This window comes from Crotalus tigris, unplaced genomic scaffold (assembly GCF_016545835.1).
Source record: "Crotalus tigris isolate CLP2741 ecotype Arizona unplaced genomic scaffold, ASM1654583v1 scf7180000019328.220996217465:2438092, whole genome shotgun sequence".
NCBI lineage: Eukaryota > Metazoa > Chordata > Lepidosauria > Squamata > Viperidae > Crotalus > Crotalus tigris.
In genome coordinates this window covers 1,594,210-1,738,388 of record NW_024097488.1, presented here as the reverse complement: position 1 = coordinate 1,738,388, position 144,179 = coordinate 1,594,210, and the positions used below count along the sequence as shown (strand labels likewise).

Sequence of the window (144,179 nt, the reverse complement as noted above, 5' to 3'; positions counted from 1 at the left end):
GATTGTTGTACCTGACAAGGCTTTGAAGTGTAGAGTATCATCAGTGCTGTCTTCTGTACAAAGCCACCTGGGAAAAGGTTGTTTATTTGCTAGGATTGTGATGGATAGTGAGTATAACTTAGTGCAAAGTTGGGCAACCAGGGGCCACTTTTTTGTAGTGTATTTTATGTCTGAGTGATATAATTTCTTGCCATTTGGAGATGAGTAATTAAGAAACATCCATGTAAGAACTCTGGCGCTGCCCTATGCGTATCATGCAGCTCAACCTGCTCTGCGTCATTGCCTGTTCCATTGCAGCTCTTGGCCTTCCCCAAAAATATTTTATGCGGCTCCAAGCACCAAGTTTCCTCACATGTGCAATACAGGATCTATGGAGTCAGTGGGATAAGTAGATAGAAAAAAGACTAGATTAAAGTAGGGAGGAAAAAAAGTGTGTAATAATATTTATTCATAGTGTGAAAAAGTAGAATGTAAAATAAGAAAGACTTTCTATAACCTACAGCTGATGACCTTCCTAGAATTAGGATATTTTTTTCCAGCCACACTCTTAGTTCTTGAATCAGTGAATGCATTAGTCTTATTTCTTTATGAGCCTAATCATTTCACAGCAGGGGCTGCAGTGGCAGAATGACATTTTTGCTAAATATGCATGCTGTTTTTGTTGTCAGAAGAAAGGAGATAACTTTGCTAAGAGATCTTGCAGAACTGAGCCTCACAGAGCTGAGTATAAATGGTCTGAACAACCTTGTCCTATTCAAATGCTCTAGGAATATAAAAATGGAATCAGTACATGGGAAAAAGACCAAAAGAGCTAGCTCTTTCATTATCCAAGTAATAACTGTACCTTCCCTAGAATAAATTTAAATACTCTTTTCTCTTTATAGTATCTTGCAGCAATAACATGCAATACAGTAATATAAAAATAAAATACCTTTGCTTAAGGTTCAAGCCAGTGAAATAGGTGGGAAGATCCATAGTTCAAATTTCAGTACTCACTTTTATTACCAGGTCAATTTAGAAAATAGTTTTTAAGGGTGTTTCCTAGATCAAATAGTGTAGAAAAAACTGACAATATTTTTCATTGGCCCATTAGATGATATATTTTAAAAGCATAGAAGAACAATCATTTTCTCTCTCCTGTGAAGATTTCTTCCTTGGGACTATTTGAGGGTAGATTCATCAAACTGAATTTTTTTTTTTTTTTAAAAAAAAGCCTTTCTAGGTGAAGCAAATGCACTTTGCTAATACAGAGTTGTCCAGCAAACCTCAAGTAAGAATAATAATCAGCAGACATAGAAGAATTAGTGATCAACTTGCTCTCGATTGGAAACTGGTAATTTTATTCTTCCTGGATAGCTAACAGTAGAGAGAGGGTTTATTGCCTATTATGGTGCTTTGAAGGTAGGGAAATTGTTTAGCTGAAGGATTTATGTAAAACATCCAAGAATACTATCTGGTTTCCATATTTTCAACTTTTACTGTTGGGTTGAATGCATGGTCTATGGTAAAGTTGTTACTAGAAAATAACTTGTAATATTGGAAAATATTTTAACTTCCTTGCTACCTTGCAGGTAGCATGGCAGCATCTTACTAAGAGATAAGGTAAAGGTGAGAAAGTTAAAATTCTGGAAAACAGACCATAGAAGGTCAATGTCTCAGGAAAGCTTGCTGAGTCTGATATGGCAATGGAATCTGCATTATTTAGGCCAACTACATTAGAACTGTACAATTGCAGCTCTAATGTATATCTGATAGAAAGAACTGCCTAACTAGCCTTCAAAAGGTAATAAAAATCCTAGCTCATCATTCTGCTGCAATCTAAATCATTTATAGATTGTAAAGCATGTGATAAATCTGTTGAAAGGGGAAAGGGGTGGCCAGGTTGAGAAAAGAGGATTGATTTATTAAGACTGAAATGGTGGCATTATCCAACTTCTTAGTATGGGGAAAGGGGAAAAAGATTGGAGGACTTCTATATACTGTATGAAGTCCCACCCACTGTGTTCATTTCTCATCACAGCAGGTCTGCTTTGATGCCATATTTTTAAGAAAATGGAACAGTGACAACATAACTTAGTACAGGTACAACCAACACAAGGATAGAAAATGTTGAAATCAACTCCCACTTCATCCTGCATCACCAGTGGTAAGAGATTTCGGCAGCTGCAGTCCAGCATTATACATGCAAAGGCTCCACTCTATACCTGAAGGGCAACTGAGGCCAATTCAGAATAAAGTCCATGAGAAGTGCCTCTTCAGAAATATCCTTTTTTTATCACATAGATTATTTCTTTTTATATATATAAAATAATGTTGGATTTGAAGGATAAAACTGCTCAAGACATCTTGTTCAACTGAATATGCCAGTTCACTATTCAGGAACTCAAGGCACTCCGCAGGTAGTGGGATAGCATAATTTCACAACAATTGTCAGGGTCCTGCAAATTCAAATCTGGATTGATCTGCAGATTATGCACTGTTAGAGAATAACAATGTGCATGTATCTGGAAAATTTGTTTCTTTTTCCTCCCTCTGACCCAAATGTTAATGTACTATTTTAGGGAATGAGGTCCTTCCAAACAGAATGTCTGTTCAAGGGTGACAAATTATCCAACTACATCCATGAAAATGACTTTGTGAATTGTTTAGATGCGATATACATAAAGAGTACACATGTAGATAAGATAACCTTTATTGTCATTTTTATACTGTGGGCACAATGGCACACATCAAAAATGAAATTTAGTTGCCCGCTCTCAAAGTGAAACGCATACATGACACAGCTATATAGTTGTCTGGGACCTGTTAAAGATACAGCATAACTGTCTTCGAACTATTGAGCTAGCACAATATAGAATACTGTCCTTGCCTATATCATTCATTCAATCAAAGAAATTGCAAACTTTCTTCAAATGCTCTCTTACCTCTTTAAAGAAAGTGATACTATCCAGAATATTGCTTGTGTTAGGCACAAGTGAAAGGAATGTTAAATAAATGGATTAATATACACAGATAGTAAGAATCCATATATGAATAAATACATAAATGAATGATTTAACATAACATGAACATGATTATTCTTGAGATGAACTTACATACTTCTTCCCTAGTATGCCAGCTTAAAGATGGGGGACTTGGTTTTTGCCAAACATTTGGAATACCAATTCCTATCATCTTTGACATTGACCAAGCTACCTGGAACGTATAGGAAATATAGTCCCAAATTGTCCCTTCCCAGAGCAATGGCATTCAACACCCTGAAATAAAGTATAAGGAAATCACAGGTTCCTGGGCGATGTCCGAGACAAGGAAGTTAAGAGGTCACAGTTTATTCTGGAAGGCTGCTATTACTGAAAAGAAATGGGATCTCTCCTTTTAACATCAGCATCAAGACAGTACTTTTCAGGAGTACGGGAGAGATTGCCCAAACCAAGAAATGCAGTTCAAATTTTTGTAGCTGTTTGGTTGCATCCTTTCTCCTGCAACAAAGCAGCATGCATGCTTCTTCAGTGAGGAACTTGCAATAGTTCTCTCTGTTGCAAGCAGCAAAAAGAAAAATGTTGAGCTTCACTGAAAGTTTATTGAATATATGGACAATCATGCAGTTTAGCATTGTTAACTTTGGGGACGCTTTCCTGTTTGCTAGTGAATTGCCCGATGACCCTTATGTGTCTACTAATCCGGCACAAACCTTTGCTTCTAAGTCCAAACCAGGTTGCCAGGTACTCAGCCAAGTGCCCCCACCTTTATACCAAGTACAAGCTGTGATTGGTTTTCCCTGATCTGGCAACTAACTAGTTATTACCAGCTCTAGATTTTTTATTTTTTTTGGAAAGGAAGCCGTTCTTTCCTTGTTAATTGATTTTGGATGTCTGTGGGAAGCGGATGTTATTAAGAAAAGCCTGGGCTTAGCAATAGCAACATCTTAATCAAATACCATAAAAGGGTGGAGCCCCTGTTCTTCACTAGAGAAAAGTATCTGTTCTATCAACAGACGCTTCTAATGTGCCATGCCAAATAGTGAGAAGCCAATGAATCCATTGCCCTGGAATGACTCCATGCAACAAATAGTTAAGCCTCCAAGACGTTTAATGCAAAGCGTGCCTCCCTGGAGAAGAGTGCGGGGGTTGCTGCTTGTTTTTCTCAGGAGGTACAGATGTGCCAGAACATACAGCTGTGCACATTGAGGATTCAGAAATGGAGAATGAGAGGCTTTGTATTTCATCAGTATTCTTTTGCAGTCTTTGTGAGGCAGCAGCAGCTTCTAGCTTCCTCCTGTTCCCCCAGTCACAGATCCAGCCAGAATCTCTGCTTTTGGTGGCCAAAGAAATCTCTGCAGCATTCAGGGTTTCCTGCTGTTTGAGAAATGCCCCCCCCCCCGGGCAAAACTTAAACTGATTTCCCAGTTTTTTTAAAAAAAAAATTGTGTATTTACACATGGATATATGCAAATTCACATACAGACAAGATGTTTCTAAGGAAATTATTTTACAATTGTGCTCTAAAATATCCTGGATTTTATTAGCTAAATTGTCTCTCAAAATGTTTGCTGTAATACAAAGCTTTTTCAGTACTATAAACTAAGGATTAAGGCAGTGCTAGCTACAAATGTAACCTTCATTTTGTATAAAAAGCATCAGAGTTGTAATTTGGGAGAGCAATGATAATTCTAGGCTACAGATCACTCATTTTGATGTAATTCTACCAATTTTCAAATCTATACATTGGTAAGAGGGCCTTGGGGTTTTTTTCCATTCATGACTATTCCCGACCTATTCATCTCTTTGCAAGTTGGATCAATTCTGACAAAATAACGAAGAATTGAACTAGAAGTTTGAGTCAATAGATTACATCATGGGTGTCCAGTCTTTGGCTTGCCTGAGCTGCAATGAGTGAAGAGGACTTATTTTAGGCCACATATAAAATATATAATATAGTTAATATATATAAATAACACGTAATGTTACAAGTTTACAATCTTGTGGGGCTGCATTAATTGCTGTCCAAATATAGCCCTTGGGCCATGGGTTGTACATGCCTGCTCTAAATTATATTTAAATGTTAAGCATTTTTCTCAGTTTGGTGACCTCCATGTAGGTTGGAACTGAAAGTCTGGTGGGCCATGATGGCCAAGAATGCTAAAGTCTTCAGTCTCACCATACTTGGAGGGTGTAAGGGAAGGGAAGGTGTTTGTCATTTGTGCCTTAATACTGGGTCACCCTAGGACATAAATGCTGGGCATAAGAAGCTTTCCTGAAAAACTAATCTGCAATACATTCATTTAACCACAATATTTTGATTTTAACAATTATTAGTGCTAGGTTGTCCTTAAAGCCACCTTTTCCAGCATTAATTCTGTATTAGAAATTCACCAGCAAAGCACTGCACCAATCCTTATATAGCTGTAGCATGAATTAAATTGCTATTAGGTCCTTTGCTTTAAGATGCATGCTTTAACTTTTTATTATTTGCTTCATCATAGGTTATCACTTGCAACTTATCTGAGTAATTGCTTAACAGCTACAGTAATACACAAATGGGTTATGAATCTCAGCTGTGTCCAGCCTCTATAATTTCTGCAGTGCTTTGGATGTCAATTTCCATAATTCCCAGCCAATATCATCTTTCCATTTATCATTTCTGGAGGGTACCAAGATAGCGAAGGCTATTTTATACAAGCAGGTACACTAGGAATTCCTACTGATGTAGGAGACATCATCAGCCTGTGCACAGAGAAGCTGGTTTTGATTTCTTACTAGGTCTGCCAGCCATCTTTAAGATCTTCCAGCATGAGTCAAGAACAGCTGCTGAGCATCTGCATGGCTCATAACAGTCCCATGAAATGTGGTCATAAAGCACTTCCCAACATGTCTGATTTCAGCCCAGATATACCCAAGAGCTTACAACATAAGTTCTTAGTCCCTCAGGGGACAATATACTTCTGCCATATTCTATTGAATATAGTAGTATTAATGATACCCAGGAAAGAATTTAAGAGAAAGGACCTAACGTTATTCGGAATCTGGCAGAAAAAAACAAATTGTGCATGGGATGGGAGGTGTAGGAAAAATTGGGCCACTATATAGAGTGGGAAATAGAACTAAAGGAGGACTGTGAATGAATCATAGGCATGCCAGCGTGGGAACAGGGCTGACCCGAGATCCTTTGCTGCCTGAGTCAGAGCTGCAAATAGTTCCTGCCCATGACTATTCCCTATTCAACTCAAAATGCCTATAATCAAAGACATCCATGTTGGTTTTGGCCCTTAATGAAAAAAAATTATTGACACCCTTCTCTCTCTTGGTGAAATGCAATTACAAATTAAATAACATAATTTGATGATTTTGACTTTTCACACTACCCTACATCTATTGCATAAGGCAGCTGCTTGTCTGCTTAGCAGCAGCTCCAGTTTTATAAGGTAGTAAGATGATTGAAGGAGAAGTTACTATCCACATTTCTTGAAAGATATATGTGATAGCGAACATCTAGGATGACTTGATTTTTTTAAAAACGTAGTTTATTATCAAACAGCCATCCAACTCACAAACAGTGACTGTGGGCAGCATACAGCATTAAAAATTCATAATTTTAACCTATTATATACTATTCTAAGACCTAACCATAGATCAGGTGAAAAGTTTGCCAAATTTATCTTCATTTCCTGTCAAAATGATACTTACTGGTAAAGGTTTGGGATATTATCTTGAAAAAGTTGGGAGCCAGAGAATCTAAAGAGGGTCACTTGTCCAATATATACCACATGCTTTGATCTGTGTTTCAGTTCTCTTTCTTAACCTTCTCAGTCTGGGAGTTTGATTATGGACAACTATCCAAATAAGACTTGCTTGGTGCCTTTTTGTGCGTTTCCCTTTTTCCTCCAGGAATCTTAAAAATTAGATTATTTCTGTTATCTTAATTTCTTGATAATATATTATGGTAGTATGGGGTTTTTTATTTATGATTTCATTGCTTTTTATTCTTATGATAAGCTTTTTAATCCTGATATTAGTTGGGTTAAATCTATGTTCAATCAATAAATGTTTAAAAGAGCCTTTTCATGCTGAGGAAATCTATAACTATTCAGTACATAGTTTATAATATGGTAAAGATTTGTGAAGAGGTAATCAAAAATAAGCTGACAAGATAAATGAAGGGCGGTGCCAGCAGCGGCTGGGCTTCCATGAAGAGCAATAACAAGAAACAGATTTGATATACGTAAAAGAAACCATTTGGGCCACCAATTGTGAAGAGGAGACAACACTCAAAATCTGCCCTCCTACTTTTACACCAAGCATAAATATTCCTCAATATGAATTGTATTTCAGATTATTATACAATTTAAAACATAGCTTCAGCAAAAGCTTACAAAATGCAATGTTTTTCCCTTTTTTAAAAACATAATTTTATTAGATTTTTTTAAAAAAAGATGAAAACTAAAAAAACCTAATATTTAAATAAGAATTTAATCAAAACTAAAAGTGTAGAAAGAGTACAATACCACACAAAGAAATGACTTCTGGCTTTCTTTTACAACAGATGAATTTAAATCAATCTCTTATTCTAAGGTTTCAGTATAACTTTCATTGTTTCTACTATCTACTCAAAACACATTACTTTTTTTCTGATCAGTTTTAAATATACCTATAGGTTCCGAATCATTGTGTGAAACTAGGTGACCTATTTGGCCTCCCTCAGCTGAAAGCAGAAATGGCTTTGTTCTTTCCAAACTGAACAGCAGTGTTCAATGTGGCCTGTGAAGTGGGAAGGCATTAAGATGCAAATATAGCTGAGAGATAACGGTTAATTTCCTTTTGCTTTTTCTCCTGTCACTCCTGTCCAATCTTGCTCTTCCTTATTATTCCCACATTTGTGTTTTGAACTCCCAGGTGAGGAGTAGGCGAATTACCACAGATTGTCCTTTCACTTGCTCATACCTACATTTGTGCATGAACACAGAATGAAAGCCTGGAAAATTTATTCCAGCTAAATCTTGGGATGTCAAAGCAGAAATGGAAAACCCAATAGCTTTCCCATTTAATTCTAGCCTTCAAAGATCTGATGTAGGAGAAAATAACTGATGTGACTTATTTATAGCATCAGGATTAGAGAAGATAAATAGCAGAATAAAAAAACATGTATGATTTTAAGAAAGATATTTTGACACTGTTTTTCAAACAGTGGGTCACAGCATCTTCTTGATAAGTTATCGAAGCCCATCATTCAATGACTTCTTCAGACAGTTCTGTATTCAGCATAGGTCCTTACTGCAAGAGAACTGTGATTAGACTGTGTGAAGTGGTTGCCTCTTGGAGCTGATTATTATTATTATTTCTTTACTATGGTACTCTTGCAAGCAAGGATAGAGAAAGAACTAGAAATCTTAATTCAGGAAGATCAAAATAATTTTGTGGGTATTCCTGAATCACAATGGGACAATATGGAATGCAAGGAGAAGGTACAACTTTCTCAAGAAGTATTGGCAGACAAAAAGAAGGAGGAGCAGCATTTAATGTGAAGGACATATGTATAAATTGAGATCAAAAAATCTGAGCATAAAGCTTTGATCCAGGGCATTTGGGTAAAAATATAAAGGAAGGCTAATATTGGGAAGGAATACTATTACAGTATAAACTGCCTAGCCAGGCAGACGATTTGAATTCAGTAATGCCTTCTGTAGGAATCTAATATATGTACCCTTCCTCTCTTTTCCCTGAGAAAAAGCCCAACCGTAAGAAAAGCCTCAGAAAATATAAAAATCAAGCTACGGGCTAATAGAAAAAACTGCCCAAGGTGGATTCCACAACCAGCCAGACACTTGCAAAAGATACATTGTAACAAGATGCCAACTACAAGTGCATGCCAGCACTTGTAGAGGATACATTGTAACAAGCCACTTATTGAAAGTGGATGCGACCTATCTTTCTCAGCTCCATTCATAAGGAACAAGCACTACCAGCTATAGCCCATTCATAGTCTAGCGCTATTGAAACCCTCACAACAAAACCAAACAATTAAGAATAAAAGGGTGATAGGATTTAAAATATGCATTCCCCCACCCAATTCCAAAGACAGGACCTGACCTTTCAGGCACAATAAGAACTACCCAACACCTTCAGAAAAGAAAAAGACACAAAACTCACCACATTGCACAGCCCCCTGGAACATGTCAATTTCAAAGCCCCAGAAACCTATAAAAATCCATCCACCTACCCAGACATTTGGTCAGCTGTCCCAGAACTGAATTGATGTATGTCACTTTGCTTCTGAAATAAACCTCTTTCCAAGCAGCTGATTTCGACCTTTTCATTTCAGTAGTGGCATTTTCCTCCTCCTGTGCATTCTCCTGGTGGGAAAAACAAGTCCCAGATTTTCTCTTCTAACAATTGGCAACCACAAAGGGACTGCCAGCTAAACTGATCAAAGGACTGGGCCCAGGTAAGCTTCGTCCAGCCAGCATCAGGCTCCTTTTGCCTGTGGGAGAGTTTCCCAGACCTTGACTGATTGCAAAAGATAGTTAAGGGAGTTTTGAGGCTTGGTTCTTGGCAGCTGCTTGAAAGGAGGTGAGTACCACCATACATTTTGTCAGTTTTCAGAACACCCAGGAAGCGAAAGTGTGGGCATGTGTGTGTGGGCAGAAAGGAAAATCTCTCTGCCACAGCTGGATCCTGCTTCCTCTGGGCCTTTCCTAGCCACACCCAGGACTGTTGCTAGTCCCGAAGGACAGTGACCGGTGAGCTCTAGAAAGCAAGAGGTTTGACCAGAGTGCAGGATCTTCTGTTAAGAGAGAGAAAAAGTGAGTGAAGTGATTGATAAAAGGAAAGCATGAAGTTCACCCCTGGGCAGCCTGCTAAAATCACTGAGCAGAGTCCTAATAAGAAAAGGAGGGCCCATACTCTGATTAAACTTGGTGGACAGAGTCCTACCAGGCCATTTGCCTCAAAACTCAGGGCAGCAGACTGCAGGCTGAAAGGTACCTTCACCTCGCAGTGCAGAGTAAATCCATGGATTGCATAAGACCCAGGAAAAGGAACCTTGGAGTTTTGCCACAGACGATGGGAAGAGTAGCCCAAGTATGGGGAGCTTAGAGTCAAGGATCCCACCGAGATCTCCCCTAGAGACACTGATGAAAGCCTGGAGCCAGGAGAAATTGCTTGTCCAGGCAAGGATAAGAAAAAAGTGCATGTGCAGATTATGTGAAAAATAGACTCTGCTCAGAGATGAGGCTAGAAAATAAATTTAGTCAGAAAGTGTTACTATAAAATTCTGAAAAAACTCAGACCCAGAATAAAACCTCCCAGCTACCATACTGGTATTGTTGGACAGAACTGTCAGACTCAGAAAATCATAAGGAAAGGAAAATTGAAAAACCTCAGTCAAGTCAACCAGATGTAGATAGACCCCCTTGAAAGAAAAATCTGATGCCAGGTGCATGGTTCCCCTGCTGCAGAAATCCATCCCTGGGCGAAGCCAGGGGACAGTTTGAATATGTTCTCACCCACACTCCCTTTTCCCCTTCAGATTTAGTGATTTGGAAAAAAGACACCCCTTCCTTCTGATCAGACCCCAAAACGGTTATAAAAACCCTTCAGTCTATCATTGAAAGCCATTATCATTTGTGGGAAGATAGAACTCAACTGCTTCATATTTTTCTCACGAAGGATGAAATCATGAAGCTTTTCGAGCAGACAGAAGAGATTGCTAAATGGCCAATTGCCATTACACTGGGACAAGTGGCCCCAGTAAATGTTGCTTGGCCCCTGAGCCCCCCTGATTGGGATTATAACACAGCCACCCATTGGGACGTGTGTGGTAGGGCAAAAAAAAAAAAAAAACTTGCTAGAAGCCCTCAGTGAGATTGGGCAAAAACCCCTATACTGGCCTGAATTTCAGCGCTCAGTGCAAAGGGAAGGTGAGATGCCAAATGCTTTCTGGATCCACCTCCTGAAGGTGGGGGTTGCATTCACCCATTTAGATATAAACAACCCAAGGACCAAAGGATTCTGGCCTCGGCATTGTTGACCAATTGGCCAACAACATTTGGGAGCATTTCCATCATTGTCAAATATCAAAAATATGTAGGATGGCCAATTTCATATTCGATCAAAGAGAGAGATTAAGAGGAGAAAGAGAGGAAGAAGATGCAGAAAGAGAGAGAGAGATAGGAAAAGAAGGACAGAGAGGAAAAAAGATTTTAAGATGTTCACTGCCCTGCAGAATGGCAGAAGGTCCCCAACCCTCCTCAGTCAGAGGGACAGTTCAGATGCCCCTGGTGTGAGGAAACAGGGGAGGCAGAATTATGGGTGGAAAAGTATGAAGCAAACTTTCAGGAAGGATTCTGGCGAGTTCACGATGGGAAACCTATCATCTTCTGTCGGTTCTTAAGACTCATATGTCAGCAGTTGCATTCCAAGGGTCACTGTGGGGTTCAGGCTATTGTAGATGCAACCAGACGGATCTGGTATGCACCTGGAGCATATAGTGAGACTGCACAAGTAGCCAGACCTGTCTAGCCAACAATGCTTCATCCAGGAAACATCTTCATACCCCCTGGCACCCTTACTCATCTGGGAGGTGGGGGGTGGAATGAAAAAACAGGGAACGTAAACCCCTCCTGGGCAAATTATGCCAAGAAACATACTTACCATGGCCCCAGGTTCTACCTATAGCCCTGATCCACCTTAGGACTAGGCCCTGGCACGATTTAGGTATCTGTCCTTTTGAATTACTCTTTGGTCATCCACCAGATATCCTGAAGGGTTTACTCCCTCACTCTCTTAATCTGGAAAGGGGGAGGTGGTCTTATCATCATATGTCTCAGCCTTACACCAACAGCTCCAATGTAACCATCCTAGACCAAGTCAAGTCCAAAAATGCTAGGGAATTTCTAGAAGCCTGGCACTTTAACAAATTAGCCATCAATAGACACGATGATATCAACAATATCTATAGACTCCTATCTGGCAGAAATGGCAAAGATTTCGGCTTTTTTAAAGGGGCAATCGCAAGAGAAATTTCTTGCTGTATGGGAAAAATGGATAAATTTTATACAACATAAATTGGATATAAAAAAATATTATTTAGCCTTTTTGTAACTTGTATATAATTTTTGATATTTTATAGATTGTTTTCTCTTTTTTTTCTTTTTCCTATTTCTTTTTCTCTTTCTTTCTTTTTTCTTTTTTTCTCTTTTTAAGTATTTTTTTTTCTTTAACTTTTATGTCATATATATTTTATTATTAATTATTTTATAAGTTGTAAAAATTTGTTTAGGTTTCTTAAAATTTTAATTAAGCCTATATTCAGCTCTGGGAAGCTCGGGGGGGGGATGGACGGGGTGGTTTGGGAGGGGTTGGGTGAGGGTTGCTTTGTTTTGTTTTTCTTGTTTGTTGTTTTTTGTAAAACTTTTAAAAAATTTTAATAAAATAAAAAAAACAATATCTATAGACTATGCAAAAGAGACAATCAACTAGCCAAAAAGGGAACAAAAAGATCTAAGCAACTCTCCACCAGCAATCAGCACCCAGATCAGCATAGATTAATTCCAAAATTAACATCAGACCAGCAATCAAGCAAACAATATCCCAAACAAGAAACTGCCAAATAAGTCAATAGTAAACAGCCCAAACAAAGTCTCTCTAAGACCACCCCCACCAGTACTGACAGAGCAAGACAGTAGTATATTGACTGAGAGCAAACCCCACTCCTTACCATTAGTCAATAAAAAAATTAAGGGTTAAAAGAGACATGAGGAATAGAAATGGAGGTAAGTGATTTGTTTGTTTGTTCTATATCTCACTTTTATTATTTTTTTATAAAAAACTCAAGACATCAAATATATTTAATACTCTTTCTTCTAGCCTCTGGTTTGTACCCGGAAGTAGCTAACATCTACAAAAAATAGCAATGAACTTGCAAGGAGATTAAATACAACAAAAAGGGCTAGACCAATTACACCCCAAAGTCTTGAAGGATATACTAATGTAGGCTTTCATGGCTGACATCAATAAAATAGTGATTAATTTTCGGGATGAATAGCCATGATCTAGTTTCTTTTTGTACTGACATTTCAAGGAACCAATCAGGAACCAACTTTCTGGGACTCCCTTGTCATGGATCAATCAGAGATCAATTTGTCAGGTTCAAATACAAGAGCCCAGCCAGCTGAATTTAGTTGCTTGTGAACTATCAAGAGGTAAGCCACAAAGCAGCTCAATCTGCTCCTGAAGATATCAGACAGAGCTACTGAGAAAATGGCAGTATAAGTCTTGAAAGAGCTTATACATGTCGTTTCAGTGAACCTTTTAGTGATTGTTAAGAACACACGGAAGATGGTCATAGTGCCATCATTTGAGAAAAGCAAACAGAAAACTTCAAAAACAGGAAAAAGAAGAGTGAAGTACTGTTGGACACGAATGATGACAAAACTCTGAAACAGCTCATTAGGCAGTTAGTTTTCTGAGTAGTTTTTGTTTTTTTAAAAAAATGCCTTGGTAGATGGGATCTAGCACAGAAATATTGAAAATTAATCATGCCAAACAAGGCTGAACTCCTTTTTTGATTGAGGGACCAATTTAGTTGATTATTGGAATGCAAGCAACATTCTGTACCATGACTTCATTAAAGTCCCTCATGAGATTCTAGCAGAGAAGATAACACAAAGTGGGTCAGAGTATGTTGCTCTTAGATGGATAGAGCTGGTTGAACAATTGTGCCCCAAAAGGTATATCAATGGCTTTTTCTCAGGCTGAAGAACAAGAGTACTTCTCAGTTCTCTGAATTCTGTGTTGGTCAAACTACCGGTACTCCTAAAATATTGTGTCCAATCTGGGTATTGCATTTCAGGAAGGACATTGTGAGTGCATCCAGAAGAAAGCCACTAAGATGATAAGGGCCTAGAACAGGGGTAGGCAACCCAAAACACTCAAAGAGCCACTTGGACCCGTTTCCCACCAAAAACAAAACACTGGGAGCTGCAAAACCCTTTTGATATCTAAAATGAAGATAACACTGCATATATCCTTTTTTACCTTTATTATAGGTGTGTGTATGTGTATGTGTGTGTGTGTGTATGTGTATATGTGTGTATACACACACACACACACACACACAGACACACACACACATATACACATTAAAAATAAAAGTAAAAATATGACTCTTGGGAATATCCATACTATTAAAACAATGATCACCAAGAGAATGCTTTAAGAGAATAAAATTACATACACACACAGGTAAAAAAAGGATATATGCAGCGTTATCTTCATTTTAGATGTCAAAAGGGTCTCTCTCTCCCTCCCTCTCTATCTTGGTCTGCCACTCCTCTTCTCCCACTCTCTCTCTCTCTCCCTCTCTCTCTCTTTCTCTCTCTCTCTTTCTCCCCCCCCCCATCTGCTGCTCACCTGGCAAGCTTCAAGCTGTTGTCCAACAACCTCCGGAGTAGGCAACCTCGTCTCTTTTATGACTCATGGACTTCAACTCCCAGAATTCCTGAGTCAGCCTAGCTGGGCTAGCTAGCTCTCTCCTGTCCTTCCTGCTTCCTGCAGAGACGCAGCAAAGGGAGGAGCTGCTTCCTGCAGAGACGCAGCAAAGGGAGGAGCTCTGCCCGGTAAGCTTTTCAGCTCCTCAGAGAATACTGTGAGTACACTCTCACACACCCACCCACCCAGAGAGAGAGAGAGAGAGAAGCAGGAAAGCGCAATTGCCTCTGTCTGTCTCTGTCTCTCTCTGCAAAGGCAGAGGAGGCTGGGAGCCACAGGGGAAGGCTCAAAGAGCCGCATGCGGCTCCAGAGCCGCAGGTTGCCGACCTGTGGCCTAGAAGGAAAAACTTAGAGAAATGATTGACATTGGACATGTTTGACCTGGGGCAGATTTGTTCAGAAGTGTTTATGAAGAAAAGATAAGAAATAATGGGTTTAAATTACAAAGATAAAGATTTCAGTTGTATATCAGGAAGAACATTCCTAATATTAAGAGATACTCAGTGATGGAACAGACTTCCTACTTCTTCAAATGAGATGTTTTAAAAAATAGCTTGGATGAACAACTCTTAGGAATACTGTAGTTGCAAACTCTAGCCCTGGGCAGGGGATTAGATTAAATGATTTCCAAGATCCCTTCTATCCTTGTATTCAGTGAGACAGGTGCAGGAAAGCCAAAGATCATCAACATCTTTTTTGCCATCTTTGGACAGAATTACTTCTCATCAGAGTCAATTTTGTGGTGCTGGCCTTCAGTTTTTTCCATCCCTTTCTTGACTGGGCTCCAGGGGTAGGGTCTGAAAAATCCCTCATATAATAGGGAGGGGAAATTTTTGGTAGGTCAGAAACCCTACTTAACATTCTTTGGAGAGTTGAAGACTGCAAAGTGGATGAGGCTATGTTGGCAGTGCTGCGGCAGGCAATTGAGGGATTATTTGGGGAAGGATTTTTCTTTTCATCATGATAGGACTTTTTAGAACTTATATTGCAATTTCTTTGTTTTCCCATTTTAAAGTGGGAGGAAGCTTATGTCATACCCCATCAGCAATTATATGAGGGTGCGAATTGTAGGGGGGCAATGACATCTGGAAAAGGGACTTGGGGCCATAGATAGCACTAATAACTAGATTGCCCATCCCTGTCATGTAAAGTTTATAATAGTGCATGTTAGAGAATTTTAATTTCTCTATTGGTGAAAAATAAATCAGAAGCTCTCACAGTTGACTGCATTTAGCTCAGTGGTTCTTAACCTGTGGGTCAGGACCCCATTTGGGGTCGAACGACCATTTCATGGGGGTCGCCAAACAAGGCTGTCCACCATTTTTCCCCCTTTTCTTTGGCCACGCCCCTGGCACCTAGTGATGTATAAGTGGTTGGGGGTCACCACAACATGGGGAACTGTATTATGGGGTCGCGGCATTAGAAAGGTTGAGAACCACTGATTTAGCTGATTCAAATAACTTTATATTTATATAAAAATATTTACAATACCATTCTTCTTTACAGCAACATAGCTTAATGAAGTCTTCTTACAGAGACAGACCAGAGACAAAACCTTGAAACTGGAAATCCAGCTCCTAACTCAATACTCTTTTTGCACAGACTCAGTAGCCCTGTCTTCTCATTGGCTGACTGAGTTACCACATGACTCTTCCTGTTCATGAATATTCCAACACTCCTCCCTTCATGACAGGAAGAGACATCAGACCTAATGACTTAATACATTAATTGTGAAAAGCCTTGTGCCACTAACCTGGCCTTATACCGTTTATCATTATTTGGCAATACCTTTTTCTTATATACCCATTTACAACCCACAGCTTTGGTTCCCTGTGGCAAAATCACTGATTTAAATATTTCATGGTCTCCCATGGATTTCATCTCTTTATCCATCGCCTCCTTCCATTTTTCTTGTTCAGCTTTTGGTAATGCCAACACCTCTTTATAACTTCTTGGCTCATACCACACATTGCAAACATTTACCTTGCTGGCAGAATACCTGTCAGGCGGAATTCCTTTATTACATCGCTCTGACCTACGTGGTATTAAATGCTCCTGTGTCTCAAGTCTATCTGGCTTCATGTCTTGTTCAGCCTCTCCTCCCTGAACATTGACATCTTCAATCATTTTTCTATCATTAGATGAGTTATTGTCATTAAATAGATCACCATCATTAAGTGAGACATACCCAGAATTTGCATTAATTCTGTCCCAATTTTGTTCTGCAAAATTAGCACACCTTGAAATTATAATTCTTTTACTTCCATCGCTAAAGCGATATCCTTTTGACCCTGGCTCATAGCCCACAAACCTGAGCTTTCTTGCCTTTTGCTGTCCCTTTCTTCTGATTGCTTTTGGAATATGTACCCATGCAGTACTTCCAAAAATTCTCAAATGTGCCAGTGATGGCTTTCTCCCATATAGAATGGCATATGGAGTATTATTAATGGAGGAACTCCACAGCCTGTTAACTATATAATTAGCAGTCAATATGGCTTCTCCCCAATATGACCTGCTCAAACCAGAATCCTCCAATAATGAATCTTTCATTGTTTGCAAAACACCATTCCTTCTTTCAGCTACACCATTCTCTGCTGCTGTGTAAGGATTTGTACGTCTGTGTCTTATCCCCAACTGCCCCAACCATTGTTGGAATTTAGTTGACATAAATTCAGTACCTCTGTCAGTTTGCAACTGACACACTTGTTGTCTGTACCTTCTCTCTACAAAACTTACCCACTGTTTGAATTGTTGTAGCACCTCTGTCTTTGCTCTAAGCAAGTAGCAAAACGAATACCTGCTATAATCATCAACAATTACCAGTGCATATTTCGCTCCTCCCAAACTGGCTTGCATAGGTCCCACCAGATCTGCATGAACCAGCTCTAGAACTCTTTTTGTTTGTCTTGTGCTACATTTACTAACTGGGAATGCCTTTGACTTTGATGCTTTGCATACTGCACAGTCCAAATATGTTTTGCATCCCTTCAAATTTAGCCCTTCTGCAAAATCTTGCATTTGCTGCAAAACTTTAAAGCTTGCATGGCCAAGTCTTCTATGTAGAAGATGAACACATGAATCATGCTCTGCAACATTCTTAAATATATGGGAACATTGAACCTTTTGTCCCTGCAATACATATAGATTATCTTCCTTTATGCCTTCTGCACAAATATTCCCATTCCTTTTGATGAGACATTTCCCATTTACAAAAATGACCTCAAAACCTTGTTTGTCTAAATTAGACACACTTAACAAATTATGTTCCATCTCAGGTACACAAAGCACATTGGTAAACTTTGATTCCAAATATGGAATTTTTACATTGCCTCTTCCGATGACTTTTGCTTTCTGGCCATTTGCCAAAGCCACAGCTTCTTGTGCTACTGGAACAAACCTGCAAAATAATTCAGAGTCATTAACAATTGTTTGACTTGCCCCACTATCTATTAGCCACTTGTCTCTGTTGTTGTTATTGCAAACTTTTGCAACACCAAAATGTTCATTTTGCAAAGCAGTCCTTTTTGGTTGCACAAATGTCCTTTGCTGCAAACAGTTCCTCTGCAAACAGTTCCTTTGCAAATGTGTCTTTTCTCCACAAATGTAGCAAGTCTTTTCCCGCTCTCTGCTTGCTCTCTGCTTGCAAAATCTCTCCTTTGTTGCAATTTGGTCTGGGTCTGATCTGCTTGTTTCTTCTGCTCTGGAGACTTGCAGTCTGGACCCTCTCCTCAGGAATTTCTCCTCCTCGTGGCTGCTTCTAAAATGGCGTTTTTCTTCTTCATTAAGCAAACATGCCTTTAAAGCCTCAAACTTTAAGTCTTGTTCTTCTTTGCACTCAAATATTGCAGAAACTGTGTCCCAGGTTTTATCTAAACTGTTCAACACCAATAAAACCTTCTGGGACTCAGGGAATTTAATCCCACGTTTATTTAAATGCTGTTCCACAGATTCACCTGGTTGCAAACAGGCCCTGTAAAGTTTTCTTGACAATTGCACTATATTGCATGCAGAAACATTCACGTGCACAGCTCTCAATTTCAACCAAATCTCCTTTGCAGTCTTTAAATTTGCAACATTTAGAAATTGTGCATCATCTAAATTCAAGATGAGATAAGCCATTGCTTGATCATGGCTTTTCTGATCTGCAGCTGCAAATACTTGTGGTGGATTTTCAACAATATACCACAGCTCTTTAGCTTTCAGCAAACATTCCATTTTTGCAGCCCACACAATGTAATTCTTCTGGCCCAAACGAGGCACACAGCTTTCCTTAAATTCCATTGCAGCCATTCTGCTAATTCTGCCTTGTTCTTATACTTTCTAAACACAGGCAATTTCTTCCAGCTTTAAATTACAGTGCAGTCCTTAGTAAGCTCTGGGCCCATAACCTGTTAGAGAATTTTAATTTCTCTATTGGTGAAAAATAAATCAGAAGCTCTCACAGTTGACTGCATTTAGCTGATTCAAATAACTTTATATTTATATAAAAATATTTACATACCATTCTTCTTTACAGCAACATAGCTTAATGAAGTCTTCTTACAGAGACAGACCAGAGACAAAACCTTGAGACTGGAAATCCAGCTCCTAACTCAATACTCTTTTTGCACAGACTCAGTAGCCCTTTCTTCTCATTGGCTGACTGAGTTACCACATGACCCTGTTCATGAATATTCCAACAGTGCAGAATTGCAATTCTGTTAGTTTTCCTTCAGGATGATAGGTCTGGTTTTTATTCAGGAAGGCACAGGATCAGAGTAATAAGCAAATTGTGGGGCATTATTCTGTGGAAAATATCGGAGTTTGTAAGGAATCCCTCCAATACATGGAAAAATAAGAAAAATGAAAACAAAATGCATATTGCAAACAGTTAAACAATTTGGGCCTAAACTGCAAGCCCCAGACATCCGTCTGTCTAGCACTGGCTGCTCAACTAATCTTCCTTCACTGTCTCAGCTCATTACAAATTGGTTACATAAAACAAGCTGCTAAAAAAAGAGATCTGGAGTTATAGGCAGTTGAGAAAGTTGTGACAACATCCATATGGGGGTCCTGAATGGTATTTGTACTGAATTTCTATGTTGCCTTGCCTTTTAGAAATAAGTACTCTCTGATCTATCTTGTGATAATGGAAAATCAAGAATGTCTTACATCAACCCAGATTAGAGCACCTCTGAAAATCTCAGAAATCCTTCCACTCTGTTGGGGCCCCAACTTTGTCTAACTCATATATTTCTAGAAGAACTTGACCTTGTCATTCAGGAGCAAGGAAAAGCAAAATTACAGATATATTTAGCACAGTTCTTTTTTTGTGTGTGACGCTATTGTGCAATATGTATTGCACAATATGTACTGTATGAGTTCTAACAACTATTCTTTGTCTCTATAGTTATTTTCCATGTTACAGTAATTCAAAAATAAAAGTATACTGGAAAGATCTCAGAAATAAATGTATGATTATAGCTTTTCATAAATATATGTAATTTATTCTTGCCATGCACACAGTTAACCTACGGAACACCACATCAGCTACCAAGGAACCAACTGTGAAAAAAATCTGAAGCTGTTTACTGAGCTATAGGACAGTAGAATATAGATTTCAATATTGCTGCTATTATGTTTTAATCTAGAACCTACTTAAATAATATTTGCATTTGTGAACATTTGATATTATTTATGTGTTTCAGGTGTTTAAAATGAGGGGGAAGCTGGTGATTTCATCATTCAAAGTATTTAAGACTATAGCATCACACTTGTAGTTCTTTTTATTGAGACATAATTGTCATTGTAATGGAACCAAACTGAGCTGTGATGTTAGTGCATGTGAACTGCACAGCCCTGAGGCTCTGAATATGCACTTTTACAAATTACTCCTGATCTGACTTGTGACTTTAAACTTTCCCCTGGGTTGACTGCAAAAATTTGGCTTATTCTTATCTTTGCTTGAGTACTGTTAGTGACGCACAAAAATTCAATTTTAGTTGCAAGATACTGTATTACTGAAACATATGACAGATCTGTGTGATATTTTTTTTTATTTCTATATTAAAAGTATTGGCTGTTTTCACATGACATGCTAACTGGTGTTTAGAGCTCAAAGCAGAGACCCCACACACCCACTTCACGGTCTGTTTCTGCTGTTTCCCCCCCCAGAGGAGGTTTCAAAGTATTTCTAGCAGGACTACCAGATTCTATAACAGCTTTGTTCCCTATGCCATCTGCCTGGTAAATTCGCAAGATTTGTTTTTCTCGCCATGTATACATCCGAACTAGACTGCGTTGTTTCTCTGGGTCATATACAGTGGTGGGATTCAGCCAGTTCGCACCTCTTCGGCAGAACCGGTAGCTAATTTTTTGTTGCCCAGGCCCAGAATGGACTTCTGGAAGTGGCATCCACACAGAGAATCAGTTATTCACATATTTGAATCCCACCACTGGTCATATATGTATGTGTATGTGGCTATGTGCATAATTTTTTATCATGTTTATGTAGTGTATATTGGAAATGATTATCCTTTGAGAGCTGAATGCAACAAAATTTCATTTTAAAGTATGCTAATTAGTGTACATTTAAAGTGACAATAAAATTTTCTATTCTATTCTATTCTATTCTATTCTATTCATAATAAAGCTTCATTTTAAGACCACTTAGTTCAATAAATGAAGTGAAATGTTAGCTAGCTCTTTACTGACTAAAATGGTACACACTTGTGCTGCTACTGCAACACTCTCATAGGCTCTTTCTGAGTCACTCCCTCACACTCCCCCTCACACACACCTAAAAGAAAAAGCTGGCAAATATGCCCAACTGTACAACATTTAAATGACTTTGCATTTCAGCACCACCCTTTAAAAGTTCAAGCTTGTTTTAAAATCTTGGGATTTCAAAACAACACATGTACACATTTTCCTTTGCCTTCTGGTTTACTGCAAAACAGTAGGACACTCCAATTCAATACATCACATAAACAGATGTGACACTTCCCTCTGGGAACAGAATCAGCTTTCTTTTAGGAGAAGCCAGCTGTCCTGTGGCAGCCTAACTGGCAGCAGCCTGTCAAGCTTTTTTGGACCAGAAGAAGATTTAGTCAAACCAAGAGGTCTCAGCTCACCAAGTCCCTAAGTGCTCCAACTTTTTGGTATGGGATCTAAATTGGGAGCTTTTCTGCCACTGCATAAATATTATCTTTTTATTTTAAAAATGCAGGTACACAGGGCTACTGAAAATAGTGTACTTACAGCTGATCTGTGGTTAATATATCCTGTTTCTTGCTCAGTGGAATAGGGTTTTCCAATGATTCAGCAACCATCTTCAAACTACAGTCTTGGATCACAAATGTGGCTGTTTATTTATGAGAGTTGTGAATTCCTTGCAAAAACAAAGCTCAGTAGTATTCTTTAAAGGAAAGCTTCTGGATGTATAGATCAAACACTCATGCACATCATTCATATATACTAAAATTGTCATGCTCCCATATCACTAAATTACAGAATAAGGTTATAGTTTTGGGATCATTGCCAGAATACTGACTCAATTTCACATGCATTCTTAAGTAAAGCAAAGAAATCAGCATACAGGATGGGAAAGAGAAGACACACCCTTTTAGTGTTATTAGTTGTTGTAGTAGTTAGAGGCTTCACTGAATGTGCCTTGCAAGAACATGACAAAACCAATTCCCCTCCCTTTACGTCTCTTACATATCACATTGGGTGTGAATTTAAGTCTCAGCTGGAAGGGACAGAGAAAACGAAGCCAGCGCTACTCATCCATCATTGTCACACCAAATTCTTTCTTCCAGAAAGCAGAGAATTAAACTGAGTTATGATCAAAGAAATAGGAGGAATTCCAGAGTAACAAAGGTCTCTAAAACCGGAATATTTTGCTGAGGCTAATTGCTGATCGTGCTGAGGCGAATTGCTCATAACTCAAGATGTGTGAAGCTTATTTCTATGAATCATACTACTTTTTCTATTCCATAGGAGCCTTACTAGGTTATAGAAGGAGGAGAGGGGACTGGGAGGGAAGATAATTTAGAACAGGAGTGTCCAACCTTGGCTACCCTTGAAGAGCGTTCGGAGGCTGCAGTTGGTTCAGAATGCAGCTGCGAGAGCGATTGTGGGCGCGCCAAGGTACGCCCACGTGTCACCTATCCTCCGCGAGCTGCACTGGCTTCCTGTGGGTCTCCGGACGCAATTCAAGGTGTTGGTTATCACCTTTAAAGCCCTTCATGGCATAGGGCCAGGTTACTTACAGGACCGCATACTGCCGCAGAGTTCCCAGAGACCGGTGAGGTCCCATAGATTGGGCCTCCTTCAGGTCCCGTCGGCCAGACAATGTCGGTTGGCGGGCCCTCGGGGAAGGGCCTTTTCTGTGGTGGCTCCGACCTGGTGGAATCAACTTCCCCCCGAGGTTCGAACAACTCCCACCCTGCCGGCCTTTAAGAAAGCCGTTAAAACTCTCCTGTTCCGGCAGGCCTGGGGCTGATGTCCCCGGGGGGGGGGACGGGACATGATCGGACTTGCGGTATGATTGAATTATTTTATTGTCTTATTCTCAATGATTGTTTTAATTTTGTATGCCGCCCTTTGGGATTGGGCGGCATATAAATAAATTAAATAATAATAATAATAATAATAATGTTCTTAAGGGAGCAATACAGATGCCTTCCTAAAGTCACCAGGTGTCAAGTTCAACTTGAAAGATGGGTTACTTTTTATTTTCAATTTTATCAAATTTGGAGGATAAGCCTCTTTATAGAGATTGTTGCCTTGCCCAGTCAAAGAAAATGTTTATCTTTTATAACCTGGATTTACCTAGCACATTGAAGATTTTGCTTCTGAATTATCCTTGATGGAATTATAAAGATGCAAATAGTTTTCCCCAGTGGGCAAATGGGGATCAGATGAGTAAAAGGGGTTTTCTGGGGGGGGGGGCTGAATTCCACTTATTTAGGCCCCTCCACAAATTTTTAGAGGCCTTTGGTATGCTATACCAAAAGCAACTATCTTTTTAGAGAGTTGGATTCTATTTAGAGACACTGTTTAATCACAGTGAAGACCTCTAACCCAGAATTCAGAAACCCAGTACACAAGAAAACAAATCTCTTCAAGCTAGTATTTCTCAAAAAGTGAAAAAATGTTTTGATGCTGCTAAAAGGCATAAGCGTCTGAAATGCAACCTGATGGACAGCTGGCTGTTGTGATTTCTTTAGTGAACTAGAGGGAAAAAATAGTGAATAGCAGATTTTGTGTTAATAAAGCACAGAGACCATGCATCTGCATCCTATAAAATAACCGACATAAGACTGAACTATTGTTCTCAACTGCATTTTTGTTATTAGAAGTTAATAATTATCTTTACAAGCCCAGCCTTGCCTGATTTAATACTGTACAGTTAATGATTGTTACTAACAATATAAATAATTGGGAAGCATGAGGAATGTAAAATCTTTCTGCACAATAATCTTTGATACAGTAATTAATGTTTAGCATTTGGGTGGTGCATCCACAGATGTCCTTCAGTGTCAATATATACCCCGCAAATAATAAACAGAATTATATCCCTTTTGGGAAAGGGCAAAGCTGGAGAAGAGACATCATCACTTTAGCCACTCTATTAAGCTCAGTGAAGACGTTGGAGACATTGAGTGTCTATGTTTGTGCAATAAACATATCCATGTTAATAAACATGATTTACTTTTTTTAACCCGTGTTCTGTTTACATGATATCTTAATCCATTTACAGTATTAAGATGGGTTTGTACAATACATTATGCTAAAACAAGATGATTAGTTTGTAGATCAGTGTGTTATGTTACTGTATCTGCTGAATCTTTTGGGATAAATATGAGCTACTGAGATGATAAGTAAAATTTTACACAAGCTGATATACATAGAAAAGGGAAGTCATGGCTCTATAACTTTGCTTTCCCCCATGACCTTAAAATAGTCATTTTTTAAACAATGAATCATTTATGATGATGTTCAATCATATATACAGATCTGAGTTATTTTGTTTCCCAGTCACTGTCACCAAATTTAGTATTCCATTTCATCCTCCATCTTCAATAGACAGATGCATTAATCAGAAATTAAATGCTAATTTCAGCATCACTTGATGCTTCCCAAACCTCACCAAAACATACTATTAGGTGCTGTTGAAAGCCTTAGTGCTATATTTTATATGTTGAGGCTGACTGGTTATTTTTAAAAACAAGTGATTCACCCTAAGTATTATTGTGGCGATATGGGGAATGAGAAATTGTCATATTAATGCTAGAATTATGACTCAGATTTAATCTTGGGATAAAAGGTTCAGCTTTGATTAAATAAATAGTGTGCTATACTTTTCTAGAGTGATTCATCAGTTGGTATATTTTTCTATAAAGGTAGTCCTCGATTTACAATCACAACTGAGCCCAAAATTTATAGGGCTAAGTGAGACAATTGTTAAGTGAATTTTGCTCTGCTTTATGAGCTTTCTTGACACAACGAATCACTGCAGTTGTTAAGTTAGTAACACAGTTGTAACATGGATCTGGCTTTCCCATTGACATTGCTTGTCAGAAGGTCACAAAAGATAACATGACCACAGAACACTGCAACCATCGTAAATACGAGTCGCTTGTCAAGCATCTGAATTTTGATCACATGACCAGGGGAATGTTGCAATGGTTACAAGTGTGAAAAACAGTTATAATTCACTTTTTTCAGTGCCACTGTAAAACTATCTTGAGAAACAGATTGAGGTTATGCAAACTAAATCACTAGTTTGGAAAAGGAAAAAAGTTCTTTTTAGTGAGGAGAGACAGTTTTATATAGCAGGCTGGGCACCTATCAAGCTAGATACAAAGTTAATGTAACTAGGTAACTTATAATAAAATGTTGAATACCAAACACGAGATATCATCATTTCCATATCAAGAAAGTGAATTCAGAATAAGAAATGAAAGGATGAACATGGCAGACCCAACTTTCATTCAAATGTCACTCACAAAGTTGCAAGAACTTAATCTTGTTGCTTTCAAGCAAGACATTTATTGGGACTCTGTCACTCCATTTTATATAGGCACATTGTTTATATGCAATCCTTCCAAATTTTCCCAGTGCTGCTTCTATCATACTGCAGAAAACCCGAGGACGCTACTGAGGAGAGAAAAATAGAACAATCTGCAGAGTTGCAGATTTCATTAGCTCTACTCTTCCATCTTTTTTTAGAAGGCACAATTTAAATCAGGGGTAGTCAACCTTTTTATACCTACCGCCCACTTTTGTATCTCTGTTAGTAGTAAAATTTTCTAACCGCCCACCAGTATTGTCATCTGCGCATGCCTCTCGCGCATCGTGGATTGGGTTTGGGGGGGGGGACACCGGCTACCAGCTCTGCTTGTCTGTTACAGCTGGATGGTGTGGAGGGAGATGCACGAGCTATTCTGAGACAAGGTTCTTTTGTTGGCGGTCACACTATAGCGCCATTTAGTTTCACTTACGTAACGTGAACTAAACTGATGCGCGGGTGATACAAATAGTATATTTTCAGAAATTTAAATTGTCACGGGGAATTTTATGAAAACCTAATGAAAATGTTTTTAAATAATGCTATGAATTTTTTTTTAAAAGTCAATTAAATAAAAAAAAGGAAAGTGCTTCAGTATTGGACAAAACCCCTACCGCCCACCATGAAAGCTGGAACACCCACTAGTGGGTGGTAGGGACCAGGTTGACTACCACTGATTTAAATGAAGGCAGCAAGGTACATTACTGTGCAGTAAAAATAATCTTAGTCAAAGCTAATTTTTATTTCCTTATTTGTTTGCCAAGTGTATACCGCTGCCCCCATCTAAAGACTGGTGAAGCAATCATCTTCTGAGAATGAAACAAGAGCTTCAGAAATCTGCTGGTATGGAATTGTTAAGGGCAGCTCCCCGTATCACCTTCACAAGGACAAGGGGTAGAGCAACAGACTCAAAGGTATGGCATAGCTGTAGTTGCAGAATGTACCAAATTGCAAAGTGAACATTTTAACTGGATATATTGTGCAAATGTAATCTGTATGGATAATTTATGATTCAGTGAGTTTTGCAAAACAAAACAATTTGTATAACTGTGGGTCATCACATGATCCAAATGCAGACATCGAGACTTGCAGTGATCTCAGAATGCTGAGGACACCAAGTTCAAGGACTTTTCAGGCTGAGTAGCCTGTAAGAAAGAATCCCTCAAGTATATTAAGGCTACTCATGAGTGAATTTCTGTTCACAAAAAGTGCCGATTCATTTTAAAAGACTAATAGCTAAACCTCAATGGGGCCTTAAAACAGAAATATTAGTTTGTGGTAGACCAATATCAGAACAGTGTCTCATATCAGTCTAGCTAACCTGAGGCTGCAGCCTCGGACTTCCTCATAACTCTGCACCCAGAATTGTCCATTTGCTTTCATTCTCATGCGATATTGGGCTTCTGAACAGATTTTGATTACTTGGATTTTGACTTTAGATCTGGAGAACATGCAGATTCTTATTGAGCATTGTTTGTCTGTAAACTGTTTCTCTGACAGCCTTTGAACAGAATAAATTTCACAAGTATATTTTTAATAGAGGGTACTATCTTATTCCAGCCATTAAAAAAAGAGCTAATATCACACTGCTACATAAATGAAAATGTGTTAAGATTCAAGTACCTAGCTGGTACCCATAACCATCTTTCTTGGTATCTACAGGCTTCCTGCTATACCTCTTTTTTAATTTTCCTAATTTCTAAAAAGTAAAAGAGAAATAGTCATTCTCTCATCTCTACATAGTGCCTTGTTTGCAAGTGACTACACCTATACACACATAAAAAACCCAAAATTAATACAAGGTATAATGGTTGTATCATTTATTAATTTACAAATAATTGGGAGTTTTGTAACAGATCATTCAAAATCATTCCTCATGCTTTCAAACTTATGTTCACTGGTTGGTGACTTCTGTGCTAAAGGGATTGGGGTAGGGAGAAAAATATGTAATTTATACTAGTAGTGTGGAAATACATTTTCAATTTTACTTGTTTTCTATGTAAAGATGGTCATCTGTTATAAATCATTTGTCTGATGTATCCTGGCAACAAATTGAGATGCAGATAAATGATGCAAGCCATGCCACTCTTGAAGACTATAAGCCAGTGATGGTGAACCTTTTAGAGACTGAGTGCCCAAACTGCAATCCAAAACCCACTTATGTATCGTCAGGTGCCAGGTGGGCGTGGCCCATTGGGTGGATGTGGCCCATTGGGTAGGCATGGCCCATTGGGTCGGCATGACTGCGGTGGTAACAGCAGACTGGGTGGAACTAAAAAGTTCAATCAATCAATTCCAACTTTGCGAGATCTTTTTTTTTCCCGCGAGAAGTTGAAATTGATTGAACCTTTTTTTTTTTGCACACGGCGATGGAGGCCTAAAGTGAAAAGGTTTTATAAAATCCAGCTGAAGGCCTAGGACTGGGGCGATGGCACACATGCCCACAGAGAGGGCTCTGCGTGCCACCTGTGTCACACATGCCATAGGTTCACCACCACGGCGGTAAGCTATGGGACAGAGTTACTTCCTCAAACCATACCAAGTTTTGCAATATAATGCAGTTGCTCTCTCTCCGACACACACACACACAAACACACACACACACCTTTCACGCGGGGGGGAGGGTGAAATATGGTATTAAATTTGACACTCACATGGCAGTGAAGAAATAAGCTCTAATGACAGATGTCCACCAGTTTCCACCAGGACAGACCAGTAAAAGAGTGTCATGTCTCTGAGCAAATTTCATTAATCATAAACATATCTGGGAGCTCTGGACCATTAACCTTTAATTGGTCATATAAATATGGAAAAAACAGCTTGGAATTTCTATCTTGTCCAAATAAGGTCACCACCCATTATGTTCTCCCCATTGTTCATGGTTTCCAGTTATAATTTTTTTTTCGGCTGGGTTCATGTATTTGAACAAACAAGAGGTCAACAAAATATATTATGATTTAGTGTTACATGCTATTTTATAGCGCCATCTGGAGAGCCAGTTTGGTGTAGTGGTTTAGGCATCAAGCTTGAAACTGGGAGACTGTTGAGCTCTAGTCCTTAGGCACAAAGTGAGCTAGGTGACCTTCAGCCAATCACTTTCAGCCCTAGGGAGCAGGCAGTGACAAATATTTTCTGAAATCTTGCCAAGAAAACTGCAGGGGCTTGTCCAGGCAGTCATCAGGAGTCAATAATGACTCAAAGGCACGCACGCACGCACGCACACACACACAAACACACACACACACACACACACACACACACACACCATGGCAGAAAGGAAGATTTCTTTGTTTCTGTGGTACCTCCTGCTAGTATTCACTTTTGTCTGGTCTTTTGCAGTAGCAATATATTTTACTAACTTCCTCTGACCAGAACAAAACATTCAACAGCTTTCTGTCTTGTTTTTCATGTTTTGGAAATAGTATATCAGATACCAAATCAAATGATCGCTGATTTTTCTTTTAGGGCCTCATTTATAATTGAATCTTAAAAAAAAAAAAAGACACAGGAGCAAATTAGTTGCCAAGACGATTTTTAAAAAACCTGCAGCTATATTACCTCTTATGAAACTAGTAAAAGGAAGTATTTTCTTTCACATCCACAAATAAATCAGACAGTTCCACCTAAAGGCGAGTCCTGGGTTAACCTGCCAGTAAAACCATGAGGTTGGACACTTTATATTTTCAGGCATTTCAGCACAGCACCCGCAAAAGTGAGACACAGAGATGAGTAGGATTATTTCCATATCTACAAATGGAGCTAGGATGGCAGTAAAAAAAGTAAGAAATGTCTTGATAGCCCTTACTGAAATGAATTAAAGTGTTTTGATCCTTTGGCAGTTTTGATTGCTCTGCTTGTCTAACTTTGGTTAACTATTTTTAGAGTAGGAGAGTGGCTGGCAACTCATAAACAGAGGTCTCCATAACTATTTCCCACATCTAGTGTAAGCCACAGCTCAGAGTTATCGTATAAACATTCTGCTTTAACTGGAGATGGAGATGGTGGGATGGCGATCATGGTGGGTTGTTTATTAGTGTTTCGGTTTTAACCATCAGCAGTTTCAGCAAGGGTGATAAAAGGTGACTGAACGGTTAGCACCGGAATGCTGACATAGCTGATGTGAAGTAATGATGTGTGGGGGAGAGAGAGAGACAGTGAGAGATACATAAACAAAATGTAAAAAAGTAACTATACCAAACTGGGAGGGGAGATGATTAGAACATCACAAACAGACCCTTCTTTCTAAGAGTTTCCTGCCACCAGTCAGGCTGAGACTCCTGAGATTTCCTAGTTGGTCAGGCTGGAGAGGTTTCAGCTTTTCAATAAGAACTTTTCCCTTCAATCCAACTGTAGGCAAAAATAAAAAGATCTTTTGGTTCTCCCTAAACAGAAATATAAGCTTTGTGCCATCTCTGAAACACAAACGTTAGCTAAGTAACCAACTAATTTGCATGTGGAGAAGGCTTTAAATAAGGAATTCTCCTTTTAATGAAGTCAAATCTCCAGCTATTAAAATGAGTTTACTGGGAAAAGGGAATATCAGAAAACTAAGGAAGGCAATATTTATACAGGCATAATTCCTTAAACAAGTTTGGAGTTTCAGTATACAGGTACATTCAGAGATCTTTGCAAAGAAGATGGTTAGAAAGATAATTTGGATCATCCTTTTTCTTGTTTCCAATGAGGATTTTTCTTCTTTCTTCTAGTAGATACTTTTCTCGGTTTCATAAAATCTAACCACCTTGCAAAATTCAATTGTTGCTTGCCCATTCATGGAAAATAGTTCATCTCTAATATCTTAGGCTAGCCAACAAATCCAGAAATTATCTAGAGCTGAATCCATCTTCCTAAGAATGCCTGATTGAATTATAAAAGTGTTGATTAATTTTCACTATATGTACCATTCCATAATGAATGGATCATAAGGCAATTTATCTGTAAACACCTTGAAAACAATATAATAATTACCAGATGTGGATTTATTAAAAACAAAACCATCCTATCTCATTTTTGGATCAGTAACCTTCCTTAACAGCTTGTGGGGGATGCTGTAGATATTATATACTGGGACTCCAGTAAAGCATTTGGCAAATTATCCCATGATTGATAATTAGCAAATTATTAAATGTGGACTGGATAACAGAACAATTAAAAATGCATAGGAGCTCAAAAATTGTACTCAAGCAATACTACCCAGTGGTTTCATACATTGCATCCACAAGATCCAGCTGTTTTCAGCATTATTATTAGATTTTTATCCTATGAGGAACATAACTAATACTCCTACCTCCAATTTTTCTCTATAAGAACAACTTGGTGAGATGAATGAAGCAGAGGGAGTGACTGGCTCAAAGTCACCCAGATGGCTTTTATGCTTAAGGGAGGCCTAGAACTCACTGCCTCCTCTTCTGGGAATACATACAATGTCACAACACACATAGAAGAAGGCGGGGGAGAACTTGCATTGCTGTGAACTAGTTTTCCTCAGTTTGACTTTCTTTGTCCCTGTTACAGTCATTGCTGGTTTCTCGTCAAATTAGAATGTCAACTTTGACAACTATAAAATGTGTGGGCAGTCTGGCTGCAGAAATCTGGGAATTTAATTTTTTTTATTAAATTTTACACCACCAATCTTACTTAAGTGAGATTGGACAGTTTACAAATATAAAATATAAAAAATATTACTTAAAACATAGTTAAAAACAAAATGAAAAACAAGGTCAAAATTTACAAGTATAAAATTAGAGTTAAGAAATTAACAAAGCTAAAAGGTTAACAAGATGGAGGGAGCACTTTCAAGTCATTATCCATCCCCAGAGTTGCATAACACTCTTAGATCCTCGTGCTAATTGGCAGAGCCAGGTTTTTACATTCTTCTGGAAGGCCAGAAGAGGTAGGGGGCTCTCCTCACCTTCAGGGTTAGTATTTTTCAAAAGGTGGGGGCAACAGCAGAGAAGGCTCTCTTTCTAGGTCCTGCTGGTCAAAGTTCTTTAATTGGTGGGATTCACAGAAAGCCCTCCCTGCCTGACCAGGTGGGACCGGTTAGTGTAATTAGGAGGACTGAAGTCCACACATTCTAAAGTTAACAAGGTTGAGAAACTCCTCTATTTGTTAAGGTTGGCGTTAATAATTTCAATGATGATTTGGAGAAAATTTCTACTAAATTTCCAGAAGATAAAAAAAAAACCCGGATGATTTAGTAGCATACTAGAGCTGAGAAATAAATTTTAAAATAAAATTGATAAAGTGGGAGAAGTGAACTGAAAACAACTAAGCCTAGCAGAAACAAATGCAAAGTTCTTGATTTGCAAGATAAAAATCAAACGCAGAGATATAGGATGTGGAGGTACCTGGGCTAGTAATAATATTTGTAAAGATTTTGTGAAAAAAGTCATTGGAAACTAAATATGACCAAGCAGTCTGATGTGGCTGCAAAGAATCAAATGTCATTTTAAACTGCATCGACAGAAATATAATTTCTAAATGATGGGAAGCAATTATGGCACTCTTTTCTGCTTTGGTCAGACCACACTTTGCAAAATGTGAGCAGTTCTGGCCCCACACTTTAAAGAGTCAGAGAAAGTGGAACAGGTTTAGAGAGGACAACAAAGATGATTATGGGGGCTAGAAACAGAATTCTTTGAAGAGAGATGGAAGGAACTGGTTAGCTTTGAGAAGGAAAAATTGAGTGGGGATATGACACACTCTTGAAATGCTTGAAAGGAACCCACACAGAAGGTCAAGAGGCTGAATAATGGATTTAAGTTACAGAAAGGCAGATTCTAAGTGAATGATAGAGGGGAAATAATGTCCTAAGAGCAAAACAGTTTCCAATTATGTAGAGAAGTGGTGTGCTCCTATAACTGGATGGATTCATACAGAAGTATCTGTCTCAAAGGCTTTAACCTGGATTCCAGTACTAGAAAAAGACTTGAACAGACTTGATGACCTAAATAGTTCCTTCTAAATCTAAGATTCTATCAAACAAATTGATTGAGAGAGACTTTTTTAAAAAAACATAGTCAAATCAATTCAGGGTCAATTTCTCAGCTGCTTTAAAAAGCACCATTGTGCTATACAAAAACTAAGTGTTTGCCAGTATAAGTAAACTAGGTATTACTGGAGAGATGTAAAAACAATAGATATATTTTGTCTATAAAAATAGTAGTTCTGGAGGTCGCAATCAAGCTCAGGAGTAGAAGGTGTATTGCCCCAAATCTGTTCCCAGTTGGCACTTGCATTGTGAGAGAAGCCTCTAGGTTTGCTAAGGGAAGTTTCTTTCCCAATACAAAGAACAGCAAGTGTAGAGATAAGATATTGGACTAGATGCAGGCAATTCAGATTCTAGTCTGCCTTTACCCAAAGAAGCTTCTGGGCCTCTAATTCTCTTTCAGGATTCTGGAGGGGAGGGGGGATAGAAAAAGAGTACAATGTATGCCATGCTAAGTTCTTGAAGGAAAGCAATTTATAGAGCTAATACTGTAAACCAATTATGGGAAGCTGGGGGGGGGGCAGTTGTTGGACCTTGGCTATAGAGGAACTGGGTTGGATTTTCTATATCCTATGCAATCCCAATGCTACTGTTTATATAACAAATGTGTGATTGTCTTTAGGAGTTAATTCCATGTTTAGTTTGCTGAAAGTATATGACAAAATAACAAAAGAGAATTAAAACAATGCCATATCCAGTTATTGCTGCATTGAATATGGGTGTGAATTTCTTTTAAAACAATCCTTGAGGAGAAAAATACTTTAAAACAATCCTTGAGGAGAAGATTCGGTAGATTCCAGCAATGGACAAGAAGTTGGACAAGATGATCACCAAACCAAACTAAATCAAACTTTTCCAATTCCTACATTTATGACTCACAGACTTTCCCCAATAAGGGGAACATGAATGTAGCATTGTTTGCTTCTGGAGTTTTTTCACATAGCTGGGCTTTTAGTACACAAAAACAGAGTTATTATCAGGTTCTAGGTACCAACTTCATGCCTTCTGCTGCAGAGGCATCAGGGTTTCATTCAGTCCCTGCTTTCATGCCATCAACCACCTGCCTATGAAAGACAGATGGCAGAAATCCAGATCTTCTCTTCTTTTTCTCCTTTTGGCAGAAACCACATATGTAGCAAGGAGAGCATCTTACTGGAATTAAACATATATAGATCTATGGTCTTGGAATTACCACTGAACAAATCGTTAAGATGACCTATAAGTACTACATCTTCCGACTGCTTCAGATAATACAATGATCTACAACTATGTAGATGAAGGCATCTGCTATATAAGGAACTATCACAGCTGAAAAGCAAAGCCCTTGAACCATTACATAACACAACTGGCATTTTGATGATTCTTCAGGTATGCAGTTGCCTCCTTATTGTACATGAAGAAATAAGTGGAACCGTTTTCATCACATGCAAGTTTTTGTAGAGCCTATTTGGACAGGATCCCTGAACAAACTATCAAAATCCACTGATTATATTTTATGCGGAGATAAGGGACAAGCTAATTGCAAGAAAGGCAAATAAATTCATCAGTGACAAAGTCCTCCACTAAGCAACCAACAGTTGATTCCCAAGTACCGTAGCACATACATGTAGCCAACCTGGTATCATCCAGATTTGGAAAAGTTACTAAAATCCATGGATAGCATAGTCAATGGTCCAGGACATTCAAGAAGTGCATCAGAATTTTTCTCAGTGTATAGCCATTTAATTAAACCTTTTACCATTTGAAACAAACATTTATGAATGATCAGTCCCCAATGTTGTTAATTTCTGACTGTTCTGTAACTTGTCTGCACTGCTTTCTGTGGCTGGTATGCTTTTATATCAAATATCTATCCAGTGCTAAGGTTGCCTCATTTAATGCATCCTTAACAATTTTTCCCTTTGGGCTCTGGCTCTGGTTTCTTCAAACTGATCTGATTCCTTTTCTGTCTTACATGTTACTCTTTTTAGATTGCACAGCTGTGGAAAAGATGTGCATTTCTTTTATTCTTGTACACTACCTTGCAATTACAAGTACTTTCTGGAGAAAAAACAAAGAATACATTATGATTTAAAGCATCTATTTTTCAGTATATATATATATATATATATATATATATATATATATATATATATATATATATATATATATATATATATATTAACCAAATTAATCCTGCATATTCTGCTTTCTCATATCCACATTTCAGTAATAAGTAACAGTAAACAGAAATCCTCCAAGAGATAAATCCCTCACACTAGCAAGCCAATTGCAGTATTTAGATGGATATCTACCAACCTCTAGTAGAAACTTGTTCAGCAAGGGACAACAGCTTAGCTATCAAACAACTTGGCTACAAGGATCCTTAATGCCTGTGTCCACACAACTTAATAAGTCTCTATAGAAGGTTATTAACACTACACATTCAGTTCTTTAATCATGTTTAGAGATAACAGACAATATACATCTTCTAAGAAGCTATTAACATTTTTTAGACTTAGTTGAAATTTACATCAACAACTAACTTGAGATGTTATTCTGTTCTTCACAAATCAATAATGCCAGCTGTTCCAATTTAAAGCTACATGTGATATAAGTAGCTACAGAGAAACTTTCCAACTTATTTAAAGAGCTTTGGACTATTGAGGAACTGATAGTAGCATATGAAGTTTCAATATGTTCCTATAGTTATAGACCCTTAATTTTTTTTTTTTTTTTGCAAATTGTGCTTAGCAAGAGTAAGCTTGTCTAATGTATAGAGCAACAAATTTGGTAAATCCAGTTATTATGATGTATACTTCTTCGCTGCAGAGTGTCATGTAGTTCAGATGGGCAACTATATAAATTAGAGGTAGATAAATAGATTAGATAGACAGACACCATGATTTAGTAAAATGTATGAATCTAGCCAGTTAACTTATCTACAAACTACAGAATGTCTGTAGTGTGCACAGTAATTTCATCTACATATATGCATGAGAAATGTGCAATACAGCAAATCAGGCTAGGCAGAAACAGTTCAAGGAACCTGGGTGTTTCTAAGACCTAATGCCTCTAGGAACCTCTCTACTGACAGGGTTTGTATTTTATTTATGTTCCATTTCTTTACCTTCTTAGACTAAATCAGATTAATATTTTTAACAGACAGTGAAGGCACTATTCCCTGGGCCTGCAGAATCAGCATGAATACGTCTTTTGTCCCAAGAGCATGATAAAATCTGTTGATGTCAAAAAAGCAGAACAGGGCTGGGTGTGATTAGTAGTAGTTGGAAGACCACCAGAAAACTAGAAAACTGTGGTCCAGCCTGGGCATTTTTTAAAAATCATTCCCAAAGAAAGCAATGGAGACATGAAATCAACAGGAGGGGAAGGACAGAAGACAGAAATATGGACCTATAGCTCCAACAATATAGTGGCGCATGTACAAAGAAGTGAGATTTCAACTACAATGCCACAAGCACCATCTTGTGTGATTTCTCCTTCAGATGCCACTGCATGTAATCATCAGGTTTAATTTCAAATCTATGAAGTCTTTACCTTTACCAAACAACAGGCTGGACTAATTAGAAAAAAGAGAGTTTGAGGAAATATTAGGCATTAAGAAGACTTCTCTATCTGGCCATTTTAAAAAGACAAGCAAGGGAGCTTCATTTTAAAAAGTGAATCTAGATGAATTATTAATAGTATACTTTCAACTGACATTTTTCAGCAGTGTTTGACTATTGTAAGACCAATTGCAACATTTTCACAGGTGCTAGTCCATCAGGCCAGCCTACAGTCATATGTCTGCTAAGCCTTCGTCTCCCAGTTGCTACAGCACAACTGTCAGAAGAAACATGACAGGGACTGCAGTGGAAACAGGTGGAAAAGGAGAAATCACAGAAGGAGGCAAAAATGGCAAGAATTTAAATTGATCTAGCCTGAAAAACATATAGAACCAACAAGAAAGTGGGAGCATCACTGATACTGGGACAAAAAGCTCAGAACAATTGCTTCTTCTATATGGCTGCCTAAGACCTTCAAAAACTGAAGGAAAAAGAAGCATGTGAATTCCTTGTTCTTGGCAAGATTCTGTTTGTTGAAGCCCTTTTTTGTTTCTGTGTTTCTGAAACTCCTGAGAAATTATGGTCTGGCAGACAAGTTAATAAATATATAGAGGAACATGGTGCAAATTCCAGATGACATGTCAAATGATTGCAATTGTTACATTCTCCAACATGGCTTGAAGAATTCAAGGGGCAATGGTCTGAATCATACCAGGAACTCCCTGATATAGATTGTAGGAAGTTATGTGAGTGATCTGAATTGTGTGTGTGTGTAATGATGGTAGCATATAAGGCTTCATTATGCTTCTATGATCCTTAATGTTTTTTTGCAAATTTTGCTTAGCAAGAGTGTATTCTGCTTATTTATAGACTAACATGTTTGGTAAATCCAGTTACTATGGCTTATTAGCTGCCATGCTGTGCATTGACCACAAAGAAGGCTGAGCACCGGACCCTACACCAGTGGGTCTAAGCAGGTGGAAGCATCTGGCAAATGCTGTGTGGGCTTGGAAGGTAAGGAGGTTGGGCCTGGTTAGTACTTGAATGGAAAACCAACAGGGAATTCTAGAGCTAAAGGCTATGTAACGTAGCAATAAGAAACCACTCATGCTACTTATTCCACAACTTATCCATCTCTACACATGCTATCCAGGTGATTACTAGAACTTAAGTTCAGGGATGTCTTTACTATACCTATATCTACACTTAGTTTGGATGGCTGGAAAAATTCTTAACCCCCATCCACATATACATTTCCTTCAAGGATGTCCACCCACTTCTACCCTTTCATTTATAACCATTTTATTCAAAACAAATCTAGCAATTCATTTTCCTACCCTAGTTTTTCTCAGTTGTGTTTTAGCTGCGTGTTTCACAACTGTAATGATTTCTGAACATATTGGCAAGGGAAGGAGGAGAAATTGGAGTGTGTGATGGAAGGTCGACACATCATGTTTTATTGATGGATTATCTCTTCCTGAAGGGTGAGGGCTAATGTGGGAGTAGGAGGAAGAGAAAGCTCAAAATAAAGCATTAATATACAGTTCAAATTTTAAATGGTGAGATATAGATTAGGAGTTAGTTGGAACTGTGTCAGAATGCAGGAAGAAAAATGAACAGCTGCCTAGAGAAAAATAAGTATCAGATGAAGGACACAAGGCCTGGTGGAAGTAAGATACACAAAGCTGGTAGCACTGTCTGGTGAAGAACAGCTGGTTATAATAAAATGGCCTTGTAGATGTGGGATAAGTAGGAAAAAGTCATAGGAGATTTTGTGAGTCTAGTTTTTTTTCACTTCTAGCTCTCTCCGATACTGATCCCTATTAAAGCAGCAAAAGTGGTTAAGCCATGATGTGGTTTATTCAGTGCTAGACCTGAAATGTTGTGCAAATCCACCCAGTTGTGGATAATATATATAGTGTGAAATTCCTGTTTTTTCCACTTTTCCTGCCTTCCAAAATTATGATATTACATACCAAAGGCAGAAGATTCAAACTTAATATCAGGTAAACCCATCAATCATTCAGAAATATTTGTTAAATTCTCTCACTGCACATTTTCTAATCTAGATGAATTGAAATTGTTGCCATTATAATTTTTACTATAAACTTTTTAAATCTGTAATGTATGATTGATACAGTAATAATTTTTAGATGAATTGAATACAATAATGGAACACCTAAATATAATCCTTATGAATCCTATATCATCAGATTATTAATAAAATCTTCAGAACGAGTCTCCTTCTCCTGTAAATACTCTTTTAGTCTGAATACACTTGATATCTTTCATTATTTATAATTGATTAATATGTTTTATTCCAGTTCTTAGTTTAGTAATATGTGTTGTGTCCTGAGCCTGCAAAAGCAGGCTCGGGATGTTGCATTGATCCCGGGCATTCCAAAAGCTGCCCAGGACCAGACTGAGTGGTGCCGGCCTTGTGCGCATGCGCAAGGCGCGAAAACACTCTGTTACTTTGTTTGCCATTGTCCGGGTCTCTGGACACATAAAGAGGCATGCGTGCCTTTTGCCATTGTTCGGGTGTTGTTGTAAGAAGAATAAAGAGCTGTTTAACTTTGCCATGTGTATTCATCATTCGCACGCAAACAAAGTACTTAACAATATGTATTTAGAATAAATGATGCACAGAGATCTGCATTGCCTCTTGCAATGGAATTGATCAGGACAAAATGGAGTCTGAATTCTCTTATCTATTTAAAGGGAAAGGATTAAATAATGCATCTTACATTTCAGTGGTAGCACTGTCTCCCTTAACCTGAGTGCTAATTCAGTTGAATTCAATGAGACTTAATTCTAAATAGAGTCATATAGGATTATAGTGTTAGTTTTGCCTTCAGGTGAGTACTTCTGCTATTAAAGAAGCCAACATTAATAGTTATATTTGCCACTGCAAATACAATTCCAGTCCAGTGTCAGAAACTTCTCATCTATCTTCCCGAGTATTAAAGAGACATTTAAAATTATTTGATTTATTTATGACAAGAATAGACAACAGTGATCTTAAAGAAGTCTAAGTGGTTTCTTCTTTGTCTTCATCATCATCATAATTTTTCCTGCAGATGCAGGGCCCACTAAAGAAGTCTAAGTGGTTTACGGAGATCAAAACCAAAATAAGGCAATGCAAGGCATAAATACAGTCACACCAAACCATTACATGTTAGCCATTACACAACAAGTGCCAACATCTCCATATCAGTCTGGTTCCAAATAACTTTTTACAAGGATCCAGAATGTCACAAGAGCACAAATTACCTGTAATTGTCTCAAGCAAGGACAAACCCTACAGACGATGCCCACAGTGAAACACCTGGGAGCCATGGATCTTCCCACCTTCCCAGCCACTGACTGGACCTGCCCAATAGGAAAAAGTGCCATAACCTAGTGCAGTGGTGGCAAACCTATGGCACGGGTACCAAGGCGGCACTCAGAGCCCTCTCTGTGGGCACGCGCACCGTCGCCCCAGTCCTAGGCCTTCAGTTGGGCTTTATAAAACCTTTTTGCTTTAGGCCTCCATCGCCATGTGCAAAAAAAAAAAAAGGTTAAATCAGTTAATTTCAACTTCTCGCGGGGAAAAAAAGATCTCACAAAGTTGGAATTGATTGATTGAACTTTTTAGTCCCACCCAGTCTGCCGTTACCACTGCAGCCACGCCCACCCAATGGGCCACGCCCACCCAATGGGCCATGCCCACCCAAATGGCCACACCCGCCTGGCACCCGATGATGCATAAGTGGGTTTTGGGTTGCAGTTTGGGCACTCGGTCTCTAAAAGGTTCGCTATCACTGACCTAGTGTCTCCAACTCCTAAACCTCATACTGTAAGTGACCTGAAGGAATGCTGACAGAAAGTCTAGCACAGGGGTCATCAACCTTAAACACTCAAAGAGCCATTTGGATCCGTTTCCCACAGAAAAGAAAACACGGGAGCCACAAAATCCTTTTGACATCTAAAATGAAGATAACACTGCATATATCATTTTTTATCTTTATGCTATGTATAAAAGTGTGTTGCATTTATGAAATCAATGAACTGCTGCAAAGAAAACAATTTTTTATTTCTGTATGCAACAAAAACATTTTGAACTCCCCCCCCAAAAAATGCTGGGTCGAAGGTTATTTTCAAATAAAATACTCATAATAAAATTATCCCCATACCTCATCTCTTAATTTAAAAAAAAATTCAAAATATTTCATTAAATGTTCTTTACTAAAAGTCTAGTAAGGACAACCACATATATTCATATTCTCTCTTTCTCTCCCTCCCTCCCTCCCTCCCTCCCTCCCTCTCTCTCTCCCTCTCTCTCCCTCTTTTTCCCTCTCTCCTTCCCTCTCTCTCTCTCCCTCCCTTCTCTCTCCCTTCCTCTCCCTCTCTCTCCCTCTCTCCCCCTCCCTCTCTCCCCCTCCCTCTCTCTCCCCTCCTCTCTCTCCCTCCCTCTCTCCCTCCTTCTCCCTCCCTCCCTTCCTCCCTCCCTTCTCTCTCTCTCTCTCTCTCTCTCTCTCTCTCTCTCTCTCTCTCTCTCTCTCTCTCTTTCTCTCTCTCTCTCTCTTTCTCTTTCCTCTGTCTTGAGAAGAAACTGATTCAAAGGCTGAGAAATTTCATTCAGCCAATTTTGGGGGTCTGGGAGAAAGCCCCCTTGAAACCCCCTTTTTGGCAATAGACTCAGCTTCACCTGCAGCCAAATTGCTTCCTTCTTCACACCGGGGAAGGAAGTCCAAAATTTGGGGGAGGAAGTCCAAAAACACCCACAAACATTAAAACTAAAATTTGGGTCATAAGAAACACATCCTGCGGCAAGTTGTCTGGCACTGAGTTGGCTGTGGCAAGTTGCCCCCCCCATCCCGGGCAGAAGCTGACATTAGGTAGTGGGACCCCTCCCCACCTCCTTCCTCAGGAATGGTCGGTTCCTGAGGCTGGGAAGGAGGCTGGTCGGTTGCAGGTGAGGGTGGTCTGTGGGGGGCTCGCTTACCGAATCCCCCCAAAGGCCCCCCTTGAGATCCCCCAAAATCTCTTCTGTCCACCCTGCTCCAAAAGGGGGATTTGGGGTTTATCAGTCTTCAGTCGGGGGCAGAAGCTCTTCCTTCAGGGGATTCTGGCAGTGATGGGGAGCAAACAGCTGCCCCTCATTGGGGTCCTTTGCCCTTTCCTTAAAAATATCTCTTTGTGTTGATGCTACCTAAAATTGTTGGGTTTTGCAGCCACCTCACACTTTGCACTTCCCCCCCCCTTGAATGTTCTGCTGGATTTTGCTTATTTGTGTATATTGTGAGTCACAAAGGCAAAAAAAGGGAAAGTGAAAAGAAGAAATTTTCTTTCTCCAAGTAAAACTTTTTGAAAAGTGATTGAAACACAGGAGAAAATTAGGAAAAAGATGGGCCTTGGCTTAAACCAATCAAACTTTTCTTTTTCTTTTCTTTTTTTTATTTTTCTTTCTTTCTCTTATGTATTTAAAACATGTTTTTATTATTCTTATTATTTTTTTAAAAAAAGATATCATGAATCAACACATTATTATGGAAGGTATAGCATTCTTTCTTTCAGCATTCTGCAAAGTTTGTCCTCGCAGCCTTCAGCTTGCACCTTCATCAGTTGTGGCATTTTTATTGATGTGACCCCCGGGGAGAGGAGGTGGGGGGGCACTGATCATCCCAGAATCCCTCTTGCCATTCAGGGGCTTTGTTTCCCCACCCGAGTTTCCGTGTCTGGGGGTCCCGGGGTCAGCCAGGAGTGAGGCTGCTGTCCCAGCCTCTGCCCACCATCCGGTTGGTTTCACGAATGAAAGAAACTCCTGGGACTTTGTTTCTTTCTGAGCAGAACTGGACTGAGATTAAACCCACAGAGGCACAGAAGCAGCAGAGCCAGTTCTGGAGTTTTCGTGTGAAAACACCCTGGGTGAAATCCTCCTTTTTCCCTTGAACCTCCATCTACTCATCATCCACCAATCAATTGCCTTCGTTTCATTTTGGGAAGGATCGGAGGGCTTTGGAGTTTCCCTGCATTTGGCCTGGGGGATGTCTGTTGTGTCCCAGGCTGGGTGGGCTCACACGCCTCCCTCCCTTCCCTTCCAAAACTCTCTTCCTGTCTGGAATCTGGGATCCCTTTGATCCCCCCCCCGAAAATCCACCCACATATGAGTTTGGAGGTTCAGATGAGAATCTAGCCAGCTCTCCTTCTCCCTCCCCCCTCTCTCATCTTCTCCTCACCTGGCCAGCCAGCCCCACGCTCTTCTCCGACAAGCTGATACACCACGGACATTCTTATTTGGCTGGAGTTGCTGGAAGGAGAGGGGGGGAGTGCAAGTGCCTCTCTGTCTGTCTGCCTCTCTCTCTCTCTCTGCAAATGGCAGAGGAGGAACCGCAGTGGAAGGCTGAAAGAGCCACATGCGGCTCCAGAGTCACGGGTTGCTGACCTGTGGTTTAGCAGAACAGGGATGGCCATATTTCTTCCATCAATGAGGTTGACCAATGCAATTTTAGTACCATATTGCACATGGGCCTGAATTCTGACTCCCACAGTCCAGAAAATCCATTTCTTTCAAGATTCTTTGTAATTGTCACCCCATCATTTTCTTCCACAAGCTTTCTTCACAAGGGGAAGACTAGAGCAATAATTGTTGAACTATAGCAGATCCAGGGCAGACTTCTTGAAGTGGCAGAGCAGTGCCCTTTTCAAGATTTTTGGCACTTCCCCTCTCCCATTTTACTGTTATTTGTATCTACCTTCCTGCCTCCTTTCTGGCTTGTCTAACCAATCATGAGGAGCAGGGGTCAAGTCCTACAAGTATTGGAGTTAAGATCATATGGAATTTTGTGCGCTGCTCCTATTTTCCCAAATACAATATTGTAAGACATAATCTTATTGGATGCTGTTCCCCATGGCTTCCTAGTCACAAGCAATGTTAGCCATGAAGTGATCAGTTAGATGATTGCAATTGACTGGATCTTCTGGTCCATCTCCCCCAAGAAGAGAGTGGGTCACTTTGAACAGCACAGCTAACATTCCATCTGGTGCCATAAAAACAGAAATGTAAACGTGTTTTGCTGCCATTATGGCCACAAAGAAGAACCATATTGTGTCTGGTCACTTTTTGTTCTCTACCAATATTGCTTCAGCCCCTCAAAACTGCTGCTTAAGTGTAGAAAAACCATCTAGCAGCAATCCTTTTTAGTGCCCCTTTGCTAAGGTGACCAGCCTTCCTCCTTTAGGGAGGGCAGTCCTCCTTTTGTGAGTTCTTTCCTCCCTTGAAAAGTGTCCTCCTACATGTCCTCCTTTTCGATATTTGAAGACTAATCTGCAGGGCTTTTTTCCCCCTCATAGAACGCTCAGAACAGCGTTCCAGCACCTTTATTTGATGGTTTTTTTTCAACTTTTGCATGAGCTGTGCTACTCCCCCTCTTGGCTTTCGAAAGCCAATAGGAATTGCTGCTGAGCGCAATTTTATTTACAATATTTTTTCTTCAATTTATTTGTGTCCTCCTTTTCATTGTAAAAAAGTTGGTCACCTTACCTTTGCATCTGTATATCAGAGGATAAAGAGGCACTTAACTGATTTAACTGATCGTCCCCCCATTGTTGGGGAAAACCCCAAGTATCCATTTGGAAACCTTGGAGAGTCCCTGTGGAAAAACAATCACTTTACCTCCATCAACCAATCTTCTGCCCTGCAATGACCTTTATACCCAAAGCAATGTATGTTTTTACTTCCTCCTTCGTATTTTGAGTGTGTCCCATGATTGTGCAGCTGCAGTGTAGGCAATAGGTGTGCTTTTAAAATAAAGATAAAATCTCCTTTAAGACAAACTTAACTCTGGGTAACAGATTCATCCGTGGCAACTTTCTCAGGAATGGTACAGAAATGGTTTATTTCTGCCTTCTTCAGGAACATTTTCCAATTTCTCAAAAGTTGGGTGACCACTAGAATGAATGAGTGAATCCCTAATATTCCTTAGTAGTCTCTCTTTTAAGTACTGATCAGAACCAACCCCCTCAACTTCTGAATCCAGACAGGTTTAGCCGGGTGCTCTCCCTTGCTGAGAGTAGCAATGGCAAAGTATAGTTCATTGGATATTACTGGATTGTAAACTACATCTTCCCTCACTACTGGTCATAGGAAGAACATCTCAAAAGAGCCACATATCATCCCTATTCAAAAATGCAGGAAGATGTGAGGACCATGAAAAGGTCCCTGATTCCTAGCAAATTATATTTTTATGAAAATTCTCAAGATACAGAGAATACGGGGGAATGTGCATGGTTTATTTTAAAAAATTAAGCAGCATTTTAATTGCAAGGAGAAATATATTTAGATGTCATCAATTTATATGCACAGAATCTTATGAATATGGAAACCTATTTAAGGGAGCTTTTCAAGATGCCTCATCAACTCAGAAAAAATATGCAGGAGTATTAATTAGCAACTGTTTTCCTGTATGTATGTGTGTATATATATATATATATTACATAAAGTATACTTGCTTTTCTTATAAAAAGAATTTCTTATGATATAATCCTATGATTTGCTCCACTGAGTCTGAAATTCACAAGATTTCTTGTGCCAATGTGGTTTAGATATAGCAAAATTTGTAGATCTTTTTAGCCCATGTGATCTGCAGAGATTTCAGTAATGTCTAGTTTCTTGGTTATTTATTCCCCATGATGTCAGTGAGACTTATTTCCTAACAAGTGTGCATAGGATTACATGGAGCACAAACGTCTACATGTTTAGTCAGAAAATTTACCCTAGGCTATGTAATAAAATTGGATATTATTGGTAGTTGCTTTTACTGTTTCTTTCTATATTTAACTTGGTATGTTGCACTTTATAATGAACATTGTGGATTTCAGATAGGCTAGTCTGTTGTGATCTAATAAAATGTAATTACATGTATTTTTTTCCAGTGGTCCTTAAAGTTTGTCATCTCTATACTTTCTGAAATCAATTTTGAATGCAGCAGGAGGACTCAGCTTGCCACCAGTGGTATAGGATGGTTGCCTAAGGCTTCCTAGCTGGTGGAGAATTGTGGCAGTTGCTGGGCCTACATATCTGAAGACTGTCAGGTTGGAGAAGGCTGATGCTGCCCAAAATGTGGGAGCCAGAAGCTAAATGAGATGCTATCCTCTCCTACCAGCAAAACCAAAACCATGACAAAAAATGGAAAATCTGAAGTTTTATAACCTTGTGGCTTTAGTCCAAAGGAACAGCCTTAGAGGAAAACTTCCTTTTTCTGAATATTTTTTTGGGCAATTAACAACCCAAAAAATATTCTTCTGGAGTTACAGGAAAAAAAGAAATTGAACAGTCTTTTTTTTTTCACTGTAAAAATTGCTATCTTCCTAGCAAGCCATCTTCTTTAAAAGTTTATTTAATAAGCATTGATTAAACCTTGTCTTAGCATGCAGAGTTAATCCCAGCCAACATTTCTTTTGAGAACATCCCTTCTTTAATCTTGTAAAGAAGACAAATATATGCATTCAAGGCGTCCAGATTCTCTCAGAGAAGCCACTTTCAGATATTGAAGTTCTTAATCCTAACAAAAATGAAAAAAGGTCTCACTTAACATTTAGCAAGACATTCTCAAAATTCTTAGATACATGTTAATATTTAAAAATGAGTAATTTTTAGTTTTAAAAATGAGCTCCAACTGGCCCTCCTGCCCACAGCCCCAATTAGCTTTGGTAACAAAAAGAACCCATCAGCCTCGCAGGCTAGAAAGTCAGAGAAGTCCAGGGAAAATCAACAGTAGTAACTGAATGAAGAAACCCAGCTATTCACGGCTGCTTTTGTTTCCAGACTCACATGGTTTGCATGTGCTGGAGGGAGAGGGGACTTCTCAGGGCTGCACATTTTGATTGTGGAAACTGGAGGGGTTAATCAGTCATAAGCAGCAGCTGCAACAGGTCCAGGGACTAAGTATCTACTACCACTTGGAGAATACTTAGCAGGGTACTTAATCAGTATAACTCGATCTACATCCTCCACATTTCCATTACTTTACATTCTGATTTCTTCCAAAGTATACAATTGGATATTCACTTGTTGAACTAAATAGGATTATCTCAGCCATTTTCACCTATCCAGTGTAGGTTATTTTAGAATTTTTCACTGTATATGTTCTAGGTTTTATTTAGAGGAGAGAATACCTTATATAGTAGTAAAAAATAGAACTGTATTTATACCAAAATGTGATACATTATATACTGGCTGTATTCATACAACTTGCTAAATTAAAAGCATTGGCTTATAAACTATAGGTAGTTTTCGACTTACAACAGTGCCTTTAGTGACTGTTTAAGTCATGACTGAAAAAGTGACTTATGGCCATTTTTCACACTTATGACCGTCGCAGCATCCCCATGGTCAAGTGATTTACATTTGGATGCTTGACAACTGGTTCATATTTATGACAGTTGCAGTGTCCTGGGGTCATGTGATCACCTTTTTCAATCTTCTGACAAGCAAGGACAAAGGGGAGGCCAGATTCACTTAATAACTGTGTTATTAATTTAACAACTTCAGCGATTCACTTAACAAATGTAGCAAGAAAAGATGTAAAATGGGACAAAACTCACCTAACAAATTTCTCACTTAAAGACATAAATTTTGGGCTCAATTGTGATCGTAAATTGAGGACTACCTGTATAATCTATATCTTAAGGAATACACTATGGAATGCACGAAGCAAATCATTATGTATCTTAATACGTTGTATGAATCCAGCCACTGACTTTAAAAAATGCACAGCATTTAATCATATATGGATATTTTTTGATCAATAAACTTTCTTTACAACATGTTTTCCTTCATTCTCAGTATGAAGAAAATTACTAGATATTAAACTACAGGGGGGAAAAATCAGTTTCTCCTATCTGTAAGGGGGAAGAATTTGCATGTTGTATGGATCAATTGGCATCTGGAAAGATGGGATGTTCAGGAAGCATATTTTGAATTTCTCTCTTTGCTTACTTATTATGGGTATTGCAATGTACGTGCCCAGATGAATGGGGTTGGAGCATTCATTTGAATTTTTGAAACAAAATATATGTAGTATTAAAGTTTCTTGATCTATTTTTCCTATTCTCTTGTAATGATTGTGTTAAGGGTTCTCTTTTATCAAAATTCACAAGGATAAAAGTTTCTATTTGTGTATATGAATAAGAAATTTCAAATTTGGGTTCTCATGCTTGAGGCTTATATATTGATAGTGCAACTGTTTCTCCAAATTAACCAAGTCTCTTGAGAATGACAATTGCAGAATCCATTGATTCTGTTGGAAGTATGTTATCGATAGTATTTTTTTTGTTAATGAAACTGAGTATCATTTCACATTTCTGATGATTGGATTCCATTGCAGCTCAGAACGTTCCCCCTATCACTTATATTCTACCAGCTTTGTCTCTTTGCATTAGCAGCATAATCTCAGTGCATAAATCAGTATGGTGCAGCAATGCAAGATTTTGGTTTCCTGCCATTTTGGCATATTGTAATGAATGTTATTGTATCTCTATCCTGTAAACGTAAGTTAAGTATAGGATCACTCTACTAGTGAATGCATAGTGGTGAAACTTTGACCAGGGACTTCCTGACTCCAGAACTTTATACCAGCTCTCAAAACAAAAATAACTCTTCAGTGATTATGGAAGGGTTGATGTGGTTGCCTTTTAGGCAAAGCAGATTTTTTTTTTTTACACTGCAGCATATTCTGCTGTTGAACATCTGGGTACCACATGTATAAGCATGAATTCAGTAACATGGTCAAACTCTAGCAAAAGTTTGAATACCACATGTAGAAATCAGCTCACTTGCAGACAGGACTATGGATATTATGCATGCTTGAGAAAGACAAAACATGGCTTTTGCACTTTTTTACAGGTTAGTTCTCATTGATGTTTTTTTGAACATTAGGAACATTAGTAGCAATATTCCTATTAGTAATGAATTAGGTACTTTGAAAGTGTTTGAATAGCACTCATTAAAGCAGAAATTCCAAAGGACAATCATGCATAGTTCTTAGTATATGGATTTATTTTCATACTCTGGTTATGTTTCCCTCCGCCTCCTCTAGTCTTTGTCACTTAACTTTTATCTTAGTGGGACCATGCAGTTATTAAGCTTCATTTGTATTGTTTTCTTGATCAGCCCAATCACTTCCAGAATATGTATTCATAGTTCAGCTTACACAAAGAGCAAAACTTGAATTCAGCAAATGGAATTGGCTTCCACATTGTAATGCAAACAAAGCATATCAGTACTGTCTGTGTAATTTGTTCCAAATGTAAACATAGTGTTCTCATGATGCAGAATTTGAATTACTCTTAAGAAGAGTGTTGGTTCAGTATATTGGTATTTTGTATTATTGACTTTCCTGATTCTTTCATGTTACATCCTGCTCTTCCTTCCCTTGGTGCTGGACATGTGGCTGCAGGCTGATACAATGAAGCCTGGCTCTCTGCTAGGAGTATGTGGAGAACTTCCTTCCTAAAGTTTCTGTGAAGATGCTTATTAAAGGGACAGCCTTTGCTTTAGAGAGAGCTGACAAAGCCAGAGGATCTCTGCAGGACAAAAGCTTGTTTGTTCCAGTTAACACATGCAGAAAACAGTGAGTTCGGATTAGTCCTCTTTTGGTGAAAGTCTACAGGAAAGGACAGTTAGTGACAGTTGGGTTGAAATTCTTCATGGAATTTAATGTTGTGGGAGAAATTTGGGTATGGGGAGAGATTTCTAAAAACTCAGCCAAGTCTTCCACTGCAGAAGCTCATGACAATTGAGCCCCCAGCTATGAATCCGTCAGCTGTAGGCTGAACAATTTCTCCTTTTGCCACATCCCCTCCCCGACTCCCCGGCTGCATCCTTTGTGACATCCGGGCCAGGAGGTGAACTTCCTGGTTGCCGTAGAAACCGAGATGAAGGCCAGATTCAAACAAAGCAAACCCAAAAGTGCCTCTTTGTCTGTTGGTGGCTAAGCAAGCTCCTCCATCCAAGTAATCCTCTCTTCTCCCCCCCCCTTTTTTTTGGCTGTTTAGATCTCTGTGTACAAAGTGTCAGACGATCTCCATGCAAGGGGGGGCAGGCAGGGCAAGACTCTTGAGGGATGCTGCCTAATGCAAATGCAACCATGTCATTAGTTCTGCCATAGGATGAAGCAATAGTAATCAATTCAAATGATTTTGAAAGAGTTAAACACGTTTTCTTTCCTTTAAAGAGATAATTGATTTCAGTTGCATGGACTGGGATTTTTTTTTTTTTCTGCAACAGGATTAGCATAGTGTTGTGCCAATATTTTTACCACACTTCACTGTCTAAAGAGAAAATAATAGATTTTTAAAGAAATGCTGGTCTGTATCTAGGACAGTGTTTCTCAACCTTGACAATTTTAAGGCATGTGGACTTCAACTCCCAGAATTCCACAGCCAGCAGGCTGTGGAATTCTGGGAGTTGAAGTCCACATGCCTTAAAATTGTCAAGGTTGAGAAACACTGATCTAGGACTTTGTTGGGCCTCAGCTTCAAAATCCAAATCCTGCTTCAGAGCACACTGGCAGACAAACCTTAGACCTTGCTGCAACTCTTAAGAGGAGCCACTGCTTCAATTAGAATAGAGCTGGAAGGGACCTTCGAGGTCCTCTATTGCAGGAGATCCTATATCCTTTCAGACAGGTGGCTGTCCAGTCTTCTCTTAAAAACCTCCAGTGAAGAAGCACCTACAGCTTCTGAAGGCAAGCTGTCCTCATTGTTAGGAAGTTTCTCCTTAATTCCAGGTTGCTTCTCTCCTTGATTAGTTTCCATCCATTGTTTCTTGTCTTGCCTTCTGGTGCTTTGGAAAATAAGTTGACCCTCTCTTCTTTGTGGCAGCCCCTCAAATACTGGAATACCATGAGGGAAGTTAGCCCCCCCCCCAGAAGGAAATATTAAAAAGGAAAATATATTTTTCACCAAAAGGATTTTTTGAAAAGCAGAAACCAAACCTGGCCCCAAATTTCTTTGCCCCAAGCAAGAGCTAACCTCATAGAAATGCAGATATAAGACCATTAGGAAGTTGGAGCCAGGGAACTCAAGACAAAGAAACTCTTAAGAGTCATTAGCCCAGCCCCAGGGAAGCAGGAGATGACTTTTGGGATATAATAGGACTAACCCATTACCATCAAGTATACCATAGAGCAGTGGTTCTCAACCTGTGGGTCGGGACCCCATTTGGGGTCGAACGACCATTTCACGGGGGTCACCAAACAAGGCTGTCCGCCATTTTTTCCCCCTTTTCTTTGGCCACGCCCCTGGCACCCGGTGATGTATAAGTGGTTGGGGGTCACCACAACAGGTGGAACTGTATTATGGGGTTGCAGCATTAGAAAGGTTGAGAACCACTGCCATAGAGGCACACCTAAACTCAGGTCAGAATACGTGACACAGGAAATAGCCTCAAAGTTCATGGCACAGGAACAGGAAACTATTCCAAACAAAAGGCTAGAGGGGGTATAAAAACCTACTACACCATGTGCACCCTTCTCTCCTCTGCTCTTTCCTGAAGAACCATCTTTCTGCAATAAACTGTAACCTTCTTCCCAAAGCAGTCACCATGTTTGCTTATTTATTCCCAGCTTGGATGAACCAGGATGAAGACTTTACTTCTAACAACCACTATTATGTCACCCCTAGTCCTTCTTTTCTCTAGACCGGCCGTATCCAATTCCCGCAACCCTTCTTTATATGTTTTTGTCTCCCGGGCCCTTAATCATTAAGAAATTGATGACAGTTTCTGCACCCCTGCATGCTCTGAAGCATCTTTTTGCTATTTAGTCCAAAACACTACACAGTTCTGTACCTGTGTCATAAAACTTGTCTTTATATCATAGTATGAAAAGCTACCCCATATCTCTTCATAGTATGCATAATTCAGGTGAGCATACATATGCATGAATTGTGTGGTCCAGCAAACCATGGACAAAGTTGAGTAATGTGGATAGCTTTTTTCCCAGGCATTTCTTTCGCCCAGGGTTCATGGTCAGAGGCTCAATTGCTCATCTCTCAAATCTAAACTGTTCCCCAGAACTACCAATCCAGGTTAATGCTAGAGATCCTATAACTGGGAGCAGAATTATTCTCCTTTCAGGCATTCTATAACATAAGTGCAGCCACACTTATGGAGGAAGGGGATTGAGAAGAACTCATTAACTGCACTCTCTTCATTTTTATTATTCTTGTTGTTTAAAGTGAAGTTCTTATGGAAGAGGGGCTCTTCTCTCCATGGAAGCTGTCTATTATGCACAATTCAGGAGAATTTTGTTTAGTGTATGTGTCCTTCAATCAGGTTCTTTCACAAAAGAACCTGATTGTTTTCCCTCCTTCCCTCACCCATCTGAAAAGTAACTCTTTGCTAACATATTTCCCAGCTTTTCCGAGAGATTACTTTCTACAATGCAGTAGAAAGAGAAATAAGTTAAAAACATGAAGGGTGTTATAAAACATTACTACTTTTGTACACTCACTCTTAAATTTTGAGTGGTGGGAGTCCGACTGAGAAACTATGTATTTTTAAAGTGGGGGTTTTGTGCAACTATTGCACAAACGTTAACATACTTGTGAGACGCTTTCCCCCCATAAATACTGCCCTCTTTACTAAATGAGAGTATACTAATGCCCATCTACTTCCAGTATCTACTAAGCCTCCAATAGTGATCCCATTAACTTTTGCTGAAATCATAATTTTTCTCCCCAGTGATGCTTGCACTGCTGCAGACAATCCCCTTTTCCTCTGTCTTTTATAATCTTTTGAAAATATCTACTTTTCCTACAGCTCTAACAACTATGGGTCTCTCTAACTTCCCAGTGCTGATCTTTTGTTTAGGCAGAAATTATCCCTTCCAGCTCCTTAAAAGTTCCAACTTTTTGGAAGGTGCTTTCTTACTCTTTTCCCTTTCTGCATCTTTCTTTCTAACACTGTGTGACCTTTTTGCTGCCATGTAGCCCTCAGTCAATTCTATTGCCCTTTGGCCCATTTCTTGATTGTGTTTCTGCACCCAAAATCTCACTTTACTAGAGAGTATATGTAGAAACAACTTCTAAAATTACTTCATCTACCATTTTTTCTTTGCTTCTTTCATCTGGTCTCAACCATTTCCTGCCTAAATCTTCCACTCCTGCCCACAATTCATGAATCCCTTTATGTTTGTCATACGTGTAGCTCCTAAACCTCTACCTATAGGTGTAGGGTGTAATGTCATACCTGGATAGAATTATCTTTTCAACATGTGAATCATCTGTTACTTCTCTTGCTGTAAGCTTGTAAGCTCTCAAAGCCTTTCTTGTTAAACATTCTGGCCACCCATTTACTCTCTGGCCATTTACAAGAAGTAGCAACTCTTTCAAACATGGCTTCTATATATTCTTCTTCTGACAGCATAGGGATTTTTATGTCTTTGCTATTACCTCCACTCTCTATATGTTCCAAAAATCTTGGAGGCAATTGTGCCCTTTCTGGTGACTGGTCTTTTTAAAATAAGTCTACCAGCCCCCTAAGGTCTTCTCCTCTTGCCTCTCTTTCACTCTTTTCCATTCTACCTATCTTTCCTGTCCCCTTCCGAAGCCACTCTTCTTCTTCTTTTGTAATTAATCACAGCCTTTTCTCTTGATGTTGCTTTATCATTTCTGTGATGATATTGGTCCAAGTATCTGAGCCTAGCCCTGTTTTTGGCTGATCTATCTTTATCTTTGGCTTAACTGCAGGCATGGGGTAGATACCTGCCTTTGTCTCTAAGGAAAAAGAACCCTCTTTTTCCATGTCTGTTTGTGTGGTGTAGGTTCTGGTAAGAAGTCTGGTTTCTGCAGCCAGGATGTTGACTGTTTCCAGCAAAGTTTGAGCTCTGCCAGAACACAACTCTTTTCCTTTTGAAGCTAATATTTGTTTTCTTTTTATGGAGTATTTAATGAACTCCTCAAGTTGAAGCCACCTCCACTTGTGTGATTATCACCCTGTGTTTGATATCCCATCTTTTTTATGGAAATCCTAGCATTCAGTCACAGGTTCTTTAAAGTGTACCAAATTCAGTGGGCTCAAAACACAACACAGGTCCCTAGACACATACGCAAGCATTCACGAGCTATTACTCACTGCTCACCATTATGCCACACTTTTCTACTACTACTACTTCCACTCCAACTACTACACCTCATGAGTACTGATAGAGAAAATTCTCTCTCTCTCAGCTTTAGGATACTTTACCTACACACCCACACCACACCACACAATACCCAGCTGTTTTGCAGCACAGCTTTTAGAGCCAACATTGCCCTGCTGGCTGTGGAGAGGGCTTAAAAAGACAGGACAACAGCAGCACAGGTGCTAGCCATTTTCTGAACAGCCTGCTTTCTCACAGAGCAGCTGTTTATGCATAGGAGGGATCTTATATTTATGATCCACGTTATGTTCATTCCATGGAAAAATGCATGGGAAAATCCCATTCAGGGACGGAAATCCACTTAGGGTTAGGGTTAGGCTAACCAACATCACAGAGAGATTCAGAGAGTCTCTTTGCTCATGGAGGGGCTCTTATACTTACTATTGTCATTCCATGGATAAATTAATGGGAATTCCAATTTCTAATATCCATTTAGGGTTAGGATTAGACAAGCTTTCATAAAATTGGAGTAAGGACCAGCATCAGAAGAGAGATTTGGAGAGAGTCTTTATTGGTTCCTGTTCAATGAGCTCATTCCACTTTATTGTAAAACTACATTAACAGAATCTTCCCCGCTCTCCTCCCCCCATCTCTTTTACAGCTTAAAACTAAGGAGGATCTTTTTAGCCTCTTTCCTGTCCCACATTCCTGCTTCTGACTCAGTTGCATTTTATCTGACCATTCCCTTGGCTGCATCTCTTTGCTCCCAAGGACATTTCCACATACCATTGCAGTGATATTCCCCTGAAAGAGCAGATCCATCACTTGGGGGGGGGGTTGTTCCTCTTGACTTATAATTACTGCTTGAATAGCAAGTGGAGGGTTTGGCCAGCAGGGAACGTTGCCTAGCTTTATCTGGTGTTCTGGTTGAGGTTTTAACTGAAACAGGAAATACTGGTAATAGTGACTCATATCTTATCAACACGTGAGGGGCTCTACATGAAGGTTTCTTTGAAGCTTAGCTAGAAACTGCTTCTAATATAGAATGCAGTGGCCAGACTGCTGGCATGCAGGCTCCACTATTCCAGAATAACACCTACTTTATCATTGCTGCTCTGATTGCCAATAGGCTTGAACTATCACTTCAAAAAGCTGGTGGTGCTGAATTACCATTGTGACATCCTTGTCTTTAATGATTCTGCTCATTCTGTCAAGTCATCTCAAGATGCCTTCTTCAGTTCCCATCCCCTACATGTGATGAGGGCATGTAGGATAGAAGAAATGTCTTCTCAGGAGTGGTCCTTGCTATATAGAATATAGTGACCTTGGAGTTGGTCCTTGCTCCAAGCCTTCAGAAAGCATTTTTTAAATTTTTTGACACTTTGTAATGCCAGGGGAGGAAAGACATTGCAATCTGATTTTATTTTGGTTTATGTTCTCATTTACCGTTTGGATTTTTTGTGTTAGGGAATATTACTGTTTGAGATTCCTCTGTTCACTCCTATCATTGGGCAGTACCAAAATGTTAATTAACAAGTAAATAAATGGGACAGCTGACTGCAGCCATTGACTTAATACTTAATGATTGAACTAACTTCCAAATGGTTTGGGACTTGTCTAAGAACAGCACTTTCAACTGTAGTTAGAAATGTAATCCATGCAATTTTTCAGAACTGGTCACTGTTTGCATTAGTCCCAGTTAGTAGTTTAGCTCTTACATTTTATACTGCTTGGGAGGGGGGGGGGTCCAAGTAAATTTCCAAGACAACACAAGTATAATCTGTCATAGTAATCTAAGCAAGATGTTACTAGCACATGGCTAATTGTAGTCATGTATTTAACTATTGTCTGTGCTATTTTACTGACCGTATTCTGCAGGCTTTAAAAATCTGTATTTATAACCATGCATCAGGACGGCAATTTATCTTAGATTTTGCTGTCAGATGTAGATATACTCCAGATCACAACATTAAAATATGGTGCATATAAATAGAGAAAGCCAACGAAGTATTTTTGTCTATATTGCTTTTCATTAGGAACACATTCTTTAATACTTTTTAATTTGTAGTTTTATGATAATCATGGTCTTTCCTTCGAAGTATTAGTTTGAGCTCTAGCTCTCTACCTATTATATAGGTAGATGTATAGGGCATTATCCTATATCAAAATTTCTTTCTTCTTTAAAAAGATATCCAGCGATGATTTAAGAGTACTGCTTAAACCTTAATCAAGAAAATATTTATACTGACTTTTGTCAATGGCTGTATACAGATGAGAGCAGCAAGAAAATATTTTTAATATACCTATTTGTAATGCATTTTTACAAATAAATATGAAAATGTAATAATCTAGGATCATATGCAGACACAGCCAGGTTTTGTTACCAAATAGTTATTTTCAAAAAGCTAAATGCAAGTCCTATTATGGCTAAGGATTTCCCTTGGTCTGGAAAATATGAACCCCAGGCACTAGAAATTCATGGAGCAACAAATGGAGAGACTTGAATGCAGCAATAGTTAGAAATTAAGACTGGACTATAACTAGCTCTGTGGATGAAAACTTCTCTTGGATTCATAAAGACTATAACAATAAGCAATTTTATTAACAGCTTTTCTCTATTGCTTGAGTTGCTGATGGGGTGCTCAAGGTTGCCAGTGCATCTTCCTTTGGCCCCATTAAGCTTCATGTGTCTGTGGGGGCTGCATGCGGCTCTGGGATAACAATATATTGTTTATTTCCAGGAGTTCCTCTGAGCACCACATATACCCAGGAAACAACAGCAACAGGAGACTGCAGTTCAGTTCTTTGGAAGTGTGTCCATCTGCCCAGAGAGAAGACAGACATATGTTGTAATTGTAGAAGACCCCCTGGGGGGGGGGTTATGGAGTTTGTGGGACATAGTCCCAGCATTTACCTTCTGGGTATCTTTTTATGACCTCATCCACACCATTGCAGATGTGCATTATTGTAAAAGAGATTATTGCTGTAATACCAACATTCCAATAACAAACTGAAATAACAAAATGCAAAATGAAAATATGGTTTTATGTTTGCAATCCATCATCCACTAATTTTGTTCAATATAAATACAATAAAAGCATTTTAATTATAACTGAGATGTAGTCCATAATAACATCTGGCACCCAGGGATGGAGCATTTCCTTTAAGTCCATGACTGCTGAATTAATTTCTGACAGATGATTAGGATATATTTTGGCTGGATCTTCTGCAGCAAAATTATTTTGTTTCAAAGTTATGGTAACTGACAGCCCTTAAAAGTAATGGGAACCAAGAGCTATAGGAAGCCCAGATGTGGTGCATCTGTGATAGATCCTAGAAGACTCTGTCTCTGAATGAAATGCATGCTTTAAACTAGAACCTTATTCAATCCATTGTGCCATTTTGTCTGACTGCATTGGTAGAACACCACAAGTGGAAAATGTGGATAATGCTTGCTCTATATTTTCTACTATTTCTGATGCTTGCTCCCTCCTGAAAATATGATTTACCTCTTTCCATGTTTGTGCGGTCTGTACTGCCAGATGCTTCTAAGTGAAGCTAGATCTGCTGAGCAAATAAGCATTTTTCTATATTTCTCTCCCTCCATCACACTCTCTATAGATTTATCCCATCCAGTCAAATCTTGAAATCACAAATGAGCAATCTGCAGTTTACATATAACCTCTGAACCCATTTATGTACGTTTTGGAGCCTCTTGGGATCATCTCTGTGTTTTTTTAGTAGAAAGTAGAATATGTGTTAAAAGTCCATTAAGAAATGTACCAATAAAATCTTTGTTTAAAGAAAAGAGAGAAAACAGGTATCAAATCCTAGCCCAATGTCTGTGTTGTCTGGAAGCCATCGCTATCATTATAATATCATTCTAGTATCATTGCAGTAGAGTAGCAATAATCAATAGCAATAACTTGAGAAGCACAGCTCTAGTAATAAAAACTTGCTCACACCTATCTAAACTATTTCCCCAATTTTGGACTTATTACATCTGACTGATTAGCTTTTTTGCACCAATTCTACATACCCCTCAGTAAGTTTATAAGAATTTGAGTTTATGCATAATATGAAACTGTGGTTGCTTCAACCATGTTCACTAAATAAGCCACAATGTGTGGCTTTATGAATAATGCTAAGGTGTAAATCATGGTTTCTGGGTTCACCAAACCAAAACTAATCACATGATGGCTTAGGGCAATATATGAAGCCAGCCACTATATGTTTTATTGGACACTGTACGTATTATGCATGAATCAATTACTTGTGTCATATGAACCTAGTTATAATCTTGGCATTGCCATTTTCTAAACCCAGCTCCTTTTCCTTTTGAAAAATATCAATAATACCACCCTATAACCATCCTGAATCCATAGATCATTGCATAACGGAACCACTTATCTAAATCCAACACATTTTGAAATTACCAGACTGGAGAAGATTAGCATAAAAAATGATACCTCAAACATCTCCTGAAGTCAAATGAAAGTTGTATCAGCCCAGTGAGCACCCAGATATACTGTAGGGCAGTGTTTCCCAAACTTGACAATTTTAAGGCATGTGGACTTCAACTCCCAGAATTCCACAGCCAGCGTTGCTGGCTGTGGAATTCTGGGAGTTGAAGTCCTCATGCCTTAAAATTGTCAAGTTTGGGAAACACTGCTGTAGGGCTTGCTTGCCTTGAGTTTTGTGCTGTATGGACATGCAAAGCCTGGCCTGAGAGTTCCCAGATGCCTTTTTACACAGGAATGCAGCCCCTGGAAATGGCAAGAGAGGCCCATCCTGGCTCCCAGGGGAATGGGGAGGGGACTTGTTACACAGATACTGAGGATGCTGCGTGACTTGTTCAGCAGATACTGATGATGTGGCAATATCGGAGCCATGCTTTCCTGAAGAGATAAAAGACCAGAGTTTTGTCTGATGAGACACCAGCCAGCACATGATTTCCCCTTGATCTGAGCTTGTTAAAATGGCAAAATTCTGCTGACAGCTTTAAACTCCCTTGGGCCTTTGAATCGTTCTTTCCTATTTGTCCCCACAAAAATCTTCTTTTGCATGCATTTATTTGACAGTTGGAGGAATAGTTTGGCCCATTTTTTTTAAAAAAATGAGAGCTTGTATTCCATAGCCTTGTAAAACAGGGAGAGGTTTCTCCAACCCTGGAATGTGGTTAATTTAGACCTTAAAACTAAACATATTATTATTATTTAAAAAAAACCCAGAAATGATGAGTTTCATGTTTGTGTTGTTAGAAAAGATGTGTAGAAAAGATATGTGCACATGAGTTGCTTTGATTCTTGCTTCCAACTTAGGCGTCTGTGCAGCATCTGTAGATTCTACTATTTGTGCCCAGCAGCATCTTGTAGTAATGAGTTCCACCATTCGAACGGTGGTTCTCTGATTGAACAAACATACCTTTCACTGAATTTTGAAAGTGCTCTCTGAATAGACAGATGGATCTGCCTGTTTTAGAACATGTGAGCATCACACCCCTATGGCCTGCATATTTTGTTGGGGAAGCTTTAACATTGCGTTTCTGTATAAACTCCAATGTAAATATGCCCTCATTGCAAAAAAAGATGTAAGCCTGTTACTTTCCACTGAAAAAGGTGGTAATGAAACAGAAGGAGATTCCTATCTTTGGTTTATGGATGTTTTCTACTCCGATGCCTCTTTCATTGCAGTCTATGTTTGTGCCCAATGTTGTGAGTCTGTAGAACAGAGGTGGGAGTTAATCTGGGGTCTTTTCATGAGGTGTAGATGCCCTTCCTCCATTGTTACACCCAAATGCTCTATTAACAACTGGAGACTTCAAATCATGTGAGCAGGAAATCCCCGGGAAATCACCCTGCCAGATTTAGAATCAGAAGAAAAGAAATAATTTGGAGCTCAATATATCCCTCACCCTACTCTATTTAATTTTTGTTCAACGTAATAATGATCCAAATAAAAATCACATTACAAAATGAACAAACTAAATAGTTACTTACAATCAACTTTATAAAAACAATCTCAGTAGAAGACTAAAATTCAAAAGGGTCTTGTGTGAGAATTGGCATCACCTGCAAAACAAATTCAGCAAATCTGACCAGATTGTTCCTCTGCTGAACGAAGATTAATACGAAGATCAAGAAATATCATATATATCAAAAACTTAATGCTGCAAATCACGTATATTTTCATTTCAACATTTATAGTTCTATAGCTAACTCCCATGCATGAAACAAACATCATTTCTAATGTCTTGATAATTCCAAATGTTGAGAATATAGTAATATATGTATGTAACAAGGAGTGATCACTCTAAAGTCAGGTTAACAATTCATTGAATTTCAGACCAAAATGTAGTAAAAGTATCCTAAATTTTAGGAATTAATATTGTAACTCCTAAAATGCATCTCAACAGCAACATGAAGTGTCCAACATATATAGCACTATAGCATCCCATACAAATGGCTATTTAGTCTTTACTCCAGTGAAATGAAGCCCATCATGTCCTGAGGCCATCTTCATCTTCTGCAGCTATTTTCTCCTATCCCCGAGATTAGCAAACTCTAATTTGAAAATTTGCAGATCATATGTTCAGACAGTCATGCATGACCAATATAACATGGAAAAATGTCATGTTGGAATGTCAGTCACATACAGTCTATTTTTATTAATAATGCTTCTTTGTCTTGTGCCTAATACCACCTATCTAACATCCTAAACAGAAAAGAGGAACTTCGGAGATGCTGGTCAGCTTTTCCATAAATAGCATTGACTAGATTCACTCACTGATTAAAACATAATATAATTTGTTCGGCTTTGGCTCAGTAAAAATGTCTAAGAGTCCATGGTGTCACAAGCCGTCAACTTCCTGTGTGCGTCAGCTCTGTGAAATGGCTCCTTTGAAACAATATGCAGTTTTTAGAATCAAAAGTGCCTCGAATTCAAGCCTAATTAAAACACGCTTCCTCATCAGCAACTGTTGCAATGACCTCTATATGGGGCTACCCTTGAAGAGCATTTGAAAGCTAAAGCTGGTGCAGTGTGGGGTGGCGCAGACAGTTCTGGCCCATGTAACACCACTGCTCTACGACCTGCACTGGCTGTCATTTTGCCTCTGAGTGCAGTTCAAGATGTTGGTAATCACCTTTAAAGATCCTCTTGGCATGGGTCCAGGATACTTGAGGGAATGTCTCATCCCACTCGAGCCAGCAGAGGCCTGATTATTCTGGCTAGGAGGATCCAGGAGAAGGGCCTTCTCTGCTATTGCACTTGCCCTCTGGAACATCTTGCCCCCCCCCATGTGAGTTGGCCCCAACTTCCTGACTTTTCATAAGAGCCTAAAGACCTGGCTCTGCCAGTTAGCTTGCAGGCCCAATAGGGAAGCATCACAGTGGAGATGGTTGATAAATGAATAACAGATTAATCCCATAAGACTCTAGTAAAAAGCAAGTTACCTATGCTACTATTAGATGGATATGGCACCATTTGAATAATTAAATGCCTCTAAGGAATTATGTCAAGGTGGAGTAAGCGACCTGGGCCTTTTCTTTCTTTCTTTCTTTCTTTCTTTCTTTCTTTCTTTCTTTCTTTCTTTCTTTCTTTCTTTCTTTCTTTCTTTCTTTCTTTTCCTACTACTAACCTATGTAAAGAAGAACTGGGATAAAGTGACTGGCTCAAAGTAACACAATGAATATCCATGCCTCAGAGTGGATTTAAACCAAATTACTACAGTTCCAGTTGAACATCATAATTATCACATTGGATCTTTAATATCCTTCAAAATAAAACCCTGTATCAAAGCAAAATAATCCAGATTTTTATTCCAAACTTTATGATACTTGCAGCCATACAATACTTTATGATACTTGTAGCCATACAATAAATCACAATAAATTTTCTAACTCACTACTCATTTGGTGCATGAGCTTATTGCTTGGACTGTTCACAGGAGCTCCATTTTAAATCCAGTGCAATCTTTTTTCTAGCCCCATTCCCTGGAATAAAATGGATGGTATCAGCTTGGGCCCTCTGGTGGCTGGATATTGTCAGAACCTTTGGCTGCTAATGGCAAAAAATGTTCATTTTTCTAATGCATAATGTGTTTTGTAGCTTAGTATGTTGTTAAAAGCCAGCCAATTGATTCTTATTCAATAAACCATTATTACTGAAACCAATGTACCATGTGGGTGTGTAAGCATATGAACAGCATGTGATTATTTCCAAGGAAAAGTCTCATAGTATATAAAGGTACACATTTGGCAAAACACAGTTTATTATTGCTTTTCTTTGATCTGCATAATTCATTATGATTCAGTGAAACACTGAAGTATCACACAATGGCCAATGAAGATATGCATTCAATTCTCTGACTTCTCAGTCCTATCAGGTACTGGCCACATACTTTCCTATCGATCACTGCAGCCATTATAGACAGAAACCAATATTGTAAAGCAGTGGTTTTTTTTCATTAGCATTATAGCTGGCTAACCACTTCTTTGTTAGGTGAACTGCTGCATAGGCCAGAATGTACAGCAATGCTGAATTAATCATGGAGATAATGGTTAGGGGAAGAAACTCTTCTGGAATGTCTGTGTGGAATATCTATTCCTTTTTTAAAAAATTAGTTTATAATATAAAATACAAGAGCAAATAATAGGAAAAATAGGGGAGGAAAAAGGGAAGATAAAAGTGTAGAAAAGAAGGCAAAAAGAAAGAAAAGGCATTGACTTTCAACTCCTTTTGGTGCAGTAGAATAAAATAGTAACATCAAACCTCAACTTTTTACTTTTACTTCTGAGCGGAATATCTGGAATGTTTCTGAATGAGAAGTCCATTGGAACCTTTAGAAGAACATGTTACAGTGAAGGGGTGGGACTATGGGGCTGTGGTTGAACAAAATTATTGGTAATTTGAAATAAATCAAGACTGCTCAAACTGCCCTGAGAATTGTTTGCCCAGTATTGTACCAGTATCTCAGAATAATATTAGATAATTTGCCATTTGGATGGCTTAGTCTTTACTTTATGAGTTGCCTATCTATAATTTACCTTTTACACCAAACACTTATTAGAAATCCATTCCACCATTCTGTGATGTCGAATAGAAAAGAAACATGCTTGGACTGCTTTATCTCTTATTTGCATATATTTTCCAACATTGAGACATAGCAGTGAAAATTACTTCCAATAAGGCCTATCAAGCTCTGTCATACATAGACCTCAGATATTAACCAATATCAACTGCAAACCTCTCTCCATTCACTTCAACTTATTGGGGCTTATTTAGAAGTGAATGCATTATATAGACAACCCACAGGCCCATGTAACTCTCCCAGGCCAGCCCCATATTTTGTCCCATGGAGCCTCTTAAAATTGAGCCACTAAAATATGACAATGAGTTTCTAGTTTGGGGAAAGTTTTAAGCTCATCAGCTTTGATTTCCACTTCATTTGAAGATGTAGAATGTTTCTTTTTAGAATATCAGAATAGCAGCTGTCAATCCCTTGCCAAAAAAAACCTCCCTCCTGCCTTCATTTTCACTCTCCCCCACACATATGTGCATCCCGGCTTTCTGGTCCATTTCTGTAATGTCAGCAAAGCCATAAAACTGAAGGAGCTGCATCATTCAATCAAGATAATTCAGCTACATCAAAAGTATCAACTGGATAAACTCTTAATTGCACTAAGAACCCACACCTCCAAACTGGATCAAGTAACTCTCCAAAGAGAGAGGGAAGCATGCACTGGGCCATGCTGGCGGCAGAAGAATTGCAGCAGCTGTGCTCTCTCTTTATATATGGTTATGTCTATAATATAGATCCATACATATGTATAGCCTTTTACAGCTGTCAAGCCTTCTGCTCATTAAGGCCAACTGTTTGGGAGCCAGAGGAAACAGCACAGATGAACACAGACAAGTCTGTTGGCATACTCAGAGATGAACGTGCCTGCAACAACTGCAGTCTCTGCCCCTCCTTCCACCCACAGCAGCTGTGGGGCTGTTGATTGCTCTTCATTCAGCCCCCTTTGCCTGCCTCTAAGCCATCCCCATCAAATGACTTCAAAGTCATCACCGAACTCATCATTTCCGCATGTATCTCACGCATATATGTGTTGGGAAACAGACTAATTTTTTTTTAGAGTTGTATTGATAAAAAGGGGAACACGTTTTAACCTCAACCTTATAATTCCTAGAATTCTATTGAAAAAGTCAGACTTACTTCTTTTATTATTTATATCAAGGTTATCCCAATCGTGATGTATTTGATTTTGCTCTCAAAATAGCTATTTCAGTAATGTTGCTATGTTTTGAGATAACATAATTCTGCATTATCTTCTGGGAAGAATCATTAACAGCATAATCATTGGGAACTTTCTTGAATGCCTCGCTTTGGCATTCAATCATGAACGCCTCTAATAGGGAAAACCACACTAGTATCCATGTATTTTTAAACTGGGGTTTAATTGGAAGATGCATAGTCTAACTAGCAAAATCTGTGACCAAAAACAGGCAAAGGATCCAATCTGGGTTGGTCACTGGGATCAGAAATTTAGTCTTTGGTGTTTTCAGACTCGTGCTGAGCCCATCCACAGGGAATTTCTCTATAAGCGGAGCACGTACTTAAACAGGCAAATTTCCATTATTTGGAATGAGGATATTTCTCCTTTGACATTGATTTAGTATTGATGTATTATTGTTTATTGTACTTGCAAATGCACATGGGATTCTTCTGCCAACGAATAGCAACTGATAACTTTTTTCAGATGAAATTCTCATCTTACACAAAAGGAATATTTAAAGGTTTGCTGAGAAGCACTGGATCTAAAAATGTCAGAAATAGTCTTTTTAAAATTTTAGTCTCGTGCCATTGTTGTGCAGGAGAACTGACCCTTGAAGGTTTAATGTATCACAGTCATAATATAACAAACTACTGCAGAAAATATTTTTCCTCCCCATCATTTTCTATTGAATTTTCTTCCACAAATTTGACAATGGATACTCACTAGGAACTCTCTATGTGTGCAACAACCATCTTGTGAGGTAAGTTGGACTGAGAGAGAGTGACTGCCTAAAGTTATCCAATCACCTTTCATGTCTAATATACAACCAAGTATACCTAAGGTATACTACGTTAAGAGAACTTTAGACAACCAAATCCAAGGAATGGAACCTTCAATATTCCCAAATAGCCATGAGATCTTTCATGGCAAAGATATACAACTTTTATTCAGATCAAGGGCAATTTGGGGCCTTTATATAGCATTAAATGTGATTTGTATAATTTAAATTAAATATGGTGATTGTGATTTTCTTTCATGCATTTATTTTCTATTGTAAAGTTTTTTGTAATATTTTACATTTTGTAATATTTGTAATAATTTGTAATAATGTTATAAATATTATAATTCATTGGCAGCCTTCAGATGAGTTCAAGGTCAGGGGTTACACTTGCAAACTCATGGGTTTCATAGTCTGATTGCTCCCTTGATAACTCAAGTTGTTCAGTGCCAATCAAGAAATCTATTGAGGTCCCTCTGATGTATTAAAACATGCATATACTAATTTGGCTATATAAAAGGTGTTCTTTTTTAATTCAGAAAAGAGTGCATAACTGAACTGAATTTCCCACCATTTTGTACTGCATGAAGTATTTTCTCCTTGCTGGTTCACTTTTAATATAAGAGTAAGGAAATATGTCTTAAAGCTATGATGAGATAAGATAGAAATGGAATTATTTTTGTTTTCTGCTTTCATATTTTTTTCCTACTAAATACCAACAATAATTAAATGGGCACATTTCTGGTATGATCCTAATCTTGAGCTTTTTGACTTTCATCCATTTTACTGAAGTTCCCCAATTGACTAAGATGTATTTTTTGTTAAAGAGTTGATACGTTATCAGCAGTTTCATGAACATACTAGACAACATTTTTGATTTATATAATGTTTTAAAGAAAGAAAGAAAAGGCAGATCCATGGATCACTTAGATTGTTCTGTTAGAAAGATATCTGGTTTAATCTCATATCCTTAAGACAATCCAAAAATCAGAATGAACAGAACTGCATTTTCCTGCCCTTTTCTCAGTACCTACTTCCTGCCAAAGTCCCCAAGGCATTTACTGTATATATATAACTAGGATTTGAAACCATATTAAAATAAATCCCATCCAAGAGATTCTGGAATTGCTTGCAGTCATCCACTCAGTCACTCGAGGGATAATAGTAGTCCATGGAGAGAAGGAAGAGAGAAGGAAAATAGAAGCACAAATATTTCTGATAACTGGCTCCATTTCTTAATTAAAATATATTTATCACTCCTTGGAATCAAACTATTAATGCCTTCTGTTTGGTTTAAGAGAGTCAAAGTTGAATAGGTTTAGCCAGTTCCCACATGCTTCTTACAGCCATATAGGCTTTTAAGGTTACCACATCTGGACTGCAGAGCAGTCTAGGCGTCCTTATCTTGGAGTATACATTTCTCTTATCATGCAATGTGGCCCAATAGAACTCCAAGGTCATTTCTCTATGATGTTTGCATTTTTAAAAAGTTTAATATTTTGGAAGCCATCCAGTCCAACTTAGAAGTTATACCTGGAGTTCCAAGATACATCAAGAAGGTTGTTTCACAGTTAAAGACCGATATCATTTCTGTGGGTGCCAGAGACTGGTTCTATCCCTTAATTTCTTGTTGAAATTGATTTTTTTCTCCTGTGGTCTGGCTCCACTAGTCCTCCAAGACCACATTACATCAACTTGGCTAACAAAAGCTAACAGCATAGTCTAATCCTTAGAACTCTGCTTGGAAAGCCTCTGTCCATTAGGGTTTGAAAATGCCAGGAAACATTTTAAACAATGTATCTGGTATATTGATTTTCAAACCGGTTTTAGCCTAGATCCAATCCTCCAATTTATGATCGTTCTCAAATGGGCAAGTGCCATCATCTTACTCGGTGTTTCTTAATCTTGGCAAGTTCAAGATGGGTGGACTTCAACTCCCAAAATTCCCCAGCTAGCATGGAAGTTGAAGTCTATCCAATCTTAACCTTGCCAGGGTTGAGAAACACTGATCTTATCTCTCTGTGTAATTTCTAAGTAGCAAAAACTTTTAATGATTACCACTGCTATCTGTATCACAGTTTTTCTAATAATTGTATTTTGTAATTTTATAGTGTTTTATGTCTTTTAAATTTTTTTATTAATAATAATTACAGGTTTATATATACTTATTGTTGTGCCATAATAAAAGTTTAAGTGGTGGTGGTGATGTGACATATTAAAAAGAAAGGTTATTTTGAATTTAAGATGCTGCTGCAACATTAGGCAGCATATGAGTTACATGTTGATTCTAAACAGCTAATGTCCCCCCTTTCTAAATAATAATTATAAGAAGCTAAAATGCTCTGGAATTTTAGAATTCAAACAAATCTGCCATATAACATTCTAGACTTAACAATTATCAATGAGAAAGACAAAAAAAGTTTGGATAACGGACACTGCAATATCTGGAGATAGTAGAAAACAACTGGAGAAAATCAGAAAGTACAAGATCTGAAAATAGAAGGAGAAAATAGTGGCAAAAGAAATCAAAGATAGTAAATCCCAAAACATCTGAACACCACTGACACTGACAAAATCTCTATCCATCAATTACAAAAGGCAGATTTACTTGGAACAGTTGCAACAATATCTTTAATATCATCAAACAACATCTGCCTATTCCAGGTCCTTGGGGAAGACTTGATAGGTAGATAAAAATGCCAATCTAAATTTCTGCTGACTGTGCACTCAACAATAATACCCTTTCCTGCTAAGATCATGAAAAATTACTACTTAAGGCTACGATACTTAGGCTGCAAAAACTGTTATTTAGGTTACCATTAGATGAAAGCAAAAATGGCTGTCTATATCTCTTTAGTGCCATCTGGTAAGCAACCAGATTTATGTAACCCAGATAGGATGGTCCTACCATAACTAGAAGAGTTAACGCTATGTTAAATTGATGAATACATTAATTATTTAATGGAAACTTCTTATATTCCTATGTTCTTAAAAACAATTCTATAGATTGGCCCGTAGTTTAGGGTCACAAAAGCAAAGACTAACCCATGCAGGAACAGAAAAAAAATATTTATCCAAGAATAGATGTAGAAATAACTTTTGAGAGAAAGGGACATGTTTTTGAAAGAGAACCAGATACATTCTGAGTATTTAAACAGACATTAGATAGGCATCAGATTAATATAGTACGTCTATCTAATGTCTATTTAAATCTGGAATTTGAGGTGGGGCGTTGGGTGAGGTGAGGTGCAAAACAATTGAATGTTGATAGGCACTCAGACAAGAGGCTTTGTTTTATGCTAGCATAATTGTTACTGTAGTTGAATGAATTTGTCTCAGATAAAATTTGCTGGGGACTCTGTCCTTCTCCAATGGCATTTGTGGCAGCTCTTTGCTTGAAACACCTTGATTTGTTTTATTAAACTTGTTTTACAAGTATTTCTAGCACCTTGCTTGAATTAGTTCTCTGCTTCATATGAGATGGACTAATTTATTCACAATGTTGGATATGGACAATTGGATCACACTGGAGAGAGACAAGTAGTGCAAGACAGAATTTCTTCATGCATCTTTCAGCCATGAAATGATGGCTGTAAATTAAGAATCATAAACCATTTTTGCTTTCTTTGTAGTTTAATCATGATAAAAGAAAATGAAGACATAAATAACACACTGTATTGTCACTTGACAAAGGAAAAAATAGTGCAGATACTTGAATTGCCATTTGTTGGTTGGAGATTAATCCCACCTCAATAAAAAAAGGGAGGAATCTCCTATCCTTTTTTCTTAGAGGTCCCTTTGCCCAGTCTCCCTGCCCCTTCCCAGTCTTAGTTAAACTGATGAGCAAAATTGAAGTATTGTATTCTGTAGTTAGACAGAAATATAATAATCGTATATTAAATATAACAGCAGCTTTCCTTTTAAAATAATTACAGCATTGACCAATAGCTAGCAAAATTATTTCGTATTTTGACTTGTACAATTTGATTTCAAAACAGACCAAAGAAACACTTCTTTCCACTCCCTCCTTATGAGCATTTCCAGCATCTAATCCTCTTCCATCTTGCAGCTTTAAGCTATCATTCAGCTGTCTTTTGTTTCACAAATAGTGGGTGTGACTGTTGAAAATTTACAGGGGAGTAAAAATAAAAGTCCTGTTTTGGTGCCAAACAGCTCAGGACATGTTTGCCCAGCTGTAGAGATGCTCAATCTGTTGGACATAACTTAAATTCTCCCCATAGTCTGCACCTGTCTGAAGACAGCAGTGTCAGAGGGCAAGATGAGGATGGACATATCCAAGTTGCTCAGTTATTTTTCTATCTTTACACTTTTGCTGTTCAGTGTTCAAACACAGAGCAGTAAAGGAAGACAAAGGAGACTCATAATTGTTGTTGCAATACCTTCTAGCTTTTGTGCAGATTTGATGCTGCTTTCAGGTGTGGTGTCCCCTCTTTGATTGTGGCTCTGTTTGTACACATAAATTAAACTGCTCATCTTCAGAGAACTATTCAACACCTGCATTTTAAAGCTAAGGATAAATATATTTGGGCAGTACTATACCCATAATACCATGAGCAGGTCTAAAAGCAAAACGGGGTCTCTCTCTCTCTCTCTCTCTCACACACACACACACACACACACACACACACACACACACACACATCACATACACACAACCCTATTATCTAAAATTCTAACTGTGCATTCTAAGTTACTTGATCAGCCAAATCAAGAATCTTAAATACAAACCTGAGTTCCACTTTTGAAGGACAATTAAAAGAAAAATAATCTCATCCAATAGCATTTAGTCAGCTGGCAAAAAAGCTCACTGCAAGGTGGCTGGGATTGTATGACCTGAAATAGTAGCTGGCAGAGTGGGAAGGAGGTAATAGGAATGATTGCCTGGCATCTTCAGGAAGGTTTGCTGGGGTCAAAACTGACAATAATGCAGTCTATAGTGCACTGAAGGGCTTTGTCAAGGCTATAGGTGTTTTTTCAGTCCAAACAATAGAGATGCATCAAAACCCACAGTAATAAAACATGCCTGTGGTTCTTCCTCAGTTCAGAGGTAAAAAATACAGGGCCAAACCAAATCCTTGTCATTTTATGAGTACCCAATCTATCATGTAAATATAAAAGCTTTGGGATATAATTCTCCCCGCCTGCCACACAAACAAGGTCACAGAACAAACTTGTCATAAATTACATGGCATTCTATGGCAAAAAGCAACAGGAGAAAGAAGTGCCGAAACCTGGAAACAAACAATAAATAATACTGTGACAAGTTCAACTACTCCCAGGGTATGTGTGTGCCAATGGAACCTTCTCCATATCCAAACCATCAGGAGAACTGGAAGTGATTTAAAAAACTCTTAAGAGTGAGGAAAAACCCCTCCCTTCCCCCAGATTAAATCAGACTATTTCTTATAGAGATTTGACATCATGCCATTCCTAATAGTTTTATAACCCAGTTGCTTATTAACATTTCTCTTTCAATATATATATTAAATTCTGAACTTAATTTTATGGCAAGGTATCCTTCCACCTTACAGTGGTTGTTATAAACTTTTTAAAACAAGTACAAAGAGAGCATCGGACCAAATAGTACTTAACATTTATATGGTGTATTACTGCTTAAAGGTATTCACACAGACTTTTTCTCGGGTAGTGAATGGGCTATGTTTTGCCCACTATAATGTGGTAAGAGTTTTCAGCTGTGGTTTAGATGAACTAAATCAGCATATATTATCCACTCAGATTGTGAAAGTACAGCTGACATTAGTCTTATGATGAACACAGTTCAGCAAATGTGAAGTCAAGCTAGGATAGGACGGCATCCTAAGCTCATACCTCTTGCCCCTAATCATTACCCCATGCATTATAAAATTAGAACTCACCAGGGGAGCTCTCTATTTAAGCTCTGCTCCATCATTACTCAATGACATACAGTATTTCCTGGGCATATGCAGATTCGGTTGCAATTGTCTACAAATGAAGATACTTTCTGCACAGAAGTATACTTGCGTAGGATTTCACATATCAAAATCTAATAAATTTGTAAATGACAGGATGCTGTTATTAAATAAGTGCCATTTGTTGGAGGTTGCACTTATGCAGGGTAGTCATGCTTTGAATGCTTCAGATATTTTAACATGTAAATAAATTTATATTCCAATCTAGCTAAAAAAAATGCACATAGCAGGAACTCTCATGCACATACCATTCATCAGCTGAAGTGTGCACATCAGATACATCTTTATTTACTTATTCAATTTCTATCTTCAAATATGCATTTGTCTATGGGGCCTCTATCCACACTGCATTGCTTTCAAATAAATGCACACTGTATACTAACATCACATTTTCTTTTTTTGGTAAGTATAAACAAAAGAAATTGGAGGAGGTGGAGAAAAGGAAAGATAACTAAATCTGGTTTGTACCATGACTATTTATATACATTTTTTTCTATCCTGGTAGAAAAGCCATCATGTCCACATATTGATTCATATGTTGCCCTTTGTTTTGTAAACTTCTCACATTCACTTTCCTTTTTCAGGAACTCATGAACTTCATTCAAGCACGACTTTCCTCTTTCTTCTCAATCTATTTATTCTTCCTTGATATATTTATATGCTCATTTATTCTCTCTGTACCACTCAGTGTGCTTCTTTTATATTGTTCAATTCATATGTATTCATCACTTATTCATTCTTGAACCTATTTTCGTTTTACTATAACATTTCTTAAGTAATATATTCCCACTGCATTTTCTTATCTTTGTTTTCCAGTTATATAGTAAAATAGTTCTTACTTCCATATAACAAAATGAACTGAAGGCTGGTTTTATATTTTTACTTTTTTTAAGAAACTTGGATTCATTGCAACAAATCAAATACTACTTATTACCTTTCTGCCAGCATTTGCATGTTTTAAGGTTTTTCCATCAATTTCCCCATCTTTAGTAAACATTCTACCAATATACAGCACTTCATTTACTTGCTCTAATTTTCACCATTCATGGATAGCTTGCATTTATTCACTCTAATCTCCCCTGTCAAATACAACTTTCTTGGACTTCAATTCATTAATTTTCATATCTTCTCATAATTACATTATACAGTCTAACATTCACTGAAAATTATTCAGGTTTGAAACTCACATGGAACTATTTTGATAGAAAAGTACACATTTACTCACATCTTAAATTGACACAGAGCTAATGTCTGTACTAGCATTTTGTATATACTTATCCACAGATACATAAGCCACTAAGGGGACAACCACATATTTCTTTGTGCTCAATGTTTATCCATTCATTACTAACCTTTCTAGTTATTCTCATGCCTGTTTTATTTAATTATACAATTATTACTAATAGAATATATGTATCTCAGGGTTAAACTATGGAGTCCTTGGTTTTCTCTGAGCTTGGTTGTTTGCTTGCAGACTCTTCATTACCTGACTATGTAATGCTAGAAAGGAGTGAGGCTTGCTATTTGTTTATATACTATAACTTGCCCTGTCAGTGGTGTTGTTTCCTTTTGGTAGTTCCTTGATTAGACTGTTGGTTATTACTCTAAACAACAGCCTAACTATAAACAAACACCATAAACAACAGCCTAATTAAGGAACTGCCAAGGAGCCAGGTAACAAAACCTTTGCAACAAAGAATCAGAGAGCATCAAGGACTCCACTATTATTTATTTACATGAATAAGAGACAATGGGGATTTGAAACATTTAAAGTAAGAAATAATAAAGGAACAGATGATATGTCTCCAGAAGAAAAGCTTATATAATAAGAAATTCTACAGGCATTCAACAACTACTCTATCCTAGGACCTGTGAGGATAAATAAATAGTCAATGAGTTTCTGAACATCATCAGGGTGGAATCCTTATGGATCTCAGGGTGATGCTATTCTGGGGGACAGGCATTCCAACAGAGAAGATATATTGTATCCAGATAGATATTGAGGGTACGTGGGGTGCACCTCCTGCCAAATCTTACCAGATAGGTAGAAACTATTGGAAATACCAAATAACTAACACCATGAGGTGAACCAGAAAGCTTACTGGCAAGCTCAAAGAGCAGTGATGCCACATCGCATATCTTGGCATGCCTATTGCTACTCCCATCATTATATTCTGGACCAGCTATAGCTTCTGAGTGGTCTTCAAGGAGATTCTCATGTAGAACCTCACGGAGAATGCAATATTCCATTTGTGAGGTGATTGTCAAAAGGGCTCCAGCAATAGTTGCAATTGACACACTAGATAGCCTGCAGACATGGGGACAGTGTCATGTGGATAGCCTGGGGTCAAAATATACAATTAGGTATCATCAATACATTTTTGTAGATAAGCAAATTATTGTGCTGGCATAGGATGCTATTTAGCAAAGATCTGAACTCCTGGAACCAGCCACAGGAATCAGGTTGGGGAATGTGCCAGCCTTTCTGTTCCAAGTTTGTCAACATATTTGTCCATTAAAACAGGAGGGTTGAGCTGCAATGGGTAAATCAGGTAAATTGGATAAATGAACAGTGAATATGATAAATGAATTTTGCTGCCTGTAAATGATAATTTTGGAACTAAAGGGATGAAAAAGACAAAAATTTCTTTATCCCATATAAGTCAATAGCCAATTAATTCCCAACACAATGAGAACATGCAAATAAGAAGTTGCAAGGTTGGTACAATTGCAAGGTTTCCAGAGAATAATAAAAGTCTGGTAAAGAACAATACATCCAATAATAAAATTAAATGACATAACTCTTCCATTATGGTTTCCTTATGCATTGCTGTCTAAACTGTCTGACAGGTTAAGGTACGTTGCTGTACCATGATTTATCAATGGAAATTATCATTGCTTCCAAGTCTAATAATGTAGAAAAAAATTATTTCAGATCCAGGTTGTCTGTAAAATTACACACATCTAAAACAAGTTGCTTCCTGTTTTAGATATCTGAGCATTGTTTAGTTTATTATTTATTATTTGTGTCTTGCTCTTATTATTTTTACAAATAAGGTGGTAGTAATATCCAACACACCTTCCTCCTCCCATTTTAACCACAACAACCCTGTGAGGTGGGTTGGGCTTAGAGCAGGGGTATGCAACCCAAAACACTCAAAGAGCCACTTGGACCCGTTTCCCACCAAAAACAAAACACCGGGAGCCGCAAAACCCTTTTGATATCTAAAATGAAGATAACACTGCATATATCCTTTTTTACCTTCATTATAGGGATGTTTGTGTGTGTGTATGTATGTGTGTGTGTATATATATGTGTGTGTGTGTGTGTGTATATACACACACATACATACATACATACACACACACAGGTAAAAAAAGGATATATGCAGTGTTATCTTCATTTTAGATGTCAAAAGGGTCTCTCTCTGTCTCTCTCTCTCCCTCCCTCTCTATCTGCCCTTGGTCTGCCACTCCTCTTCCCCCACTCTTTCTTTCTCTCTCTTTCTCCTCTCTCTCTCTCTCTCTCCCTCCCTCTCTCTCTCTCTCTCTTTCTCTCCCCCCCTCTCCTATCTGCTGCTCACCTGGCAAGCTTCAAGCTGTTGTCTACAAGCTCAGGAATAGGCAACCTCGTCTCTTTTATGACTCATGGACTTCAACTCCCAGAATTCCTGAGTCAGCCTAGCTGGGCTAGCTAGCTCCCTCCTGCCTTTCCTGCTTCCTGCAGAGACTCAGCAAAGGGAGGAGCTCCGCCCAGTAAGCTTTTCAGCTGCTCAGAGAACACTGTGAGTGCACTCTCTTTTACACATACACACACACAAAAACACAAACACACACACACAGAGAGAGAGAGAGAGAGAGAGAGAGAGAGAGAGAGAGAGAGAGAGAGAGAGAGAGGCAGAGAAGCGCAATTGCCTCTCTCTGTCTCTGTCTCTCTCTGCAGAGGCAGAGGAGGCTGGGACCCACAAGGGAAGAGTCAAAGAGCCGCATGCGGCTCCGGAGCCGCAGGTTGCCGACCTGTGGCTTAGAGAAAGTGACTGGCCCAAAGTCACCTAACTGGCTTTCATGGCTAAGGTGGACTTGAACTCATGGTCACTTGCTTTTTATCCTGGTCCCTTAACCACTGGACCAAACTGGCTCCCCCTTCCCCCCAAGCTCTTCAAAGGGAGGGATTGAATTCTCAGATTTGAAACAATTTGGATACTTACTAGCAACTTGATCCTTGATCCCACAGGTAAAACACTTCAAATCTGATTTGAGTGAGAGGAAGTTTAATACAGTAATATCATGCAAAATATATTAAAATCCCACAATAAAGTTGTATTCTGTATTATATCTCCACTTCTGGCAAAGGAGATCTGTTTGTTCTGAGTTGCATTACTTCCATCCCAGAAGGATCCAAAGGTATGAAGAAGGGGAGAGGAAATGGGCATAAAAAGGGTACGAAATATTTTCTTCTTTTTATTCTTCATTTGCCTTAGCTCTTCTCATTTTTTTATTTATAGTTGTACAACATTGAAAAAGCTCCTCTAAATTCTTTAGTGCAGCGGTTCTCAACCTATGGGTCGCGACCCCATTTGGGGTCGATCGACCTCTTTTGTTGGGTCGCCAAACGCGGCGATCCGCCATTTTGTCCCCTCCGGGGGCGTGCCGCGCCTCCAGGGGGGCGGTGCCGCGCATGCGCGCCGCGCGTGGGGGCGGCGCCGCGCCTCCGGGAGCGCCACCGCGCATGCGCGCCGTGCGTGGGGGCGGCGGCGCGCCTCCGGGGGCGCCACCGCGCATGCGCGCCACGCGTGGGGGCGGTGGCGCGCCTCCAGGGGTGGCGCCGCGCATGCGTGCCGCGCGCGGGGGCCCGCCCCCATGCGCGCCGCGCGCGGGGGGCTGGCGCCGCGCATGCGCGCCGCGCGCGGGGGCCCCGCCCCCATGCGCGGCCGCACCGCGCATGCGCACGTTTGTGTGACGGGGTCGCCGTCACACAAACGTTGAGAACCGCTGCTTTAGTGTGTGATGATGAACTAGTTCATCCTGCATTTCATTAGAACAGGGCTTTTCAACCAGTGGTACGGGTACCACCTGTGGTACATTGGCACCTGGCAGGTGGTACACTACCATCCTAGAAAAGTGGTAGCGGGGGAAGGGAATAAGAGTGCCGCAGGGCGGGCAGGCAGATGTCTTGCTTGGCTGTGCCTTGGGGGTCACTTTTTCAGTGCCATTGTAACTTCGAACAGTCACTAAGCGAACTATTGTAAGTTGAGGACTACCTGTACTTTATCACTTTTTTCCTTTTTTTTTTTTTGGGTCATCAAGTTTTTGACACCTTGCTAGGTGACTGGTGGTACTCGGATATTGCCATATCCTAAAAGTGGTACAATGGGTGAAAAAGTTGAAAAGCCCTGCATTAGAAAGACCATCCTGAAAATTATCTATTAGAACTAATTCATCCCTGGCATAAGCTGAAGCTTTTTATTTATATAGATGTATCTGGCCACCCATCTCAAATACATGACTCTGGGTGATTAACAGTAATGAAAATGATACAAAAGGTATCTAAAACACATAATACTGTAACACGGAGAATACAGGAAAATTATAAAAATATAAATCAACACAACAAATGAGCTCCATCGCACACTTGGGCTCCAAGCTTGAACACATATCCTCCTTCGCTCTGTCCTTAGCTTGGTACAATCTATGAATTCATAATTAGCAATAGCTAATTCTCTGCAGCTCTGTTTCTCTGAATAGTATCCATCACTGGGTTGCTGTTGACTGTTATTAATAGGAACTGCTCAGTGGCAGCTTCATTTGTCAAGAGTCCACAAATAAATGCTACTTGAGAGAGAGTTACTATTTAGTATACTTACAATCCTGGCAAGCTCTTGATTCTAATTATAGCAAGAGTTTGGTTACTTTTTCAACTCTTAAGGTATTCAAAACATACATGGGCTTCATTGGACAGAAATCTTGTCTCATGAGAATTACAGTAATTCATGTTTAGAAATGTAAGCAGCAGAGGCTTATCCATTAGCTATCCTTCCTCCTTTTGCCTTCTAAATAATGCAATCTAGGCTATGTCATACCCATAAAACATATTTTTAAAAAAGTTTAAAAAAATTAAAAGGGAAAGGAGCCTTGGATTATCCATAGTAAATGTTAGTATAGATATACAGATATACAGAGCTGCTCAGTTTAACTCTGCTTTGGGGGACTTCCGGTCTTGAGCCACTCAAAACATGATAAAAAGTTGCATTGCTTTTACTATCTAGAGAACATGCACAAATCCAAAGACCACAGACATCATTACAGATAATCAGGCATAGTAAATGAATGACCATTAGCATACAGAAAAAATAAAAAATACCACTTTAGGATGAAATGAATGGAAACATTATGTCAGTTTCACACACTATTCTCCCAACCATTTTCATTAAAAGAAATAATATAGAGAATTTATTATAAAAATGATAGACAATCAAAAAGTCTTAGTTATTTCTTCCAAATTTAATTCAAGTTTGCCAAATATCTAAATGTATACAGAGAGGTTTGATATTACCACATCGCATCAGACTTTTCATTAACTTCAGAAAAGAAGAGCTTATAAAATTGTATGTTTTTTAAATTAAAAAAAGAAAAGTGTGCTAGATAACATTTGCAGGCATGGCTTTATAAAGCATTTGACATGATCTTATGAGAAAATGTTTGCTTAGAGAGTAAGGAAGCTGTGTGTGATGAAAATAAACAATTAAACCACATTTGAACCATGCTTTTAAGTATGTTTTAACATGTTAAATTTAACATGTTAAATCAGGTGTCTCAAGCTACACTTCAACCTTTCTGACCTACCTTTAAATATATCAACACAGTTTAATAAAAAAGAGATAATATTTTACTGGAAAAACAACTTGCCAAGTACTCATAGTATGGCTTTTACACATTGTACCATACATATTGCATATTGCTCACTGGGGAATATTATATGGACCAGTAAGAGAATTTTTTAAAAAGCTGGCCATGTGGAGATTGATTTAAGAACAGCTAACTAATGCTGTGTTCTGCTAGCATTTTCATTTTGTAAGGAATAACCAGAAATTGTTCCATGAATTATCACTTCTTCCGTGTTGTTCATGAGGCATTTATCCACTAAGCCATTACGTTGGCCATTACATTGGCCAATTCCATCTTGGGGGGAGGGGGCGCTTCAAATATTTTCTTAGTTCAGAATGAATAAAACTTGATAGATGCATTAACACCAGAGTTTGGGGGCTTGCTGAGTTCAACAGAGCATACTGATTCTTTCTGGTTATTCCAATTAAATCCTTCTCAACAAAATTCTCAGCAAGAAATGCATTAAGAAAAATGGGAAATTTTGTATCCAAAAATTTTGAGAGCTGAAAAGTGTGCTTGAAGGTCAAACTGCATAGGAATAGAATGTATTTCCAACACAACAGTGAATTCTGGAGATGAAGAGCTTGATATATAAGAGAAATATATAATATACCTAGTCTTGAATTGATTGACATATTATGACATGAGCCTCTGATATTTGGACTAAAGAATTACACATCATTTTTGTTTTATTTTAAAATGGCAAGCAACATTTTAGCTGTTGTATATTATGGCATATCTAAAATGAAATACCCTTTAAAAAAAATTGGAGCATGCATTTAATTAGCAGAGTTGCTTCCCTAGAAGTATTTAGATGGTTACACAATTTCATTTTATACCTCCTATTTCTTTTAATGTTTGCTTATGATCTCTCATAAACCAGCAGAAGCAGGTCAGACAGAGAGTTAATATATGTAATCTACAATTTGTGCTTGTTTTAAGATACCAAAGAGGAAAATATCTGTCCCATCCCACCCCAAAAACAGTAAGCTATGAGCAAGGATCACAAGATAGTGATTGGATAAAGAATATTTGAAAGAAGCTAATGCTGTCTGGCTCCCCACAAGAGATGCCCATGGTTTGAGGATTAGTAAGACAGTCTGACTTCCTTCAGGAACAAGAGGGAATGTTTCAATTTCCATAGTTCTTTCAGCCTTACAATCTGGTTACATTCTGCAAGTGATCTCTTGCACAAAAGAGTACCCCCATGAAATGATAACTTAAGAGGCAAGAAGCAGTAACTTACAGCATATACTGGTATTGTGGCAGCATATTAAGATTTATTAAATCATGTGTCTTTCTGGGGAATATATTTAGAATATTATTGATTCTTTACGATTCTCTTCTCTTGCTCTTCATTTTGATGCAACAACATTTTCATGGCCAAAGATAAATCTTTGACAAATTTCAATATTTCAGACATCTAGACAATGACTTCCTGCGGAGTTAGCAATATTAAATGTAAATGAGAATGGTGGGAAACTACACTAACTCACCAAAAAATACGTAAGGTCATGACTCCTTAAAATGGACAAAACCTTTCACTTCACACTTTTCTACTGCTTGTATTACCAGTTATAATTCATTGACTTTATAGATTTCAGGTATACTGAATCAAATTTTGCATCAAAGCCCTTCAGAACATGACAAAGCCTATTGTTATTAACTTCTTGTACAAGATTTTGAGCTTTGAGTTACTTTCACTATTTTTTAAAAAAATCTATTTTCAAGGACTAATACAATGCAATAAGCTTGAACTTCCAAAAACACTTAGTGAAATCTGACATTTGGGAAAAGTTTAGGCCAAATATAAATATAATAACAACCACTACAAACATGTTGTTTTATTTCATCAAATTATGGCATCCTGCATGAGTTGTTGCTTTTTCATTCCAATTGAGTTTTATAGATGTCTTTGTGAAAAAAAAACAGACCCTTGAGCATATGGCCAAATGAGTGCCTTGTAAGCAATGTGGTATGTATATTTTAAAATTGAAGCATTTGCTTGAACAAAAGATCACTTTATTGGACAATGAGAAAAGTTCTGAACTGGACCAGGTAAGGATCTTGAGTGATTTCAGAATGGATGTGGCCACTGATATATATTGCTGTAATAATCTGACCTCTGTGGAACTCATCAGAAGTGTCTATGTCAGACTGCAATCCACTCCTATTTTCATTGCTAGTATGAACAACAGGGAGACCCTTAACATATTTACTTTTCAAAAAGGATGAAAGAAAGATTTGCATGGGGATGGGGATGACACTAGTCAACAGATAAAGTTCCTATAGAAGCAGTAGGCTTAGCTACAGTTACCAGTCTGAACAGCTGTAGCTGCAGGCAGATGGAACAATATTTGGTCAGACACTAGCAGCTGGCTAGCATGTTTGGCTCTTGCTGTTTCTCTAGTTCCAGGCAACTCAGCTTGACTTACTTCTTCTTTGCATTGACATTTCTGCAGACCCAGTTCATGCCATCCTTTAAAGACAGTAGAAAAAGAACAGTAGGTTAGACAAAATAGGTAACCAGATCCTGACAAATTTTCTCTTAGATTGGTTTGCAAAAGCACTTTTTCCGTCTTCTCTTAGTTCCCTCTACTACAGGTTGTCCTTGACTTATGATCACAATTGTACATTGACCACACAAACTTACAGCAGCAATTCCAGCCTCCCCCCCCCAATGCAATTGTTAATCAAGAATCAAGGGTCTTTAAGCGAATATTCATCCCAATCCAAGCAATTCCAGGCTTGGTCCTTCCAAATCCTGAATCTCAGTAAGGTAAGACACTGCCTGCAACTTCCCCCCCACACCTATTTCTCCCATCTCTGTTCTTTAAATGGCTTGCACCTTGCTTAGCAGTACGCCAAGCAGCCCCATAATCATATGGTTCTGGGGCTGTTTGCCATGTCCTTGGAAGCCTCAGGTGTACCAGCTCGATGAGCACCAGCCCACACCAACAGCAAATGCTATCAAGCATTCATTTGCCCAGTTGCCTTCTCTCCCAATTCCCTGCAATGACTTTTCTCCTTTTTTGTCCATCTGCCGCAGCCAAAGCAAAAGCCCCTTGCTGTCTCTTGCAGACCCAGCTTCTTCAGCGAGCGTTTCCTACACATGTCTTCGAGTGCTCTCTTTGTAAATCTCACTGTTCTTAGAATGCTGGACTGTCTCTGTAAAGCTGCCCTGCCTTCAAAACTCTATGCTGTGTTCGTAAAGCTGTGGTGCCTTCAGCAGCTTTTAGAAAGCAGTGCAGTTTTATAAACACAGTGCAGTTTTACAAAGACTGTATAGTGTTCCAAAGGCTTAGTAACATATAGAAAACATGTAAAAAAACATTTGCCAAAGAAGCTAGATGAAAAAAGAAGACAGCAATGATGAGAAACCACATAGAAATGGCTGTACTGTCCTTATGTTATGCAATATATTAATACACAAGCATGAATGATTTTTGACAGATGTTAAGATGAGAAATAGAACTTTTGTTTAATATCTCTGGTATCAGGACCAATATATACCATGTACTATTGTACATACATTATATACAATAGTAAGGAATGCATCTCGCTATACAAGCTATTGTTGAAATAAGCTGCAGACGCAGTGTGTCTTCTGGTTGTGAATGGCCCTCCAGAATTCCAAACTTTAATGATCATAGATTCAATGAGCAACGAATCAATCAGAACAAGCACAACAATCCATAATTCTGGTGGAAGACGGGAGTAACTGAAACTCTATCAGATAAACCCTCATTTTAAAGATAGGCCTGACAACAGCACTGTTTCAAAAAGATCATAAAGAAACATTAAAGTAGCATTATGATAAACTTATGCAAGAAATGTGAAATCATACCAGGTGACAAATTCTCAACACTTTATATGTGAATAAGCAAAGGTGTAATTCTTAAAAAGGCTGAAAATTTGCCACCATAGAATCACTAAACACAAAAGAAAAAGATTAAGAAAATGTGTTTTTTGTGCTTCTCTATTTAATCAAAATTATGGCATATCACTGGCACAATAATGCTTTGTGACTCTTCATTGTCAATGTAAGATCCCAAGCCATAGTAAGTAGCCATATTACTTCCTTACTATCAATTTCCAGCCAAATGTTTAGTTTTGTGGGGAGGGTAAACTTCTATGTACTTTGGGAGGGCTCAAAGGGATACAAAAAATGTTGTCGACCATGTTTGGCTCATTCATATTTATATAATAAAATACTGATATCTAGTCTGGGTATGTTTGGCTTTTGAACTGCTTTTTCTAAAATGAACTACAGTAACATAGGTTAAAAATACTGCCTGAATACATATACTTTTACTAATAAAGAACACATTTGTACTGAGTAGTATATCTCATGATGTGGATGAAACCCCCTTGAGAAAACTCTATTGCCACAATTCCTTGCACATTCACATTTTCAACTCCATTTTATAAATCCTCATTTATATATTACAAGTATCAGTATGAATTAAACTGATACTTATTCTGAAGTATAAGGGAGATCCAGCTAGCGTGATTGTCTGTCTCCTCAGTTCACCTCCTTAAATAGGAAGAACCAAATCTGCTTACAGTAAAACTCTCTGACATTAGGAAGCATGATTACTGTAATGAAAGCTATTTTCTCAGCTATGGCAATGGCTTCTCTTCACTGACACTCATGAGGGTAAAACAGGCACACACCCATATCCAAAGCATCTTGATTATAACTTTTCATTGGGTAATCAATGAAAATCAAACCAACTTTTCAAAAGTGTATTGGTACACGATCACAGCAGATTCCAATCTTAATTAATATTTTTAGTTAAGGAAACTCATTTTAAATAATTTTCTAAATGTACAGAATTTATTCATTATAATGTAATCTCAATCATCTTGAAGTCTGTAATCTTCCTGATTTTATACACTACAGTATCACCTAGAAAACTAATTAAACTAACCTTCCAACCTCTACATTTGCTACAATAATCTTTTTTCATATTATGCCTTGGGGTTAAGACAAAGTTCCCCCTATTAATATATTATCCATACTCTTCAGTTACCTATCTCTCACCCCAAAATCAGCTCTTAACTTCCTGTGTACTCTCCCTCTCCCATATGACATAGTTACTATCCTATCATTAAATTCTATATATGGAATCTCTGGGTACTTTCTTAATGTCATGAGTCAGGAGTAAAATATCTAACAGTTCAATTGTACATATTTTTAAAAGAAGTTAAATTCCCTAAGCTCAGTTTGATTTATTTCATCGGTAAATGAGTTCAGAATTGCAACACATTGTTGCCTGAGAAGCCAGAACTTCAGTTCTTGATACTAAGATCTGATTATAAATTATTAATTTTAAAAGAAAAACCACTTAGGACATGCCAGAATCTCTTCTTAACTACAGCAAATAAGTGTCAGTTATTCCAGATGGGCATATTCCCAAAAAAACAAGTAAACGACCGCAACTTAAGTAAAATGGAATTTTTTCCCCCAAAAGATTTGCACAACTATATGCATTTTCAAAATGCACTTAATGGACTTTTTCTGATTAAGATCAAATGATGAGGCTTTATTCTTTGTTAACAGATAAAGAATAAGATATAGGATGAAGAGATTTTTGATTGAAATGTTAAGTTACTGAAATTGCTTGTACTTTTCTTGATCAAAGAGGAAGTCTATTCTATTTTTTTCTAGGTTTTTTTCTATTTTATATATATATATATTCTCTCTTTTTCTTATCCCCCTTTTTCTGTCTGCATTTTTATCTTTTTGTCTTTTTTATATTTCTCTTTGCATTCATTTTTTATCTTTGTATTTTTAAACTTCAATAAAATTATTTTCAATTATTATTCAGCAATGATATATCGCGTTCCTTAGCCATTTCTAAAGTCAGTTTCTATTATTTATTTTCATAGCAAACCTTTAACAAGATCCACAAGGAGTTAGGTCAAGGGTAGATGGCAGGAAAAGCTTGTATCTCATTTTTCATGTGGTTCTGTGTGATTTATACACCACAATAATAATATACTGTATTTATAAACACTGTATTATTTTTTTCCGTAACAATAATGGTGATACTGCTATAAAGTTTTTTATATATATATACTTGTACAATAATGTCATGTTACCTGGTTATATCTTATATATTTTCCCCACACATCATTCCCATGTGTAAACCTGCCTTTTAAAGAAGTGAGAACTATTCCTATGAACTTTCTATTTTTATAAGTTAAAAACAAAACAATCTTGTTTTCATTTTGAGAAAAGAAGGAAGAACAAAAGGCAAAATCCAGGATGAAGTGATTGGACAACAGCATTTTGTGGATGTGAGTGAAAGAAGGATGATCACACCTGAAGGGAGAAGACACTCAAAATTTATATGCAGTTATATGAGAGGCAAATGGTTTTTATATTTAGTCAAATTCTTGTGGGGGAGAAGGCTTAGCTGGGAAGGAAGTAATTCTGCTGACTTATCTTTCTATGAAACTATTTTTAAGCTGCACTGAAAGAAATATCAACATATTTTTACAGTTCACGAATGAAATATTTCAAAAGGCTAGAAATTAAACTAAAATTAATTTTTCACCTAGCTTTCTTTCAAAAAAACTTTAAAAGCTTTTAGTAGTATTGCTGGGTTACAAGATTGTATAGTAGCTGAATTTTAAGCTTGTTTTAAAATCTAACAAAATCTATCTTCCATCCCACCATCCAGATCATCTGTTTTCTTTAAGAAATTTTGAAAACCCTATACAGATACTCCTCGACCTACAACAGTAGTTTTAGTGACCATTCAAAGTTACAACAGCACTGAAAAAAGTGATGTATGACCGTTTTTCACACTTATGACTGTTGCAGCATCCCCATGGTCACATCATCAAAATTCAGGCGCTTGGCAATTGACTCATATTTATGACAGTTGCAGTGTCCTGGGGTCATGTGATCACCTTCTGACAAACAAGTCAAGGGGAGAGCCAGATTGTTATTAACAACTGTGGCAAGAAGAGTCATAAAATGGGGCAAAATTCACTTAACAACTGCTTTACTTAGCAATAGAAATTTTGGGCTCAATTGTTGTCATAAAACGAGAACCACCTGTATACATAATATATTATTTCACATTTTATAGTTTGATATCATAAAATGTGATGCATACAAAAAATGTGGAGCAAATGTATCTGCTTAGAAAATCTGGTAGCATTATATCTGCACAGGGCATGCTAGATACATTGATACCAGAAGAATAATACGTCTGCCTTTGGCATGTAACTTTGATGAAGACAAAATGCCTGTCTGTCTGAAAGATCTATTCCTCATCCATGTTTGATACTAAAGGAGTATTTTTTCAGATAAAGCAAGCATTTTTAATTAGAAATAAAATATTCCAACATTCTACAATGACCAAATGTATTTCCTGTTTAAATTAACTTTGATTTTGGCCTCTTCTAGGTAAAAGCTTTATTGACCATATGTTTTGATTATTGAAGCTCATATTGTGGATGATGGGAGATGTTTGGAATCTAAGAAAACAAATACCAAATGAATGTAGTCATATTTGTATAAATGATTCATAACTTGGAAACTGACAAAATACTAAGAAATGGGGACAGAATGTTATTTACAACAAAGGCAATAGTCATCTTTTTAACCTTGTTTAGGTTAAAAGTACTTCCTTATTAATTATGATACCATACAGAATCAGCAGAAAAACCTTTCAACTCAACAGAAGAGCTTTCCATGTTTTAAAATAAGTAAAGTAATATACATTCATATGATCCCAAACTTCCTCAGAAAATTATTAAGCCTTAAATATGAAATTAATTACAGGTAGTTCACACTTAACAATTGTTCCTTCAGCAACTGTCTGAAAATACAGTGGTGCTGAATGAAGGGACTTATGACCTGGGCCTGGATTAAGGGTTAGGGTCATACAATGAAAAGTTGGGTGGCTGGCAGTTAACTCACCCTTACAACTTCACGGGCACTGCAACTTCCCTCACTTGCCCCCTATTTCTTATCCATCTATGCTCTTAAATACCCAAGAAACTCTGACAACTGGGAGTGAAAAAGCTCTCCCATACAAATACTAAGGAACAAACACCTGGGAAGCCCCAACCCAGCCTTGCTCTAGAGTCCAGGGGAGAGAGAGGAGCACGCATAGCTCCCAGCCCCAGAAAGTATCTGGCTATAGTTGCCAGGATCTTTACATAGTAGCTCTGCTATTCAACGGGCCACCATTTAAAAGGAAGAAAAAATTCACTGGAGTCCACATTGGAGAGGAGTGATGAGTGGCAACAATAAATACCAGAGGGAGGAATTGGAGACTGAGGGAAAAGCAAAAGAAAACTATAGCTGCCATGAGAAGCAGGAGGAAGCCACTCCCACCATAACAATCTAACATTGAGCCAGGAGAACAACCTGTGTCTACCTTTTAGAAAAGACCAAAAATATTTTACAAAGAGTACCATCCAGCATGGAAATCCCAAGCAAGTCTCCTTTTCTCAATGTGCAAAGAGGAAGATGCATGGGGGCAGCCATGTTTTTCTTTCTTTTTCCCTTGGTCCCCGCTTTTTCCTTCTACTGCCTATTTTTGCCACTCACCATTTTCCTCCATCTGGACTCATGATTTTTTTTCACCTTTGTAACTGGAAGCCTGTTGGGATAGCAGAGCCATTCAGGGGAGAGGGAAACCCCCTACCTGCTGGCTAAAGTCCTCAGCAACTGGTCCCAGAAGTTACAACTGCAGCGCCTCCACAGTCATTTGATCAAAATCTGACTGCCTAGCAACTCATCTGTACTTAAGACCTCTTCAAATCCCCCCCCCCATACATACATACTTGCCTATCTCATCTATTTTGGCCTCCTGCACTCTGCAGCCCTGCTGCCCTGTGCTCTGCCACTCCAGCTGACTTTTGCCAAGTTTTTGCTTTTGCTGCCCAGCCTAGCCCTTCACAAGGCAGCTACAGCATAAAATGAGGCTTTCCTCCCAATGTTATATGTGGCAGTTTCTTCACAAAACCTGGAGAAGAAGGCCTTACATGGGCAGCAGTTGTCTTACAAAGAGCCAGGCCTGGCATGGCTCATCAATACTGGGAGCGAGATGATTGCAAAGGTCAGCTGGGGCAGCAGAGGAGAGCAACAGGTGTCTCGAAGTGCAGAGAAACAAGGGTGTTTATGGTTGAGTTTCACAGTCCACTGCTGGGATAGATGGGGCTTTCTGCCATGGTGCCTGACTGAAGAAAAAGGAAGGTATAGAAAAGGAATGGAAATTGGAATAAATAAAAGGTCTTTACTTTCCCCAATATCCCAATGGTTTTCTGTTTGCTAATGAATATATTATGTATATTAATGGAGCTCTATAAGGATCTAATCTTCAGCTTTTGAAATTGCCCAGGCTGTCTTGTTTTGGTCCAGAGTGCATCCCATCTTGACCGGATTCTGAAATTTAACTCAGGGAAAATGGAACTTCATCCTGCATTTTATTTCCTTTCCAGCACACTTTTACTGAGTCCTACTGTCAGCAATCTTATTCTATATCTTGTTGGTGACTCTGCCTAATGCAGTAATGCACAAACATACACACCTATCCTATTAATAGGGCCAAAACAGGATTATAGAGGGACCTCTTACAAATACAGAATGATACGTACGTACTTATACTGCTCACAATTTTACACAATATAAAATATAAGAGCTTATTAAATAATTATTTGTGGCCAAAACAAATTAAGAAGGATGGCTAAATAAAAACTGGTACAATAAAAATATTACTCTTAAAACTAAATTGCAATATAGAATGTATGTTGCTAAAGGAAGCAAATAATTTCTTGAGGACAATCCAAGAAGAACAGGGGCAAAAATATGAATCAGTGTGTGATTTGCGATGGAGAAATCCATCATACATAGAACCTCTCTCTTGCCGAGTGAGTTAAAAATTACATTTGTCCATTATGCATTTGCTTCATAGCTTACACTGAAAACATTGGGATGCAAAATAAGGGGAATGCTTATCTCTTTCAGATCAGTAGAAAAGCCATTCTGCCAAAATAAATACTGTCTCCTCACCGACACGCCCTCTCCTGTCAGGGCTGAACAAGACTGAATCTGCCAGACTCTATCCCGGATTGTGTGCAAGTTCAGACCCTCTGCAATCTCTGCAGCAGGGGCTGCTGTCAGTAAATCTTGTTTATTTGCAAAGATGAGTACTGGAACGCCACTCAGCTTTTCTTCATCCACCAGCTCTGCTAGTTCCTGAAATATAAAGACATTTTTTATAAAATGAACAAGATTTTTTCCCTAAACAATTCTGGAGAAAGCAAGCATTAACACCATAAGCAAGCATTAACACCATAACCTAAAATAAGTTTTTCTAAAATTATAACGGAGTATAGACCAGTGATGGCGAACCTTTTAGAGACCGAGTGCCCAAACTGCAACCCAAAACCCACTTATGCATCGTTGGGGCTGGGTGGGTGTGGCCCATTGGCTGGGTGCGGCCAATTGGGGGGGGGGGTGGCCCATTGGCTGGGCGTGGCTGCGGTGGTAACGGCAGACTGGGTGGGACTAAAAAGTTCAATCAATCAATTCCAACTTTGCAAGATCTTTTTTTTTCCTGCGAGAAGTAGAAATTGACTGGATTGAACTTTTTTTTTTTTGCACATGGCGGCAGAGGCCTAAAGTGAAAAGGTTTTATAAAACCCAGCTGAAGGCCTAGGACTTGTGTGACGGCACACGTGCCCACAGAGAGGGCTCTGAGTGCCGCCTCTGGCACCTGTGCCATAGGTTCGCCACCACTGGTATAGACTAACTGCCTTCAGGGCAACAGCAATGGATCACCAATCCCAATCTTCAAGATACTAGTACTTGTGGAACAGCCAACGTAACCTATACAAGCACACACTTATAAACTGAATTTGCCAGTATAATGGAATATAATGGAATAGCTCTTAAAAACATTTTAGCCTATAAATGCTTCAAATTCTGCAGGAATCCTAAATATAAATAAAGTTTATATAAAGTTTATATAAATATAAACTTTAAAGTTTAATTCAGTTTATTCATCTCTAATATATGGGTCATTGATGCAACTTTTTTTAAAAAAAAGTATAATCTTCATAAGGCAATTTTGACTACTAAAAGGAATACTGAGCATCCCTTATGTATTAATTTATGTACTCATTAAATGAGTGCATTAAAGATTAAATACAAACCAATCCTGCAAATATCATTCTAAACTAAATTAACATTGACCTTAAAAACACTCCTAAAATTAAGGGGCAGGAACCTACAATACAGCATACTCAATTTTCACATTTTCTGTTAATGGCATCAAAAAAGGGAAATAAATGGATGCAAAATGATAATTAGCATATCAAAGATGAACATACACTTTGGATGGTTGGATGCTGCTGAAAAAGTGTTATAATTATCAAAGCCTAATACTTCTAATCACTGCTCGATATAATATGGAGACATTACATAATTCAACTGATGTGAACATTGTATCATAAATCAGAATTTACCAATCACTGCATTAAATTATCAGGAAAATGTTCATATTTTTAAGATGTTACTGCAGAGTCTATATAATTCAGTGTGCAAAAAAATAAAAATTATTTGGGTCAAACTTGTGAAAATTGAAAAGGAACTTTAAAAAATAAGTTCCCTGTTTTCAGCTAATTTCCAAATTTGACAGAAAGCTGTAACTTAAATGAAACTCCATTTTTATTACTATAAGTTCCATGTCAAATTCTGACAAATTTCATTGTACTGTATCCCTACTTTCAAAAGCTGTGACATACTTACTTGACCAGTTTCTTCAAATCTTTTTCTATCAGCACTATCAATGACATAAATCTACAAAGCAAATAAGGAAAATAGGTTTAAAAATTCAACTGTATGATGCTATTTGACAGACAGTATATCTGTAATAACAAGTTTTTGCAATACTAATCTCTCAAAATTAAGTAATTAATGCCTGTTAAAATTAACGAATGTTGAAATGGGAAAAATCTGTCTGGAATAAAATTGTCAGCCCTTTTTTTAAAAAGTGTTTTATAACACTTTTTTCAGCTGTGAGCTGTATCCGAAAAAGCACAGAATCCTTTAGCATCATTAGCTATAGATATATATGTAGGGAGAAAAAATACACAAGTTTTTATTTAATAAGTGATAACTTACTGATGTACCTGTTATCACAAGTTGTGATTACTGGTACATTACAACTCATTCTTTTTGTACTTTGGTTTCTGCCCTCCTTTACTTCTTCTGCCTCTCTGAATACTGTGGGTCTTGGGGGTAAGGGAAAATGATGGGGAAAGCTATGACCGCTGGTGTTTATGACTGCAATCTAGGAGAATTGAGCCCATACTTTAGCCACCACAAAGCATTTAAATGAAGTCTTTCCAATTGTAAGTTAGGATCTCAAGATAGACAACTGTTTCAAACAAATATGTCTTAAGCTGAGAGATAAATGTGAGCCTATACATCCACATTTTTCTGCTATACAAATGGGAACACCACCTTCCAGTTTTTTTCAGATTGAGAAACTATAGTTACTAATTTAAGAACAAATCAGAATCCTAAACTATGTTATGAGGTTCATTTAGGATTCTGGCTTTCTCTAAAGGTAGAAAGTGTTTTGTCCCAGTTTAAAGTTAAAAAAAGGAGGAGAGGAATGATGATGATGATGATGAACTGAAGACTAGTGTATTTAGGACTATGTAGGAAAAAGCAAATGGCTTGTGTTTGTGGGCAGTGTCTTTCAAATGTTGCTTACCGTCCAAACTAGGCTAATATAATCCTTTGAATGTATCCTGTACACCAAGTTTGACAATTATGTCATTCTAGGATGTTTAGTAGTTGCATAACTGGTCATGGGAGCAATATATATACATCATCCCAAAGACAACATTTATAATAATGACATGCTTTTATAGTCCTAATGAAACAGTGGATTAAGCTTAAGAGGCAGCTATGTTTGCAGAACCACTCAACAAGATCCCTGGAGCATCTGTCTGTCTCTAGGACTTCTCATCTAAGTTTACCTTATGAAAAGCACCTCACTAGAATTTGAGAAGGCAGACCTAATGCCAACACCACAATGAACAGCATTGCATCAAGCAGCATAGATATACATTATCAAGTCTCTACTTCCATATCTGGAAGCTTTTTTTGCCAAGCAGCTGCAGGTGTATGTCTGAATATGCAATCATTCAAATATACACACCTTTATTTGTGCATAGCTTCCAAAGAGCACAGGTGTGGGAGACTGAAATATTTCCCATTCAAACACACCTGCATGTTTATGAATGTGCAATCACTTCATGTGTTAAAATATTCTTGGAAGGGCCTCTCACTTGTGCAATATTCTTCAACTCTGAGGCAAGACAGGTTTCTTAGCTAGCATGCTGTCTGTTTACAAAAATCCCTTTAAGGCAAACCAAACTAATGTAGCCTATAATCCAGCTTTCCCTTTACTATAATAGTGGGTTAAAATGAAATAACAAAAGAAACTATGCCTTTGGGTTTAAAATCTCAGTATGAAGGATGTTTGGATAAATCATTTTTGAAAGGAAATTGTTATGTATAAAAAACTGATTTTATATGAATTTGCTCACTGTGTTTGTGTATGAGATGTCAGTTTTCTTTTTGCACTTTCTAAATGAAGGAATTTAAAGTTAAACATTTCTTTGCTTCATAATAGCTGTACAAGAAAGACCAGATTAGAGTTTAAAAATCAGTATCTAATTAAAATCTTTATCCTTTATAGGATAATTAAATTTGCTAGGATACAATATATATTGTTAATCACATGCTATTTTGTCCATATAGAATCTTAGCATCTATTATAGTCATACTTTACTTGAATAGATCATTCATATGATGCTATTGCATGGGAATATGTTCATTTCATTGCTACTAATTTATCAAAAAGTAGCATCCTAAATGTAATAATAAACTTGTACAAAATCAGCATAATGTCAGCAGTGAATTCCTTTTATGATCTAGAGAGTCTTTCGTTGAAATAAAAAAAATTCTCCAGTCAGCTTTCTTCAGCATTAAATTTTTATTCATCAATCCTTTGAAAGACTGTCTCCATTATTACATATATTTTATATTTAGTTGTTTGGACCATCCCAACTGCTCTTCTTTTCTACATGTTTAAATATTTTAATGAGTGGCTTACTTTTTTAAAATCAATTTTGATATATTTAATTGAAAATAGTATAAATATCAGCAATTATTCTAAAATTTACCTTCGCTACGATTGAAAAACCCAACTAATTGAAATGATGCAGTATTACAGCTCCAGACTGAGGTTGTTAGCCACTGATCCACTAACAGCCCTTATACTTTGTTATAAACTCCCTACAGCAAAATATTACCCTTAAGTTGAAATCAGCGGGCAAGGATACAAGTGTTAATATTCCCAAGGAGGGTGGGAGCAGATCAATAACAACATAAGAATAAATTCTGCTGCAATCAGGCTGACACTGTCAGCAAAACTCTAATATTAGCAAACTGCTACTACCATAGCAGAAATTGCAAAGTAGAGGGCAGCAAATCATTTATCTACTCCATTTCTCATATGATTTCAGGCAATCTAGAATCTGTAGATTGACAACACTTTTATATTTTGAGCATTACATTTTCCAGAGAGCTAGTTAGTTTGTTGGTTATAATTAAAATATGCGACTCAAGGAATTTAAAAACCAGTATATTTATTACAGTAAAGCTTTTATAGTTATACTTCATTTCATTAGATGCATAAAGCATTATTCTGAGGGAAGATTGTACAAATATTAGTACCTGGAAGGAATAAGAAATAGTATATCTGAGAAAAATAAAATTCAGGACATGCCAATAATGGTACTTACCTATTAAAAATGACCATTTAAAAAAAAAATTTGGCTGTGACATCAGATATGCTTGCCTAGGTGAATTGATCTACACATACAATTTAAAAACAACTTTTTTGTCCATTATTGTATGATATTATAAGACATTTTCACCTGAACCCAGATAAAAGCATAGCTTACTTTATGTTAGCATATTCAACCACAATTACGGTATATGTAATGCATGAATCTGGATCTGTGGCTCCCCTAGCTTCCACAGGAGACACTTTCCACTGAGCAAAGCAAGGGTTTAGCAGAAGGATGTGAAATAGAGTTAGTTCAGGAATAGTATTACTGCTAGTCTAGCTTCCATGTCACCCTAGTTAAGAGATTACTTGAAATCAAAGAGGAAGTTATGAAAGATTCAGTTGTTCCCTATCTGGGGACAGTGGCACCAGCCCCAGTTGCCCACTTCATTTTATTAAGAGAATAATAAAATTATTTAAAATAAAGTAATGAAAAAAGCCAAAAAGCAGCAAGTAATAAATCTTTACAAAGTTGATTTATGGGATTACTGGCAGGTTAGTCCACTATTAATGCTGAATTAAATTCAGTCTTCCTTGTATGAATATGGCTTTCCTCTCTGTTTATTCCATGGTAACAGAACACAATCCCTTAATTACAGCTGAGCTAAGCATAACTAGTTTCGCTACTCCCTTTCCTAGACTCTTAACATCTATCGTCTGATCTCACTGGATTTCCCCCCCACTGAATTATCAGAGAATTCTGTTTGTGCTGCTGCTGCTTTACAAAGAAAAATGTTCACCTCATTCTGACACTGATATACCTATATATATTAACTGGAATGTCTCTGCAGCAAGAAATTGTTCTGATAAGATCTGATTCTTGGAAGTCTATGAGCTCTCCATTCATGCCTCCTCTTCACCAGGGTACAGAATTGATGTGGTTTTATAAGTGGCAAGTGCCTCTTTTCCCTGCATTACTCTTCATTCTTGCTTAGAAATTTTTGTTTGTAGAAAGTCTGATTTTAAACTTTCTAGAATAGCTATAGATTGCAGTCGTTATCCTTTGGTCTTCAAATTTATGGTGACTTGTAACAAATAAATGCTTTGGTAGTTTTCTGCCTTTCTGGTTCCAGGTAGTCCTCCTTAACAACCATTCACTGAAGTACAGTTTGAAATAACAACTGCCTTTGAAAGAGTGTTTATGACCTTTAAAGCACTTCTGACCATTGCAAAATACTGAATCCCCCTTCCCCTCCCCCAAGTCACATGATCGTGATCTGGGTGTTTGGCAATTTGTTTCCACCTACAACTGGTTGCCAAGTGCCCTGCAATCATGTAAACATCATTTGTAATCTTCTCTGCTGGCTTCCCCAGAAAGTCACTGGGGAAGCTGGCAGGGAAAAATGAAAGCTGCTGTCATTTGCTGAGAGGACTCATATTCATCTCTGGGAGCTGGATGAATGAGCTCCTGTGAAAAGTTTTCAGCTCCATGGAAGCAAATATGCAGCTGAAATCCTTCTCTCTCTATCTCTCCATGCCTATACAGTACCTGCGGAACTGCGAGAAGAAAAAGATTTTTAGCTCTGTAACTGCTTGGATTTTGGCTGCCAAAATCCAAGCAGACATGTGGCTGAAATTCTTCTCTCCCAGAAACTCTGTCCCTGTAGAGCTGCAGGAAGCATCATACTTGCCGAGTTGCAAAGAGCTCTGTGCCTGTGTAACTGCAGGGAAAGAAGGATTTTTAGCTCCATGTCTGCTTGGATTTTGGCTGCTGAAATCCAAACAGGCAAGGGGCTGAAATACTTCTCTCCTACAGCTTTGCAGGCACGAAGCTATAGGGAGCTCAGTGCCTGCAGAGCTGCCAGGAACTCCATTTTTATGGAGCTGCAGGGAGAGAAGGATTTTTAGTTCTGTTTCTGCTTGGATTTTTGCTGCCAGTAAAAATAAGTGGGTTGCTTTGCACATAGTAGTGGGGCAGGGAGCAAGCAGAGCAGACTAAGGCCTCCCAGGTCTGGCAGGGAGTAAGCTGAGGCCTCCTGGGCCTGGTGGAACAGGGAGCAAGCCGAAGCCTCCTGGGCCAGGCAGGGAGCAGGCCAAGATGTCCTGGGCTGTAGCAGCCTTGTATCACACTGCAGCACACCTACAACTTGTGCTCAGTCTGTGCTTGGACTCCCAGAGCCACACACACCACTGAGACACCCCTGTGCTCCATTTAAAAAAATGTACTATTGTTTAATGGCCACAACTGGAAGATCCAGGATTGTAGTCATTGAGTGAAGCAGTTTGCTTCACTCAAACAACTGAGATGCTGTTCCCAATTGTGGTTGTTAAGTGAGGACTACCTGTATGTTTTCTATAATAAAAACATAGATTGTCTCTTTATCTCTGGATATTACTTGGTGCTTTATGCATGTTTTAGGCAGTAGTGAATCAATGAGTAACTTTGTAACTGATGGTAGCTTCTCCTTTTAATATTCAAGAAGATATGAACTATCTGCCAGTTCCCAAGAATAATATGGGCTATCTGCAACACCAACTCTGGATTCTCCTGCTAATCTGGTTCTGTGAATATCTAGTTTTCTACCTAAAGTATTTTTTTATAGCAAGATAATAGGAATGCCACATTAGATAAGCAACTATTTGTTGGCCTCAATTTTCCAACTGTAATAGGAAATAATGCTGCCTTATTTTAAAGGACTGTTGTCACAAATATTACAATGATAATTAACACAAATTTGAGAACTTAAAAAGTGAAGGGTATGTGGTGGTGGTGGTGGTGGAAGAAAGTTCCCAAATATGATATACAAAAGATACCAAAATGGGAACAGCTCCTTAAAATGTTCCTTCCATATGTGAAATAGTTGCAATGGGAAATATTTCATCTCTGTTTTATATATTCAAGAAAAATTATGGGTATGAATGAAAAGATCCCACATCATAATTCAATTCATTCTTGTCAATCTGAAATATCACATAATTTCAAACAGAAGGCAATATCAAATAAAACTATCAGATGGCACATGGATGAGTTAAAGTAATTAAAAATAAAAAGTTTTAAAGATTTCATAAATTGACATATGCATACTTGCTTTGCAAACAGGACCTCCTGTCTACTACAAAATAAATGGAGATATTTAGCAGCAACATATCTTAAATTTAAAGTCCCTGTATTATTTCATATACCATACCATATATCCAATGCTTACCAGGATATCAGTGTTCTCAAAATAATTTCTCCAATATGGCCTGATTTTCCTTTGTCCACCAATATCCCACACATTCAGCTTGAAACCTTGGGCTTGCACACTTTTAATGTTAAAACCCTATAATAAATAAAGTTAAAACAAAAAAAAAAACATGAGTGGATACAGTACTTGGCTATAATTTCATTAGCTCATGTTACTCCCAGCTTATATATCTCAACCCTGGAAAATGTAACAAGATAAAGCCTATATTGCTATTTAGATGAATTGATTGTAGGCAAGGTGAAGGATTTATTTATTTATTTATTTATTTATGAGACTTATATACCGCTTTAAGTGCAAGCACTCTCTAAGCGGTGTACACCAGTAAGCAATGTATATATATATTTACATTGCCCCCAACAATCTGGGTCCTCATTTTACCTACCCCGGAAGGATGGAAGGCTGAGTCAACCTTGAGCCGGTGAGATTTGAACCGCTGACCTGCTGAACACAGTCAGCTAAAGTGGCCTGCAGTACTGCACTCTAACTGCTGCGCCACCTCGGCTCATAATATATAGTAGCCTTGCCTGTGCCGGGATCTATTTATGTCAAAGTTAAAAATATATATGTGCAGCTTATAAGAAGAAAGGAGGGGCACACTGGAAAGTCAAAGAATAAGCAAATAAGGAGAAAACAAAATGCTTCTGTTCTGAAAGGCAAACCCAATGGGCAGGTTAATCAGAAGCAAAACTCTGAATTTGACTTCACAGAAGAAAGATGGAAGCACCAGCTAAATTTCTGAAAGACCCATTTCATCAACTGAAGCTCCAACTGAAAGGGCATGCAGCTAGAAAAATGAGAAGTGGTGCAGACTGGCCACAAGCTGCGGTGCAATACAAGGGATGGGTTCTAAGCTTGGAATCTGAAAGCAGGTTTTGCTTCCAGGCATGGAAGGATTTCATCAATAATTGCTTACAATTTAGAGCCAACATACAAATCTCTAGCACCACCTGCTGGCATTTCTGAGATGCTCATAATTGGATATCAGTTGAGACTTCGCTTGTGCAAAATCAAAACAACACCCCCCACCCCCACCCCAGAGCTACATTACAGGCTACTCTTTTAATGAATATATTACATACAATATATGCACTCTATATATGGTAACAGTAACATATGAATACAGGTAGACCTCAACTTACAACCATTCATTTAGTGACCATTTGAAGTTACCAAAGCACTGAAAAAAATGATTTACAATAGTTTTCCATGCCTGCAACAATCGCATGACCAGAATTTGGACCCTTCGCAACTTCGGACCCTTATGACAGTTGCAATGTCCCGGGGTCATATGATTACTTTTGGCGACCTTCTGACAAAGTCAATGGGGAAGCCAGATTCACTTAATAACATTCTTACTGACTTAACAACTGCAGTAATTCACTTAACAACCGTGTCAAGACAGGTCGTAAAAGGTGGCAAAAGTCACTTAACAACCATCTCACCTTGCAACAGAAGTTTTGGGCTCAATTGTGATTGTAAGTTGAAGAGAACCTGTATATAGCACCAAACAGTGCTTCTAGACCAGGGGTAGGCAACCTTGGCTCTTAGTCTGGGAGTTGAAGTCCACGAGTCATAAAAGAGCCAAGGTGCCTATTCCTGGTCTAGACCAAAGGCTCTTCACACCATTGCTCAAAGGTCATTTTGTAGCCATTCTATTTTTTTCATTATGAATGGACTTTCTGGTGAGAAAAAAAGAGAATCTGCTGCAAAGACACAAGGAGAGTTATAAACAGATGATGTTGTTAAGATCCCCTTAAATTATGTGAATAAGGCAAAATGATTGGATGATAATCTCATAAACCACACAATGGCACCTTTAAGTGGCAGGGATTGTAGAAACATAAAGTTGGAAAGAGCCACTGAAGACTATCCAGCCCAACCCCCTCACTGTTCACTACAGGAATCCCAATTAAAGCATCTCTGTATGAATGAATGTCTAGCTTCTGCTTGATTATATCTAATGAAGGGGAGCCCACCATCTCAATGGTTATGATTCTACTGTCAAACTGGATTTACCAGCTCCTGGGCACATTATACCTTCTGTTTCTGAAAGAGTTTAACAAAATTAAAAAGGAAGCAGGTATTCTTCAAATCAAAGAGCTATCTTAACCTTTATTTCCCATAATGACCCCAAATGCCACATAGCCTTTTTAAACATTGCTAGAAATAAAACTAGTGATTGCCTTTGTAACACCAAACTATTTGTAAATGTGTTTATCTGCCCAGAAATTTTTACAAGAGTAAACTAAGCTGGGCTTTATAATGAGTATCCTAAACGCTTGAGAAGATTGCAGGGAATAACCTCATCAGTCTACTTTCTGAGAAACAGTTGTATGTGGGCATGTGGGCATGCCACTATCGCTATAGTTGTATCTATATCATAATAGATTGCTTTTCTTTCTTAGATCATCTCCCACTGCTGGTTTCATGGCCTACTGACTATTCTGGATTTCAAAATCAAAATTAAAATGTGGGATGCTGCCATAATTTTGAAAAACAAATTGTGCAGCTTGAAAGTGATTCATGACTATTTGTACAACCATACCACTGAAATCTGGAAAGGGAGTTGCACACACATCCAATGTAAATGTATTTTTGGAACTCTGCCAAACATCAAGATGTAGTCTTATATTTAATCACAGAATATTTGCTGTATCAGTAGTATCATCTTTCCTTACCTGGGTTGGAGTGATATGGGTGATATCTTCAGATGCTAGTTGTTTCAAAAGTGTGGTTTTGCCTGCATTATCCAATCCCAGGAGCAGGATCCTAACCTCCTGGTCTGGTGCACTCTTCAATTTACGCAGAATTGATAGCAAGCCCTGTCAGTCAAATAGAGAGGAAACTTGCCATTTTAATTATCCTCTCCAAGACCTATTTTTGGAAAGTACATATGCTATTCCCAATATATACTAAATACTGCACGCTAATAAATTATACTGTTCCCTAGCTACAGATTCATAATATAGAATATATGATACAAAAATCAGGGAGAAACTATCCCCTTAATGGATAAGATTAAAAAGAAGTATTATATTGTTTTAAAATAAAATAATTAAGAACAAACACCAGAAACAAATTTAATATTTAATCTTTTCAAAATAAAGAAGGCCAAAATGGAGATTGTTGTATATAGAAAAACCATATAAATTTTCTTAATAACAATGCCATATATAACAATCAACACAAGAAAATGGAGATTTTGTAAGAACATTAATATTTAACAAAGGGACTAAGGAAGTGAACAAAGAGAAAACAATTAACATTTTGAAAAAGGTAAAGGTATGAAGAAAGAGGCTATAAAAGTCTATTTATATACAGTACCAGAAAACCTGTGACCTGTTAAATCAATCTTTCAGACATATTTCCTTGTCAGATGCCTCAATGCCTTCAACAAGAGAATTTCTAATATACTGCCTTCAATGGAAAAGTTAGAATACAATCAGAGAGGGATCTTGCAAACAGTTCCTGTTGCACTATATAGCAGAGTCAAACATCAGCATGGGAAAAGGTTCATGATATTTTGTATCATGGCATAAGCTGTCTTATGAGCATTTTTATATTATAAAATGTTTTATAAAATTTGACAAATTTCAATTCCACAAGAGTCATGGGTCCTGGTTTTTAGACACATTCTATTAAGTTAGTCCTTCTGAGGTACCTTGGTTCAAAAATTCAAACATTGTTGCCTTAAGATGCACTGTTTCTCCCAGTTAAAGGTTAGGGGAATGAGAATTTTAGAAGTGTGTATATATGTGTGTGTGTACATATACAGACAACAGAGGAAAATGATGAAGAGAAATGTATCATCAATATGTGTAATTTATAAATAATATGACATTGCTAAAGGTTATATTTTTAAGTAGACTAAACATTTTGTTTTTGCTTGCAATCTGATCCTTTAAAATCAACTGATACCAATGGCTAACAATAGAAAAGAACACACATTTTAAACATTATAGAACAACCTTAGACAGTAAAAAATGAAAATAAAGTGTCTGCAAAACCAGGATTCTGGTCTCCCTTGCAGTCAGAATACGAGCAAGCATAGAAGAAAGCCTCTCTACATTCCATGCTCTCAATGAGTAGAAAAACATTCCTAGCATATCAGTCCAAAGCTTGTCATTAATAGAACTGATGTCAGGAACAATAATGGTTTGGGTTGCCTGGTCTCTCAATCAGGGCAGCAATCAATTGGCTTACCTGCCCATTAGAAAAAAAGTCCAGAGAAGTTAGGGTTCCAGTCTACACTGTGTGCATGAAAGCCTAGTTTCAGCATAACATGAAAAAACTGCTTTCACATCAATTGTTGTAGCAGTGGGTTCACAGTGACATAGACATGTTATCAACAAATAGCAAGTACAGCATCTTTGTTCTAGGGCATGGAAGCTGTGTGCATGGTTTTATGTTATTCCCAACTACTGTCTAACAGTCATTATCTCTCTGAAATTTCACTATCTTTCTCACCTCTCCTTTTACCATTTCTCACCTTCCTTCCCTTCTAAGAACTGTGTCTACATATTCTGTACCTTTAAGGGCTCTATTCCAAGCATTTGATGAAGTGAACAGTGAAAGCATATGTAAAAAAACTATTTGTTAAGGTGTCGAGAATTGCTTTGGCTGCAGTCTAGCAAGTTCTCTAAAATACTGTGAAATAGTTATATTAATGGAATTCAAATTAAAGGATATCATTGAAGGCAATCTAATAGCTTTACTAATAGCTACTCTATTTGGAAATAACTATTGTTAAATTTTTATTCAGTTGCATCCAAAATAATTGAAATATTTTTTTCCTAAATACTAACATAATACATAAGAGCACTTTCCATCTCTTTTCGGGATTCTCGGGCTTTTCATTCTTATCCTTGATCTGTTGATTGGTTTCCTAGCTAGCATCAGAGCCAGAACATTAACTGATCCTGCTATTCTTATCCTACGACTGTGACATCATAATGGAAGGAACTATTAGCTACTCTTCTAAGTGGCAAATCTTTTCACTACAATTTCTTAGTGAAACATCTTCCAGACTTTACAAAAGCTGTCTCTTCTGTGTAGAATTGTGTAGAAAACCATTAGCAATAATATGTAGCTGAGCTGAGGGGTGTCTCTGATTCTGGATTAATTTTTATTTCATTCCCTTCCACTATTTTAATTCTGCCACTTGATGTGATCCTAACTTCTTCAATATGGACCCTAGTTCACTTTGGATTATGACTACACTTCACCCTTATTGCTTCCAAATAGCGCTTGGGGGTTTTCCTGATTCCCTCCTCCACGAACCGGCTGAGTCCTTGGTCGCTGCTTGGAATAAGGCGGCATCAGGGGCGTTAAACCGGATCGCGCCTTTGCGACCTCTCCGTGATTGTGGATCCCGGAGGGCACCTTGGTTTACCGAGGAGCTACGGGAGATGAAGCGTCAGAAGAGACGTCTAGAGCGACACTGGAGGGCTAGTAACTCCGAATCTGACCAGACACTTTTAAGAGCCTATATTAGGACTTATTTAGTGGTGATACGAGCGACAAAATATGTTTTTCGCACTTATTGCATCTGCAGAATCTCGCCCCGCCGCCCTGTTTAGAGTGACCCATTCCCTACTTAACGTTCGGGAAGCCGGGGAGCCCTTACAGGGTAGGGCGGAGGAATTTGTGCAGTTCCTATCAGACAAAATCGCTCGGATTCGGACAGACCTAGACTCCGATTGGGCAGGGCCTTCTGAGATGACTGGGGCAGGTCTTAGCCCAGTTTTATGGGATGAATTTGAGTCTGTGACCGCTGAGGATGTTGATAGAGCGGTGGGAGCGATAAGCGCCTCCGCTTGTTTATTGGACCCGTGTCCTTCCTGGTTGGTCTCGGCTGCCAAGGAGGTGACACGAAGCTGGCTCCAGGTGTTGATCAATGCTTCGTTGAGGGAGGGGTCTTTCCCGCAATCCTTGAAGGAAGCGGTTGTGAGGCCCCTTCTCAAGAAGCCTACCCTGGACCCAGCTGACTTAAATAACTTCCGTCCAGTCTCCAATCTCCCCTTTTGGGGGAAGGTTGTAGAGAGAGTGGTGGCGCTCCAGCTCCGACGGTCTCTGGATGAAGCGGATTATCTAGACACTTTTCAATCTGGCTTCAGGCCCAGCTTCAGCACAGAAACTGCTTTGGTCCCGCTGATGGATGATCTCTGGCGGGCCCGAGACAGGGGTTATTCCTCTGTCTTGGTGCTACTTGACCTCTCAGCGGCTTTGGATACCATCGATCATGGTATCCTTTTGCGATGACTTGAAGGGGTGGGAGTGGGAGGCACCGTTTTACGGTGGTTCTCCTCCTACCTCTCTGGCCGGTCGCAATCGGTATTGGTGGGAGGGCAGAGGTCAACCCCGAGGCCCCTTGAATGCGGCGTGCCGCAGGGGTCGGTCCTCTCCCCCCTCCTATTTAACATTTACATGAAGCCGCTGGGTGAGATCATCAGACAGCACGGGGTGAGATTTCATCAGTATGCTGATGATACCCAGCTATATATCTCCTCCCCGAGCTCTCTCAGTGAAGCGGCTGATGTGATGGGCCGTTGTCTTGAAGCCATGAGGGTCTGGATGGGGGTTAACTGACAAGACCGAGTGGCTTTGGATGTTGCCTCCCAAGGATCATGTTGATTGTCCAGTGTTGACTCTAGCGGGGGAAAATATACCCCCTTCGGAGCGGGTTCGCAACTTGGGTGTCCTCCTTGATCCACAGCTAAATTTGGAACATCATTTGACGGCTGTGGCTGGGAGGACCTTTGCACAAGTTCGTCTGTTGCACCAGTTGTGACCCTACCTGGACCGGGAGGCTCTCCTTACAGTCACTCATGCCCTTGTCACCTCACGTCTGGACTACTGCAACGCGCTCTACATGGGGCTACCCTTGAAAAGTATTCGGAGACCGCAGTTGGTCCAGAATGCAGCCGTGCGAGTGATAGTGGGTGCTCCTTGATACACCCACGTTACACCTATACTCCGTGAGCTGCACTGGTTGCCTATTGGTCTCCGGGTCCAATTCAAGGTGTTGGTTATTACCTTTAAAGCCCTATATGGCTCAGGGCCAGGCTATTTGCGAGACCGCCTACTACCTCATAGTTCCCTTCGTCCGGTTAGATCCCACAGGCTGGGCCTCCTTCAGGTCCCGTCGGCCAAGCAGTGCCATTTGGCGGGGCCGCGGAGGAGGGCTTTCTCTGTGATGGCGCCCATGTCTTGGAACCATCCCCCCCCCCGGAGATTAGGACCGCTCCCACCCTGTTGGTTTTCCGTAAGCTGCTTAAGACCTGGCTTTTCCGGCAGGCCTGGGGTTTATAAAATCTGACCCCTGGATGACTGTTATTGTACTGTTTGTTTTGTCATGTTTTATGGTGTTTTTATTGTTAGCCGCCCAGAGTCCTGTGGGAGTGGGGCGGTTTATAAATTTTAAAAATAAATAAATAAATAAATAAATAAAATAAATATGCTTTTCTCCAATGTCATCACTGCTCAAAATTAATTTAGATTTAGCTTTTAATTATGATATCAATTTCACTTACGGTAATTATATTTATTTGATCCCATCAGCATCTCAAAATGGTATACAAGGGAAACTCACTTTATTTTGTTCTCATGAAACAATCCTGATGTAGATTGGACTGAGAAAGAATGACTGCTTAAAGACACTTAGTAAGTTTCCACAATAAGGTTGGATCTGAATTGTAATCTCTCTAACCTATCCCCAAACCTTAGCAAACACACGGTACCTCAAGCGCTATAAGGGACACAGAAAAAAATCCTATATAAATATTCTGATCACAATTTTAACACAAATATAGCAGTAATATAATTTGGTCCCATTTAAGTAAATAGTAACTGAAAATGCTAAAAATGTAAGATCCATAGAAAAAATATAAAAATTGACCTTTATTTAAACCATTTTCAACACCTATTTGAAATAGATTTTGCAGTCCTCCTAAAGAGGAATCTACTTTTTCCATGATAAAGTGGTTTTATTGAATTAGAGCTCAATTTTTACATTTATATAGCACTTCACTGCACATTGTCTTTAAAATTTATTTCATAGCAGTTATTTTACCTTGACTGGATAATTTTTGTTTTTATTTTGTTAAGAACTGATGTGGTGTACTAGTTGCAGATGCTGGATTAAGAATAAAAAAACCCAGATTCTAGACATCCCTTAAGTGTAGAAACCAGTTGTATGATCATGGGTTTGACTTGTTCTCTCAGACCAAATTAGCATCAGGTTCTGTTTGATAAAGTTCCTGCATTGATAGCTGTTGATAAGAACTAGGCAAACAAATGGTACTTTTTAAAAATCTGTTTCACTTTCAGAAGAGAAACATACAAATTAATTTTGAACCTAATTTTGCATAAACTCGATTACCTTATTTTACCCACAATATAAAAGCCACAGGACTATCAAAGGACATTTTTTCTCTGAGACCATTGTACATTTAAATTAATTTAGCAACAGAATAGGGTTCAGTGGAGGCAAACGCTGCTTTTCTGATTCTTTTATGTGGGAATTCAACATTCTCAATAGCATATGATTATATAAAGCTTCTAGTGAACGGGTTATCAACTGTGAAATTTCAGAAAAAGCTAGGAAGATAAATTATTTATACAGATAAGTATCACAGGGATATTTTTGGTAAGTGGGAGATATTTCCTTGGAGATATAAAGGGCACTACTAACAACATTTTGTTAATTTTGAAGATGGTAAAACCAAAAACTACCTAATGGGAAAAATCAGTAGGATTTTTTAATAGCATATTTATGTTTGTAGAATACTTTATAAGAAATATTTATTTTCAAATCATAATCCATGGGAACTAATGCAGAAACAGAATCTGAGAAGAGTGCAACAAAAAAATTTTGAAAATACAGAATGAATTCTTCTAGGTCAAATATAACCTTTCTAGTACAGTGATCTGTTTCCTTTACTTGCCTACTAGAATGCCTATTTGATAGGCCAAAGAAGGAAATGATAGCAACAGTCCTCTCCAGCAGCTTTCCAATAATTAATATTTGGGGGGGATATAGCTTACAAAAAGGATATAGCTGGCATTATTTACAGCCATTAGAAGATTTAACGATCATTAATATAACTAATCTCCTTTTATAGTTGGCAAGCATCTCATCCTGTGATAACTGCATAGTTTAAAATTATGTCCTACGTGAAGAATTGCTTTCTTTTACCTGCTTCAAATTATCAATGAAGTTACTCTTTTCCTGCACTTATTCCAACTGTACTACATCCTCTTATTAAATAATTGTAGCCAGAACTGTACAGAACTCTAAATATGGTCACATCACAGATTTGTCTAAACCAGTGTTTCTCAACCTTGACAATTTTAAGGCATGTGGACTTCAACTCCCAGAATTCCACGGCCAGCATTGCTGGCCGTGGAATCCTGGGAGTTGAAGTCCACATGCCTTAAAATTGTCAAGGTTGAGAAACACTGGACTCTAAACTATATTATTGGTAGTTTAATTTTCATTAATCTCTCGCACTGAATTCAATTTTTGTTATTTGACATATGTTTGTTTAATGGCTTCTCTAAATTGGCAGATAATTTGGTAAAACCACTCAAAATATGTTAAATTTTTCAAAAAAAATCTTTAAATTTTAATTTGAATATTATCACTATTTGTCTTAGATTTTCAGAGCCCTCTTCTGAAAATGGACTTTTTTGAAAAGAAACAAATGATAACTATTCAAGAAGATACAAAGAATACATTCAGCTTATCTGCAAACTTATTCTCTCTTAACATATTTTAAGTGCCTTATTCCTATCCATTTTCCATAAAATAGATTTAGTCTAAGATTCTTTTTCAGTTTTACTTCAGTGTTTCTTTGCTAAATAACTTCAGGCCCTGAGTTTAAGCCTATAAAAAAAGCTTTCTCAGTCTGATGTCCTCCACATTGGAGATCACAAATTGCAAAAATTACAACTAAGTTGGAATTGTTGTTAGAAATATACACTGGGCGACCACTGGGGAAATTATCATTGGGAAACTAGCTCCTGGCACATGATATCCTTTGTAGTGACCTTGTTTCAATTTCAATTGATGATTAATATAAAATAAAAGGGATACTATTTACTTTTTCTTCACACAGATGTTCAACTCAGCTTCATATGTATTTACTTATCTTAACAGTTGGTCACCTCATGCTTGCACAATTTAAATTTTAAAGATCTAAACCAGAATATCTACTTCTAAACACAGATTCTTTTTTAGTATGAAGTGAATACCATGCTGAATAATATGTACAAACAATAAACATTAGAAGCTCATAGACATGCTTTAAATGAAGATGGTCCAAAGTTTAATTCCTTGGCATCTTCAAGTAGAGCTGGAAGACCTTCTGGCTGAAATACTGGAGAAACACAAGGCTTATGCAGGTTGAATCAAGATGGGAGAAGCAAAATGCATGAAGTACTAACCATACCAATTATGCTAAGGGTGAAATGTATAACATCATTAATTTTCACATAGTAGTATAGATGAACAAAGTTAAGAGTGATTGAGACTGCTACAGGTTGTAGGAAAGACTATGAAGTTTTGGGTATTTTCCACCAATATATGCATCTATTCCTTAAAGGAAAATCCAAAAAACTTAAATTGTTCTACAAAAAGCTTTAGATATATCAGTATTTCATCAGAATTCACTGAAAAAAAATAACTTAGTGCAAAAGGAGAAATTTGTATTCTTCAATTATACAAAATATTTGTATTAAGGAGCTATGACTACTGGCCAATCAAGTTGTTCTTGCTCAGCTAGTTCTCCCATTTCATCCCAAGAAAATGTTGTAAAGAGATTTTTTTTCTGTTAAATCGTATCTGATTTTCAGAGATTGCCTGAATAAATCTCTGCAGTTTTCTTGGCAAGGTTTTTCAGAAGTGGTTTGTCGTTGACTTATTCCTAGGGCTGAGAGGCTGGCTTTGTGCCCAAGGCTGGATTAGAATGCACTTTCCTGGTTTCTAATCTGATGCTTTAGATAACTACTATATCAATACTAAATGGAATGTACAGAATATACATGTAAGAATTAAGGAAGCTACTGTTTCAAGTCTTATTATGTCCTATCTTACTGTCCCTGATTACTATAGATGGCAATGGAAGAGAGACAGGAGCTTAATTTTAAAGGGACATTAAAGGACAATTTCTCATTCATCCTAACGTACCAAAAATGGATACTTTGGTTTATGGAATCTAGTTTAATTTTTACCAGATTTCCAAGATCCACAAACTTGTTTGTTTTCTATGGCATAGACTTATGCCCATAGGATTGTTTTTGATACCAAAACTGAATGGAGTTTGGGCTTTCCATTCTAATATTCTCTCCCAAATGTCTCTTCTTTATTTCAGTAGCGTAATCATATTTCAGTCGCCAAATTATTAGTTAATCAAAGGTATACTATTAAATTCCATCCAGAGTTATTGAGAGTCAGGCAGCATATACATTTAATTGCTATTATTAAATATTATTCTAGCTCTCCTCCATACACTAGCAAAAGAACAGCGCAGTTATCCTATAAGTATCACAATCCCAGTTCACATTTGCTCCCTCACTTTCCCCTTTCCCTGCCCCTTAATTCTGTTCAGAATGTGACAGCAGGATTACATAAGGTGTACAATCCCTGTGCCTATCATTGATTTAGCGTGATAAAAGGAAACCTCTTCTGTCAATATCTGATGGGTTTTTAAATACTTATCAAGTTCTGGGTGCAGCCTAGCTGGGCAATTTCAAAATTGGCACATAGGGCATATAATCAAAAGAAAATCTCTGGGTATTAGAATCAGAAAAATATTCCTTTTCTTTCTAATATTAAAACAACCTAGAAAGATGCATTTGAACTCTATTTTTCATGTACTTTTGCATCTTAAGAAAAAAAGACAGGACTCCTCATGAGCCATTTCCACTTCTAAAATGGGTCAGTTCGTCCCCATGAGACTCCAGGTTACAAAAGCTAAGCTTCTCAGTAGTCACATGTCTCTACAAGATTAAGAAACTGTCTTTTGAATGACACGATTTCAATGCCACAGGTAGAAACGATCACCATAAGAAACGGAGCTTCGCATTGACTCACATAAATGAATAGTGAATCTTGATTTCAGACTCTTTTAAAAATTCCTAAGAGGACAGTACAGTAGATAAAACGCATGGGATTTACAAATGCTAAAACGAGCGAAAAGCCCTATTCCTGGAATACTTTTATCTTTCAATCTCAACCTTCTCTTCCTGGTAGTCATTTTGAACAGTTTCTCCAACCAGAAACACAGGGGACCATTCACGTTCGTCCCCCCGCCCCCTTTTATTTCATTCAGGCCCAGTCACCCACTTCCATCGCTTCAGACCGGCCTTCCCTCCGTACCAACCACTCCGTTCCCAAAGAAGGGCTCTCTTCAACAATCATCAGCGCCAGGATTTGGAGGGGGGGGCACCATAATTCACCCTCCCCAACCTCCTCCGTCCCCGGCTCTCTCCCCTTCAATCTCACACTCACCATCCTCTACGCGGCCCTCGGTTACCATGGGCAACTGCGGCATGCGCGTGCGCACTGCATCCCTCTTACGTAGAACGTTCGTCCCGGGTGCTCTCTGGGCGGTCGAAAGCGAAGGAGGGGCTTGATTCAAGAAACACCGCCCACTGGCTTCTTCTGTTTTTTTTAAAGCACGTTCTGTTCACAGCGCATGCGGTTTAAACCAAGGAGGGATCAGCACATTCTTTCTTAGGTTAAGAGTCTTTGGATTGGTTGCGAAGGGCCACGCGTCCCAACTATTAGGGGGCGGAGAGATTAAGAAAAAAAAATTAGTGAACACCCATGTGCTTTCAAAGGAAAGGTGTGTGTCTTGCCGAGTGGTGCTTGGCGAGTTACAGGTAGGCGTTGCGCTAGAAAGACCCTGCGAAATAAGTGCTGTCTTTCAACCTGACAAGGGAAGAGGGAATGCAGGGGATGAGAAGCGACACAATAGGCTCACTTCTGGCATTAGTGGAAAAGGGGCTTCAGGGTTTTCTGATAGTTTAGGAGTGAAAGAATGGCCCGAGGCACGGGTGGAAATATCAAGAGGGAATCCAGGGTCCTTCTCAGCAGAAAAATATGATGGTCACCCAAACTCCAGGTTGACTTCATATTTCTGCTTTAAGTAAATTCATTGGTATCTACAGATACCAAAGCGATTAACACCCATTTCTGGTAACTCGGTGTTGGGTGGGACTGCAGCAACCCAGATTCCCAGAACTCGAGGACATAAACTTAGGAAATTGCTTCCAGTCACTTAGGTTCAGCTATTATAAAAGCTGGAGGGGGGAATGAAATATTGCTGATTTACGGCTCTAAAGGTAAATTGCTAAACAAGAAACCATTTCAAATGGGAAAGATGTAAAATCAAGCCAGACCTTGAGTGGTAAATGATTCATGCTGGTATTGCTTTGAAGATAAATCTCAAAGTGATGTGAAGGTTTTGAACACAAGCAATGGCCTGCCTACTATATATTTCAGCAGATCAAGCTATCCTGTTTTTTTGCCTTCATAATTACATTCATTCTCTGAATACAGCAGGTTTATACAGCTGTGATAGTTAATAAGTATGTATATTAATGCTAAAAAAACCACAGCTTTACTTATAGCCTGCATTTGTTCCACAAAGATAGCATACATCAGGTCCCCAAATCCTTTTTCATCTAAAGGAGAATGTTTGTAGCTCAAGGTTGAAATGATAGGTCCTTGGTGCTCTCCAAACTTGGTTGTTTTCTTGAAGAGGTTTCTGCTAGCACTGATGATGTTACCTAGTTTGGGTAATGAAATCTGCAAGAAAACAACCAAGCTCAGAAAGTACCAAGGATCCCTTTTTCATCTGGATATTTACCAGACTTCTTTAAACTTCAGCAAATTACTGTATTATATGTTCTCACATCGTGCATGAATTATGAATGTTAACTTGTGTAGAACAAAGTAGTGAATTGACTTCTTTCTCATCTACTAAAATTTCATTTCAATGAAATATCCTCCTCATGTATTGTAACTGGGGTAATGGAGACTGATCAAACTGTCACAGAATGTCTGATCTTTCAAGAAATTAAATATTTTGCAGCTCAGCAACAAGAAAAATAAAAAAAGTTGTCTGATTGGCTAAAGATGTATAATTTTTTCCAGGAGAAATATTAGAAAATTGAAACAAACCTGAAAAAGAAAAGAATAAGGCAACATAGATTTTTTTAAAATGGGGTCATAAAAAAAGAGTAGATGCAGTAATTTAACATCCCTCATTCTGTATCATTTATTAATTTAAATTGTTTCAATAATCTTACATGTGCATACGTTTTAAAAAAGTACTCAAAATTGTGAATGAGTGTGTAAAATACCACTAGTCCAATGCAGATTGTTTCAAAACATCAATCTTATTTTTTCCACTGTGAAAATGGATTATTCTGTGTGCATTTTTTAAAATCCATTTACCAATCTTTAGAAAGATCTCTCATTCTAGGGTTACTGAGTTTACCATTAGGTGTCAGTATATCAAGTTTTGAGATCAGCTTTGCTCTATATTTTTGTTGACTTTCTCAGTTTTAGTTTAAGGATGGTGACACAAAATATTCTTTTGCAAGGATGAAGCTGATTGTTTTTTGCAATGTACAAGGCTAGCTGTTTGCAGTTAGTCAGGCAGAGCCAACTCAAAACTTGGCAGGGGAGGGGACTGCAGGAGAATCTGTTACTTGACTGAATCCTGGTCTTTGCTTTGGACAAGGTGGGGACCAAAGTTGTTTCTCCATTTTTTTTTTCACTTTTCTCCCCCTCTCATTAAAAGCAATGAGATTATGAGAGAAACTTGCTGCTGCCGTCAGTTGGGAGCATGTTCTGTTGGGAGTTTAAATAGTTGGGATTTTGGATCAATTTAAGACCACCCCTGAACATTGGGCAAAGAATTGAAGATTTCTCAGCAGCATTAGAATATTACCCAAGAAAACAGTCTTAAGTGAACATGTCAAATATACCAGGAAAAATCAAATCAATGATCCTTTTAGTACAGCTAATCTCATCTGATTTCAATATCATTATGAAAAATAGTGTAGAAGTTGTAGAATAATTATGCTGTCAGGGAAAAAAAACAGAATATGCATAACTTCATATGTGGCCAGATACAAACTGGATACACCTATTGAGCTGTGGTTTGAGTTATTACACTTTGTTGTTAGTTGGATACATACAAGATATAAAGCCATAAATCATGGTTTATAAACCAGAATTGTTGAGCTTTCACAAAATAGTAAGCCAAAATTATACAAACTTCACAATGGCTTAGAGGAGTGTGTGAATCAAAACAAAGAAACCTAAATAGAAAAGATTGCAGACAGTTTTTAGAATGTATATATTTAAATATCTTAAATATAATAAGTCATTCTTTATCCATCTCCATTCTGGCAGCCTGTTTAGGATCAGTTGGACGGGACTACAAGTATTAGAAGCCAAATATTTTTAAAAATGGCCAAACAAGAGTAGGATGATATGTGGGATTATTCAGTGCTCCAGGTTTGATTCAGAAGAAATATTCAAGAATGTGTGAGAGATCCTGCTTGTGACTCATTAAAGCAGGTGGATCTTTTTTGTATCATTGTGCATTGTTGCCAAGGGTTTATGTTTATATTTCCTTCCATCTGCAATACCTCTTCCTAATCAGATCCAAAACATCATATTTCCAGTGCATAATATTTAAATGAGACTGAAGTATGGTATATAGTATGTTACATCTGGGGAGTAAATACTGTATATTCCCACTCAGTGCACCCAGTTGTACAGTAATGTTGACTGTGGCTTTTCTGTTGCAGAATGAAACCTGTTTCCTTTGACTTTTGCTTGAGGTGACTTAGCAATAGATTCAATGACATATATAAGTCCAGGCAAACCTTTCAGGAAAATTGCCTATTTGTTTATGCTACTAAATGTGTGTTTTATTTCTTAAATAAATATGAGAACTATTTCTCTCTGAGATATTGTTCCTGGCATGAAAAGGAAGAATGATTTTAAGATTGTCAGAAACTCTTGGTATTTTACATGCTGACATCCACAAATAGAAGGACTTAGTTGTTCTAGAGTTCAAACCTGTGTGAAAAGCCAAACGGGGTAAAATTTTACATTTTGTCAGGGCAGATTCATTGATCAAATTCCAAGAAGGAATTGAGGTTTATAAGCAGATTTTGTATGTATTTTCAGATCCCTCAAAATATCTTGATCCTTGTCATAAATTAACCACCATTGCTGACAATCTACCTTTGACTAACTAGAATTTCTCTTTGGCACTTCACCAGGTTCTGTTCATATTCTCAAGCACCATCCTTAGTTTGTCGTCTGGATTCAAAATAATATACAGGCTATAAAAACATAGTTGTTGTGTTCTTATAACATATTGCGCCTAAACCAAATTATGGTTTAAAATCATGTTAGGGTCCACACAACACTGAGCCATAAACTATCTAATTGCCATTTAGCTTTACGTAATATATTGAGAAAACCTAGTCAATGTATGGTAAGTTCACATTTGTGGGAATTATTGAATCTGGAGAAAGATTTGCTCAGCCTTATAGACAGGAGATCTGCTGCAGTTGGTGATGCAAACTGTATAGATTTTAATATTTTAGTTCTCAGTTCCATATACAAATTGGTTACCAATCTATGTATAGTATCCAAATATAAGCTTGCAGTGAGGAGATCCTTTCTGTTTTGTGATATTCCAACTTATTTTACATATTTAAATATGATATAATTAAATAATTATGTCTGTCATTGTTTTAATTTCTTGTCTCTAAAAATAATCATTGCTTGTTTCCTTTCTGCTCTCAGTGTCTAGCCCCTCTTTCTGTCAGTTTTCAGTCTTGTGGTCAAAGTCCTTTATATTTAGGTTGATTTTTGGAGCTCTGTGCTGGTAGTTTTAGTTATCTACTTAAGAGAGCATGCTGTCCATTAACAAAAGGAGTTGAATATTTACTTAATAGTCAAGGGCATTTAGTTCTGTTTTGCCCCAGTCTTTTGAGATCTAATTATTTTGTAACAAAAAACTAACTTGTACGCTTGCTGAGTAAGATAACTTAAAGTGCCTGTAAAAAGTTTTGCACATTTTTACTATGATTAAAAATCTTATTAAAAATTATATTCTGGTTGAAGAAGGGGTTTTTTTTCATTTTCTGTTGTCCTGATTCTCAACACAATGACACACTAAAGAACTCAGAACTTTCACACAAATATAGTATAGACCAGTGGTTCTTAACCTTTTTGAATGAATCGCCCCCTTGAGCCAATGAGGAAGTTGACATCGCCCCCCTCCCCTAACATAACCTCTCAATCACAACGTAGGAAATAATTCTTCAATTTATGCAAACACTTGTTTTATTTTCTTTAAAATTGTCTTCAGGACATATTGATGCAAATAATTTATTTCCAATCTTTTTCCCATATGTCAACTGTGTGAAAAATTTTGGTGCCACCCGTCACTTTATTCCCAAACTTCGTGATACATATATTTCATTATTATCTTATTTATTCAAGACACTTAAATGTAATGACCACTTTGAAAACAAAATTCAATTGCAAGAAAGTGAAATGCCCGAAAAGAAAAACAGTAATATTTAATGATTAAATTACAAGTAAAATTTAAGATGCAAAAAGAAATATAAAAAGGGTAGAGATTGCTCTGCAACGCGCATGAAGATAAGCAATGTGTATTCATATATGTACGGCGTTCTGTATTGAAGCTAGCTGGAGGAACATTTGAAAACACAATTCAATCCACTAATAGCGAGCAATCTGATGTTTTTGTATGACAGATATACAGCGATTCACTGTATGAAAAAGTCTCAAAAGTGTCCCCAAAACTTCTCGCTCCCATATCGCCCCCTTTTTGTTCCTTCGCACCCACATCGCCCCTTTTTGTTCCACTGCCCCCCTGAAAAATGAAATCGCCCCCTGGGGGGCAATATCGCCCAGGTTAAGAACCACTGGTATAGACTATTGTAAATGCTGCACTTCGTTTTAAGTGAAATTTTTGCTTTTTCACAACAGTAAAATGAACTTTGGCTTACAAATCTTTTCCACATTCTTGACATTGCAGCTGCTCTTGATATTACTCTTCCAACCATGTCAAAAACAAAATCAGCATGTTCTGCCCAATGTTCTTTTTGTGTTTTCTTGATTGCATGGAGTAACTTGTGGTTAAGATGTTGAATCAGAGTAAAATATGACCTTATTTTTCACCTGAGCATAGCACTCTAAATCCTTTTATTACTTGTTATCAAAACTGTTTTGTATGGCAAGTCTGTTATTCCCATATATTAACTTGTTCCAACTTGGTCTCTTCTTGACAAGCAACACATTTTGCAGCCAAAGTGATGTCAATCCAATATAGCAGGGGGGCACCAGACTGAATGAAGTGTTATACACAATAAAATAAAAGTAACTTTTGTCAAGGTTCATTCAAGTGTTCATTAGAGAATAAGAGCAGAACAAAAACTGTTCATTTTATCTGTTTATTCATCTGTGCTTCAAAGACAGTTCTGCTGGTAATAAACAATATAAAAAACTATATTGTCTCAAATTGCTTTGTAAATTTAATAGAAAAACATCTAATAAACATTTCAGTGGTGGCTTTTCACACATCATGGTTCAGAATGTTTGAACTATTAAATTGTATTCCATGTTAGCAAATATTTTAACTAAAATTGCAGGTTTATATCAAATGTGTCAATAAATCAATGAAATAAAATTTTTCTCATGGCTGTAATTCAGGACTGCTTATGTAATTCTAAACAGAATAATCCTATTTCTTAATATATTACATTGTAACGAACAGCCAAAAATTTTCCAATGTACATAAGGAGTATAGGACTACTGTATATACATACAGTAAAGAAACATTTTTTTTTATTTGAACATGACTTTTAGTATCTTCATGGACATGTCCTCATACTTTTAATCACAACAGTTGAGGTGATTTGCATTGCTTTTACCCCATGCAGGCTTTTTCCCCCCTTCCCATATAGTTGAAGCCCTGGTAGTTTTCCACAGTGTCTTGCTTATTTGTGAATCCTGCCTTTGTGATTTATAAACTGTGGTTTAGCAATATAAGTGAAATAGTGCTTCGTTCACAGCCTAGTAAGCTTATTGCTGCAGACAATTTTAAAATAATTTTGCCAGTCTTGAATGCCTTCGTCTGGAGAAAAGCTTAAACATTTTGCATGTTGATTTTTATTATTAAAACTTAGTCTTGAGAAGTTCCTCTGTTTTAAGAATCCCCTTGCATCAATATTTTAATTATTTTTAGCTTGTTTTTCCTTTAAAACAAACAAAAAAGATATGATTGAAACAACATAAGCAAATCTGTCTCTGTCTCTCTCTCTGTTAAAAGTTCTTTATCTTCATCCCGGTTATGACAAAATAGAGGTGAGGTTTTTTAGACTTAAATAGTGACCTTTTAGAATTGTGCAGATGCAAAATTGTGAAAGACTTTTCTTTTTTTATAATCAGTTGTTTCCAATAATGGCATATTTGGGGGATGCACATAGAATTGGAATATCTATACAATTTAAAAAAGTAGTGTTAGATAATTAGTATATTTTCAGCAATGCTTCATCTTTAAAACGGCTTCACAGTCCAAAGGTGCATTGGACTTGACTATAGAAACATTATTTACATAGCACTGAAGGTGTTAGGGTAAATATATTAATCAGAATCAACCTTCCCCATTCTTTGAAATCATTTGGAAAAGCCATAACAATAAAATGTAATTGTTAACCAAAACTAAAACCCCAGTAAAAGACAATAAAAATATTACAATATGTTTTAATGAATACATTACATTAAAAAGCTTTTTAAAATGAAGAAATGGCAATAATTATTAAAATTTTGGCAGAACATTATAATTTTCATCTGTCAACTTCACTGAGCAAGTCAGCCCAGTCTCTCTGGGGAAAAAAGTTCCTAAACTCAAGCCTTCTTCTGCAAAAGCCTAATCACAAATAATATGATATATCTGTTTTTGGCAAAATGTGTTGTTTGAATCCACATTACAGGCAAAATAGCCACTCTGATGCTTGTTCAGCAAACTGTACTTGCAAAAACTGTAGGTTTTTAGAATTTTAAGTCTAATTATAACTGAAAATTTCTTCCCTCAAAGCATGAATCTCTAGAATATGGGACATAAAAGCTGACCTTCAGTGCATAATGCAGGTTCTGGCAGATATATATGTTTTCAAAATAAGCTGGTCCAAGATGTACAGGTATGAACAAGCAACTCAGAAAAATTTGGAAATAAATTTGAATTCACTGAAGATATTTCAAGACTCATTGTAACATGCATACGAGGTTGCTCCTTGTATTAGTTGTTACTTCTAAATATTTTTCAGGTCCAACCCACATCCAGCATGTTACAGTAATCTACTGTAGAGGAAGGGATGAGTCATTAGGATATTAGCACAAGTAGATTGGGGAAAAATGGAGATTATATCAGTACCTAAAACATTAAGCATTACTGCCATTGTCTAAATCTACATAACAATTTGGAGCTGAAAGAAAACATTCTTAGTTTGCTGCATTTAGGATTTTTAAGATTTCAGAGAATGGATGTGGGATGCATTACTGAATGTCTGCTGAGGACACCAACCAGTAACAGTCTGCTTATAGGCCTGTTGGATGATATTTATGGTCTGTTTTAACACTGACCTAATTTTAAGGCTGAATGTTGACTTTATTTTAAGAGAATGTACATGCAGCATTTCTTAGGAATGTGTAGCAATTATCTTAGCAGAGACTGGGTTGCAGTTTTCATTTGTACTAAGTAGCCATCATGGTGAAAACAGACCAATAAAAATCTCCTCCATTTTCGTGGATAGTATTTTTCAGTGGCTGAATTTATACCATGTGATCCAGTTAATACCAAAGTTCATAATTTGAACAAACATAAGCTAGTAATTAGCTTTTCCACATAATTTCCAACCATTTCAGAAGCATCTTTATCAAATTGCAATATTTCAAATGTCCATGAAATAGAGATGTTTATGTGAATTATCCATCTTTGGGCCATGATCTAATCTTGGCTTATCCATCAAGCTTACACCTGATGGGATCTTGTTATCTACCGGTTGGTGCAAAAGATAGCTCTTTTAGATTTTCTAGAGTCCTTGTGTCCATCATCACTGAAACTAAATTCCTAGGTAATCATTTATTTTTTATTTTATTGCTTTTTAAATTAGTGACAAAAAAAACAAAAATAAAAATAGATACATTATTAAAGAAATAAACACATAGAATTTTGTAAAAAAAAGAAAAAGTACAACAAAGAAAGAATGAAATAAATACATCATGTAAACAGTAAATTCTATATATAGTTATTTAATGCAATTATTATTCAAGTATATACATAAACATATATATATATGTTTCTAACATAGTGTTAGAATAGATAGTATAGTATAACTCATGTTTTTTAACCTATTGTGTTTTGTAAAAATGAGTCTCATATTTTATTATATTTTTCTATACAATATCTATGAGTCTCATCCACTCATTGCTCGCAAGTGCAATCAGGTCTTCAATCCATTGAGTGAAAAGTGTCATATTTATCTTTCCAATGCTGTAATATGGCCAGGGTGGGCGTGGGCAGCTCAACTTCATTCGTGTCGGGGGGCACCTGTGATGGCCCGGGCGGGGCTGGGGGGGGTATCCATTGTCTTCAGCCGAGGAAAGTGAGACCAGGGCAAGCACTATACCCTTGTCCACCAGAGGAGCCTTGCTGTCCCTCTCAGGCCATGCATAGGGCCCCCGGTGATGCAGGCTGCCTGGAGCCCTGGGCAGTGGAGGGCAAGCATCCAGTCCAGCCTTTTCCCAAGGGAGCACCCGGCTGTACTTACCTCCTCCTCAAGGCTGCTGCTGATTAGCTTGCTCTCCTTGGCCAAGTTGTTCATGGTGTGTGCGGGACAGGGCAAAATGTGTGGGTCAGAGGAAGGCCCTCTCCCTGCAAGGAGACTCAGCTTTGTAACCAAAGTATCCTCAGCGATAGTATGGGAGACCACCAGGAGAGGTCAGGAGGAGGGGATGGCAAAAGGGCAGCAGGGCTGCTCGTGGCCAAATGCTAAGGCAGGACTTCCCTCAGACTCTTCCTCCCTCTCATTATAATCTTTCTTCCTCCCTCCCTCCCTCCCTCCCTCCCTCCCTCCCTCCCTTCCTTCTCATCTCTTTCCTTCCTCTGCGCTCAGGAAGGGGTGATGGGAGGGTGAGAGATTGCCAGCGCAGCCATTGTCCATGCTGCCAGCCCTTGCTATCCCATGCAGATGGGCGGAAGCAGTCCTGGTGAAAAGGAAGCCTCATAGCTGTGAGGCTAGTCATTGAGTGGACCATGGAGGTGCTGGTGGGAGGGGGAGTGGCGCTGATCTACAACCTGGTTGCATCCATCAAAGCCAGAACGTGTTCAGCCTTAGATCCACAGGGCAGCCCTGGAACCAGCGAGGAGCCACCCCGCCACCTCTGCCTCATGCCCTGGGTGTGCGCACAGGAGACAGCCAGCGCCAGCATCCTAAATAAAGTCATCCTGTGGGGCAAGACAGCCAGCAGGGATGCCAGACTCCGCTTGCGTGCACACCCAGAGGTTGGGGCAGGGGCTGCCCCGTGGACCTAAGGCTGAGCATGTTCTGGCTTTGATGGATGCAACCAGGTTGTAGATCAGTGCCCAGTTGGTCTGGGCCAGGCTGAGGTGCTGCAGGCCGGTCCTTCGCTGTTTCCAGAGCAGGTCCTCAGGCCAGACGGAACCACATGGCGGGCCGGATCTGGCCTGCGAGCCTCGTGTTTGACATGTCTGACATAGATGTTACTCTGCTACAGCCTCTCTCCTGTATCTCTTTGAGACTTATTTTCAGCAATTCTTTCTGCAGTAGAGGGTCCAAGCGAGATTAAATATCACTAGGCTTAATAGATTCATTTTTGTAGTACGTCTAGAATGGTGAGCATTTGTATATATCTGTTTCTATATAACATACTATTAGAACATTTTGCCTTATGACTGAAAGTTCATTCTCCTAAAATGTTATTTTATTCATTGTATTGACACCTTGTAATGAAAAGTAACACCCATGTCCATAGCTAGCGATATCTGTACCATAGCTTATACTTTGGCCACTCAACCAACCCATCAGATTTGCAACGAACCTGGGCATGCTGAAATGTATCCATATTTGATTTCTGCACCAGAATAATAAGCCCTGGTTTTCCTACATGTAAATCCAACTATTGGCAATATACCAGATCGGTGGAATTTAAATGCATTGATATCTATGGTAAAACATCTATATTGATGCTATTTCTCTGTGTAATAGATTCCAAAAATCGCTAAATGCTGGGTATGAATTATGAAATTGTGTATGAAATTGTGATTGAATGTTGGCTATGCATAGTATATAGAACTGGTTCATTTGTTCTGGACAAGTGGCAAGCCTTATAAAGATTTTTGTGTGCTCTGAATAAAATTATACAGTTGGAGAGTGCAACAACTGAATTCACCAGCTGTTTTTTGCTGCCTTCGTCTGTTTGACTTAGCCAGCAAAATTCTCATTTTCTCTCCACACAAATCTGTGGGGAAAAGAACTGATAAATAAATAGGACAAAATGCTAACAGCAGGTACATTTTACCTTTGTCTACAACCTTTAAAAATAATTCACAGTTTCTGGGTGACAGCTTGGCAAAAAAGCAGAGAGCTACAGTGTTGACTTATAACTTGTCGTTTCTTCTCTACTCCCTTTGCAGTGAACAATGGCAAGTATTGCCAAGTTTAATATTGATGCCCCTCGCTGGGACCAGAATACCTTTATGGGGCGTGTAAAACACTTTTTCAACATCACAGATCCACGGACACTGCCAGTTTCAGAGCAAACGTTGGATTCAGCGAAAACAATTGTAGAGAGCTGCAGGTAGTCAACTGGGAGGTGCTGGATAATGTCAATCAAATTTGGAACTTTTGTAAAAATCTAAGAATTGCCTCTTTTCAAATGTATCAATAAAACTAATAGATACTAATCAGACCTGTGATGACAGTCGCAAAGACAAATTTGGCCCAATACTGGGAAACACTTTACTGACAATATCAGACTGGGAAACCAACTTTGCAAATACACAGCAATTGCAAAATGAATACTATACATCCAGAACAGAAGTTTGGCTTGTTGTGTAACGTATTATATAAATTCAGTCAAATGTAGATGCTTACAGCACCCTTTTTAAAGGGGAAATAATTGAGATAAAAACTGTAATTAGAAGCAATTCCAATGTTTATAAATATTTTGATGCAACCAATCATGTACAATAGAAGTGAATTTAGAACTTAATGTTTTTACTAATTTTTCTCATTTTGAAATTATTTTATTTTTATTTATTTGAAAGGTGTTTTTTTTCAATGTTTTTCTGTTATCTATTGCCCTTTTTCATTTTCTTTCCCCTCATGTGATTATGTGCATTTATTTGTGGAACTTTAACAAACAGCCATGATATCAAATTGCCTTGAGGCAAGTTGGGTGGCAAATAAAAAACAGACAGACAGACAGATAATTAAAAATAAAATAATGTATTATTATTAAAGTCATCTTTGCAGTTGGGCGGTGATAATTCTTAAATGCATACTCAAACCTATTTTGAGAACCAGATTTTTCACAAAAGGAAACCCTTCATAACAAAAGGATTTCTGTTCCTGGGTCTTATTACTAGAAAATTAAATCTATATACATTGAAATCCCATGCTCTTATAAATTGAAATGCAAGGCAGAATAGTGCCTAATATCGTACAAACAGGGCCAGCCCTACTACTAGACAGAGTAAAACAGCTGCTTCAACCACCTGATCTGGTGCTATTGGAAGATTTAGTCATCCAAAAAGGTATTATTGTTGGTTTGTTTCTATTAATTGTGTGACATTTATATTTTGTGCCTTCAGTATCAAAGTTTCTTTTCTTACATCCAGCTCCACATTGCAAGCTGCATTTAGCTGCTTTGACATACAACAAATTTGAATGTTGTTAAGACCCCAACCTGCACTCACACTTGTTTCAAGAGAGGGCTTCTCCTGCAGCTCTACCACACAATTTTTCGGAGGCATGCGCTGTGTATTGAAATTATTAAGATATATAAAGCTAAGAAGATATTTCTTTTTTGCGCCTCTAGGGCAGGTTCGGTACCCCCTGGAACCAGTGAGGAACAGCTTTTCTATGCCAAAAAGCTATATGACTCAGCTTTCCATCCTGACTCAGGGGAAAAAATGAATTTAATAGGGAGGATGTCATTTCAAGTCCCTGGAGGAATGGCTATCACAGGCTGCATGCTACAGTTTTACAGGTAAGAAGAGGCATTTTTTCTGAGGTCCACTGCTCTCTTTTTTCCTTCATACCTTACCCAGTTATTTCACAGACACTGCTCTGTGCAGTATTCATGGACATTCCTTGTTATCCTTATCCTACACTGTTGCATTAACGCTGAAATTCAAGCAACTACTGTATATTTTTTTAAAAAAAATTCCAAGTAGTTGACATTTATGGTGATGAAGAAAGGCTTGTGAGATAGTTTAATGATAAACTGCATGTCAAAGTAAGGGGGGGGATCCCAAATTGAGATAAACAGTTTGTACTTTGTGCAGATTAAATTTGGGGAGTAGGGGGAGAAAAATTAATAAGACTAGTTATATACTAACCCTAGTCCAGGATGCTTTAATATGGATTCCTGCACTTAGCAGGGGCTTGGTCTTGATGGCATGACTAGGGCTTTCTATTTCATGTTTCTGTGATGTATCTGTTTATTAGTGAAACAATTGACATATCTGTATCCAAAATAATACCAGTGGGGAGAAACATGCCAAGCAAGTTTCTTTTAAAAGAAACCAACATAGTTTCTTTTTTAGCTTCTTAGTGAAATAAACTAGAAACCATGGATGCAAAGACAATAAGCCGTGTATGACTTAGCAGCATGCATAAACTATGACTGTGTGTATGTAGTGAATTGTTCTTCCAATACCTTAGAGTAGAGGTATATCGAGTCTCCAACCCCCTGTCCATGGACCAGTACCGGACCGTGGCATGCCAGTCACCAGGCCGCAGAAACAAGCAAAGCCCCATCTGCAAAATGTAGGTAGCACACAAAACCACGCCCCCTCTGGTCCGCAGAAAAACCTCTCTCCACGGAACCGGTCCCTCGTGCCCAAAAGGTGGGGACTTCTGAATTATATAACCTGAGATCCCAGGTCTTCACACTGTCTGGAAGCCTGATGTGTCTATTCTTCCTAAAAACAGGGCCAACTGAATTTTTTAATTTGTCAGGAGAGAAAAATTATTAAGTATAAAGGACATAATCTAATCAATTATTTTATTTTATTTTAATTTAACTTTCATTTAAATGTTTCCTTCTTCCTTTGGCATGGTCTGCCTAACATTCAAAATGTAGTTACTATGCAACTTAAAAGTTATGTTTGGTCCTTATGCCCTCAAAGCATACCCCCTCTTGTTTTCAAACATTAAAATATTCACTCCAAAAGAATTAAAAAATAAGGCAAACAATTCTATTTCACAAAACAAGTTGTGGATTTGTCTAACAATCTATTAGCAGCTGTTTAGGAGGTATGTAGCCAACTTTGATCCCCCAAAACTAAGCAAAGTTGGACTTAAATGGCAGACCACAAGGCAATGTCAAGGCTATAGGCCAGAAAATGGCATTGCTAAACCACTTAATTGTTGCTGAGACTACTATATATCTTAGAATACCAACTCTATGTAGTGGCTTTGTTATGATAAAGAATTGCAAAGGCTAAAAATTATACAGGAAGTTAATATGATAAATGAAATGTTGAGTCCAAAACATAAGATGTTAAGAAATGTTTCTATGGTTTGCAGCAATCACTGGAAGTGGATCTTAAGCATGTGTTGTAAAAATAAATTATATTGGTGTAAATGGGTCCTGTGATGTAGGATTATGAGTTGTTTGGGGCTTCTGCATAGCTTTTCAACTAGGACACTGACACAATCTACTTAGTCTCACAAAGTGGAGCCAGAGTTTGTTTCTCAGTATATCCAGTGGCCTATATAACATAAGCTAATCAAGCTTATATTCCTCATACTGGCTAGGTTTGCCCAACCTGCTTGGCCACAAATTGCCAGTTTTTAGTCTTGCATGTTATGAGAATCCAATTTTATCTTAATGAGCAGCTATGTTGAGGATTATCTAGATAATTTTGAATTAAATTTGATATTATAAGCCGTTATTGGCCTAGCTAGTTTAAAATCAGAATATCTGTAGAACTTCCCAGCTACTGTAGTCTGCTTCTGAGGTTTACTTTTGGTCTTTCTGGCAATGGCTTTCAGGAAGGTTGTTATTATTAGTTGCAAAGTCGTGTCCAACCCATCGCGACCCCATGGACAATGTTCCTCCAGGCCTTCCTGTCCTCTACCATCTTCTGGAATCCATTTAAGCTCACGCCTACTGCTTCAGTGACTCCATCCAGCCACCTCATTCTCTGGCGTCCCCTTCTTCTATTGCCCTCAATCTTTCCCAGCATTAGGCTCTTCTCCAGTGAGTCCTTCCTTCTCATTAGATGCCAAAGTACTTGAGTTTCACCTTCAGGATCTGGCCTTCTAAGGAGCAGTCAGGGTTGATCTCCTCTAGGACTGACCGGTCTGATCGTCTTGCAGTCCAGGGGACTCGCAGGTGTCTTCTCCAGCACCATAGTTCAAAGGCCTCAATTCTTTTGTGCTCAGCATTTCTTATGGTCCAACTTTCACAGCCATACATTGCAACTGGCCATGACTATATGTACTTTTGTTGGCAGGGTGATGTCTCTGCTTTTTAGTATGCTGTCTAGATTTGCCATAGCTTTCCTCCCCAGGAGCAAGCATCTTTTAATTTCTTGGCTGCAGTCCCCATCTGTGGTGATCTTGGAGCCAAGGAAGATAAAATCTGTCGCCTATTTAGTATTGAGGTCCTTAGGATCAGCATTTCAAGTACATTGCCTGATTCTCATTGCTCACTTTCAGGTGAGCACCAAATATTGCTATATTTAGATGTAATATTAGCAGCTTCCTCTGAATGTTCCTTTGTTATTCTTTTTCTTCAGCTATTTTTTTATCTTTACTAATACGGAACTTTTTGCTTTGTTTACCTAGGATTCTTTCAGCTGCTTTAACTGCATTTTAATAGAAAATTTGTGATTACGATGTAGGATTTTTAATAAAATATTTTATAATAATAATAAAATCAGTGTCTTATCATGGCTAATACATGGCTGCAGAAGAGAGATAACATTGGTTCTATTGCATTCAGCTGTCTGGAAGATACACATACCTGCTCAGATGTTTGGACCTATGTTTACTTTTTTTCTTAACAGAACAGTTCCAGCTGTGGTGTTTTGGCAGTGGGTAAATCAGTCTTTTAACGCCATTGTGAATTACACCAACCGGAATGCAGCTAGCCCCATCTCGGTCAAGTAAGTGTTTCTTCTGGATTACCTGATAGCATAGAGTTTTCATCCATTTCTCCTTATGATCCTATTAGCTGACTTTGCTTTAGCTTTGATCTATAGCACTCTCTGGAATCATTGCTATGAGGAGATATTTTCTTGAAATGTAGATAGTGTGGGTATATGGTCAAGTTTTGCTAGCCATTGTACTTTATCATTTGGATGCATAGTATTTGCAGAGCTGACTTCAGGGAATAAAAAATGGTTGACTGTTGGAAAGAGACAATCGAGATAGATCTAGTTTTGCCGCTCCTGTATGTAGCTTTCATGGTTTATTCAACTCAGAGCTTTATTTCTGAGTATCAGCTGGTGTGGGGTAAATGTGGGATGGGACCTGAAATATAAAGGATTTTATCCTCAGCCCAATGCAATTACCTGTGGCTTGTTGTATCAGAAACAGTCTGGCATAGCTGCTCACAAACACATTTATTCCTTTTAAGAAAATTAGTCCTGAAGGGCAATGCCAGATTCCTCTTGATTTTCAACTATCATAGGCTAACCTGGCTTTTTTCTTAACATTGTCTACTTTGACTTAATGGTCATTCTTTATTTCCTGTGTGTGTCACAGAACCAGATATGTAAAACATATGTATGTCTTTATATCCCAGATCTTTCATGAGAAGCTGCAAGTGCATATAGAAAATTTTTTTTCACAAAGCTCATTCTTGTTTAAGGAAAAGAGCGTAAATAAGGGCTGTGATTAAATTTGCATTTTAAAATGCATGTGAATGATAGGATCCTTTATTACACAACTGCAGTTTTAAAATGACTAATGCCACAACTCTTATTATTTTACATCCCTTTTGGATAATTCAGGCAAATTGGAGTGGCTTATTTCACCGCTACCAGCACTGCCTTGGCAACTGCCGTGGGACTCAATCTTTACACTAAGGTACAACTCTAAAATGCTACTAATTTTAACCACAAGAGGGCAGCAGGCCCAAGGATGAGACAAGGCATCCCTGGCCTCTTCCTGTAGGAGCTTAGACCTGTAAGGAGCATAATTGTTTTCTTCAAAAGCCCTGAGTCTTCTAGTGTGGAGGAGTGGAATATCTTCTATCTTTAAAGTTTTTTGTTTTTTTTTACTTTGGACTGTAAAATATATGCTTTCTTTCTTCCTCACTTCACCACTGCAAAGATTGTAAGCACATTGCGCTTTTTAGACTAAGGGCCACCCTTCTCGTTTGAATGGCATGCCAGGGATTAGACTCAAGGATAGTAACAATCTTGAAAAGACATCTAAATTTAATTTTATTTAACTTGCATTTTCACTGGATTTAATTAAACTAAACACAGTTAAAGTTTTTTCGGATGCATGTACCACTTTTCTCCTGTATATTTTGAAAAAAAAAAAAACCCACACAGTTTGTTGGGGACTTTTATTGATGGGGTTCTGGAAGACTAAACCATGACCTTGAGGAGAGGCATGGATTCTTGTATCCTTGGAACTGCAGGTTGCACACTTTCGTTCTAAGAGACAAATTTAATGTGGGATTAGGAGAATTTATGTCAATGCAATAGAAGCCTGTTGCCCAGGGCCTCCATAGTACTGCTACTTAGTTCTTTTTACCTTTTCCTGTAAAGTTTATTCCTCTCCTTATTGCTTTATCTTTCTCCATACAGAGAGCACCATCCCTTGTGGCACGTTGGGTCCCATTTGCAGCAGTAGCTGCTGCCAACTGTGTGAATATCCCCTTGATGAGGCAACAGTAAGTCTCTTGATGAAATCCCAGGAGAAAAATAACATGATGAAGGAGAGGTTTTCTTGAACATCATGCACAGAAGTCAGCTTTAGTTTACCATGAGTGACTCCTTTAATATAAGAATAAAAGCACTGTGGGAATGGGGATAGCTGTATTTTGTCCTTGATCAACAACAACTTGATCAGTCTTATAGCTGCTTTTCAAAATTACCACTGATAGCAGAAACAGGTAGCCAGATAACTATTTTTTACAAAGAGAAATTATTCCATTACCTTCATAAAATCATTTGCATCTCTATCATTGGTCATTACAGTCTCCATATCAGTCACTAATTTGAGGCCATTAAAATCATTAACTGGCCAAATGTGGGTCATTAAAATCAAAGCAAGGGTTGCATGTGCTAAAGCAAAAAAAGGATTCACGTTGCCTCTAGTCCAGCTAATAAGCACGCACCCAATATCCTCACAGTCTACACCAGGAACCAATACTCTTGTATGGAGAAGATGGAATTTTTTTAAAAAAATATTAGAATACTACCTTACACTCATTGCTTGACTTGACAAGGATAATTAATGACCTGATAATCCAGTCAAAAATAGCATCTATGCAACTCTCCCTATTTTCTCTATATTCATTTATTTCCTGAGAGAAGGAAATAAATTTGAAAGTTTTATAATCTGACTACCAATCTGTAGTACAGTATCTCTGCTCCATCCTGGCTAGCTGTTGCACCTTCCTCTTGCAAGCTGAATTAGATTTACCAACTTCATATACTGTATGTGCATAGTATATATCAATAAAATCAACCAACTAAACATTTAAGCCACATTCTAGGCACAAAAATAGGCACACTTTTATTATGCCTATGTGCCTAAAATAGCAGATTAAGCTAGATGATAAATACAGTTCTATTATCATTTTAACCTGTCTCCAAAATCTTTTTTTGACACAAAAGCAGACTTTAGATGTCTGTGTCATCTTGTCCTCTTTGCTTCCTATTTCCTTTTTTTCCATTTTTATCCCTCTTTTCAATTTGTAACTTGATTTTATCACTACTTTTATTCTTCTTGCCTTTTGGCTCCCTTACCTCACCAGCCTAGAAGGATCAAAGTAGTAAATTAAATATTTCTCTGTCCTCAGTGACACCAACCCCAATTGGGCCACTATTTATTTTTTCCCCACCAAAGCCACCTCTTTGGTGGCAGCTGGAAAAACCTCAGAAATATCACTCATGGTTATGTTCTTCCTTTGCCCAGGGCTGACATGGGGAATGATTGAATCAGTCAGTTGTGATCCAAATAAAAGCAGTATATTTTAACCTTTTGTCCTTGCCCTGGCTATCATATGATAATTTGCTCTCAGCCTGATGACCTTTTGCTTACAGAAGCTACTGCACTGTCAACATTTTGTTGATGTCATCCTTACCTGTACAGCTGCAATTCATTAAAATTTCCATGACATCACAGTAATCTAGCCAATGGCTTCAGGAGGAGTACTTGAAGGCAACTGGCTATAGCCCAGATTTTGCCTCTTGTATAATCTGTAAGATAAGATAAAGACTGGGTCACTTTGATAATTAGGGCATGAGTGATTTGAGAACAAATGGAAAAATCTATTCTGCTAGATTGAAATGTCACCAATCTTTTTATCACTTTATGATAATATGTACTTACTTTTTTAATAGAAAATGTTAATTAAATGATGCTTTTCTCCATAACTGCCTTTTCATTTTGTGTATAACCAGGAATAGTTAATAAGAGAGAAAATAATTAAAGATTAGTCTGATTGTCATAAGAATAGATTTTGGCACCTGCTGTTCAAATAAAAATAATTTTTTAATTATACATAATAAAACATAGTACAGAGATGTCACTATTGCCCTGTCTAGAAAAAAGTTAATGATGGACAGGAAGCACAAAGCCCCATATGAAACATTACAATAAGTGTGGTTTGATATTATGAAAGCTGCATGGTGCTTTTCAGATCTTCTGTTTAAAATTGCAGTCATTTGATCAGATGTAGACTACTTATATATTAAGTAGTTGTGAGGTTAGTGTAGTTGATCAACATTGAAGAATATTTCTCAGGGTACTTCTACAATGAGTATATTCTTACTCAGCAGTTTCTCTTCCATCACAGCTAGCCAAAATTTTACATTGTAAAACTTATCTTTCCCAGATTGTGAGATACTGTTGTTCTTGGGGTTACAGCTTGTCCTGTTTTTGACTGGCAAGAAGTCATACTAAATCTTGGTGCTCTTTCCCCACAACTGACAAACTATCTTAGCACCTTCATTAAAAATCTGATGCCATCACAGTATCTCCCATATTGGGCTTTAGAATGACTACTCAGAAAGCAAGCATGACTTTAATCATGGTGCTAATGCAGAACAAGCCCAGTGAAATGAGTGGGTCTGAGTGCCATAGAAATGCAATTTTGGCACACTACTAATTGGCTAACTGAATGTGTGAGCCAGCTATAACAAATGTTTACAACAGCCACAGTGGGAGAACCATGGACCATACAGGATGGGATCTGGAAGTTTGATGAGCATTTGGAAAATGGAAAAGATTGTACAGAACAGCAAATTTTTACCAGCTTGCTCTGGCTTAAGTTATTTCATTCCTAAACAATTTGTGCCTCCATTGATAAATACCATGATGGATTTATATTGATGAATACTTTTAAAAAATTGTCACCTTCTTCATTTTACCCAGGTCTTATTTCCATTTTGACATTCAAATTACTATTTGGAGTTGCTGAGTATATAAATCCTCAGAATGTTTGTTGATATTAAGAATAGGATTCACTAGGAGGCAGCAGGGTACTATCCTCGGTGTCACATACTACCGTAGTAGCTCAAATGGTTGGACTTTCTCCACAACATAATTATTCTTATGCTGATGAAGCTTTGCATTCCTGCAAAGATGTTTATTCAAGTTTTTTGATTTAAACTGAATGTAACAGTGCCCCTGCTGCATTTTTAAAAATGACAAGGAAGGCTGGGTGACTTAGGATCAACCATTCTTTCCTGATCCTCTTCATCTCATAGATTAGTTTTGGTGGGGAGAAAAGGAATGGTTGCATTTAGTATGCTTCCTTGAGTAGTACAACCCCCACCCCCACATCTAGATGGTTGATCTTAATGTCTAAGGTCATATGTTTGTGTCTGCATTAGGGAACTCATTAATGGGATCACAGTGACAGACGAAAATGACAATACTCTGGGAAAGTCCAGGGTAAGTACCATTATCTTGGGAAATTGAAATTCAAGAATTGGTTTATTATTATTCTTTTTATAAACAAGAACATTTAGAATCATCTTCTGTACAGAATGTGCTTGAGTGCCTAAGGAGAGCCTTGTATACTGATACATCAGGTTTCAGCAAGTGCTATCTATTGAGGGTTTTTGGGGGGGGGGGCTTCCACAAACTTGCATGATGATTATTTCAGATAAAGAAGTAGATGGCAAGATCAACATTTCTTAAATAAAGAGCAGCTTGGAGTTGTTGAACTGTCCAATGTAGACTTCTCCAGCCTAATACCCTTCCAGATGTATTGGGTTAATAACTCGCAGAATTCCCAATTAGTGGGAATGCTAAGAATTGTGACTGAGGAATGTGGGGTTACAGTAAAGTTGTGTTCCCAATCTTAGCAGCATACAGATATGTCTGTTTAAATTCCCAGAATTTTCAGAATGGGTATTCTTGGACTTTCTGGAAGTCCATACATCTGGACATTCCTTAGGTAGGGAAACACTGATTTAGAGCCATGGGAGATTTATGCTATATCTGAAGGCAGCAACCTACTTCATCAAGATATAATGAAATATAAAGAATGAGGATAATAATGAACTTTTGGCATTCTTGAAGTATCTTGACTATCTGTAGTGAATATCTACCATTAGCTTGTACTACTTTCCCAAACACAATTTTGAGAGCTCTTCATTATGTTCCTTTGACAAAGAAAATTATTACCACCATTACCACTCAAAAAAGCAAAAATCATACACTCTGTAGATTCTTTAATGTTCTTTGGGATGCTTTAATGTTCCTACTTTGTTACCAGTATTCCAAGTAACAGATCTCTTTATATATTGGGAGTGCTTTACTCTTAGTACATAACCTTCTGTACAAGCTATTTTAGAGAAGTTGTATCTAGTATTATTATTTATTGTTTATTTATACAGTGGCATCAGTTTTCATGGCATTTTATCGATAACCAGAGGACAGGTCCCTGCTCACAGGAATTTACAATATAAAGTTTGACACAAGGGAGATAACAGAGAAAGTGGAGGCAGGGATAAAACAGGGTAAGATGTATGATTCATAATGCAAACTTGTTAGCTCATTTATGTCTTTTTAGTTGTTGGAACCAGAACTCTTAGAAACACCAAAATTGCTAATGATGTTATGAAATAGTCTGTTTTGCTGTTATTATACTTCCTGCCACTCTTCTGTCCAGTAGAGCAAAACTATGCTTGGACTAAAATTATGGTAAAATAAAAGTTGGTAATTGATAAAATATTATAATAAAATTATTATTTAATAACATAATTAAAAGCATTACTCAGAAATAGAATTGATGGCCATAGCAACTGATATAAAAGCGGCATGGGACAATCAAATTCTTGCTTTTTCCCCTTTTTCTAAAATACATTTTGACTGTTTTGGTGTTCTGTATTTCCTTTTCTAATATTGTTTTATAATCAAATACTGGTTTTATAAATTTTAATTAAAAATTAAAGTATGTGCCATGGTTACTTCTACCAGTAGAAAATCAGTTCCATGCATATAAGATAGGGAGCAAAGCAGAGTTCTTGTTGGGAGCAATCAGACAATTAGGATGATGGAGCCGAATTAGTGAAGATTTGAGGTAGAGATGCTTCTAGATTTTAAAGTATAAAATTAATATAGTCACAGTGGTGGAAACCCATAGAGGAGTAGCAGACCTGTTACAATATTCCTTTTCTTGCTTATACAGACACACAATTTTTCTTTCATTTTATTTTTAAGTCACACCCTGCTATTTATTAATTTTGCATTCCAAGTCACAGTTATCAGAAGGCCCCATGGATATTACCTGCAGCCACTCAGTATGCCCCAGGGTCAAATGATATTTTCACAAGAAGTTTTTAGTAAAATATACAGGTTAGATTACCAACCTATATCACATGAAGCATTCCCTGTTAGCAATAATAGCAATAGCACTTAGACCACTGGTTCTCAATCTTCCCAATGCCGCGACCCCAATCATGTGGTCGTAAGTCGAGGACTACCTGTATTTCCCTGCGGGCAGGGCAGGAGGAGGCGCGCACGTTCCGCCTCTCCTGCGGCTGCACGCGGGCCATCGCCCAGCATGCGTGGTGCTGCCCCCTGCGCCGGCCGAGGCGTAGCTGCCAAGCGGCAGTGACGGCGCAGGCCGACCACCGGCTGGGCCACCAGCTGGCCCAGCCCAAGGGAGGTAAGCCATGCGCCAGGCCCCATGCGTGCCAGCAACCCTCCCTGTGCCTGCCGCTGCCCCGCTAGCCTTACCTTGGCCACCACACGTTCGGCGTGGCGGCAGGCAGGCCCACGCGCTCCTGGGCGGCCATGGCATGCGGCAGCGAGGGTGCAGGCCGACCACTGGCTGGGCCACCAGCTGGCCCAGCCAAAGGGAGGTAAGGCACCCGCCAGGCCCCATGTGCGCCAGTAACCCTTCCTGCACCCGCTGCTGCCCCGCTAGCCTTACCATGGCTACCGCACTTTCGGTGCAGTGGCAGGCAGGCCCAGGTGCTCCTGGGCGGCCATGGCACGCGGCAGAGAGGGCGCAGGCCGACCACCGGCTGGGCCACCAACTGGCCCAGCCCAAGGGAGGTAAGGCACCCGCCGGGCCCCATGCGCGCCAGTAATCCTTCCTGCACCTGCCGCTGCCCCGCTAGCCTTACCTTGGCCACCGCACGTTCGGTGCAGCGGCAGGCAGGCCCAGGTGCTCCTGGGCGGCCATGGCACATGGCAGCGAGGCCGCAGGCCAACCACCGGCTGGGCCACCAGCTGGCCCAGCCCAAGGGAGGTAAGGCACCCACCGGGCCCCATGCGCACCAGCAACCCTTCCTGCACTCGCCGCTGCCCCGCTAGCCTTACCTTGGCTACCGCACATTCGGTGCAGCGGCAGGCAGGCCCAGGTGCTCCTGGGTGGCCATGGCATGCGGCAGAGAGGGCGCAGGCCGACCACCGGCTGGGCCACCAACTGGCCCAGCCCAAGGGAGGTAAGGCACCCGCCGGGCCCCATGCGCGCCAGTAATCCTTCCTGCACCTGCCGCTGCCCCGCTAGCCTTACCTTGGCCACCGCACGTTCGGTGCAGCGGCAGGCAGGCCCAGGTGCTCCTGGGCGGCCATGGCACATGGCAGCGAGGCCGCAGGCCAACCACCGGCTGGGCCACCAGCTGGCCCAGCCCAAGGGAGGTAAGGCACCCACCGGGCCCCATGCGCACCAGCAACCCTTCCTGCACTCGCCGCTGCCCCGCTAGCCTTACCTTGGCTACCGCACATTCGGTGCAGCGGCAGGCAGGCCCAGGTGCTCCTGGGTGGCCATGGCATGCGGCAGCGAGGGCGCAGGGCAATCACCAGCTGGGCCACCAGCTGGCCCAGCCCAAGGGAGGTAAGGCACCCGGTGGGCCCCAGGCACACCAGCAACCCTCTCTGTGCCCGCCGGCCTCCCACCTCCCACCCCTGGTCCTCTTTTACTAACTTTTAGTAGTTGCTCAGCAGGGAGGGAAGCTTTCCAGAAAGTTCACCTTGCAGCACCGTTTGCAGACTGTGGCTTTTGGCGGGCTCAGCAGGGCAGAGACAGCCTGGACAATTCCTATTGGTTTTTGAAAGCCAATAGAATTAGACTCCATTCAAGAGAGTCTATTCTATTGGCTTTCGAAAGCCAATAGAATAAGAGGGAGTAGCACAGCTAAAGAAAAGAGGGAAAAAATGGCGGACAGCTTTGTTTGGCGACCTCCGTGAAATGGTCGTTCGACCCCAAATGGGTTCGCGACCCATAGGTTGAGAACCGCTGACTTAGACTTATATACCGCTTGACAATACTTTACAGTCCTCTCTAAGCAGTTTACAGAGTCAGCATATTGCCCCATTTTGCTGACTTCAGAAAGATAAAAGGCTGAGTCAACCTTGAGTCGATGAGAATAGAATTGCCGGCAGCTGGCAGACAGCAGAAATAGCCTGCAGTACTGCATTCTAACCACTGTGCCACCATGGCTCTTAAGTATATGATACTAATCTGTTTTGGTATGCTTGGCACAGATGTCACAGTTGCAACCAAACACAGTTTAACTTCAAGCATGCTTATGCTATTTTGTGCAAACTAACTACCTTTCAAGTCACCATACTGATGCCCAACAATTAGGAGCGTACTGGTTGTACTTTGAATGCATTCCATAATGACCACTGAGAGAAATAAAATGCAGGATTAAAATGAGCCTTCTGAGATGGTTATCTTGGTTTCAATCACTATGATGGTCACTATGAGGTGTTTGATGAAAGTTGAGCTGTTTCTTGGTTTATGACAGGAAAATCAAGTCTTGATCGGTGTATTATTTTGTACTAGTTAGTTGAAAATCAGCTGTCCGTGAAGCATCGTTTTGCAGCTTTTATTTATTTAAATGCAGCATTTGATTCAATCCCTATGTACAAGCTCTAGATAAAACTGACAGCCTCTTCTATAGAGTAGATCAATGGTCAACAATTACTGATTTTAAGGCCACATGAAAATACCTTAGTGCAGATTAAATATATTTTTTTAGATTTCCCCAATTTCAGTTCAAAAGGTTTAAGTACAGTAAATTGTATCCTAGTTTTCCTTTTTTGTCAAAATGTATAACAATTCTCTAGTTCAAACCCTTTACAAAAAATAAAATTCCATCATCCAAGCTGCAAATAAATCTATTTCAGTCATAAGTGCTAATGATGCATCTGGCCTATCTCAGACACAAGTAGGTTTAAAACTCTTCCTTTAAGTTCTTGACCCATATTGTAAAGGCCAATGTTCCTTTGTGCCAAAACAAAGGTCTTTCCAGAGAGGCTTGCAAGATGTAGATATTATTGGAAAGATAATGACAGCTTTGAACACAGTTTAGAATCTACATTTTGTTGGGAACAGAGAGGGTAACTATATCTGTCTCACTATAAATATTTTTAGTGTAGGCTTCCATTTGGCTTGAAGGTTTGTAATTATAAAGTTCCAAGCCTTCAGAACCAGCACAGTCTACATTTCTAAGAGTTCTTCTGAGTGACTCTAACTCTTTATTGCATCTGGAATTTAGACTAGATTCTCTGAGTACTCACATGCAGCTCCATTGTTGAAAATTCTCCCTAAAGTTTATTTTTACTTATGGTTCCTTTGCCTCTTTAGTCCTTTTGGATAGCTTTGTTGTTTGTCCTGGAAGAAAAGCATTGAAGTGGATCTTACATATTGTAAACTGTAAGCCCCATTTTTGATCTTACTTAATATTACTGAAAGAACTAAAACTGAACTGATGCAAGATATATTCCATACTGATAGTTAGAAATACAGGTAGCCCTTGACTTATCACTACAATTAGGCCCAAAATTTCTATTGCTAAGTGAGACATTTGTTAAGTGAGTCTTGTTCCATTTTATGACTTTTCTTGCCACAGTTGTTAAGTGAATCACGGCAGTTGTTAAATTAGCAAATCGGTTGTTAAGTGAATCAGGTTTCCCCATTGACTTTGCTTGTCGGAAAATCGCAGAAGGGCATCGCATGATCCTGGGACACGGCAACCGTCATAAATATGAGTCAGTTGCCAAGCGTCTGAATTTTGACCACGTGGCTATGGGGATGCCACAACAGTCGTTAAGTGTGAAAAACAGTCACGAGACATTTTTTTCAGAGCAGTTGTAACTTCAAGCAGTCACTAAATGAACTATTGTAAGTTGAAGACCACCTGCATCTGAACACAACCCCCACCTATTATAGTGGCAGTCCATCTGGAGGACCTTTCACTAAAACAATTACTTCTTTAATATCTTGTGTTTGCCACACATGAGAGCTTCTTTTTTGGACAGTTTTAATGCTCTAATTTCCATGTGGTCAATAGGAAAGTTTTAAAAATGTGTTCTCTGTATCTGCCTTGCTTGGTGGGAGAAATGGAGATGATTATGTATGTATTGCTGCGTTCCCTATATTGCATAGATTGGAGCATAGATATTATAATGCTCCTTATATATAATTGTTTTAGAAGCCAGATGAAGAAAACATTCTCTTCAATAGCAGATTTATCTTTAAGGAAGACTGGAGACCAATAGAATTGCCAGATTTTGCTGTCTGGAGCTTTATTGTTTAGGTTTTAATTCTTTCTTTTCTGTAAGTTGTTTGAAAATAGTTGGACTCGGATAGCATCCACATTGAATGAATAAATATGTTAAAAACAGTTTAATTTCTTGTACTGCCTTTTGATTGCCTTCCTAATAATATGTAACTAACCAATAAATAATATGTAACTAACCAATAAAATATGTACTTAAACTTATTTAAAATCTTCCTGGACAAATGTAAATATTGTCTTAGTTAACAGGAGTATTTGCATTTAATGGATTGATCTCACATTGTTCCACTATTTTTGGATTATGTGAATGCATTATTAATTTTAAAAAATTAACAAAATTTACCTGCTCTTTCTTACATGCAGCTATGATCCATATCAAAATATTCTAGCTCTCTCATATTTGGTGGTCATGTAGAAATATAAACGCTTTTTGGATCAAGATTTGGTGGAACATTCAGAAGATTTTTAATAGAAGGATAAAATTTACACCACAATTGTTTCTGTTAGGTATTATTGTTGATTGTGATGGCAAAGAGATTATTTTAATGTTGAATTTAATTACAGCGGCAAGGTTGCTGATTGGGCAATATTGGAAGAAGGATTCTTTGCCTACTTTAGAAGAATGGTTTCTTAAAGTTTCTTATTTATCTGAAATGGCAAAAATTTCGGCTTATCTGAAAGAGCAATCGCAAGAGAGATATATTTTGGTGTGGAAAAGATGGGTGAATTTTATGCAGAATAAACATGAGATTAGAAAGTATTATTTAGCTTTTGAATAACTTATGTTTAAGGATAATGGTTAGAATTTTTGTTTTTATTTATTGGAGTTAAAGTATTTAAAATCTTGTTTCTTGGATGTATGTATAATTGTTTGATGTTCATTTAAGTTCTATGTTTTTTGTTGTTGTTTTTTTCTTTTTTTTTTAACCCTGTATTCAGCTCTGGGAAGGAGGGGGGAGGGTGATGGGGGGGTGGGAGGGGGAAGTATTTTATTGTAAAACTTTAAAAATTTTCAATTAAAAAAAATATTCTAGCTCTTTATGAGTGCTTTTTAACAAAAATATTCTGTCTTTAATATGTTGTAGTTTTAAATGCAGCTGAATACTCCTGAACTACTGCTTTCCAACAATAGGTATCACTGGCTTTAATAAGCATTCCTAGTAAGCGTGTTGAGATAAGGTCTGGGGAAATTGGCATTTAGGATTGTCCCACCAGCATTGCCCTGCTTCTGAGGCTGGATATTCTACAGTGAATACTGTGTCATTGCTGTTTGTTTGCTTGTTTGTTTGTTTTAGAGAGCTGCAATCAAGGGGATAACTCAGGTGGTGGTTTCCCGAATTGCTATGGCTGCTCCTGGCATGAGTAAGTGCTAAGTATTTCTCTTTTGTTGGACTGTAGTTTGGCATGTTAATTTAGAGGTAGGCATCAGAACATAAGTATCCAGTACAAATTTTTAATACCGTGTTTCCCCAAAAGTAAGACCTAACCTGAAAATAAGCCCTAGCTTAATTGGGGGGTTAACATAAGCCCTATCCCCAAAATAAGCCCTAGTTTTGGGGCAAGGCGCATGCCTAAAAATCAGGCTTAGGGCGGGTGTGGGAGGGTGGAGTTTCCCCATGTGCTCCGCACCCACTTACTGTTGCAACCAGGCCTCCCATGAATCGACACTTGCCTCACCTTGCTGGCCCATTTCTTCGGCGCTCTCTGACCTGCATTTTGCCATTAGTGGCCTTCCAAGAAAGGCCTCTGCAGCCAAGAACCGAGTACAGATTCAATCCGTAGCTCAGTTCTCAGCTACAGAGGCCTTGCCAGAAGGCTGCTGACAGTGAAATGCAGGCTGCAAGGTGAGACCATGGAAAAGACACCCCCTGAAAATAAGACCTGGTGCCTCCTTTGGAGGCAAGAAAAAAAAAAGACCAGGTCTTATTTTTGGGAATACACGGTAGAAAACGATGAAATGTGCATCATTGATATCAGAACATTAACTTCAGCATTTCATTCTTTTGCTTTGACATTGGATGCAAGTATATTAGTCATGTCATTAATATCATGAGGTACATTTCACCATTCAACTTCTTGCATTGTCCTCTAGTGCAACAGCTTGCAACTTGGTGACCGCCACAAGGACTCCCAGCCAAGTTGATTGCTGCTATGTTGGTTGGGTATCCTGGGAATTCACATAGGGGACTCACTGTTGGCGAAGGCTCTTTTGGTGGGTTCTGCTGGAGGGCTCTTGAAACTATATTTAGAATTGGCTCTCATTTGTTATGAAGTTTACAAGCTAGTAACTGCTCATTAGTTAGATCTTGCTCCACATTAAAATCATAATTAGCTTCCCCTATGGCACCCTTCAAGGTGATGGCTAATGTTCTATTACTTTCAGCCAACTGGGGATGATTGGGGCTTTAATTATTCATTTACAGATGCCAGATAGAGGAATTTCTAAGGTGTAGTATTAATTTATTTATGTTGTTAAGATTCAGATTTAAAAGTTTAGAGCAAAATCCATTTACAATATCTTAACTCTATGTATGGGTGGGTATGTGCATGGCTAAGTCCTGTAGGATGCCAACATAATCCATGAAAAAAATGAAAGGGAATTTATTAAAATGCCTAGCTTCAAGTATGGTAAGCATTTGACCATGTATTGATTATAAACCTTTTAAAATGCTATTATGAGCCATAGTATAAACATTCACAGGTATGATCAAAGCTGTTACTGAATGATATTGTGTTCTATTTTCTTGAGAAATAAGCTACTAGATTTTTTGTAACATGTCTACATGTTGCGTTTTGTTCCCCTATCACTGAGTGGAGATGTGGGACAGAGTTGATCCAATGAAAATAAAATCATTTTTTCATTTTAGTTTTGTTGCCTATTATCATGGAGGCATTAGAGAAATATCCATTCATGAAGGTAAGTTACCCAGAAAATGGAATGAATGAATTAGTTTGTTCTTGCTGTTGTTAAATAATAAGGAGTCAGAAATTTTAGATAATTATGCAGATAACTAGATAGCTACCAGAAGTTCTACATAGTCTTCACTTTGGCAATATATTACATTTGTTAAAGTAGGAGTCTTCAAACTTGGCCCTTTTATGACTTGTGGACTTCAGCTCCGAGAATTCCTCAGCCAGTGTCTGGCTGAGGAATTCTGGGAGTTGAAGTCCACAAGTCATAAAAGGGCCAAGTTTGAAGACCCCTGTGTTAAAGGTTCAAAATAGATCATCTGCACATAACTCAATAGCAAATCTACTGCTGCCAGCAGAAACAAGAAAAACAAGAGAAAGACAAGGGGGTGACATGATAGCAGTATTCCAATATATCAGGGGTTCCACAAAGAAGAGGAAATCAAACTATTCTCCAAAGTACCTGAAGGCAAGACAAGAAGCAATGGATGGAAACTAACCAAAGAGAGAAGCAACCTAGAACTAAGGAGAAATTTTCTGACAGTTAGAACAATTAATCAGTGGAACAACCTGCCTCCAGAAGCTGTGAATGCTCCAACACTGGAAGTTTGTAGGAAGAGACTGGACAGCCATTTGTCTGAAATGGTATAGGGATTCCTGCCTGAGCAGGGGGTTGGACTAGATGACCCCCAAGATCCCTTCCAACTTTATTATTATTATTATAAGGCAAGCCTCCAATAAAAAACAGAACAATTGAAGCAAGTTATTTTTATTTTTTGGTTGTTTTTATTGTTTTTTTTACTTGGCTTTAATTGTTATCTCTCCTGGGTTATCTATATGAAATAGGTAGTCTGTATATTTATTATATAAATAATGTACATTATTTGTTGTCGTTATGATTTTTTAAAAAGACCCTGAAAGCATCTAGTTGCTACTAATCAAAATTATGTAGAGTCAGTGGTGGGATTCAAATATGTGAACAACCTGTTCTCTGTGTGGATGCCGCTTCTGGAAGTCTATTCTGGGCCTGGGCAACAAAAAATTAGCTACCAGTTCTGTCAAAGTGGTGCGAACTGGCTGAATCCCACCACTGTGTAGAATACCAGAAAAAGGTTGTTTATTATACTTGCATACTACAGTAAATCATACTGGGGTCGGTTGAATTGAGCTTAGCATGGTATCAGAATTTATCTAATGGTCATTTATTTAATAAATTAAAACCTCTATAATAAAAAAACTAAAACAACCCAAGTTCTAACCACAGTAACTAAAGAAAACAATAAAAGCAGACAGATTTAGGCATTGTATTATTCATCATAAGCTTTACAGAATAACTCAGTTTTCAAAGCTTTCTGGTGGGTCAAAACTGGAGCCAACTTGCTTTCTAATAGGAAAGAATTCTGTAATATAAGGGCTGCTACTAAAAAGCAGCACCTACAAGACTCTACTCTGTATAGTAAACAGAAAGATTCCCAGCAGTTTCTCCCAGATGCAAGTTGGGTGAGTTGATTCCACCTGAAGGAAATTGTCCTACAGGTATTTCACTGCAGAGCCATAGAGGGTTTATGACTTACCCTTTGATGTGCATACCCAGGAGCTAATAGAAAGCCACTGCAGAAACTGAAATACAGATAAAATGTAAGAGCCAACTAATATCCGGTAATTGCATTCTAGATTCGGGCCTTATTGAAGTCTTATCATCTTTTAAGACAGCCCCAAGTATACCATATTGCATTAATCTTGATGTGTAGGGATGTGTCCCAAATGGACAAAGTTTGGACAGATCACAGTCTCCATCAGCTTACACAGCAGAAGCCGTAAATCAGGAGGACCCCAAAATCATAGACTTGCTCCTTTAGGGGCAGCGCCATTCCTTGAGAGACAACAGTGGAGCAGTTAGAGTGCCTCAGTGAACAGGCAGTTACTCTGCCCTTGCTTGAATTCAGCCTTTTTGTCCCATTCAGTTCTTAAAAGCTTCTTGACAGCAGGTCAAGACATTGATAGCAGCTCCTCACTGGCTAAGCATATTGTTTAAGCATATCAACATGTTGCTGATACTGAACCCTAAATTGGCAGAAGCTTGTTGTAGATTTTTATAGATCTTTGTGCTCTTGGTTCCCAAAAGAAAAGAGATTTGTATTGTTAGTTCTCTTTATGATCTCAGCCCTAATTCTAGGAACTGAAAGTTTGAATTCTTACTTTCTTGGCATCATCTCACATGTATTATTTTCTTGGCAGAAAATCCAGGTTCTCCATGCTCCCTTGCAAACAGTTCTTGTTGGAGGGTTGTAAGTATTCTGCATCTTGCATTACTTTCAGAAGCCAGTGTTGTATGAGAGATTGCTTCAAAGCTGTAATTCCTAGTGATTTATGAAAAGGCATCCATTTTATTTGGAATCTGGGAGGGTTACAAGAGATACTGGAAGACTACATTTTTTGCATCATGGCATTAAGATATAAACTCAAGCACTGTGGATGGAAAACTATGTTTATGGCTTAGAATTATGTGTAGGATATTTAGCGAGCAATGGCTTAATGCTTGGTCAAGCAACCATGGTTAAATGAAGATTTCATCTGTGTTTATATGTGGAAAAGGGATATGTTTGTATTGTATGTGGGAATGGACATCGGACTGCTTTAAAATCCCGTGCATCTTATTGTAAATCCTGCCAAAGATATAACGTTTGCTTGGCTATTTTGAAGCTAAGACGCAGTTCTGGATTCCCTATGGAGAAAAAAAATGTTGTCCTTTCTTTTTAATAATCTGCCTTTGCCTTGCAGCCTTGTGTTCATGGTCCCAATCGCCTGTGCACTTTTTCCACAGAGAAGGTACCAATCTCTTTTCTGTCCTTTTATCCTTCCTGACTGCCCTATACAATTTTGATATAATCTCAAGTAGGAAGGCCTGGGACAGGGGAGGGGTGGGGCATGTGAAGCAGGACCATCACTCCATATTTGAAATAAAGTTGTCCATAGGAATCTTTGAAACTGAGTGAGCAAACTGTGTTGTGACACAATATCTACCCCTTACTTTTCATCATGTTGCTTTCATTGTGGCTAACTGCACACAGCTATGCAGTTATTAGTTTGGATGCAAGTCCTATCCTCCTCAGCAATGGCTATGCTGGCTCTGGATGACGAGGGCTATTCCAATGCTTCTGGACTGCACAAAGTTGCAAAAGCTAATGTAAGAATGATTCCTTCTTTTCTAGACAGGAATTATTTGTACTGATGTATGACAGGAGGTCTCACCTACATATTGGAAGCCATTCTTTTCTATAATATATTTCTGCCCATTTGTACATATTCTCTTTTAAAGATAAACTTTGAAAATGAACAGTACATTATTCGTCCCCAAATACAGCCACAAAGAGCTGTGGTTGTGACTTGCGTGTTAGTTCTGCTCAGTTGTGTTTGAATCCTAGGCCGGTGGTAAAAAGAGGCCTTGCAACAACATAATGGGACAACTCGTCATAGCCAACTGCGGCTGCGGCCAACTCACCTTAGCCAACTTGCTGAGGGACAACTTGCCACCGCCAACTCGCGGCAGGACAACTCACAGTGGCACAATTTAACAATTCAATTTAATTATTTAAAATAAATAAACAATTATTTTAATGTTTTTCATTCATATTCCATTCTGCCCCTCCTTTTGCATCCTTTCTTTAATGGTTCTATTCCACCATTTCTTTGATATAAGTATAACTCTTGTCCCACAGTGAATTGTCCCATGGCAAGTTGGCCACGGCAAGTTGTCATAGACCCTTGCAACAGGAAGGCTTGGTTAGGACATTCTGTGGACTCTACGTGCTTTTCCATGGTCAGGCCTGGACTAAGACAGTTCACTGCACGAAGAAGTGACTAGCACCCACTTCCCAAGTCTTGTCATTTCAACTCAGCCTTGCTGGATTATTGCAGCAGCATTCATTTCATAGCGGAAACAGTGAGGAAAGCCCTTATTTTGCAAGTAAAATGATCAGTTCAGTCTTACACCACAATTGTCTGCAACAGAGCTCATAATATTTTTGTCTCCTTTGCCAATATTACATCACCCAATAACACTCTGTCTTTGGGCCAGTATCAAGCAGTCTCTGGCACTTAGGGCATGGGTGTCAAACTCTCCATATCACGTGACGTGTCGTGACATAGCGTGACTTTTTTTGCATTGCCAAAGCTGGGGTGGACGCGGCCTCTGCATGATGCAACCGGCCCACGGGCCGGCAGTTTGACACTCCTGACTTAGGGGAACAATGTGTTTTCTTCTTTTTTCTTTCTAGTTCAATTGCAGTTTTGCACCTGGAGCCTGAACTCAGAGAACGAATTGTAGCTGAACATGGGGACAAAGTGACTTTTGCCTATTTTAATAAGGGTTTATGAGTGAGAACTGCCTGGACTTGGTGCCTTATCCCACTATGGACTTCTTCTCCTGGACAAAAACCTTTATAGGGTGTTTTCAGGAACAGAGCTCAGAATATTCCAGAAAGAGCAGTCCATCTCCTTTCTTCTTTCCCGTGTGTGTGTGTGTGTCTGTCTGTCTGGGTATAGAGAGAAATCTGGGCAAATTTGAGTCCTTCTTTCTACTACGTCAGCATAGTGACAAATAGTCTGGGTTTTGGAACGTGTCATTTTCTGCTTTATGGCAATGGTGAAAATGAATTACTTGTAGCCAATGATGATGAGAAATGGGATTACTCTAAAGCATTTATTCCAAACCTTAAATCCTCCTTGGTCCTTTGTGAGCACAAAATATTTCCTGAATCATATTCCTCTGTGTTTTGAAGGCCATACCTAAGTGTCTCTGATCGAAAAAGGAAACTGCAGCTCCATACTTGGGAGCAAGAATGTAGGTCTTTGGTTGTTCGGGTTTTCTCCCGCGTAAAATTGGAAGTGTCTTGGTGACGTTTCAACGAAGTCCCATTCGTCATCTTCAGGCTGGTGTTTCAGCTTCGTGCTTTGAGCAGCTGCTGCTCAAAGCACGAAGCTGAAAGCACCAGCCTGAAGATGACGAATGGGACTTCGTCGAAACGTCGCCAAGACACTTCCAATTTTACGCGGGAGAAAACCCGAACAACCAAAGACCTACATACAAATACCCGCGAAAATCTCAGAAAACATACATATATATATATATATATATATATATATATATATATATATATATATATATATATATAGTGCTGCATTTTGATTCAGAAATCAATTAACCTGTCATCAATTCTACTTTTTAATTGAACCAGACTGTGTTATTAAAAATGCACTATTAATGCATTTATGATTTTATTATCATGCTTAAATACATGACAAAATGGAAAATTATTCATTTGTTCATTCTGCAGCTACTAATGCTGTGTGAACATTAATTACTAGCAAATCTTAAGAGCCAATTCAGAACTTTGTTAGAGAGCATAATTATGTAGTCTTGCAACAGAGGTAATATCTTTTAAATCAGATTGACAACTTTATCTTCAATCATGTACAAATGAGCAGTATTTCTGAAAACAGCTGGTCTGCTTGCTTTCTGTTCTTGAACCTCTCAGTAATTTTCCTTAATTCATAATATTGTTTAAGAAATATAACTAGAACAATCTAGCATCCTTTTCACAGTGCACTGGCAGGTACCCCTGGGAAGTCCTTAAATTGGACATGAAAGTGTACAAATAAGAGTCTCCACTTAACAAGATATTCTTTATTACGTGTTTCAAAAGCTTGCCTGCATCTGATTAATTAGCAGAACTATTTTTATTCTCCTTAAAATCATGATAGGCTACATTTAGTGACATGGGGGTTGATTAAAAATTCCAAGAATTAGAAGTTTAGAAATGTATGTGTTTTTAAATTAAAAAAGGAACTTTTAGCTGATATGTTGCTATTAAGAACGTAAATTTTACAAGTAATTCACCAACGTAGTATGGAAGAGTAGGGCAAGGGACACCTGGAGCCCCTTAGTACGGTTTAGTCTTGACATTTTGCAATCATTAAAAGGGAAAGGATGCTTTTACAACTGAGGGATTAGCCTGAAGGGCAACTTTCCTGAAGTGACCTAATTGTGAATCATCCCAATGATTACTGTGTGTGCCTTTTACAGGGCCAGATTAAGGCCGACTGATGCTCTAAGCATGGCCCGACAATGGTGCTTTTCATCCCTCCCATTGCTTAACTGACAAGTTATTAAGATTCAGTAAACGCTGGAAAGTCATTTCGTGCATGGCAATGAAAAAGTTAAGGGCCTAATGCAGGTAGTCCTCGACTTACAACCATAATTGAGCCCAAAATTTCTGTTGCTAAGCGAGACATTTGCTAAGTGAATTTTGCTCCGTTTTACAATCTTTCTTGCCACAATAGTTAAGTGAACCACTGCAGTTGTTAAGTTAATAAAACGGTTGTTAAGTGAATCTGGCTTCCCCATTATCTTTACTAGTCAGAAGATTGCAAAAGGTGAGCCCATGACCCCGGGACACTGCAGCTATCAAAAATATGAACCAGTTGCCAAGCATCTGAATTT

General features: G+C 38.4%; 2 protein-coding genes across 5 annotated transcripts; one reads left to right on the top strand and one right to left on the bottom strand.

Annotated features, from left to right (window-relative positions):
* Window positions 1-76,711: 76,711 nt before the first annotated feature.
* Window positions 76,712-107,845, bottom strand: ARL3 (ADP ribosylation factor like GTPase 3). 4 transcript variants are annotated; one of them, XM_039361692.1, is made up of 6 exons: window positions 107,719-107,845; window positions 97,886-98,029; window positions 95,166-95,282; window positions 88,899-88,949; window positions 87,159-87,344; window positions 76,712-79,595 (listed from the first exon to the last, which is right to left on the bottom strand). In XM_039361692.1, the coding sequence occupies exons 1-6, from the start codon at window positions 107,719-107,721 to the stop codon at window positions 79,548-79,550; spliced, it is 549 nt and encodes a 182-aa protein (XP_039217626.1). In that variant the 5' UTR covers window positions 107,722-107,845; the 3' UTR covers window positions 76,712-79,547. The 4 variants fall into 4 exon arrangements, with proteins under 4 accessions (XP_039217626.1, XP_039217622.1, XP_039217623.1 ...); XM_039361688.1 differs by lacking the exon at window positions 107,719-107,845 and adding an exon at window positions 107,554-107,675; XM_039361689.1 differs by lacking the exon at window positions 107,719-107,845 and adding an exon at window positions 107,587-107,643.
* A 134-nt stretch (window positions 107,846-107,979) lies between these two features.
* On the top strand, window positions 107,980-142,600 carry SFXN2 (sideroflexin 2). Its single transcript, XM_039361707.1, has 12 exons — window positions 107,980-108,092; window positions 118,994-119,157; window positions 120,400-120,570; window positions 123,602-123,700; window positions 124,550-124,625; window positions 125,357-125,442; window positions 128,615-128,675; window positions 136,063-136,129; window positions 137,635-137,684; window positions 139,916-139,965; window positions 140,459-140,506; window positions 141,955-142,600. Exons 2-12 carry the CDS (start codon window positions 119,000-119,002, stop codon window positions 142,052-142,054), a joined length of 966 nt encoding a protein of 321 aa, XP_039217641.1. The 5' UTR covers window positions 107,980-108,092; window positions 118,994-118,999; the 3' UTR covers window positions 142,055-142,600.
* The last annotated feature ends 1,579 nt before the right edge of the window (window positions 142,601-144,179 follow it).

Excerpts from the sequence above, each read along its gene's own strand:
- SFXN2 (XM_039361707.1), top strand. The coding sequence starts at position 119,000 with ATGGCAAGTATTGCCAAGTTTAATATTGATGCCCCTCGCTGGGACCAG. Across the intron at positions 137,685-139,915 it reads AGAAATATCCATTCATGAAG|AAAATCCAGGTTCTCCATGC; the intron begins GTAAGTTACCCA and ends TTTTCTTGGCAG. Across the intron at positions 139,966-140,458 it reads ACAGTTCTTGTTGGAGGGTT|CCTTGTGTTCATGGTCCCAA; the intron begins GTAAGTATTCTG and ends TTTGCCTTGCAG.
- ARL3 (XM_039361688.1), bottom strand. The coding sequence starts at position 107,628 with ATGATTGTTGAAGAGAGCCCTTCTTTGGGAACGGAGTGGTTGGTACGG. Across the intron at positions 95,283-97,885 it reads CCCATATCACTCCAACCCAG|GGTTTTAACATTAAAAGTGT; the intron begins GTAAGGAAAGAT and ends TATTTATTATAG. Across the intron at positions 88,950-95,165 it reads TTGAGAACACTGATATCCTG|ATTTATGTCATTGATAGTGC; the intron begins GTAAGCATTGGA and ends TTTGCTTTGTAG.